Raw genomic sequence first — 144,179 nt, forward strand, 5'->3', positions numbered from 1 at the left:
AAGCTGCTCAGATGTTTCTATTGTGAAAAATTTGAGAACCACTGATCTCAGTTTATGGCAAAGGAGGGAAGTCTTAAATATGAACAATGGCCTGTAAACTAGCTGCGGCTTGTCCCACTAGTCCTTTTATGTCAAGTCCTTGCAAAGATTGCAACTAGCCACCACCTTGATCAGGACTCTGTGAACTGGACTTAGAGGCAGGGCACCAGCAGATCGGAGAGAAGCCAGGTGTGACTGCGCCCCACGTCCAAACCTCCCAGCCCCACCTCCTATCCGGCCACTGCTGTGATGACCAGTTTCCTGTGGGCTTTGATGGACCTCGTGCGGATGCACTTGAGCCTGTGCAGTGAACCTCTCAGTTCTGGCCTTGGGGTTTTGATGATGCTGAGGCAAGGGATCCCTGTGGGAACCGACCTGTGCACAGCCCAGAAGCGTGGGGGAATTAACAACCGTTCCCCATGTCCTCCCCTCTGTTGACAGTTCAGAGGTGCTTTCCATCAGCTCTTCAGAAGGTCTGGTCAGGATGGAGCACCACGTGTCCTTAGCGATGGCCAGTTCAGTTTCATAGCCTTGTATTGTTTCTCTCTCCTTCCCTGTTCCCCTCTCCTGTCCTGCCCTATTGCCCCCAGAATCACATTCCCAAATAAACAACTTACGAGTTCCAGGAAAGATGGCAGTGGCAAGACTGGAACGTTGGGAGGCGTTATGGATGCAGAATCTGAGGGGGAAGCTGGTCTTGGGGTTCCTTTCATCTCATAACATTTTACCCTAACCACATATCCACACCAGTGTTTCTCTTGAAATTTCTCGAAAATGGGAGAAAAAAAATTGTTTATCCTCCACAACTACCTGAAGGACCTCTCAGAGGCCAGCTGAAATCTACATTTGTCGAAGACAAAGTACAGCAAAGACAAGATGTGGTATTTGGCTAAACGGATTCGAGGAATCTCCACTGACCATGCTTTAGCTCAACTGGAATTTAGTGACGAAAAAGGGGCCCAAATAATGGAGGAGGTTCTCTTAGAAGCACAAGATATGGCAGTGAGAGACCACAATGTGGAATTCAGATCCAGCTGAATATATACAGCTTGAGTCCACTTCAGGGAGAGGCCAGTACCTGAAACACATCTGATACCACCATGGAGGTGGCTTCGGGGTCATGGAGGTTTGTTGCCATTATTTTGCGAAGTTGGTGGAAGGCCTCCCACCTCCACGTGAGATACCAAAGACAGTGTCACCCACACCAAAGAATATATTCAAGAGCTTTGAAACCGGACCATCACATTCACACTCTGTGATGCGGAAATTCAGAATCCACAGTGTATATATTTTACCATTTGTTTCCTAAAAAAACCAAATTTAAAGACAAATGCTTTTTTTTTTTTTTTTTTTTTTTTTTTGCGGTATGCTGGCCTCTCACTGTTGTAGCCTCTCCGGTTGCAGAGCACAGGCTCCGGACGTGCAGGCTCAGTGGCCATGGCTCACGGGCCCAGCCGCTCCGCGGCACCTGGGATCCTCCCGGACCGGGTCACGACCCCGCATCCCCTGCGTCGGCAGGCGGACTCTCAACCACTGCGCCACCAGGGACGCCCGCCTTCTCTTTTTTACGGAAGGCAAAAATGGCTAGTCCAATATCCGCCTGCCTTCCGTTTTGACCAGTCTGCCCTAATTCTTCAACTTCCCTCTGCTCTCCCTCTCCTCCACTGGCTCCGTTTGCAGCTGATAGCTCATCTCCACTAGCCCCTTGGCCAAAGCCAGCAGAAAACTGGCTGCTTAAACAGCTTTCCTGCTCTGCTTCAACAAAGTCCCTCTGGTCAGCTCCTGCTGCCGCCCTGGCAGCTCTCCTTTCCTCCTCCAACCTCGGCATCTCTGCGTTCACAGGTAGCTCAGGCTGCCCTTCCCTTCTGACCAGTCGACCTGCCACCCAAGTTCCCCAACTGTACCTTCAGGCCTTGCAACTTTCCTCCAGGGCATCACCGGCATCACCTCATCAGCTTCTTTTCACACAGGCTGCTCATGCCTCATGCTCTTTTGACAAGGGCAGTAGTGCTGTGGGGCAAATAGAGAACGAATCAGCGAAGAATAGTCCCTAAGGGCTGTCTGTTTGACTTCTTCAAGACAGCAATAATGTATTGATTCATTTGGTAAATATTTATTCAGCGCCTAATACGTGCCACTCACTGTTCTTCGGTGCTGGGAATATAGCAGTGAGTAAAACAGAAAGTCCCTGCCCACATATAGCTTACATTCCAGTGAATAATGATAACTTAGTGATAGAACTGGGACTGAAATGCTACATCTCTCTTTCCTTCGTTTCACGCTACCTTTTTCCTTAATGACAGGCATAGCACTCATTCCATACCTTATAGCTAAATTTTCTTATGAGTCTTCTGACTCAAGATTAAAATTCGTCTTTGACCCACTACCCCAAGCCACCTGGGCTCTTCTCTTTTGAGAGAAAGCGTGAGACCTAAATGGTCTTCAGCTGTAAACTATTAAAGGCTGTTTAGCCTACCTTTCCCTGCCTCAGCTGGGACCACACAAACTGAAGGGCAGGAATTGGCACTTAGAGCAGGACAGAGACTCAATGCTCTAGCGTTTTCTATCGAGCTGCAGCTCTTTTTCATTGATGTCTCTTTGTGGTTTTGAAAATACTTTGCCACATTCTCAGATCTGTAACTTAATATTTATTATAACAGTAGAAAAGTCTTCCTTATGTAACAGCCTGCTTTAAAACCATCGTTAGCCTTAGCAGAGGGACATTAGATAATGAGACAACGGATATCTCTGCTATCTGCATAGGAGAAGTTCAGCTTCATAGATGGGCAAGCTGATTCAGAATGAAGCCGAGGGAGAGACAGTCTTTCTTATTTCCACTCATTCCCTGCAATGGAAAATGACTGGGTGCTTTTTCAGTTTGAAGTGCACTCTCTTTGGGAATTTGCTGGGTTTGTTTTTGAAGATAAAGGAATTTGGACCGTATGCTCCAGGTAGAATGCTATCTAACTTTTCTGTTTTCAAACATAATTTTGGGAAAGGGCATCTCCATTTCTTGATGGATTTGAATGATGGAGAACTCACCTACTGACTTGTCTTTACAAGATCCATCTTTCCATGGCTCACATTCTGACTACCCAAGATGATTTGAGGGGTGTAAGATCTCCACTGGGGAGATTTGGCCCTTGAAAATTTACAGATCAGTTATGTTGGATTACGTATCACCTGTCTGTTATTAACAGCTTCTAAGATATAAATATTCTCTGGGAGGAGGTATAGGAGAGGATATATAATTTTCCCTGTACCCTTCTAGGTGCTTGACTGAGAATCCCTAGTAATAAAAGACAGATTAACAGGAGAAAAACAAATTTAATTACATATGGACATATGTGCTGGAGCCCCACAAAGACATGAGATTCAAAGAAGTGACCAAAATAGGAAACTTTTATACCTTTTAGACAAGGAAACAATTTGGGAGGAATTGACAAGACAAAATAGTAAAACGATGAAGTAACAAGTTTGCCTTGTTTGGCCTTGTCGGCCCTAAATGCCCTGCCTCTGGTGACTTGCCAGGGATGCCTTCTGCCCTCCTGGTACAGGGTACCTTTCACATGGGAGATTTCTTCTCTTTCAGGGAGACGTAGGTGGGTCAAAGTGTTCTTCTTGCACCAGCTGTCTCTCAAGTACCTTAATTCAAAATAATCAGGATGCCAAAGTGGCATATTTGGGGGTGATATATTCTGAACCCCTACAGAGGTAACAAATTGCTTTCTTCACACATTAGTGAGTTTTATCACATTCATCTCAACTTGAAAGAACTCTGCAGAATGAACCCTGAGTATCTATCTTTTGGGGAGGGAGGTAGAGAGCCTTGAACGGAATGACGGACAGGCATTGAGAGGCGGTATGAGAGTCCCAATAAGGGGCTGGGTGGCCTTGTGTGATTATCAAGGATGTCATTAGGGTGATGCTGGGAGGGGAGGGAGGCCCTGGAGGGTTGTCTTTTCTATCCTAAGGATTTTGTTTTTTCATGAGATTTTTTTTTTTTTTTTTCAGTACGCGGGCCTCTCACTGCTGTGGCCTCTCCCGTTGCGGAGCACAGGCTCCGGATGCACAGGCTCAGCGGCCATGGCTCATGGGCCCAGTGGCTCCGCGGCATGTGGGATCTTCCCGGACCGGGGCACGAACCCGTGTCCCCTGCATTGGCAGGCGGACTCCCAACCACTGCGCCACCAGGGAAGCCCCGGATTTTGGTTTTTTTAAGTGTAAACTCAAGAGTGTTTTCTTTATGTAATGTCCTAAGGATTTTGATGGCTCTCCTTCCTCTGTGGACATGAAGTAGTAGTGCTACTTCCGGGAGTGAGCCCCTACACCTCTACTCCCCAGGGTAAGCCATGTCTCTCAACCTTTTTCCTCACTCTGAGTTAGTCCAGGCCACAGAAGCTCATCTGGGTTTGAGGATAGGCAATTTGGCTTAGGTATGGCCAATTTTATTTTGGTTTCCTCCAAAAGCAGTGAAAAAGGACAGCACAAAGGTTATAAACAAGGTAAGTTTGCCAGAGTGTGGGAAGGCTCTCCATATAAGGCTTTACCTTCTAGATGCCTTTTTAGAATTCAGTGGTCTTGTCAGCCTGCAAAGATGCCTTCTATATAAGCCCCAAGTCAGAAAAAACTTACACTAGCATACAAGGCTATGATTTTACTACCCAGGAAGCTACTTCTCCCAGTCCTTTCGTCTGGGTTTACAGCCTTGAAATTCTTATTGCGTCAGCCCAGGGACAAATCTCCCCTTAACTGTGCTTATGCTTCTGGGCTGAATTTTCCATTTATGTCCACTACGGATGATGACCACTACACATGCCTGACCTTCCAGGGGTGGGATGCAGTTCTGTGAATAACAGCAGCTCACTCTAGTAGGGACTTAACTGGACAGAGAAGAAGGGAAGAGTATCTACTGACCTTTCTGGAATGGGGATGCTTCTCATACACCCCACAAGTGAGCGAGGGCTCCAGGCAGTGTTTCTTTTAAAATCTACATTTTTAGTGTTAACGGAAAATGACAAAACAAACTTACATATAAGTTGCTCTATAAAGTTTAAACTAGTTTTCCCATTGCCATGACATGTATTGAAGGTGGCAGTAAGGATATTTATAATATATTCTCTTTAATTTCCCATATCCTAATTTCAAATGCTTCAATTTGCAATGCTTGAGGAATACAGATTGCTTTTAAAATTGTGATTTTTACAGCTGTTTTGTTTTTCATGTTGATAAACTTAAAAAATATCTTCAGCACTCTCGGAAATGATCTTCTGTACTTGGAGGGTAAAGATGTGATGACAGTTTTTCTTCTTTATAACTCCTATCTTTTTGGAACAGGCTGTGATTGTGGGTGGATTATTCGGATACTATTGCTTTGTCTGTGCAGTATTTTGCAGCTTGAAAGTTCTCTCTGTTATCATTAAACATGCATCCTTGCTAAACATGCCATGGTAACTCTCTAGATATAAATGAGTCTTTAGATCGGTTATTTCAGCTCAATGGCTCTTACATTATGGCATGCATTAACATCACCTGGGAAGATTTCTAAAATGCACATATCTGGGTGTTACAGGGCATAAGACTGAGTAGCCTGGGTCGGGGCCCAAGGATCTGCATTTTAAGCTTTGGCCTGAGAGCCACATTCTGGGGGTGAATCACTGCCTGAGAGCTGATTTCTCAGCCTCAGCACTATTGCCATTTTGGTTGCATGAATACTTGTTGTGGAACTGTTCTCTACATTATAGGATATTTAGCAGCGTCCCTAGCCTCTACCCACCAGATAGATGCCAGTAGCATCCCCACCTATTGAGACAATCAAAAATGTCTCCAGACATTGCCAAGTGTCCTCTGGAGTGGTGGAGTTTGCAAACCACTGGCTTAGGCTCTTTGCTCTTCCTAATTCAAACAACCTAGCCACTCAAGCGTTCTTGTGAGTGATGCATTTGTATATGGGACTCTAGTCCAAACTTAGTTGTCTCAGCACTCTGTAGGATAAAATGAATCTTTTGTCATGGAGGGCTCAAGCTAAGGGCTCATGACCACTTCCAGCCCCCAGACAATTCTTATTTGACCATATTTTTCTTTTAATTATTAAAATTAGTTGCTAACATTTACACATGTACAATTTGGGAAAACCTCATTTCTGGGTTTGCTTGAAAATTCAGAAGCTCAGACCATATCAGTCCACACTGCTAAGAGTCAACTGGACCAGGGGAACAGCTGCAGTAGAGGCCCCGAAGTGGTCTCCAGTTTCCCGAGTCCTCAGTTGGCTGACCTCACTTATCCAAGTACCTGTCTGGCTCCTAGAAGCACTGGATTTGCAATTCCTTGTTTAAAAACTCCAAACCACTGACTGAGAATGGAGCACCTCATATGGAATAATTCTGCCAGGGCTGGCAGCTCTGATGTTAACAACTGAATGTATTCAAAGATGAATTAGATTGTGAGGCAATGGGCCAAATGTTTTCATCTCCTGTAATTAATATATCTTCCAGTTTTGTAATATATTTATATGGAGTTTTATGTATTTCCCCTTTCTGGAGTAAAATCTGGATCATAGGCATTCAACTCCCATTGCTAATTTATCACATTCCACTACTGCTTTTTGTTGTTGACTAATGCAGCTCTGCATGTCTATTGAGAATTCTCTGTCTCAAGTGCTTGTTCTTTTTTTTAAATTGAAGAATAGTTGGTTTACAATATTAGTTTCAGGTGTACAACATAATGATTCAATATTTTTATAGATTATACTCCATATAAAGTTATTATAAAATATTGGCTTTATTCCCTGTGCTGTACATTACATCCTTGTATCTTATTTATTTTATTTTTATTGTGGTATAGTTTATTTACAATATTATATTAGTTTCAGGTAAACAATATAGTGAATCAAATTTTTATAGATTATACTCCATCTATAGTTATTATAAAATATTGGCTATAGTCCCTGTGCTGTACAATATATCCTTGTAGCTTATTTGTTTTATACATAGTGTTGGGTTGGCAGAAAAGTGCCTTTGGTTTTTAGATAAAAATAACAGACACATTTTTCATTTTCACCAAGAACTTTATTGAACAACGTATTCGCTCTTTTGTTCCACTGTCTTCTGCCATTTTTCAGGCAACTTCATAATTCCATCTTCCCAAAACTTTTCATCTTTTTGAGCAAAGAACTGTTCCAGGTGCCTTTTACAGTCTTCCAGGGAATTGAAATTTTTTCCATTAAGAGAATTTTGTAAAGACCTAAATAATGGAAATCCAAAGGTGCAATGTCTGGTGAATACAGTGCATGAGTCAGAACTTCCCAGCCAAACTGTAACAGTTTTTGCCTGGTCATCAAAGAAATATGCGGTCTTGCGTCATCCTGATGGATGATTATTCATTCTCTGTTGACTAATTCTGGACGTTTTTCATCGAGTGCTGCATTCAGTTGGTCTGAGAGCAGTACTTGTTAGAATTAATTGTTTGGTTTTCCGGAAGGAGCTCATAACAGAGGACTCCTTTCTAATCCCACCATATACACATCACCTTCTTTGGATGAAGAGCGGCCTTTGGTGTGGTTAGTGGTGGTTCATTTCATTTGTCCCACGATCTCTTCCACTCCACATTATTGTACAGTATCCACTTTTCATCACCCCTCACAATTTGTTTTAAAAATGGAAGGTTTTCATTACGTTTAAGTAGAGAATTGCGTGTGGAAATACACTCAAGAAGGTTTTTTTCACTTAACTTATGTGGAACCCAAACATCAAAGTGATTAACATAACCAAGCTGGTACAAATGATTTTCAGTTCTTAATTTGGATATTTTGAGTATGTCGGCTATCTCCCTTGTGGTATAACGTTGATTGTTCTCAGTTAATGTCTCAATTTGATCACTACCAACTTCAACTGGTCTACGTGACCATGGAGCATCGTCCAGCGAGAAATCTCTAGCACGGAACTTCGCAAACCACTTTTGACACATATTTGATCAGTCACAGCACATTCTCCATAAAGGTGCATAAATATTTTTTTTTGCGTTTCAGTTGTGTTTTTACCTTTCTTGAAATAGTAAAGCACGATATGTTGAAAATGTTGCTTTTTTCTTCTATCTTCATTAAAATGGCTACACAAAAATCCACCAATTCTGATGTCTTTTTTTAAATGCACGCTGATGACAGCTGTCACGTACAATCTAACAAAACTGTTTCGAATGAAGTTAAAGACAACTGAGTGCTACTAGAGCCATATTATGGACAAAAATGAACAAACCTTTCGGCCAACCCAACAGTTTGTACCTCTTAATCCCCTACCCCTATCTTGCCCTCCCACCCCTCTCCCCACTGGTAACCACTGGTTTGTATCTGCGAGTTTGTTTGTTTTGTTATATTCATTTTGTTTATTTTTTAGATTCCACATGTAAGTGAAAACATACAATATTTGTCTTTCTCTGTTTGACTTATTTCACTAAGCATAATACCCTCCTGGTCCATCTATGTTGTTACAAATGGCAAAATTTCATTCTTTTTTTTATGACCGAGTAATATTCCATTGTGTATGTATGTATATGTGTGTGTATGTGTATATATACACGCCGCATCTTCTTTATCCATTTGTCTATTGATGGACACTTAGATTGCTTCTATATCTTGGCTGTTGTAAATAATGCTGCTATGAACATTGGGGTGCATGTATCTTTTTGAATTAGTGTTAGGTGCTGGTTCTTGATAGACAAATGAACCATTTCCAGGAAACAGAGCAACAAAGGAGAAAAGGGTCTGTGATGCACAATTACCCTCAACCTACCTGAACCTATGCTCTTGTGTGACTAACAATTGCATATGTGGTGGCTAGAAACTTAGACTTATGACTGATTTCAAAAGAAAGATAGAGGAAAGTGTTGCAGGTGGGGTTGACTGGCTTCATGGGCATGTGACTGTACATTCACACAAGGCCCTGTGCGTAGAAGGGCCCTGCACTTCAGTTAATGCTCTGCTGTTGCCATTGTGAATTTCTTTCTTTCTTTTTTTCTTTAATTCATTGTAATAGCAGAAGACTAGAAACAGGGAAAATGTCCATCAGCAGGGACTGGGTGGACAAGGCACCCAGTGGAGGACTCTGAGGCTGAAAAATGAACAAGGAGGTTCTCAACATATTGCTGCGGAGAGATCGCTGGGGTGAGCTGTTCTGTGAATAAAGCAAAGTGGGTGTCCAGAATGGGCAATGTTTATCAGTTTATCATAAAAGGATTTAGCTGAGGAACAGCCAGGTGGAAGAGAAGCATAAGGCAGTATATGTGGGAAGGAGCGTGGCGCTTCCATGATGCTCCACTCTCCCCAAGTCTCCATGTGTTCACCAACCTGTAAGCTCTTGAAATTCTTAATAATTTTTCAACAAGAGGCCCTGTAATTTCATTTTGCACTGAGCTCTGAAAGTTACATAGATGGATCTGTCTGGAGGAGGGGATTTTAAATTTTATTTAATTTTATTATTATGGGAGGTGGGAGTGTTCAAGAACATTAAGTTCAGGAATATATTATTGTAAGGAGAAACAAGTGCTTTTCCCTTGATGACACTGGAATACATTTATCCAAGAAATTAACAAACAACCTCGCAAAACCAGCTATGTGTGAGGAACTGCTAGGAGGCAAGGAAACAGAAGACAGAAGGCAGTATGGTGGTGTGAGCCAGGTATAAATGGAGTCTAACGAATTTAGACAAACCACATAATTTCTTCAAGTCTTAGTTTCTTTATCTGTAAAATGAGGGTAATAGTTTTGATGTTATGAAGTTGTAAGGTTTAAATGAGATAGTGTGTGAGTACCTCATACAGTGATTGGCACATACTAAGTCCTCAATATATGGCAGTTATATTAATACGGGGCTTTGCTCTCAGGAGTCTATAATCCAGAAGAGGAGACAGATGTATCAAATCATGGCAGTAGAATCTGGTGTATTAGCTCAGGCTGTTACAACAAAATATCATAGACTGGGTGGCTTAAACAACAGAAATTTGTTTTCTCACAGTTCTGGAGGCTGGAAGTTGAGATCAGGGTACCAACATGGTCAGATGGTCAAGTTCTGGTGAGAGTTCTCTTCCTGGCTTTGGTACAGCTGCCTTTTTGCTGTGTCCTCACTTGGCAGAAAGCCCTGGTGTCTCTTCCTTTTCTTACTAGGACACCAGTTTTTATTGGATCAGGACTCCACCCTTAAGACTTCATTTAACCTTTTTTAAAAAAATTTATTTTATTGAAGTATAGTTGATTTACAATGTGTTAATTTCTGCTGCACAGCAAAGTGATTGTCACATATATATATATATATACACACACACACACACACACACACACACACACACATACATATTCTTTTTCATATACTTTTCCATTATGGTTTATTACAGGATATTGAATATAGTTCCCTGTGCTATACAGTAGGACCTTGTTGTTTTTCATTTAATCTTCATTACTTCCTTAAAGGCCCTAGTTCCAAATACAGTCACATGGGGGTTAGAGCCCCCATATCCATTTTGAGGGGGCACAATTAAGGCCATAACATCTGGTATAAGTACAACCAGGGCATAATGAATGCCCACCTCTGCTAGTAGAGGGAGGTCAGAGAAGGCTTCACAGAGGAGGTGATTCCTGAAATGCATCTAAAATGTTTTAATCAAAGAACTATTTGCTCAAAATAAATCAAAGAGCATAGAGGAGTATACAACAATAAACAATAGTCTCCCCACCTCTCTCCAGCCTCAGGTTCACTTTCCATAGTTGATGCTATGGAATGAATGTTTGTGTCCTCTCAAAATTCATATATTGAAACCGTAATCCCCAGTGTGATGGTATTTGGAGGTAGAGCACTTGGGGGCTAATTAGGTCATGAGGGTGGGGCTGTTAAGATGGGCTTAGTGCCCTTATAAGAAGAGACACAGGAGGAAAGAACTTTCTCTCCTTCTCCCCCTTCCTCTCTCTCTCCCCCCCTGCTGCCGCCTCCCTTTCCCCTCCCCCTCTCCCATGAGGATACAGTCCCCAATAAACCACAAAGAGTACTCTCAGCGGATACTAGATCTGCTGGCATCTTGTTCTTGGATTTCCCAACCTCCAGAAATGTGAGAAATAATTTCTGTTGTTTAAACCTCCCAATGCCATTGTATGATATTCTGTCATGACAGCCTGAACTAAGACAGTCAATATTAAAAAATATTTGTATTAGTTCTCATATTTGACACTCTTCTCCACTCCTTCCAATGCTAGATGTCTATCTTGTTTCCCCCCCACCCCCCGTTCTTCTATTGGTTATCTTTGTGACTGTAAATAATTTACTTCAACCTGTTTCTTGTGTCATCAACTTTCAGCAGTATCTATTGACTCCCAGCTTTATAAAAAGAAAATCGTTCCCCATCCTTTTCTCTAGCTTTCCTCCTCCTGCCATGGCCCTCCTTTTGTCATTTTTACCTTCTACATTATCAAGTTTACCAATTTGTATTCTGTTCTGCTACCACAGTCAAGTCTTCTTGCAAGCCAAAAAAGCAACTTTTGTGTTATTAGGCGTGTGCAAATGCTGGCCCAAGTTATGTGCTTGAAATATTTTCACTTCTTTACTGAGCCAAATGATATAAACTCAGCACCGGTAGGAGGATTTCTTTTCTTACAGTTTAGAAATTTGTAAGAAAGTCAAATGGAGTTCTCTTTTCTTATAATTTAGAAATTTCTTAAAAACCATTATGTACTTGAGTTTGCCACATATTTAGATATATTTTTCTTGTGGAGTTTTATTTTTAAGTTTCTAAATGCCTCTCTCTCTCTCTCTCTCTCTTTCTCTCTCTGTTTTTTTCTTAAAGCACTGGCTTTGACAAATTCTATTCCATCATACCATCTGTCTTAGACCAGGTTGTTGTAACAGCATATCACACACTGGGTGGCTTAAACAACAAAAACTTATTTCTCACAGTTCTGGAGGCTGGAAGTCCAAGATCAGGGTGCCAGTGCCATTGGGTTCTGGTGAGGGCCCTCTTCCAGGTTGCAGATTGCAACTTCTTATTTTATCCTTAATGGTAGAGAGCAGAGAGAGAGGAAGCAAGCTCTCATGACTCTTATAAGGGCACTAATCCCATTCTCTACCCTCATGACCTTATCTAATCCTAATAACCTCCCCAAGACTCCAACTCTTAATACCATCATGCTGAGGGGTAGGATTTCAACATATGAATTTTGGAGGACACAAACATTCTGTCCATACACCATCTTTTCCATCAAGATCACCCTCTCAAAGACCTCCCTTTCGTCCAGAGAACTCCATCCTCCTACTTCTATAGGAATTGCTTTTTTCCTAGACCTGCTCTACAGCTATCGTTCTGGAAATACCAGGACTTTCCTTAACTGCTCTTTTGTATTGCATCTACTGTTTCCTGAATCCCATAACTTCTTGTTTCTTGGTTCTCTCCCTCATTTTGCAAAAAGAGATCAAGAAACTTCTTAAAAATAGTATAAAACATTTGAGATATGCATGTCTCAAAGTATCTCAGTTTTGTTAACACATTTGATAGTTTGCCTGGGTATAGTATTCAACTATAACCAGAACAGTGCAATTTTCAACTGGTTTTGTCCAACCCTGTCTTGATATATTCATGTTACCAACATCCCACAAAATATCTTAGGTACACCATCAGAGAGTGGATAATCCACCCATACGAATGAGTGCCCCATCAAACTGGACACTCAGTGGATGATGACCAGCTATTAACAAAAAGGGTGGAGTTTCTCACTAGAGACTGCAGCCAGTGTGGACAGCCCAGCACCAAATCAGTTTCCAGGCAACCAAGTGACATCTGTCATAAAAGCTTTCCCCATCCTGCCAATTCCTCTCTTAGAGTTTTCTTCATTCCTTTCTGAAGTGGTCCCTTTGCCTTTTTCTTCCCTTTCCTGGTCCATATTTTATCTAGGCTTTAGAGTGGAAAAACTAGCCCTTCAAGCATGCAGATGTATCTTTCCGTCTGGTCCTCTGTCCAAAGGCTTTTTCCTTTTAATTTTATAGTCTTTGTTGCTGCTTCCAAAGTGGGTGACTCATGCCTATCTGAGTAGAACTGAGTGGAAGAAAATGGACCCTAGGGGTTCACATGAGTAGGTAAAGAGGTTAAAGAAACACACAGGAAATATACAGATTCATAGTCCAAGACAGTCCACAACAGATTGGAAATTATTTGCTCTAAGACCTTTGAGAGCATAGCTCCATTGCTTTCCAGCACCCACTGTTACTAATAAGAAATCAGATGCTAGTTTGGCTTGTTTTGTGGCTGACTTGTTTTTACTTTCTGGAAGATTTGAAGATGTTCTCTTTATGCTTGGTGTTCTGAAATTTCATAGTAACATGTTTGGGAATAAGTATTTTTAAATTCTTGAATTAGGTATTTAATAGATCTTTTCAACTGGAAGATTTGTGACCACATGGCTTTAAAAGATTTTCATTATTTCTTTGCTAATTTCGTCTTCTTCATGGTCTCTGCTCTCTTGAAAGTTGATTTGTTGAATACTAGACTTGCTGAATTAGTCGTCTCAACTTTTTTTTTTTTTTTTTTTTTTTTTGCAGTGTGCGGGCCTCTCACTGCTGTGGCCTCTCCCGCTGCGGAGCACAGGCTCTGGACACGCAGGCTCAGCGGCCATGGCTCACAGGCCCAGCCACTCCGCGGCATGTGGGATCTTCCTGGACTGGGGCACGAACCCGTGTCTCCTGCACCGGCAGGCGGACTCTCAACCACTGCGCCACCAGGGAAGCCCTCAACTTTTTTTTAAATTTTTTATCGTGGCAAAATATACAAAACATAAAGTTGTCTCAACTTTTATCTCCTTTTAAGATTTCTGTCTTTTTGTTCTAAGGTTTGAGCAATGTCCTTGACTTTTCCATTCTTCTATTACATTTTTTAAAATATTAGTAATTAATCATTTCTAATGGTTCATTCTGTTTTTTGATTGCTCCTTATTTATAGTATCTTCACTTTGGTTTAAGGATAGCTAATCTCTCTGAGGATTTTCATTAAAATTGCTTTGTTTCCTGAATTATTTCTGTTTTTCCAATTACTTATCTTGGTCTCACTTTCTTGTTGCTGGTTTTCTTCTTATGCCTGGTAATCCTAAGTTGTCTGTTCATACAGAAGAAGGAGAGACTGAGTAGCTAGTGTGGCTTTCTTCTGCCGTAATGTAAGAAGGACTCTTCAAGGTGACACTCTGCATGGGGTGACACTGAGCAGGCAGGGCTGGGGCTCACAGTCTTTGCTCTCAGGTGAGCAGGGTAGGGGCTGCCCATCAGGCTATGGATCCTCCCAAGCAGCTGAATGAAAAGGGTTTCACCCACAGACACCATCATCCACTCTAGAAACCATAGCTTCTGTCATTTAGTTCATGTGGAGCTAGACAGCTCAAATGGTTCAAGTTTGGAAATACAGTACAGATCTTCCTGGACTTATGAGGGGGTTACATCCTGATAAACCCATAGTAAGTGGAAACTATCAGAAGTCAAAAATGCATTTAATACCCCTAACCAACTAAATATCATAGCTTAGCGTAGCCTGAACATGCTCAAAGCACTTACATTAGCCTACAGTTGCACAAAATCATCTAACACAAAGCCTATTTTATAATAAAGTATTGAACATTTCATGTCATTTATTGAATAGTGTACTGAAATCGAAAAACTGAACAATTGTCTGGATAGAGTGGTTGTATCAGTTGTTTACCTTCATGACTGGGAGCTGTGTTCCTGCCCTCACCAGCATCATTAGAGAGTATCGCACTGCATATTGCTAGCCCAGGAAAAGATCACAATTCAAAATTCAAAGTATGGTTCCTACTGAATGTGTATTGCTTTCACGCCATTGTAAAGTAAAAAAATCCTAAATTGGGGACTGTCTTTGTAAACCAATGGAATTTTCCAGTATAGATGCTTTGTTTTAAATTAGTGAGTTTTAAACCATTTTTATTCTTTTAATTGGACTGAAGACAGTTTTAAAATTTTGAATATGAATTTACTTGCAATAGGAAATATTGCAGAACTAGAGTGTGTAGATGTATGAATGGTTTTAATGCCATAACTGATTTCTTTACAGAAGGACTCACCTGTGTATTGGACTACTACAGCTTTTCAAGTAGACATTTTCTTAGTAATTAAACTCAAATTCTGGAGTTCTTACCCCCTTTCACTTTTATTTGGAGGTTGTTTCATGGTATATGCCTAGCTTTTTTATATCTCCAAATTAAAACATTACATATATATTTATACTATACATATATAGATATATACACACACACACACATTTATATGTGTATATATATATATACTATCACCAGTTAGTCAATGTAGACTTGGGTAGTTCCAATGGTTCTGCTTAAAAAAGAAATAAAACTCTGGTACCTCCAAATGAGAAAACATTTCCCAGTCTCTCCACTTTTCCTTTCCTCCTCCTTCCTTCCTACATAGAAGTTTAATAACGGTTCAGAAAACGTCTATTCAATCAACTCTTTTTAACATCCATTACAGGAATCCTGAATCCTATCCAACATTATCTTGCTTCTACATTGCAAATTTAAGGCGCTAGTATCTTTGTGGCCTAAAATTGGTAACCTGTCCTTTTGCTTATCTGGGTTGCCTCAACTTAAGTCCTAGGTTTTAACTTTGGGTAGATCCCGGGGCATATCTCATCTTTTCCTTCCCGGGGTTACTCTGGAACCTGAAGAGTAGCCCCCATTAGCTCCATAGAGGAACCTGTTGTTGTCTCCTTCGGGATCAGCCTGGACCAGCACGACTCTCAATACAGCGAGTGAAGTTAAACAACTTCAGTCTCTTCCAGCAGAATCCTAAGACTCTCCTCGTTCAGGTGAGATCCCCAGTTTTCTGGAGATGGCAGAAGCCCAGGCTGGGATTCTGCATGCCTTCAGATTGCTGCAGAGCCCCACAAATGCCCCACGAAGGCCACTCCGGGAGTCTGCCGTCTCTCCAGGGTGGAGGCTGAATGCTGAGCTCACACTTTCCATGCAGAAACCCTAACGGTGCCCCGGTAGCCAAGAGCTAGCGGCCTCTGCTTCAGCCCAGGAGACCCACAAGCTCGAAGTAGAGTTAAGGGTCCAAGGGCAGGGGAAGGTGATGCCTGGACCTCTCAAAGAGGCTCCCACCCCTTGATGCCCTCACCGCACACATCTCTTACGGAATCTACGCATTTGTCACCGGCAAAGCCCACTGGAGTCCCTGGGAAAAATAAAATGGAACCTAGGTGAGAAGGCCTAACCTCTTTTGGGCTTCGTGTAGTTTCACTTGCCTTAGGGGTCCGCGTGCAGAGGCCTTGCATCTACAAGGATTAGAGTTCCCAACGCAGTACCGCAGCGCCTGACACCTCGACTCCCGCGGGCCGTGTGGAAAAGCGCTGCCTAGGACACTGCTATGCAACACGGGCTGCGCGCCCTGCGCAGAGACCTGCACGGCGCACTTCCGTCTGGAGCCTGTGAGCAACACGCATGCTCTAGACCCAGAAGAACTCCGCCCCCTCCCCACCCCCCAAATGAGATCCTATAAAGCAGCCCCGCCCACGGCCTGTCCCAAACGGAGCTGGGTCTTCTACTGGCTGGAATGGCAGGGGGCAGCAGAAGGACCCTTGTAGGGGACAGGTTAGGGAGGGTCGGTAACAGGCTGCGTGGTCCTGTTTATCTGTTTTTTTGTTTTTTGGGGTTTTTTTACATTCTGTTTTGTTGCCCTGCCCTGATCCTTCCTTTCCGGATGGTAGTTTCATTCCAGGCTAAAGCTTTCAGAACTCGAGTCCCCAGCTCCTTTACCCTAGTAACCTAAAGAGGGCAACCGGCCTCTAGGGGTTATATTAAGTGCTTGTTCCCTCTTTCCTGCCGTTTACTAGAATTTACCCAAATACCAGTAAGTTAGGTGCAAAATCAGGTACCTTCATGCAATAGATGTTCAGTTCAACAAATATAAACATTTTAATAGAACAAATTGAGATAAATTCTCTAACTGGTCTCTGTGCTGTGCCTCCAAAGAGTGGCCCGGTGGACCTATGTCCCCATCTGCATGTCCCTGCTCAGCCTCTACTTTACCCTCCTAACCCCCCAGCTGCCCCTAGCCCTTCCTCTCAGTCTAGGATACAAGCATTCACCTAATGGGTGACTGGTGATGGACACATGGTAACCAGGGGAGAAGACAGACAAGGACAAGAAGGAGGGTGGCAACTCTAAAGCAACCGACGATACCCCTGTAATGACGTTTGAAAGTGGCTCAGCCCAGCTCACGATCAGAACCACGCCAAGGAAGAGACGGGTTGTGAATTTATTACTGTCTTCTCAAATACAAGCTGGGATAGCTTGAAAATCTGAAGAAATGTAAGTGTACTCGGATATGTTGCCCACCTATTGGGAGTGTCAGAGAGGTTGCTCTTAAGAAATTGAAATAAGGTAGCTGGCACAGAGTTAAACTAGAAGATCAACACAGCACAGAATACAGAACCTGGAATATGCAAAGCCTTTCAAAAGACAATGCCTCCCCCACCCCCAGGCCCAGTCCACAGAGACAGTAACCTGACTGATGTTAAGCTGAATCAAAGAAATAATATGAAAATCAGGAACATGGTGATCAGCTTGGGAGCATAGGAAATTGAGTGACCAGGAACAGTTAGCAAGGGCCTCCAAAACATTGTCCAGGGCAGAGGGAATAATCCCCTCCCACTGGCCGGACCAATCACATCTTGTAGGTGGAAGCATCAGGCTATGTCAGCCTAATGCTTTTAAGCGCTGAAGAACTCTTTGTTCTGATTTCCTGCTCTCTAGGCGATCTCTGATTATTATCTGACTTCCTCTCTGGTTCTGCTTACAGAAATGAGTCTGTTATGAGGGATTTTAGTATCCTATTCCTTATAACGTTATTTATTTTTTCTGATTGTAAATGAACAAAACAGCATTTTGACCACTATATTATTTGGCTTCCCCTGTGTTGACCAACCGGGGAAGAAAGGACTGGTTATACAATATATGTGTTCCTGTCCCTGTGAGAGGTACATCTCATGGTCAGTGAACGATCTGACATTCCGTTTGGGGGGATTCATGGATGTGAGTCTGCCCCTGAGGAGATGAATGTACTCCAGGAGCATTTGGGTTTCGGAGCCTGGAAGGGGGAAGGCCTGATTCTGGAATGAGGAGAGTTCCCTTGGTGAGGACATAGCCACTGGAGCCTTGTTTCCTGTGTGATAACATATGATAAACCCATATGCTTGTAGCTGCTGTCATTTTACCATTTTTAGGCAAAGATAAAATGTTCAATTCATAATGTAAGATACAGCGCTGACTGTGCATGGCATGCCCAACATTAACATCTGGTTTCTAGTGTGGCATTGTTTCCCCTCATATTCATCCTTTTAAAATTTCTCCTTCACTCAGTGTAAAAATAAACAATGTTTTAAAATTTCAACTTAATTAAAATCCTGGTGCAGATGCATTTATAATTAGGCCTACCGATTAAGAAGGGAAAGGAGAAAGGCAAATGAATTATTTCAACCCTAAACGCACCCTCTCCTATTCCCCTACAAGCCAGAGGCAAGATGAGATTTGTGCCAAGAGATGAGAAGAATTTCCATCCTGTTTGGATTATGCTGAGATGATTTTGGAAGATGCGTAAGAGAAGAAACCAGAGAGACAGGAAAGCACAATTCCCTATTTACTTCTTTTTTGGATACACGTTTATAAACCCTCAGCACCATGCCCCAAGAAGGCAGGATTTCCAATCTGAAGCAAGCAGAAGCAGTAGCTTTTAAAATAGAACAGCAGGATTGCCTGGGAGGGCATCCTAGCTAGCGATAATGGCTGCCGTTTCCATGGCAATTGCAAGCACAAGTCAGATTCACCTGCAGCACCGTCGTCTCTGCTCCTTTTGTTCAGGGCAAACCACCGTTTAGCAGCAGACTGCACTGTTAGCAAGACAGACATTTAAGTGAATCGGATGCCACCTTTCTGTGTACAGATCCTTTGTCCTCTACTGAATCTGCAGCTCCTGTTCACATAGTAACAGGAGGGGGCTTAAAAAAATACTGTTCTGAAAATGTTTGTAGTCTCACCTGGGCCAAATTTTTCTAAGAGTTTGTCTTTAATTCTCAAGTCCAATGATTCCCAAACCCTACCATTTCTCAGAATCCCCTAAATCTGCAAAATGCAAATTCCCAGGTGCCACCGCCCAGAAAATCTGATTTAGTAAGTCTGAGATGGGGCCCAGGACTCTGAATTCTTAATAGGTTCCCTAGCTGATTCAGATATAGATGGTCCCAACTCCACTTCTAAGAAGCCCTATTTCGGATATCTGAGGATACCGTTCCCTTCATGGAAAATCATGAGTTGAATCTCAGGGGGTTTTCTCCACAAGGAATCTATTTTGAATGTATTCAGGCCACGTGGCTTTAGTCAGGCAGCAAAGTGGCTTTAGGGTAGTCCTGGGCTTTACACCATTTGCCTTGGGGGCTTGGTTCATTACAACTCGGTGGCAGGGCTCCCTCAGAGGGTACCCTATGCCTGCTGTTTCCATCCAGACAAGAGACAAGGTGCATTCTTCTGCAGCACCTGGCCAGCCAGCTTCAGAGAACAGGCAGGGGGAACTGTTATTTGCAAGTTCAAGGCAAAGAGATGAAGTTCTAATCGCGTTCCGCCCTCCTCATAACAGTCAGTGTGGGCTTCATCTTTAGGAAGGCCACAGCTTCACAGCTTTACGAAGGGAGAAAGTGTCCCTTTGATTTCCCGTCCTTGCCGATGCTAGGTCCCCACACCTTGGAGAAGTCTTCCTGGAGCAACCTCTTCCTTTATCCTTCTAGTTTTCTAGCCTCCAGGCTTTAGATGTGCTGAGACAGTCTCTCCCCATTGCTTTCTTTCAGTATCTAGGTTGCCCTACATCCTTCTTTGAACCATATTCTGTTTGTTAAATAGATAAAGGATCTCCACAAGCACCCGCCTCCAGGGACAGCCTCGGAAAAGAGTCTGGCATCGCTGGGCAGCCTTTCTGCAGAGCCGGCACTGAAGGTAGACAGGAGTCACAGGCAGTGGCTCAGGTTGAAATTCAGACCATCCCAAGTGAAACTTTGCAGGGAGATGCTTCCCTTGCCCCAAGCCCGCAGTCCTCAGTTTCAGAAATAACTTCATGTGCACGTGCCGAAGCGCTGCAGGTGGTACTGTTGCTTTTATTCAAATGCAGTTTCTCTTTGAAGGAGAACAAAGTAGATGTGAATAAAAGTCCTGTTTTGGGAAAGGAGAAGTAAGGGATGCTCTGATAGAAGTGATGCAATGATAGATGCATCGATGCACTGATAGATTTTTGGAATGTGAGAACTCTTTCCTAAGGCTTTATCCTCAATGACTTAACTTTTCTTACAGCAGGAGGAGCCCAAATCACAGAGAGGACCTGGCGACCGCTTTGTCACTGACACTTTGTGGCTTTTCTCGTTTTCAGAAAATGGGAACAGCAGAACTGGTTTCCAATGCAATGGAAATTCAAAATAAAATGTCACGTAGGCAGTTGTTGACAACTACTTTATTTTTTAATCTACTAACTTTTGTGAACTAGAACCTCCCTTGCCAATAAGTGCAGGACCAGCTTTGTAGACAAGTCACAGCTGAGGTCAGAGCACAGGGGTGCTGGGTTATTATCCTTGTCAAGGGAACTCCGTGGAGTTCTACTAAGAAGGCGACGGTAGCAGGAAGCAGTAAGATGTGGTGGTTAAGCCTGCAAAGCTTTGACACCAGGCTGCCTGAGTACTAATCCATACTCCCCACATACTCAACAGACTCCTTGTCTGTAAACTGGGAATCGTAAGAGCTACATCCTGTGATTATGGTGAGAGGCAGACAAGGGGATACATGTTAAGTCTCTAGCAGAGGGTGGGCACTTTGCCAAGTTTGCTATCCTGAATGTGGAGAATCAAATGTGTGCCTTTGATATCACTTCATGGAATGCTTGAATGTATTTGGAAGATCGGGAGACAGAGCTATCACCACTTAGACTGGAAGAGTTAGCTCTCTGGTTGCCATCTCTGTCTGTGGGATGGGGCCTGCAATTAGCCACCATGAATCCCTTAATCAAGCAAATAGGAGAGAGCATGTCAATAGCCTTGGACTTGGCTCTGATCATTCCTGTTTCCGGTGGCCCAGGACTCCTCTTGTATCCACACCCAACTTTCATTATCAGATTCTCTTTAGCAGATCTTGTGCCTCATCCCTTTAATATCCAAAAGTCCTATTTCTTCTCAAGGTCTGCTCACTGCGTCTGAGGTAGAAAGAGGGGACGCTATGCCTCAGTGGAGCCGTTTCCTCCTGTGCAGCTGAATGAGGTGGAGAGCTTTGAGTAGACAAGGACAAATCCAGCTCTCCCTGATGCTTCAGCTCTTCATCTCTCTCCCTCTGCCTCAGGTTGCTTGAGTGCTGTCCTGCATGCTCAGTGCAACACGGTGGTGAGGAAGACAGGTACAGTCCCCGTCCTCGTGGAGCTTACAATCTAGAGGGAGAATGATCACAAACAGGTAAAGGACAAATAAATAATTTCATGTTGTTGAAAATAGTCCCATGAAACATACAATTACCTTCTGGCTCTAGAATTGCTCCTCATACTTTCTGGACTACAGAATAAATATGGGCTATTTTAAAATAGAACATTATCATTTCCTTATAGATAATCTATTTTTATTTCTCTAATTACCATGTAAATTACCATCTCTAAGACTTTGAGCTACACAACGAATATGAAAGATTTAATAAACTCTCAACAGTTGAAAAAAGCTTAAAATATGTATCACAACAGAAAAGGAAAGTTATATTATCCAATAACAGATATACATTATTTAGCATAGGCAATCATTAAAGATACAGATGAAACTGTAATTTTTTTTTTTTTTTTTTTTCTTGCGGTACACGGGCCTCTCACCGTTGTGGCCTCTCCCGTTGCGGAGCACAGGCTCCTGAGGCGCAGGCTCAGCGGCCATGGCTCACGGGCCCAGCCGCTCCGCGGCATGTGGGATCTTCCCGGACCGGGGCATGAACCCGCGTCCCCTGCATCGGCAGGCGGACTCTCAACCACCGCGCCACCAGGGAATCCCTGCAACTGTAATTTTAACCTTTTAAGTGGACAAGTGGAATCATTGTGTGACTGTCAACATCAGTTGCTACACTATTCAGCAGCAGCAAGGATAAAGTATTTTATCTCATTGCTAATGTTTATATTATTGCAGAAAAATGCTAAACATGATAATATTACAATTATTACTAAAGAAAAGAATTATTGCAACAAAAGATGAATATCTATTTAAATTAATATGTATATTAATTGTAAAATGTAGAGATATGGGGTAATTTTTAAATTATTATAAGACTAAAATATTCCATTAATATGTTTTAGTTAAAAATAATAATTCAGGGCTTCCCTGGTGGCGCAGTGGTTGGGAGTCCGCCTGCCGATGCGGGGGACACGGGTTCGTGCCCCGGTCAGGGAAGATCCCACATGCCGTGGGGCGGCTGGGCCCGTGAGCCATGGCCGCTGAGCCTGCGCGTCCGGAGCCTGGGCTCCGCAGCGGGAGAGGCCGCAGCAGTGAGAGGCGCGCGTACCACACACACACAAAAAATAATAATAATAATTCATGTTGTAACCAGAGCTGCAAAGGAAAGGTATTGGGATCATGCAAAGACCTTGTTCCCTCTGTGGCTCTGAGCTCCCCTGAACCCTGGTCCATAGCAGCACCACTGGGCTCCCCCAACCTCCCAAAGGGTGGCTCAGGCCCACGGTGCCCGTCCTCTTTTACTCCTGTGGCGTCCTAACCCGGACACCAACTCCTTGGGGCAGAGGGCCTGCGTGAGATGTTAGGAGGAGAGCAGCTGGCCTGAGCTAAGGAGCATTGCTGCTGAGTTAGGGGACTGACTGAACTTGACCTTGGACAGAAGAAAAGCAGGCTAAGTCAGACAAACTTTGGCTTACGCTTTGCCTTTGCCACTTGTTAGCTGAGAGACCTTGTACAGGGGATTCTCAGGCTCCCCTGAAAGCCTCAGGGAACCCTAGGCACCTTTCAGATTTTGAAGCCCATCACCCTTGGATTCTTTTTTGTTTTTTTAGATATAATTCACATACCATGAAAAGTGTACAATTCAGCGGCTCTTAATAAATGTACTAGGTTGTGCAACCATCACCACTATCTAATTCCAGAACGTTTTTCTCACCCCCAAAAAGAGCCCCATACCTATTAGCATTCACACAGCATTCCTCCCCACCCCACCCCTGGCCCCAGCCATAGCCCCCATGAATCTACCTTCTGTCTCCACGGACTTGCCTATTGCAGACATTTCATATAGATGGCGTCCTACAATATGTGGTCCGTTCGGACTGGCTTTTTTCCCTTAGCATAATGTTTACAAGGGTCATCATGTTGTAACATGACTCAGTACTTCATTCTTTTTATGGAATAATATTCTCCCTTGGGTTGAGTTAGCACCAGGGGTTGGCGAATTTCTATAGCGCCTACTTCGCTGCACAGATTTGCTATTGACGAGCAGTCAATGCCCACCTTCCCCTGAACCTGAGGCCTGTGTACGAACGCTTTTGCTTTTAGTGACTCCTAGGTTCTAGAGATGTGTCTTTCTTGGGCTTCTGTCGAGATGTAAAACAGAGATCATAGTTATTATCTCACAGGTTATTGTTAGGATAATTGAAACAGGTGATAGGAGCACCTACCCTCTCCCTTTGTATTGCCTGTGCCGCATAGAGAACCCTCTGTTCCCACATTAAATAAGACCCCATCTAGCCTCCCTGCTCCTGTGACCTGGTCTGGGCACGGGGCTCTCTGAGGTGGTGGGACTTATGATTAAGCTGCGTCCTAGGTTCTGGGGGTGCTTCTGACTCTGGTGCTATATATATATATATATATATATATATATATATATATATATATATAGTGCTATATATATATTTTATATATATTAATATATATATATAATATATATATATATTATATATTGTATATATAGTGCTACTTGCTTTAGCTCCAGGGAGGCAGTAAGCAGTGGGTGTCTGGGAGAAGCTTGGTTCAGACAGTTTGTTCGATAAATGCCTGAAAGGCAAGCTAGTGAGTGTAAGTGACTCTGCGAGGCCCCTCAGTCTCCACTGAAAGTGCTGAGTGGTAGCTGGTATCTCTGTGCAGACAGTTCCTCGTCTTATGCTGCAGGTCCTTGGCCAGCCAGTCACCCTTCTCCTTGGCACTCCTTTCCATCAGGGAGTGACACTTTGGAATTGTCTTTAGAATAGATGGGGGACACTTCTTGGGCACTGAGACTCCTGGCTGGGCATTGGGATTTGGCAGAAAGTTAGAGCCTTGAACAAACCAGCACTGCAGGACTCAGAAATTCAAGTTAAAAGGGAATGGTTTGGGGAAAGAGTGGAGAGGTGACAGCACACTGGTTCAATTTTGGGGTACCCCTCTTCTGTGAGCCACCCTTCTCATCATCCCACTTATCAGCCTCACTCATTCTTATCACCTGGAGCAGCGATTCTACATCATCCCTGTGCAGCACAATGACCTGGGGAGATTTAAATCACCTGGGGACCAGACAATCAGTAGGTCTAACAAGGCTTCCAGGTGGTTCTAGTGAGGCCCACGTTGAGGGGCACGGAGTTGGAGTTTCTCCTCACTCACGTCCAAGGAAGCCTCCTACAGGCTGCCATTCCACAGGCAGCAAGAAGCAGTCTCCTGTACATTTGGGAGAAAGCCAGCTCCAGAAGCAGAAGGGACCTCTGACCAAGCAGGCCTTCATCGGGGGCGTTCGTGGAACTCCATTCTCACTCTTTCGGTCCCTGTTACTGCTCACCTGGCTCTGCGGCTACGGGCAGCCTCTCCTGGGGCGGGAGAGCCTTTACCCCAGAGCCATCCTCGGTTCCAGTACTCGTGGAGGGCAAGTAGTCAGAAGCAGAGGACTTAGGCTCCAGGACCATCTCTAATCAGCTCAGATGTTTGATGGGCAAGTTATGTGACCTTTGTGAGGTCCACATTTCTAATCTGAACAACCTCCCTTATGTAGCTGTTGTGAGGCTCCAACAAAATAATGTAGTCACGAAAGGACATTGTAAACTGTGAAGTACAATAAAAGTTCATTCTATTATCACGGACCTCCAAGCCCCCTTCCCCTCTCAAGTGCTTCAACATCTCGCCAATGGATCGAAACTCATCTCTGTCCCTGGAGTTGGTGGTTCAAACAACAAGGAGTTGGGAGCAAACCTTTTGGTGAGTAAACCTTGCTAAACAACGTACCGCCAAACTGGATGGTGGGCACAGAGGTTTTGTTGTTGTTTTTCTGACAAAGGGGAAAAGGAAAGAAAACACAGTGAGCTCTGTGTGACTGAATTTGTCAGAGTCCTCGGTTCCAATTTGGGTTGAAAAGATGGAGAGCAGGAAACCAGGAAAAGGTGGAGACAGCAGGGGGGATGGGCCAGTGCATTGGGGCCCATGGAGGCAAGGGCCTGGGGAAGGCCCTTCCAGGGTTGGGCCGGGTGGCAGTGCGGTGCCGGGGGGCTGCAGCCTGAGTGCATGGAGAGGGAATGAAGCCGGGACCACAGCCTCCTCTGAGACCCTCCATAACCCCCCAGCTGCCTCAGTGCCCCTAAGGGAGCTCCAAGAGGGCCCCCAACATTCCCTCTGGGCCTGGGGTGCCGGTGTAGCCCATCACAGGAAATCCCCACTGCTCTCCCTGCACCCTCCTGGCCAAGGCAAACACGATTCCCACACTGGCAGGAGAAAGGGGCATCATTTGTTGCATCAAAGGTAGAGGCAAGTGGAGGGTGCAGTGGACCCGGCAGCAGGCCTGGTCCTCGTGAGTAATGTCCTTGATGGGGGAAGTGGGGAGATGAGGAATCCAAGCAGGGGGAAGTGGGTGGGGAGTGCGGGAGTCTGGAGGGCTTGTAGTTCGCTGTTGCTGGGCAGGCCTCTGAAGAAAGAGAGGAGGGAGAGAAAAGAGAGCCCCGGGCAGCATTACTGCAGCCTCCACGGCTGCTGCTGTGCCACAGCTCCAGCTTGCCCGAAAGCAAGTGGCAGTCCTCAGAATGAACATTGCTGAGGCCCCCAGAGAGCTTGTACGTAAGCTCGCGTGTGAGCAAGTCCCAGGGATGCGGCTCTGCGGAAATACCTATATCCAACCCCACTCGTGTGTGATTCCTTCCCATTTACGAAATGCTTCCTCTTATAACTTTCTGATTCTCACAACAATCCTGGAAGGCCAGTGAAGCCACTTTTATCAACGCATTTTATAGAGGAGAAAACCGGGGTCCTGAAATGTGTAGTAAATTATCGCCGAGTCCGGATTTGGAAGTGGTAGAGCTGGGAGTGCAGCACGCGTGTGCTGACCTGGAGTTGTTTGTCTCGTGCACTTTTTGGTTTTGCGTCTGCAGTGATTTGGAGGTGGCCTTACCGAGTGCGTGATGCTGCCAGGCCCTCTGGTGCGGCATCCCTTCATCCCGCCCTGCTGGGCAGGTGCTCCACCCGACCACTTTTGTGTCTTGGCTGCTCTGGTGAGAGACTGTGGTTTGGCTGATGTGTGAACTTGAGCTCCTGCTTTTGCTCTAGGCATTGTGTGTATTTAATCATGTTTGACCGAATTTACTTTAGTCCAAGTTCAGGCCGTTCGCTTTCTTCCTCTCATTGTTGCTTTCATTTTTACTCACGCTCCGGGCCAGTGATTTGTCTTCTCTTAGGCCTCAAGTACACACTACCCTCCCCTTGTTACCGAGTCCAAGATTGAGCGCTGGCCTCACGACAGGCCGATAAATCGAGAGATGAGCTGTTGAGGCAAGGAATAGCGACTTTATTTGGAAAGCCAGCACACTGAGAAGATGGTGGACTAGTGTCCCAAAAAACCATTTTACCCAAGTTTGGACGCTAGTTTCTTTTCTAGAACAAAGAGGAGGAGGTGAGGACGTAAAGTAAAAAGGCAATAAGTGGTCGTAAATATTTTTGGGTTCCGGCCAGACTCTGTAGGGGCTGTGTTAATTTTTTCTTTCCTGCAGCCTTTCACAGGTGGGCCTGGTCAGGATGTTTCCCCTGTGCTAAACAAAGGTATTTTAGCTTAACACGCAGGCATGGGAGATGGGGTTCCTGGAGATGCGCCACTGTGTATACTTGAAGCTATAGGCACCATCCCTTTAGTGAATAACTTGCAGCAAAAGCAATAGAATACAAAAGTTAAAGAAAAAGAAACAGATCCAGTATGGAGTCAGATTTGTTCTTCCTGATTACACCCTCACCAACCCCGACAGCCAGAGAAGATGCTCTCCCTCTTCCCCTTGGAAGGGCCTTTGCTTGTGTGACAGACTGTTGCCTTGGGAAAAGAAGCCAGAGTTCTCTTAGCATCTTGACTCTTTTTCTTCTTTAACCTGAAATTTGTTTTACTCTTCCTTTCTCTGGCTCAGGTTTTCCAAGGTTCCCTCCTGGACTGTCTTGAGACTTCCCTGGTATAGACTGCCTGAAGTTTTCCTGCTGCCTCTGGACACTTTCCCATTTAATTATTTAAACTAAGATTTATAATAACTGCTTGTTCTGGGTAAAAAAGGAAACTAGGAGCTAACATTCATAACGTGCAGCTCCCTTCTGAGCTCAAGAGGTTGCCGGGGGCCGGACTGTGTGATGCTTGCATTTTCTGGTGCGTCCAGGTTTGCTGAGTGTGTTCGTGTGATTGCCACACCAATGGTGTGAAGCTGGCAGAGAAGGAACTATCATACCTGTTTTACAGAGGAGGAGACAGAGGATAACAGAGTCAAGTGTCATCTGACTTCATGTTTTGGCCTTAAACCTATGTATCTGAATTTTGCATAAGAAAACCCATTGTTTCAGAGTAGAGTATAAAAGTTGAAATATAGAGCCCAGGTTAATACTGGGTGTTGTCTCAGTCTGCTTGGGCTACCATAACAAAATAGCACAGACTGGGTGGCTTAAACAACAGAAATTCTAGGGAATAATTAAACTCAAGGTGTGGTCTTGAGAGCTCAAGGTATTAGGAGACTAAGGTGGTTTATGTATGGTCTTCTGCAAAGTGCTCCAGAAAGAAGTGGTGACACAAGTGACTGAGTTTGAGGTGAATGTGTAGTGAGGTCAGAGTCAAGAATGACAATGAGAGACTAAAGGCAGTATTAAAATTTGGAAGTGGAAATGGTAGGATTCTGCACACAAGCGGACCTTGAAAATACAGCACAGCTTCTACCCCAGATGACTGCAGAAAAGTGGGAGCCTCTGCGAGAGTGGACAGCGGAGTTTCATTCTCTGCAAGGATAGCAGAGGACCTAGAGTGTGGGGAATATCTTTGAATAATAAAAGTGTTTGTTTACCATCAAACACGGAATGACAGCCAACAGTAGGTCTTAAGAAGGAGGCGAATAGTGGGAACTTGGGCTTGAGGAGGAGAGTGGGGAAAGGGATAGATGATTAGAGGGTTTTGCAATGCTGATAATATCCAAGGATGGTAGTGGGGTGGCTGGAACTCGGATGCAAGTTGGGTTAACGTTGGTGCCGCGAACCTGGCTGTTCTCCATGCATAGGGCCCTTTGCAGTTCTTTGTCCTTCTGTGGGCAAAAGTGAAGTCGACGGGGACACAGGGAACTCTGGGACTTTTGTTCCCTCCTAAGGGAGTAATTTTCCACTCTAATCTAAAGAAGCAACTCTCCTGATAGGAATATCCACTGAGGGATTAAGTGTTAATCTGAAATTTTAATGCCATAAATACTTTAAACATTAAGCATTTCTCAACTGTTTGCCTTTGCTACACTCTATAAACTGAGGTCAGATAAAAATGTGCATCTGTGAAAATGGTTTTCTGCAGAGTGTTTATCAATTATAATTTAAATTTATATAATGAAACTTTTCCCCTGAAAATATACATATTGTGGTTTTGTAACAAGGAGGAAGAATTCTGTCGGTGTGAATAGAGGGCCTATTTGGTCTAAGTTGGCAAAGCAGAAAGGAACATTCTTCTTTGCTAAAGGATTAGGGAAGACTTAAAATAGTCATCAAAATTGTCAGATCAGGAATGTTTTTTGTTTTTGTTTTGCTTTTTTTGCGATACACGGGCCCTCACTGCCATGGCCTCTCCCGCCGTGGAGCACAGGCTCCTGGACGCACAGGCCCAGCAGCCAACGGCCCATGGGCCCAGTCGCTCCGCGGCATGCAGGGTCCTCCCGGACCGGGGCTCGAACCCGCGTCCCCCACATCAGTAATTGGACTCTCAACCACTGCGCCACCAGGGAAGCCCCTGATCAGCAATGTTTTTCTGCAATATACAAAATTTTCATTAGCTTACTCACCATGATTTTGACATTGTCTTCTCTCTGTCATTCAGACCTACTCCTATATCACCAGGTGATGATGAGCCAGAAATTATTTGGGGAAAGCCCCAATTCTCTCACAACAGATAAGTGATTACTCTCCAGAGAAACAGCTGAGGGTTCTTGAGCTAATGATCAAACCCCTGAGTCCACATCTAGTTTGTTCATTCTGACCCCTGGGGGTCGGCTTCTGCAAATGCATCTACACGCTGGGACAGTATACACGTGACTACACTTCGGCCGGCACTGCCTTTAAAAAGAACTTTCATTGAACTGGAACAAGAATGTGGAGCCATTTATTACCAAACTGAAGAGAAAACAGGTATTAAAAGGCACCTAAATGCAAAAGTGAGCTCATTGAAAAAATAAAACCAAACAAAGGACTCTGGAATTTACTGGTAATTATGATTCTCCAGAAAAGGATGTATTAATTTATAGGGTGGTTAGGGAAGGCTCTATGATGAGGTGACTACGTCTCAGCTTTTAAAACAGAAAAAAATGATAACCCAATGGCCAGTAAGGTGTTACCTGATTGGCCTAAGATGTCACCTGTCACTAGAGTATTTTATTCAATACTTGACACAAAGTGCATTGGGATAATCCATTTGCTCTCTACATGTGGCTGGAAAGCAGGCAGGGGGTGAATATGTGTGAGACGTAGAGGAGGATTCTTGGAGAAGACGGGCTTTGAGCTGAGCTTTAGGGAATGAGTAAGGTTTTGACAGAAAGACAAGGGAAAGAATGACATTCCAGGCTGAGGGAAAGACTTGAACAAAAGCCCAGAGGTACTGGAGTACTTACTGTGCTTATTGCAGTTAGGTACAACAGACTGTGTTAGTTTTTTATTACTGTGGGAAGAGGAAATAGGGCATCGTTCTCAGTCCGGAAAACACACAGCACCTGAGGTATCTCAAGAGGAGAAAATTTAATGCAGAAAATTGGTTCCATGGCCAATGGAAGAGCTAAGAAGTCCAACAGAGGTGGTGAGACAGCTCTAAGTTTATCAACAGCAGGAAGCTGCTACCTCCAATCGGGCTGGAGGGACAAAGAGTGATGTTATCAGAGCCTGGGATCTGGTACCATCTTGTGGGAGCAGCAACCAGAGTAGACCTGCCTACAGATGCTAGGTCCATGGAAGACCATGTCTCACGGCAGCTGGCGATACAGTCAGATGATGATCTGAGCCGAGAGAGAGAGGGAGAGATACCCTGGCTTCTTCCCAGCTCCTGCCAGGACTCCTGCTGGCCAACTCAACCGGAAGCTGAAGGGCAAGGGAGCTTGGGAAATGTAGTTTCCTGCGACAGAGCAAAGGGAGAAGGGCGGGGAGTGGATCTGAGAGCGGACAGGCAAATTATCCCCAAGGGGGTGAGGGGAGCAAAAGAGGAAGGGCAAGGCAGTTCTGATTATAGGAGATTATAGGCTGAAAGGGAGGGGCGGATAAGAAACAAATCATGGCAGCCTTTGGTGGGCTAAGGAGTTCGGGCTTTATTTTTTTCTCCAAAAGGAGCCACAGCAGGATTAAAAAAATGAATTTCTTTGAGTTTTTAAAATTATAAAAATAATATACATTCATTATAAAAATATTCTAACAGCACAGGAATGTGTAATATAAGAGTAAAACGTAAAGGTTCTTGAGTTCCTTTCTGAGTGCCTTGCTTCCCACCCACCACCCCACTCCCCAGAGGTTAGGAGTTGGGGATACTACACAGACACTCTTGAGGTGTATACAAATACTACCGCCACACACACACCACTACTACTAGTACTACTGCTACTTATAGATATAGGCATAATGTGCCTCATTCATGTATTTTAATATGTATGTATTTTATGTACATATGAATACATAAATGGAGCATATTTATATTGCATATTTGTATGCAATATTATAATACATGTTTATATTGATATTGAAATGCTTAAATGGACTCATATTCAACGTTCTCTTCTGTCATTTTGTTTTTTCCACTAAAAATAAATCTGGGGCATTTTCTGTGTCAGTAAAGGCAATGTATACATCTACCCTTGGTTTTATTAATGACTGTATAGTATTCTACAGCATGGAATTTATTTAACCAGTGCCTTATTAACAGGCATTTAGACTGTTTCCAGTATTTTGTTCTTAAGATCAATGTTGCAATGAACATCTTTATACATACTCTTGTATTTTTCTCCAAGTCTGTAGAAATACAATTGTTGGATAAAGGGGAAGGTACATTTCTAATTGAAAATATATGATCAAATTACCCCCACTAGCAGTGAATCAAAGAGTTTCTCCCACCTTCTCAATGCTGATTGTTATAAATGAAGTCTTAGCTGATCTGATAACTTATGTTGATATTTAATTTTGTTTAAAATTTATATTTATTGAATTATAAAGAAATTAAATATTTTCCCTATATTTATTAGTCATTTGTATGCCCTTAGTGCATTTTTCTATTGAAAGGTCAACTCCTTTCTTACTGATTTTTAAGAGCTTTTTGTATTTTATAGAAATTAGGCCTTAGACTTTCACTTTTGTTGCAAATATTTCTATTTGTCTGTTGGCTTCATGATTTTTCCACCAAACATTTGCTTCTAACTTTCCCCCCATTTGCTTTTAATTATAGTCAGTAGTTTTTTAATGCCGTCAGAATTTTTTTTCCATCCTAGAAAAGCATCTCCCAGTACTGTAAAAATATTCATCCATATTTCTTTCTATTACTTTCATTTTTTATATTTAAATTGCTGACCTATCTAGAATCTATTTTGATATAAGGGGTGAGTTACAGATTTTATTTTACTTTTTTCCACATAGCTGCTGAATTGTTCTAAAAATAGTTATTAATAATAACATTTTTTCCTAACTAATTTGAAATGCCACCTTTATCATACACTAAATTTCCATATATATTTGGGTCAATTTCAGGAAAAATTTTTCTCTGCCTCTTTCTACATGAATCCCATATTTCACTTAAAGTAGCTTTATTTTTTTTAAATTTTCGTATCTGGTAGGGCTAGTCATCCCTCATTCCTTTCATTTTTCAGCTTATTACACACGTATTGTTACATATGCGTTCTCATGCAAGGTTTTCTGAATAGAAGACAGCCATTCATGATTATGATGATGATGACAGTGCATTTATTGCATGCTTATTAAGTGCCAGGTCTTGTTCCAAGTGCTTTACTATTATTGATTAATCTCTGCTATGTTGTGAATACTAATATTATTATCATTTCCATTATGGACATGAGAAACCGAGAGGGTGAGGCCCTTATGCCCTCCTCAGTATTTTTTAGTTTAAAAATTTCAAGACAAGGATTCATCTTCATCAACTTTCTGTGCCAGGATACCTCATGTGTCATTAGCCAAGCTATGGACTGGCTCATATTCAACGACCTTCGGGTGAGGTCACAGTCTCTTGGAGCAAAGCAGAGCTCCTTAGCTTGGACTGTGGTGGGACAGGCATCATGGCTGATATATTTGGTACATCCTCTGAATTACATCATTTGGGGAGTGCTTTCTCTTTTTGTTTGTTTTGATTTTATTTGTATTTTATTGTCTGCTCTTGGAAAAGAAATCCATGTCTACTTAGGGATTTTGAATATGAGCAAATAAACTTCAATAAAACTTCTTGGGGGCAGAATCAACCTGCCTTATAGGAGACATAGGTGAATTCATATGGGATCAGGGTGTTTTGCCATGAACCAACTATTTAACAGGTTCACTAGAACTGCTGGGCAGTCAAACTTATTAGCGAGCTTTATCTGGTTGGCCTATCCAAGACTAAACTCTCAGGTTTAATAGTGGATATGATATTAGGTTGCAGCATTAGTAGTTGAAGCATTAGAGGAAAATGAGAAAATATAATGGATATGACACATGCTACAAATAGATGGCATTCACGCCCAGAGTATTAAGAGCCTTTATAACCATCGTCTAAAAGAAAAAGTTTTTCTATAATTCTGCCAGAGAGAAACCTCACTGTTTGCTTTGAGAGAACATTCCATTAATTCTGTGGTGCATAAAGGGAGTTGGAGTTTTGCGTTTGTGAAAGTCTCAAATATTTATGCATGACATTTGTGGATATTAAGGTGTTAGTATTACCTGTGTTTTTACGGAAGCTATCTAAAGAATGATCCAAGTGTTGAGGGAATCTAAAAACACCTGGATCTTTTAAGCTCACAGAGAGTTAAACAGTTTTCTACTAGAGTCTCTGGCTTACTTTTGAAAGCTTCCTCTGCTCTTCTGACTTATCGTGGTTTGTTCTTTTAGAGGATGCAAATCTCCCCATGAAAAGAGATCAAAGTGCTGGAGTATCAGAGGGCTTGAGTGTTGTTTTTAACCAGGACAGCAAACTGGAGAAAATGATGTATAATAGTGTGTAGAAGATCTCATATTGGGATGATTGTTTAATATTTGCATTTTATTCAAATTCTTAGCAGCTCCGGGAATTAAACACGGAAGGAAAGCTGTAGGAAAATCATCAACTGAATACCCATGCTGATGGCTGACACTTGTCACGCTCTGCCTTGTGTCCAAGTTATTTGTGCCCTTTATCCCCTCATTAGACTCTAAAAAGATCCTCGAGAGTTGTATCTAAGTATTCTTCTTAACCCCCCCAGCGACATAATGTATTCACTAATCATTGTGCTGAAATGGAATTTCATTTAAAGACAAAAGTTTCACAATTTTAAGGAAACTAGGATTCCATGAGCATAAGCATCTGAAAAAAAGCACAAATTAAGGACAACATTATCTGGAGAAAGGGCTATCTTTTTTTCATGTGGGATCTTCCCGGACCGGGGCACGAACCCGCGTTCCCTGCATCGGCAGGCAGACTCTCAACCACTGCACCACCAGGGAAGCCTGAGAAAGGGCTATCTTAGTGTGGCAAGCTCTTGCTGCATTAAAATGAATTATAGTTATTCCATGATCAAACTTTTCTAGATGAGGAATGCCTCAGCCAAAACACTCTAGGACAGCTTTGGAGACAATGAATATGAAGTATAACCTGAGGGCAGGCTACCATCTAAATATGCTGGGTAGAAGGAAAACTGATAGAACCCCAAATTAAAAGTCTCATATTGCTTTTTATCCGCCACTCTTCTCTTTCTCTTTTCTAAATTCTTAGAGAACTCGCCTCCCGCAGGAAAAGTTATTTTTTCAGCCCCTTTCCTCACACTCGCCAGTCACTGGTTTCAGATTTTCGGAAGACTGTGGTGTCTTAAAACCTGCTGATACTAAAGGCATCTGGCAAAGAGAAGTTAATAACGTTAAATTAAGGCACTTAAAAGCACCCATGGAAAGAAGAAAAGGACCTTTTGAGTTTGGCAAAGCTGTAAAATAGTAATCAATATATCATTTTTTAAGATGACACTGTTTCTAGTAGGTGATAATTTTCCTTTTGTTTGCAGTTCGTTTGCCACAGTATCCCTTGAAATTGATAGGGTCAGATCATCTCGTTTTAGAAATAACAGGGAGAAGTGAAAGCAGAGAGCAAGTAACTCATTTGTACAGCATCACTCTTGTCCTAAATTATCAATAAGATGTGAGACTTTTGCTCAGACTTTGCAGTAAAGAACCAAGCCCAAGATGAGACCAACAGAACAGAAGCATAATATGTTAGTACCAGAGTCGTCGTTCTACAATAGAAAGAGATTAATGTTAGTCTAAAATCTAATGTGAGGTTGGCCTTAGGGAAGACTCTGTTGGTTCCTGGAGTTGCTGTCAGAACTGGAGTGGTTTATTGAGGCACCTCGTGTGTGCTTTTTTTCTTAAGGGCCAGTAAACAGAACAGATTTTCATCTAGTGTCATTACACAGAGGTCACACCTGAAAACAAGATAGGTAAGCTGACTTAGTAAATTGTTGACTCTTCTGATCTTAAGTTTCAATGATAGGAGCATTGATTTTCCTGGCATTATCTCCAATTTGCATTTATCTATCTATCTATCTATTTTTATTGAAGTATAGTTGATTTCCAATGTTGTACCGGTCTCTGCTGTACAGCAAAGTGTCTCAGTTATACACATACAAACATTCTCTTTGATTTACCATTTTTAAATATAAAAGTTTTATTGAGATATAATTTACATACCATACAATTCACCCATTTAAAGTATAGCAACAGAGTTGTGTAACCGTCATTGCAACCAATTTTAGTACATTTTCATCGCCTCAAAAAGAAACCCCATAACCACGGATAGTCACTCCTCTACCACGCCCTGCCCCAGGCCTGGGTAACCACCAATCTACTTTCTGTCTATAGATTTGCCAAATCTGGACATTTAACATAAACGAAATCATACAATATGTGCCTTTTGTGACTGGCTTGTTTCACATAAACTTGGTATGATGTTTTCAAGGTTCATCCATGCTGTAGCATAAGAGTACTTTATTCTTTTCGTTGCTGAATAGTATTCAGTTGTACACCACGTTTTAATCCATTCATCAAGTGGTGAATTCTGTGTTTCTAATTTTTGCCTGTTATGAATAATGCTGTTATGAACATTTTGTACTAGTTTTTATGTGGACATAGTTTTCATTCCTCTTGATATATAACTAAGAGTGGAATTGCTGGGTCATATAGGAACTTGATGTTTAATCTTTTGAGGAACCATCAGACTGTTTTGCAAAGCAGCTGTGCCATTTTACATTCCCACCAGTAGTGTATGAGGGTTTCAATTCCTCCACATCCTCAGCAACGCTCATTATTCTCTCTTTTTGTTTTTTTTGCGGTACGCAGGCCTCTCACTGTTGTGGCCTCTCCCGTCATGGAGCACAGGCTCCGGACGCGCAGGCTCAGCAGCCATGGCTCACGGGCCCCGCCGCTCCGCGGCACGTGGGATCTTCCCGGACCGGGGCACGAACCGTGTCCCCTGAATCGGCAGGCGGACTCCCAACCACTGCGCCACCAGGGAAGCCCTCATTATTTTCTTTTTGATTAACTGTCCTAGTGGGTAGGAAATGGTATTTCATTGAGTGTTTGATTTACATTTCCCTGATGGCTAATGATGTTGAGCATCTTTTCATGTGCTTATTGACTATTTCATATTTTCTTTAGAGAACTATCTATTCATATCCTTTGCTCATTCTTAAATTGGACTCTTAATTCTAGTCCGTTGATCTATGTGACTATTCTTATGTCAGTATCACATGGTATTGATTACCGTACCTCTGTAGTTAAGTTTTGAAATTGAGAAATGTTAAGTCTTCCAGCCTTGTTTTTCTCTTTTGGAATTGTTTTAGCTATTCTGAATCCCTTGCATTTCCATAATTAGAATTAGCTTGTCAATTTCTACAACAGAGCCAGCTGGGATTTTCCTGAACATTGTCTTGATTCTGTAGAACAGTTTGGGGAGTATTGCCACCTTAACAATGTTATCTTCTGATCCATGAGTGTGGATGCTTCTCCATTTATTTAGGTATTCTTTAATTTCTTTTAATAATTTTTTTTTTTTTTTTTTTTTTGCGGTACACGGGCCTCTCACTGTTGTGGCCTCTCCCGTTGCGGAGCACAGGCGCCGGACGCACAGGCTCAGTGGCCGTGGCTCACGGACCCAGCCGCTCCACGGCATGTGGGATCCTCCCGGACCGGGGCACGAACCCATGTCCCCTGCATCGGCAGGCGGACTCTCAATCACTGCGCCACCAGGGAAGCCCTTAATAATGTTTTTATAGTTTTCAGAGCATAAGTTTTGCACTCCTTGTTAAATTTATTCCTAAGTGCTTTATTCCTTTGGATGTTATTATAAATCAAATTTTTTCTTTATTTCTTTTTCAGGTTGTTTATTGCAAATGTATAGAAATACATTTGAATTTTGTACATTTAATTTACTTTTGCTGTAAGGTAAACTTATGCTGGTAGCACAAATAGCTGCAAGATTTATTTTTTGTTCTAAGTAGACTGTGCTAATGAAATAACACATTATAGCCCAAGCAGTGTCTTTGTTTTATCCTAACGACTGAAATATGTCATCAAAAAGCAGATGCACAATGCAGTCATTTAAACATATCGTATTCATCCCATAGATGGTTTCTGACGCTCAAGTACCCCTGGAATAGGTGAATGGCATCATCTATTTCTACAGGTACTTAATTTTCTCCAGCAACAGCTGATAATTAACTAAGGGCTGGCGTCCTAATTCTCTTACTTCAAGTCTTGACTCTGATGTTAATTCCCCACAAGGCCCTTCCTGACCCATCTATATATGGTTGTCCTGCTGCATTTACTTGGTAACAAATCACCTTGTTTATTTCCTTAATGACACATTACAATCTGTAATTACCTCATTCGTTTACTTTTTATCTCTACCATACCATGCAGGTCCATGAGAACAGGGACTTGCCCTGTATTTGTTCACTGCAGAATCCCCAATGACTAACTCATACTAATTTTTGTTGCACACGTGAATAAATGGACTTTAAAAGCATAACACAGACAACTGTAAATGGACTGTAAAAGCATAACACAGACAACTACTAAACACACAAAGCAACAAACAAGTGACGCTACATCACACTTGTATACGCTTTTGATGGACACCCAAAAGGATTGTAGAGATGTGGATGTGATGGGTCAGAAAGACTCGCTCATGAGCTGAATGCCTCACCTCCTTATATGAGCCTCACAGCTTGGGTTCCAAGTTGCTTTCCTACAAAAAAAAAAATCAGTTAATACATACCATAGATCTTTAGAGTTACCCATCAGTAATTGAACTCATGGATGTTAGATCTGCTGGTGTCTGTGGTGTATTTTGTGGTTGTCTAAGGAAAGTTCATGAGATAATTTTTAAAAATCTGAATATATTTAGATCCTAGTAATTCTAGTTGTCACAATATCAGCCGTTTGATTATTTAGTCCAATTAATTAGACATTCTGAAATCTTTGATTCTGTTCTGCAGTTTTTCTATCCAAAACTGTGTAAATTCAAAGTATTCTCGAGTCAATTGACATACTTGGTAAAGGCAAAATATTCCAAAAATTCAAAATATGCCCTACATATTTCACTGAGATAAATATAAAATTTTAAGAGAGTTCCAGGAAATCTGAGAAAAAGGGAATGCAGCTTTTAGTTATGAATCAATAGCATATTTCACTTGTGATTCGCAGAAACAGAGGATTGAACTTAGAGGGCAGGGCTGCTGAGAAAATGATGAGCCTTTATTGAATTTTGCAGGTGAGCTGATGGTGGCTCTTGCTTGCACAAATCCTATGTTAATTTGGGTTGCTGGCTCTATTTTCCTTCTAAGAAGAGCAAAGGCTAGGAAGGGTAACAATCATTCATCAGTGATAAACATTTGAAGAACTTGAGCTCTTGTGTTTTAGAATATTTGAAAAGCCAAGTTGCTGCAAGAAAGTTTTTCCTACATACTACTTTATCCAGATTCATTAGGCGATGTGATTTTTTTCCTAAATGTGAGCCAGGAAAAGATACAGGCAGGAGACCTAATTACTCTGTCTCTGAAGGAATTGTCTGTTATTAATTCTGAATTTTGAAGATTTTCCATGGATCCTGGCACATACATGTTTGATAATCACGTTGAAAGAGAAAGGACATTATCGTGAAAGTCAATTGGATACATTCAGGCTTGACCTCATGGCATCCTGAGTGGTGAGGATGACTTCAGGTGGAAATGGGGCTATTGTTTTGGAGGCCTTGCTTAATAAGGGGTCTGGAGTAAGTGCTGTTCTGGCTAACAATTCTTCCTCTTGTCTCTCCACAACTAGTCACTGTTATAGTTGTACTCCTGACCTATTAGAGTCATGCAGTTTCTTCCATATCTTAGAATGATACCCTCTTTCCCTGTGTGATTTGCTTGCTTTTCATTTGTTCTGTTGATGTTGGACATGGGGGAGGACCCTGAAACCAAGATACTGAGCTGATGCCTTAAGATGTCAAGAGTTCCCAAAGAAGAAATAACATGGACCTCCCAAGATAAGCATCCCTAAATTAGAGGAAAAGGTTAAAGAGGCAGGCTGATTTCTTCCAGATAACAGCCCTGGTTGTTACGAAGGTGGGAAGGGGAGGAAACAGGAAGAGGACGGTGAAGTGCTACAGTGGGAGGACTTACTTATGTAAGTCTCCTGGTTCACATTATATCCCTTCGAGCCAAGTAGGAATCGTCCTCAACCTTGCTCCTGTGGCACTTTGGGAATCAACGTATCAATAATTTCCTAAAATTATGCAAGATCTGATAGGTTGGGTTTGTTTGTCTTTGTAACTCTACCCAAGAGCTCTATTAGATCATAGCTATTGAAAAAGGTCCTGGAACTGACACCAAATATGCATGGCTCTTTTCCAGGCCATTTTTATCTAATCTGAACATGAGAGCATTGGGAATTTGAATTCAAATAACTAATGATAATCAGTGAGCTATCTCCTCCTGTTGCCTGAGGAATCCCCACCGCCCATTCTGATATACACTATAGGACTTCTTCCACTTCCCTTTGGTAAGCCAGAACTGGCAAATGCTTCAAAAGATGCCGAAAGCTACCTGGGAGAATCTTTCTCATAGAACCAGCCAGTAAAGAAAGTCTTGATACTACATAACCTTAAGCAAATAAGCCCAGTCACTGCTCCTAGAGCTACAGCTGAGAAGCCCTGGACTTGACCCTTTAATAGATGGCGTGGGCAAGGGGTCAGGGGGAGAATTCCCAGGCTGCAGCACCTGCTTCTTGAGAAGGTGCATGTGCAAGTTTCTTTAGAAAAGGTTTCCAGGGAAACAATATAACTTCCATTCTTTTTTTCTTAAATATACTGAGCACTAAACGTGCCTGCTGGTGCTTGGAGTTCTCGTTTGAAGTCAGAAGCTGCCGAAGAAGAGTGTTTGCATGAAACACACCCACATAGTCAGAAATCGTTCTTTATGCTTCCTTCACTAAATGTCAGCTGCATACTTAGCTGGAGAGAAGTAAATGACCTGGGTTCATCTGTGCGGTGAAAGATAGAGAAGATTAACTTGACTTGGTTGAATTGCCTTTCTTCCCTGTTATTGTGATGGCTACTAATTAATGATAGTGATGTTTGCATTCAGTAGTTGTGTCCTACCAGTTAGATCCTATGTTAGGCTATGTAGAAAATGTGAATACAATAGAATGTCTTTATGTATGTTTTTTAATATGCAAAGATATATTCAAGCAAGAAAATCCGAAAACTTGACCAAAATATTTCTATACCTACATATCTCCATTCATGGCCAAAGACTTTCAGAAACTTAGCCTGTTACCCTGCCCTTGTTTCCAGTGTAGTAGGGATAAATCTTGGCATCCACGTTTTCACCATGTCACCCCCACATCCCTAATCATAACTGATTGGCCCTGAGGTGGACACCTGACCAAAGCTGAGCCAGTCGTAACGTTTTTGTTTTTGTTTTTGTTTTTGTTTTTTGCGGTACGCGGGCCTCTCACTGTTGTGGCCTCTCCTGTTGCGGAGCACAGGTTCCAGATGCGCAGGCCCCGCGGCCATGGGTCACAGGCCCAGCCGCTCCGCGGCACGTGGGATCCTCCTGGACTGGGGCACGAACCCGTGTCCCCTGCATCGGCAGGCGGACTCTCAACCACTGCACCACCAGGGAAGCCCCAGTCGTAACCTTTAATGCAATTTAATTGGACCTCAAAGATGCTGGAGGTTTAAACTAGACCATCAAACCAGAGGAGAGCTGAGAGGCAGCCCTGCTTAGTTACTGCTCAACCAACTGGAGGAAAGCTGGTTTGCAGGGAGAGAGAGTTTTGTGGGTTTTTTTGGCTCTAGAGTGAACTTCAAAATCGGTCCAGAAAGTGAGCCTTCCTAAATTATATTTTATTAGGCAATATAGATAAATCTCAAAAGCATTATGCTATGTGGAAGAAGCCAGGCACAGAAGACCACATACTCTATGTTTCCATTTATATGAAATTCTAGAAAGACAAAACTAGTGATAGAAACATTTCAGTGGAGAGATGGGAGGGTATTGACTACGAAGAAGCATGAGAGAACATTCGAATGATGGAACGGTTCTGTATTTTGATTGTGGTGGTAGATACATGGGTATATACATTTGTCAAAACTCATCAAATTGCACATTTAACGTGGTAAATTTTATTTTATGTAAATTAATCTTCAATAAAGCTGGTGGAAAAAGGTAAATAGGAATTAGTAGCCTTGCCAGTTGATTCCAGTTGGTCTGACTCGCTTTAGGCTCAGAAGAACCCAGGGACTAAGTTCCATTGATTAGAATAACTCATCAGAGAAAGATGCTATTTAGATTTCCTTGGTATCTGATGTTGGCATAGAATAGAAATTATTTCTCCTTTGAAGTCCTACTCGGAAGACACCATACTTAGAAAGGTGTTAAGATTTCCATCACTGTAAATACTCCTGAGGAGTATTTACTCCAAGGATGATGCCAATTGAACGTTTCATTTCGATTTCTCAAGATTCTTCAGCCTTCCTTGAAAAGGAGCAGAGAAAGGGCAGCTTTCATTTATTGAGCAATAACAGTAATGTAGAGCCAGACACTCTACTTAATGCTTCACTTTCATTATTTCATTTCATCTGCACAGTAATCCTGCAAATGAGGTACTGCTGTCCTCCCAGTTTACAGAGGAGAGGGCTGACATTTAGAGAGATTAGACAGTTTTTTCAAGTGACAATCAGTCCTTGAATTTGGAATGGTCTAATGCCAAAGCCACTTAACTACTCTCTTTACTGCCGCACCTACTCCAGACTTCTCCTGCAACATCTGGCACAGACTCTCGAAAGGATTACCGCCAAGGTACTGGCTAATCGTCCAGCATTTCCACTAGGAGCTCTCAAGGCTCAGACTCCTTTCAGTCTCCATAGATTAAAGGAGTCAAAAACATCTACCCAACGAAACCTGCAGAATATTCTCTGTCACCGTGAAGAATGATTGCCTAGGGCTTCCCTGGTGGCGCAGTGGTTGGGAGTCGGCCTGCCAGTGCAGGGGACACGGGTTCGTGCCCCGGTCCGGGAGGATCCCACATGCCGCGGAGCAGCTGGGCTTGTGGGCCATGGCCGCTGAGTCTGCGCGTCCGGAGCCTGTGCTCCGCAACGGGAGAGGCCACGACGGTGAGAGGCCCACGTACCGCAAAAAAAAAAAAAAAAAAAAGAATGATTGTCTAAGCAAGGAGGTGCTTCCAATAATTATCTTCTCTGGTTTCCAGAACCATGAGTTGGAGAGAGGTCAGCGGTTTGGCAGTGGTTTGTGGACATGGGATTTCCCCAGTGGAAGCCCTCAGTAGCCACAGGCCGGTTGTTTTGTAGCACAGGTGCTTGGTGATGATGCAAAGGCAAGCTGCTGGGTGGGAGGCCCAGCTGGTCCCTAACAGCTGGTGTTATACATCTGGCGATGGGAGGTGCTGTTCAGCCACAGACCTTGCACGTGGCTGGAAACGGTGGAGGTAATGGTGGGTGCATCTCTGCAGACAGTAGGGACCTATTTTACCTCTTCAGTGTAATCAAAAGAATCCTGAGTTTCATTCTCTGAGTATAAAACTTCTCCGATGACTGGCCATCTGCTGTGAAACACAGAGGAGTGCTTCTGAGGTGCTGCAAGGGGATTTTATGTTCCTTGGCAGGTCCCCATCCCCATTACATCCTCCAAGTTAGATCAACCCGTGCGTGATGAACTCAGACTCAGAGCCCAGCTCCCAGAAGAGAAAATTCTTACCAAAGCAGCAGGTAGTGAGATTTAAGCTGCACTAATAAGCAAACATGTAGGAAAAAAAAATCTGACATTCATGAGAAGTGAAAATGAGGCAGTTTGCACCTCCAAGGGGAGCCTTAACCATGAGCTAGAGAGCTCAGCATGGCCACACGGGCTGCACAGGTTTGAAGAGCTGAGAAGAACTGAGCCGGGCAAAGCATTGCTTAATGATTGAAGAGAGCAGCGCTGGAGGCCCCCCTCCAAAAGCACTGACAGCCTTAGCGTAAACAGATCACAATCAGGCAGGGTCCTGTAAGACAGGAGACTTCGCCATTGTCGTCTTGATGCCAAGAAATTCCAACAACAGCTTTGATGTCAGTGCTTGATAATTATTGACTTTACATGATTATTTTCCCTCTGAGAAACAAAATTTTCTGAGCTTTTAATGAGGCTCCATGTAAGCTAAAGGATAAGATTATCATGCAGACTGCATTTTTTCCCCAAAACTGAAAGACTTAATTTTTCATCCCTTGTTAAGAAATTCAACTAATAGAAAGTCAAATTACCCAAAATGCAAGAGAAAAAATGAATGCAAGGTAAAAAAAAAAAATCACTACTAACCGTTTGGTGTGAGTATATCCCCCAGCCTTTAATGCATGTGCAAACCTACATGTTAGCTTGAACGTAACTTTGATGTAACACTGTCCTGTAACCACCTTGTTTCACTCCTCAGCAGGTCATAGATGTACCTGAATGTCAATAGATTTTGATCTGCCTTTTCAAGGGCTTCACTGCAGTCCAGCATATGGATAGGATTTAATCAGTGTGCTATTCAGGAGGGGCTTTTCAGTTGTTTCCAATTTTTGGTTATTACAAAGAGTGCAGGCAACTGTTTTTATCCATAAGTCTTTGCGTACTTGTCCAAGAATTTCTGAAGGATAAATTCTTGGATGTGGACTTGCTGGCTCAGAGAATAGATACCTTCTTCATTTTCTAAATTTTGACAAAATACCAGGCATGAATTTACCAACATACTCTGCTTTCAACAGTGTGATAGACTGCTCTTTCAACGTATCACGAACTCTGGGCATTACCAATATTTGCTTATCTAATGGGGAAGAGGAACTTAGGTTTTAATTTGCATTTGTTTAATCAACAGTGATTTGGGGTCTGCTGTCATATGCTTAATGGCCACAATGCATTTTCTGTGTGTGAATTGAATATTTTCCAATGAGGTATTTATCTTTTACTTACTGAATTATTATAAATTTTTAATATATTAAGAATATTAGCACTCTGTTATGTATTTTGCTCACAATTCAATCTTGTTGGTAACAGCAGAAAATATCAAACAGTTTTACTTACCTAAACTGTGTGATCCCCTAACCCCCAAAAAACCCCCACAAAAATTTTCATTATTGACACTGTATTAGTTTTCTAGGGATACCATAACAAAGAATCACCAACTGAATGGCTTAAAACAATAGATATGTATTCTCTCACAGCTCTGGAGGCTAGAAAGTTTGAAACCAAGGCATTGGCAGGGCCATGCTCCCTTGGAAGCTTCTAGGGGAGGAGGCTTCCTTTCCTGTTCTACCTTCTGGTAGCCCCAGGAGTTCCTGGGGCTTGTAGACACATGATTATAATCTCTACCTCCGTCACAAGGCATTCTTCCTTCCCTTCTGTTAAGTATACCACTCATAATGGATTAGGGCCCACCTCATCTTTTTTTTATTTTCTTTGCAGTACGCGGGCCTCTCACTGCTGTGGCCTCTGCCGTTGCGGAGCACAGGCTCCGGATGCGCAGGCTCAGCGGCCATGGTTCATGGGCCCAGCCGCTCTGCGGCATGTGGAATCTTCCCAGACCGGGGCACGAACTTGTGTCCCCAGCCTCGGCAGGCGGACTCACAACCACTGTGCCACCAGGGAAGCCCCCACCTCATCTTTTTTATTTTTATTTAAAAAATTTTTACATTCTTTTTTTAATATTCTTTTCCATTATGGTTTATCACAGGATACTGAATATAGTTCCCTGTGCTATACAGTAGGACCTTGTTGTTTATCCATTCTATATATAATAGTTTGCATCTGCTAATCCCAAATTTCCAGTCCACCCCTCCCCTACCCCCCTCCCCCTTGGCAACCACAAGTCTGTTCTCTATGTCTGTGAGTCTTTTTCATAGGTAAGTTCATTTGTGTCATGTTTTAGGTCCCACATATAAGTGATATAATACAGTATTTGTCTTTCTCTGTCTGACTTACTTCGCTTAGTATGAGAATCTCTAGTTGCAGCCATGTTGCTGCAAATGGCCTTATTTCATTTTTTGTGGCTGAGTAGTATTCCATTGTATACATGTGCCACATCTTCTTTATCCATTCATCTGTCGATGGACATTTAGGTTGTTTCCATGTTTTGGCTATTGTAAATAGTGCTGCTATGGACATAGGGGTTCATGTATCTTTTTGAATTACAGTTTTGTCCAGGTACATGTAAGGCCCACTTCATCTTAATTTGATTACATCTGTAGACCTTATTTCCAAACAAGGTCACATTCACAGATACCAGGGGTTAGGACTTCAACATATGTTTTGGGGGGACGCAATGTAACCCACAGCAACCCCCATCATGAAGTGTCTACTCTCACCAGCAAATTATAAACTTTTTAAGGACTGGGACTGGGTTGGTCTAGTATTGGATATCGTTGGCCATCTCCAATACATCACACAGTGTCTAGTAAGTAGTGGGCACTCAGTAAAGATTCCTTGAAAGAAAATTTGAATTTTAGGAATATCTGAACCTTCAGACATTGAAAAATGTATGCAGAGAACACACAATGTCAGATTCCTTCTTTTATTTAAATTTACATTTAACAATTTGCAATGAAAATATAAATGCAAGTGGGGAGGATGAGACTGTCCGGAAGAGGGAGTGGCTAGCTCTCTGGGCTCACTTAAGCTAAGGTGTGTGCTTTAGTTCCCCAGCATCTGTCCTGAAGATGAGTTTTTGGCAAATGCAGACAAGCACCCAGACTAGAACCAGATTTCATGACCTGAATTATTCGGTTGGATTAAACAGAAAATAATACAGCAGAAACTTTAAAAATCCAAATTTCTTTTTTCTTTACATAGTAAAATATAATTGACAATTTATCTCACAAGTCAAAGAGAGCCTCACTTACCACATAAAGGCCAGGATTTGCTGCAGAAACTTACTTTCTAAATTATATTTCAGACTCATTTCCAAAAATAACTAATTTCCATTTATATAGCACTAACAGCCTCCAAATTGTACAGAATTCCGACATCTAACCTTTCTTTAAAAAATAATTCGACTCTTGTAAATGATATATTTAACAAAGTTAATTTTTTAAAATTAAGAGTTTGCTCTAGGAGTTGATATATTTTATTGCAGTTTCCACTTCCCCCTACTCTCACCGAAGAATCACCAAAGCCAGTCAAACGCAGTCATGTGGGACTAGGGCTACAGTATCCCCTTTGCTTTCCTTTAGTGGCCATAGTTCCAGTTCCAAAGCCATGGGCCTGTGTTTTAGGACTTCACGTACAGCCGTAGAGATGAGGTATTTCAATTAGAGCAGAAGCAACATTTTGATCTGGAACGTTAACCTGCACTCACACAGGTGTGGTCTAAATGTAAGCTGAGCACCAAAGCCATCGTTCACACGTGCCCAGTGTCAGCTCCATGGGCTTGTGAGCTGGGTAGTGACGCACGCTCAGAAGGTTTAGTGCTCTGCTGTTGCTGTCTTGAATTTTGTAATGATTTGTGAACCACGGCCCCTGTGTTTTCATTTTGCCCTGGGTTTGCAAATTATGTAACCCATCCTGGATACACATATAAGCTGCTTTGACCTGAACCATCTGACTTGTGATCTCTGTTTTCATCTGGCACTGAAGATAGAGTAGGCGCAGTTCCCCAACATCTCCTCCCGATAGCAAGATGACCCAGGTTCTACCACATTTTCAAAGATACAGAAGTTGTGGGTCATTGGGGATGATGAGGGAAGCACACAAAGGTGATTTTTGTTTATTTGTATGTCTACAGAGTTAAAATTGTACCTTCACTCGAATATGGAAGAATCAACCCCAATGTGACACATATATATACAAAACAGCGTAACAAAAGAACTTGTTCTTTGGAAGAGCAAATTTGTACACACATGCACCAATAGGTTAAATATAAATACAATCCTCTGTCATTCTTCTGTCATTAAGATGATTTCTTGAGCAACTCAAATAACAAGTGGAATTCGTGCAAGGTCTGAGCTTGACTGTGCTATGTAAGAACAAAGAAACATCCTCTTCTGAATGAGAAAGCATCATTCCTTTTGTTCCTCAAAAGAATGGTGGGGGGCTTCCCTGGTGGCGCAGTGGTTGGGAGTCCGCCTGCCGATGCAGGAGACACGGGTTCGTGCCCCGGGCCGGGAAGATCCCACATGCCGCGGAGCGGCTGGGCCCGTGAGCCATGGCCGCTGAGCCTGCGCATCCGAAGCCTGTGCTCCGCAACGGGAGAGGCCACAACAGTGAGAGGCCCGCGTACCGCAAAAAAAAAAAAAAAAAAAGAATGGTGGGGAATAGTTGGTTTAAAAATGCTACAAAATGTCTATTCTCCATTAACACAGAGGAATAAATATTTCATTACAGGCATGGTCCTCTGTACAGAGTGATAAGTGTAATTTTAAAAGGATGAGTTGTCAAGGAAGAGGAGCTTTTTCTGGATACCTTAGGAGCTGGGAAAAGGATCAGTAGAAAAGGAAGCAGTGTCACCTGCACCTTCAAGGGTCGTGCAGGGCTTTTGAACCCTGCTTGCATATTAGAATCACCTGGAGTACTTAGGCGAACACTGATGTCTGGGCCTCATCCCAAACTAATGGATTACAAGCTGAGGTGGGTGCTCAGGCCGGGTACATTTTTAAAGTAACCCTGGTGATTCTGATTTGCAGCCAGAGTTAAGAACCACTGGGCTTTTGCATACTCAAAAGGAAAGGTTTGGGCTACACCAAAGTCCAACAGGTATCTATTTAGAAAACTTAAAAATTAAATATATATTTATATCTCATTAAACTTAAAACATAGACACCATTAACAGAGTTATTTCTAGGTCAAGTATTAACTATAGGTCATTTTAAGATATTTTATAAATAATTTAATGATCTTTCTCTGTTAACACTTCCAATAAATAGAAAATATTTAAGAGATGAAAATAGATTTTAAAGAAGACATTTGAATTACTTTTAGAAAATGTGAAGAATGTGTTGGAGTGTAAAAGTCCTTTAAACTGCAAGATGCTTAGGGCAAGTAGTGTTCTTCCTAACTTGGAGAACTGTTTTAGGTATTAAATATCTTCTTCCATTAAAAAAGAAAGAAAAAACTGCTGAGACCAAAATTTGAAATGAAGGCATTTGGAAACATCCATAATTTCAGGAATGTCTCCTTTAATAATGTACTTTTTAAAAGCTCCAGCAAACATCTTTACAAATAAGTACCTAAAATTCTAGTATCCCTAGAGGAGAAATTCTTTTCAACTAATTTTGAGTTCTAGGGTAAAGGTATTCTTGAAGGTTTCACAACTCTGCATAAAGAGCTGTGAGAATGTGGAAAGTGAAGAAGAAGAGAGGCAGTGTGGGGGGGAAATATAAAGGCCCCATATGAGTCCCTTTAGTTATTTCCTGTTTCTGTGCTGAGCAGGCTATCATAATTGCACTTGAAAGTTTGCTCTGTGGGCAGAGTTGAGACAAATTTTGCTCTTCTTAACCCTGGAACCAGACCAGCGGAGAAGGGCCAGGGCGCAAAGGTTCAGATGTTCCATTTTGTGTTTGTGAGTCTCAGTGGTAAGAGAACCTAACTACAAAAGACCCTGAAAAGACTAGCTTGCTTTGCTTACTTTTAGCACATCACTAACATCTGCAGCCATGGAGGGGCTGTTCGGAAGCGTCATTTACGGAATGAGACAAAGGTTACAATGATCATATTTTTTTCTTCTGAAAAGAGTTTGAGAAACACAAGGATAACCCAAATTGAGAAGAAGCCCAGATGAAAAGAGATGTTACCAATTACTCTAAAGAATTTCCAGAAGTACTCAATAGTATGATAGTCAAAACATCAGCCACAATGAGGGAGGAATTAGGCTGTTTAAACTTAGAATGTTCTCCAACATCATGGAGACAAATGAGAAAAAAACAAACCTGCAAATAAGGCTGAAATTGAACATCACCTAAACAATCAGACGTGCCAATATTTTTCTCCAGTGAAGAGTTCAGCTAGAGAAAGCTATATTTCTCAAGTGGCAGCTTTCATAATGTCCTAGGACATTTTAAATCAAGTTTGATGACCGCCGTACAGATCTAAAGCTTTTAAATTCTAGCCCAAAGTATTAGGCAGAATGTTTCTCCCCTTGTTTGATGCCAAGAACAAGATGTAGGAACCAGTTAAACTGCACAGTCCATCCTTTGTCTCTGCAAACTTCAATCTGATCTAGAAAATACTTTTTAGCATCCTCCTCGCTCTTCCCCACTGTCAGGGCGTCCCGAATGTATTCGATATCTTCTTTGCTGGTTAACTGGGGCATTCCTGTCATCAACATCATGGAGAAGAGGATGATCAGTAGGTTTGTGTGATGACGAAGGGCTAGGTAAGCCTTGACGCAGACATCCTGGATAAAGGGAAAGAAAACGCTGTTAACTGTTGTTATGGCATCGAAGTAGGCTGAAGACCAGCAGGATGGTTTGCAATTTACATGACATTATCCTGTCCCTGCGAGGAAATCATCACAAGCAAGGCAGGTCCCCTGCCTCAGATGAAAAACTTGAGAACACAGACTGCTTTTATAATCTCTGAAGAAATGTGGTTTGGTTGCATACACCCAGGGTGTGCTCAAGGAAAACTAACTGATACAGTAAGTTTCATCTTATTTCTTACTCTTTTTACTTCCATCTCTTTTCTAGGCAAATGAGGGTGGAAATTTCTGTAGTCCCTGAAGAGGAATGAGTCAGTTTTTGAACACCAGCCAGGCATCACATAACTTTATGTAAGCATAAATAATGTTTGCCAAGAGCTAACGGAATCCAAAGAAGGGATGGAAATGTGGTGTTTGAGATTTAGGTAGTTTTCATCTTTATTTTCCAATGTGTCCTATACTAAGAAAACAGATGAATTAGTTTTTCATTGTCTGACTCTCAAAATTGTTGAATGACCTTTGGAAATTTAAAATAAATTCTGAATACCGAGTGAGAGAGGGCTTTCAACAATGCTATGGCTGGTGCCTTCTCTAAAAGCCTTGGAGTAGGTGACAGGTGAGTTAAGCCCACTTCTGAAGCAACAGGCATGCTCATGCCAATTAAATTGTTCCAACATGAAGAAAAAGTTGCAAGGTTCCCAATTTTACAAAATCAGAATAGTCCAACCTTAATATCATAATTTGGCGAAGATGGCATATTAAAGAAAACTGAAATGAATGATTACAGGTTTAAATATTTCAAATAAAATACTGAGTAAAATGTTAAGAGAATAACACTCCATAGGCAACTAGGGTTTATCAGAAACTTGCAAGAGTAGTTCATCGTAAGGTACTGGATAAAAACACACTTTTGATTTTTATAAAAGTAACATGTAGTTTAACATGTGACAAAAATGAAATGATGTGAAGAATGATCTGACATTACCAGTCACAATCATTCTGAATAATGAGTCTGGGAAAAAGAAATGTATAAGATCAGAAGAGTGAAGGTAAAATCATCAGTATTTACAAATAACCATTGTCTTCTAGGAACACTGAAGGGGAAGAAAATTAAAATACTATTGTAACTAGTTTTTATTAAACTAGCTTTTTATAAAATTAATAAATAGAATGCTATAAGTAGGAGCAACCAGTTAGAAAGTAAAAAGAAGGATGCTGTGAATAACGGTAACAAAACCCCCATGATTCCTGAGATAAACACCTGAGATACATAAATTCCTGAGATACACAAAACATGCAGAACCCATTTTTTAAAAACTGTAAACATTTACTGAAGTAAGTAAAAGAAAACTTGAACATGTTGAGTGACATGGCATGTTCCTCAGTGACAAAACTATTATAAAGATAAAAATTTTTCTCAGATTAATCTATAAATATAATGAAATTGAATAAAAATTCCTATTGGATATTTAAACCCAGATATGTTTTTAAGTTCATCTGGGATAAGTAGGGCCTGAGAGAACATTCTGAAAAAATATAGTAACGAAAAACAGTGCTTGCCATCCTAGATATTAAAGCACATTATAAAACTATAATATTTAAAACTGTGATATAGTACCTATTCTTCTCCAAAAAAGATAAGAAATTTTGTGGAACACAATGGAAAGTTCAGAGACATATCTAAGTACATATTAAATATATAATAAAGGTGACTCAGATTAGTGGGGGAAAAGATTATTTGATCACCAGGGGTGGTACAACTGGCTCATAATTTGGGGGGAAAATAAAGTTTCTCCCATGTGATATACCAAAATAAATTCGAAAGAAGGGAAAATATTTAAATAATCATGGAATGAGAAAGGAAGGACTTTCTGAAGCTGATTTCCAAGGTGGAATCCATAAGGAAAAGATAGATTACGGAAACTTCAAATTTTTGAGGAAAAAAAGCTATAAACAATATTAAAAGAGGCAAATGACAACAGAAAACATTTGCAACATGACAGATCACTTCTTCATCCCTAGCCCCCGATAGCTCTTACAAAGCAATAAGAAAGAGATAAACAGTGGGCTAGAAATGTAGGCCAAAGATATAGTATATCATACTATAAGACATAAAACCAGATAGCAAACATATGAAAAAATATGCAACCTCATTAGTAATCAAATAAATGTAACTGAACATGAGATGGAAACATTCACATACCAAATTGGAAAATCTTTTTTTTTTTTTTTAAATGTTTAAGGATAATCTCTAATGTTCACCTTTCATAGCCTGATGGTAGATGGGACTAGATGGTAGATGGTATACTTTTCCTAGCAGATGACTGACAACATGCATCAAAAGCTTTAAAATACTTATAAATGTTATATAACTTAATTGTGGTGGTGGTTACATAACTTTGTCAAAATTCAAAGCACTGTACACCTGAAAAGGCTGAATTCCGTTCTCTCTGAATTATGCTTCAATAAGCTTGACTTAAAAAATGTCAGAATCCTTTTACCCAGCAATTTCCAGGCTAGGAATTTACCTTTAAAAAATTTAGATAATTTTGCAGTGATTTATCTACAAGAATGTTCATTAGAACATTGTTTAACATTGTGGAAACTTGAAAGCAACTTAAATATCCTACACTCGGAGATCGATAAAAAGGGTTTATGAAAGTACCTACATAGCTCTGTAACTACTAGAATTATCCTGTAGAAGAGTATTTAATAAGGATGTAAAAGCAAGTTTTAAAAAGCAAGTATGAAACACCACATGCAGTACAATCCCATTTTGGTAAATGGACACAAAATACTTACATAGGAATAAAGAATATAAGTTTACCAGTCAAAATTTTAATAGTGATTTTGCTTTTAGATGATCTTGTCTGTGTCATCTGCACGTGGCAGGGTAACCCCAATGATAGTGGGGGTCAGGCCTGTGTCATTCTGTATGTCAAGACTGGATTGTGTGCGCATCACCCTGTCCAGGTACAAAAACCCATGGACCATTCTGGCATTTTTTTTTTTTTTTTTTTTTTTTTTTTTTTTTTTTTTTTTTTTGGTACGTGGGCTTCTCACTGTTGTGGCCTCTCCCGTTGCGGAGCACAGGCTCCGGACGCGCAGGCTCAGCGGCCATGGCTCACGGGCCCAGCCGCTCCGCGGCATGTGGGATCTTCCCAGACCAGGGCACGAACCCGTGTCCCCTGCATCGGCAGGCGGACTCTCAACCACTGCGCCACCAGGGAAGCCCCATTCTGGCATTTTTTAAGTCAGACAATATATATAAAATGCTCAACATAGAGGGTGGTACATAAGGAGCATTCAGTAAATGTTAGTCCTCTCCCTTCCCTACCTGGAGGGGAGATGAACTCTGCATCTCCTCCCTGCTTACTTACCACAGAGCAGGAGACTCAGCACTATTTGGGCTGTTCCTGCCTTGGTCCAGGCAACTCTTGCGCCCTGGAAGCGGCTGTGGTGCATTAGCGCCCTTGCATTCTTAATGATTCCACTTACGTCCGGAAATCATTTTCTTTTGCTCATCCCTAGGACCCACTGAGGTCTCTCTCATTTCTTGGCAATTACACAGGCTAGGGGCAGACTTCACCCCAGGCAACAGTCTCATTAATTGGCCAACTCGCACAATTTTCACAAGGGCAGATAGGGGGATGCCTTTCGATTTTGAATTAGAGGACATTCTGATTTTTAATTATTTTCTAGACTTCTGTACACTGGGGACTCCGGGCAGATCCCCTGCGGTCTGAGCCCACTGTGTGGTCAAACTCTTTAACAAGAACATTTTGAGGAGGAAAATGAATCTGGGGTCAAGTCATTATAACACCAATCCATGGGTGCTCAGTAAATATTTAAGTGGCAATGCCCCGATTCACCAATCGCTGTAGCCACAGAGAGACGTATGAAAGGGAAGAAACTGTCCTGTTGTTCTCCAAGGCCACCTCTCCTAGATAAAGAATTTCTGCTGGCTTGAATTTATTCGGTTAATTCTAATTTTCACACCCAAGGGTCACTTCTGTGAGAACGAAATTTCACCTCCAAATTTAACCATACGCTCCATACTGGTCAGACACACTGTAAATTCTGTTCGGCGGTGCAGACTTAGAGACGTGGTACAGACTTAATTATCTTTTGCTTAAAGGTGTGTGGAGCAGGGGTTAAAAGCACGCAGTCACACCTCACTGCCTGGACTCAACTCGTGGCTTTATTATCGACAAGCTGGTTGTCATCAGAGAAGTTACTTAACCTCTCTGGATCTTGGTTTCCTCATCTTAAAATCAGAATAATAATAGCAGCAGTACCCGTGTCACGGGATTGTGGTGAGATTCAAGGGCTATGTAAAGGGTTGGCTATTATTATTGACAGTGTAAGAAGTCACACACTTCTCATCACTGAGGAGGTCACCTTGCCATCTAGACCACCTGTCCAAAAAGTCCCCTCAGACAGCAGAGACCTAGGGGTGGGCTGGGCCAGGGCAGGACAGAGATGAGCCCCACTCCCACCAGAGTCAATGGAGGGGGTGTCTTGACGCTGGCCCCAGGAGGTGAGGGGGATGGTGGAAGCCTATTGCACTGGCTACATAGCAGATGGTTCTCTCGCTAGGAGGGGCCCAGGTGGGCCCTTGCTCTGCCTGCTCAAGCCCCAGGGGTTTCATTTCTGCCCTTGGACTCAGCCATAGGGTCTGTCTGAGCTTCCTGACTGTGCTGCCTCAGCAGAGGCCTGTGGTTTGAGGGGCTGTGGGGATATGGCTTGGGGAGCTCGGTGGGAAGCACAGAACGCAGAAGTTACTGGCTGTAGCAACAGAATTTTCCCTTCTGCCGGGGCTGCCGGCCTCATCCTGTCCTTCTCAGCTGCCGGTTGCGGCTCTGTACTATGGAGCAGAGAAGAAGGGGGAAAGGAAGAACCTGATGTCCAGGACTTGGTTTAAGATACTTGTTAACTAGTGTGAATGTGGGGAACAGTGTAACATTGTTACTGTCATTGGCTGGACCACTACCCATTAGTAGCTAATAAGTAGATTGAGCCTATATAGTAGGCAATCTGCTCTTTATTTCAGAGTTGATTCAAATGCCTTAATTGCAGCAACCAGTACCAAAGGAAAGGTTGCTTTTTACAGAGCTACCCCTCTCCTAAGTCTTAAGAACAAAGGAAACTATTACCATTTCAGGGTCAACACTTTGACTTGATTCGTTCACTGTCCCAACTTATCAGTTTACTATACTGAAAACAAAGTCCTCTCTATGCATAGTCTATTAATTTTTTAACCACCAATGAACTGTGGCTGCTTTAGACAGTCCAAGGTCATGTGTAATAGTCCTACTTTTTCTTAAAACCAAACGCCTCCATTCTCATCTAGAAACAAAGTGGAAGTGAAATATTAGTGTACACAGCTACAAAAATAAGGAAGTAACCTCAGGGCCATAAAACACAAACTCCAGAAAAAGAATCCAGGCTGAGAGGAGGGAGAGACAACACTCACATATACTCATCAATGAGAAGAAATGTCCTCAGCCACCTACTTTTCCTAAATAATAATGCAGCCTCTGTCTGCCACATTACTATTACTATTAGTTTTTCTCCCCTGTCTCCTTCCTCAGAGACAGGGGAGAAAAAATAAGATTTATCAAAGAGAATTTCATTTTTTTAATAAAAATCAATGAGTTGGCTAAGCAATGCCTTTAGAAGTTATTTTGGCAAAACAGAGAAGGTCAATGGTTAGGACCTAGTAATGCTGGAATCTGGTAAATCTGAAAGAAGAGTGTGTCCGACGCTTGGACGTGCATTTGTGGAGTTTGACTTAGGATTGCCATCTTTAAGGACTTAGAAATGATTCCCAGACTAGCTCTGTCTACCAGGGGGAAGGGCTGTACTGCCATCTTCTCAAGTGTTTAGCTAGAAGCTCATTAGAAACCTAAGGGTACAATTAAACGGTTCTACTTTAGTCAACTGTTCTAAACAGACTGTATGTATGTGTGTGTGTTTATTTGTGCCTTGTTCCAAAAAGGGTTGAAGGTGCAATATTTGGATACACAAAAGTCACAGTAACAGGGCTTCCCTGGTGGCGCAGTGGTTGAGAGTCCGCCTGCCGATGCGGGGGACACGGATTCGTGCCCCAGTCCGGGAAGATCCCACATGTCACGGAGCGGCTGGGCCCGTGGGCCATGGCCGCTGAGCCTGTGCGTCTGGAGGCTGTGCTCCGCAACGGGAGAGGCCACAACAGTGAGAGGCCCGCGTACCGGAAAAAAAAAAAAAAAAAAAGTCACAGTAACATTAATTAGAAGTGGGTAGAAAAAGTAAAGGGATCCACAATGGGTTTGGAAAAGAGACTAAAGCTATACATCACACATCCTATATTCTTGCTAAGGGTGGCCTTCAAATGTATCTTCATCCAAAAGGGAAATCGAATCAGTTACTTCATCCAATGTTCAGAAGATTTAAAAAATCTATTTGTTTAGGAGAAGCACAACTTTTCTAAGACCTGATAGAACTTTTGCAAGAGGATCTTTATAAAAAGTACACTTTGTAACGTGGTGAATAATGTCCTCGATAATATTCTGTTACAAGACAAAACAATTCTCTAAGAGAAACTAAACACTGTGAATAGGATGCCAGTTAGAAGGTTAATCTCGATAGATGTTTAAAAGTAACAGGGGTCTAATCTTAGGAACCGAGTGACACCGCATGCTGGTGGATTAAGGCACAAATCCAGTCCAAGGCCACGTTTCCAGTCTTGTGCTCATATGTTTTCCAGAAAAGTGATAAAATTTGGCAAGCTTATCTAAGTCCTAACAATTCTACAAGCCCACGCAAGTCTGCAGCTGGCAGAGAAATCACGCTGACATATGCAGGCTTCTACCCATGGCTGATGCGGACACTTCTCTGAAGGCATCTTCTGATGGAGAGTGTGGAGAGAGGAGGAAGCACTGGAGCCTTCAGTACTGGAACACGGGAGGCTGAGCTCGACCTCGTTAGTGGGCCAGGATGTAAATCCCAAGAGGATGCAAATCCTTTAACAACTCAATATATTAGGAACAATTCAACAAACTCATCTCCCTGTTGACTTATAATAGGCCTTCATTACATTAATTTGTGATTAATCATTTGAGCTCCAAGTGACTTTTTTGCTTGGCTCTCTACCCCCTAATGCAGCCCATGCACTGCTTCAAATTGGATCCAAATTTCCCTTCTCGCCTCAAATTCAACTCCACACGCCCACGTATACCTAGGTTCCATCCATTCTGGACGACTGTACTCTTTGTTCCTAAAATACTGATACTAAATTCTAACGTCATGCCCTCGCTCATGTTCTCCTTTCTGACTTCCTGCATCTGCCAGGAAAAATGAAGATGAACTCGGACCTTAAGGCCCCGGATAAAAACATTCCCTTCACTCCACGGCCCTCTTCTACCTTCCAGGACAGGAATCACTGCTCCCTCCGCAAACCGTTGGTGAAATCCGCACTACAGAGCTATGTGCGCATCTCTTTGGCTGAGCTCTGGGGCCAAGCCCCTGCTCGCGTCACCTGGGCCCAGCAGTGTGTCTGCCACACCATAGATAATCCGCAAATGCAGGACGAATGAATGCTTCATGTGCCGAAGTCAAGGTCAATGTGGGGCAAGATTCATTGCTTTAAAATCGGTGAAGGGCTTCCGTGGTGGTGCAGTGGTTGGGAGTCCGCCTGCCGATGCAGGGGACACGGGTTCGTGCCCCGGTCTGGGAGGATCCCACATGCCGCGGAGCGGCTGGGCCCGTGAGCCATGGCCGATGGGCCTGTGCGTCCGGAGCCTGTGCATCCGGAGCCTGTGCTCCGCAGCGGGAGAGGCCACAGCAGTGAGAGGCCCGCGTGCCTCAAGAAAAAAAAAAAAATCAGGGTGAATTAGGGAACAGTCATATCTGAAGGGAATTCAACTGTAAAGACATGAGCCTTCCCTGGGCTCATGTCGACTACCTCTGAGGTAGTCGTGTGTTGAATTGGCTGTGCCGTGTTGGATAGGGACAAACAGGGTCTGGTGACTCAAACAGGATGGGGCAGGAGGCTGAGAAAGCCCAGCCAGGCAGGCGCCAGGTACAGGCAGTTGGAGGTATATACACGTGCAGGCGAGTAAGGGCAGTCAGAGCCTAGGACTGGGGAGTACCACAGAAGAGTGTCAGAGGTAAAGTCTCCGTGGCCCCCCGGTCCCCGTGTCTGGGTTAGGGAGAGCACGGGAGTCTCCAGCAAGGTGAACGGCAGGAGGCAGCAGGGCCTCAGGCCTAGGGGCAGGTTAACGGGCAGGGTTAATAGGTTAATAGGAGGAACTGAGGCAGAAGTAGTTACAACAGCCTGGCATCTGAGGTGAGAGCGAGACCACTGCAGAGATGGACTCTGAATGTAGCTTCGTCGGAACCCGAGCCAGGACTCTGTGTAGAGACTGGGGGCAGGGCTGAGCCTGCTGGATGAGGGGCCTGGGGACGTCCTGGCTTGGGGACAACCCTGCCCATGGTGGTGACCCGGCTGGGGCTGATGAAACTGGCCTCCTAGATTAAAGCAACACCGTGTAGGGGCTCCAGACTTCTATCAAACCCTTCTTAAGAGTGACATCACTGTTGAACATAGATGCAAAAATCCTCGACAAAATACTAGCAAACAGAATCCAGCAGCACATTAAAAGGATCATACACCATGATCAAGTGGGGTTCATTCCCGGAATGCAAGGATTCTTCAATACACGCAAATCAATCAATGTGATACACCATATTAACAAATTGAAGGACAAAAATCATATGATCATCTCAATAGATGCAGAGAAAGCTTTTGACAAAATTCAACACCCATTTATGATAAAAACCCTGCAGAAAGTAGGCATAGAGGGAACTTTCCTCAACATAATAAAGGCCATATATGACAAACCCACAGCCAACATTGTCCTCAGTGGTGAAAAACTGAAAGCATTTCCACTAAGATCAGGAACAAGACAAGGTTGCCCACTCTCACCACTCTTACTCAACATAGTTTTGGAAGTTTTAACCATAGCAATCAGAGAAGAAAAGGAAATAAAAGGAATCCAGATCGGAAAAGAAGAAGTAAAGCTGTCACTGTTTGCAGATGACATGATACTATACATAGAGAATCCTAAAGATGCTACCAGAAAACTAGAGCTAATCAATGAATTTGGTAAAGTAGCAGGATACAAAATTAATGCACAGAAATCTCTGGCATTCCTATACACTAATGGTGAAAAATCTGAAAGTGAAATCAAGAAAACACTCCCATTTACCATTGCAACGAAAAGCATAAAATATCTAGGAATAAACCTACCTAAGGAGATAAAAGACCTGTATGCAGAAAATTATAAGACATTGATGAAAGAAATTAAAGATGATACAAATAGATGGAGAGATATACCATGTTCTTGGATTGGAAGAATCAACATTGTGAAAATGACTCTACTACCCAATCTACAGATTCAATGCAATCCCTATCAAATTACCACTGGCATTTTTCACAGAACTAGAACAAAAAATTTCACAATTTGTATGGAAACACAAAAGACCCCGAATAGCCAAAGCAATCTTGAGAACGAAAAACGGAGCTGGAGGAATCAGGCTCCCTGACTTCAGACTATACAACAAAGGTACAGTAATCAAGACAGTATGGTACTGGCACAAAAACAGAAAGATAGATCAATGGAACAGTATAGAAAGCCCAGAGATAAACCCACGCACATATGGTCACCTTATCTTTGATAAAGGAGGCAGGAATGTAAAGTGGAGAAAGGACAGCCTCTTCAATAAGTAGTGCTGGGAAAACTGGACAGCTACATGTAAAAGTATGAGATTAGAACACTCCCTAACACCACACACAAAAATAAACTCAAAATGGATTAAAGACCTAAATGTAAGGCCAGACACTATCAAACTTTTAGAGGAAAACATAGGCAGAACACTCTATGACATAAATCACAGCAAGATCCTTTTTCACCCACCTCCTAGAGAAATGGAAATAAAAACAAAAATAAACAAATGGGACATAATGAAACTTCAAAGCTTTTGCACAGCAAAGGAAACCGAAAGGCCAAAAGACAGCCCTCAGAATGTGAGAAAATATTTGCAAATGAAGCAACTGACAAAGGATTAATCTCCAAAATTTATAAGAAGCTCATGCAGCTTAATAACAAAAAAACAAACAACCCAATCCAAAAATGGGCAGAAGACCTAAATAGACATTTCTCCAAAGAAGATATACAGACTGCCAACAAACACATGAAAAAATGCTCAACATCATTAATCCTTAGAGAAATGCAAATCAAAACTACAATGAGATATCATCTCACACCAGTCAGAATGGCCATCATCAAAAAATCTAGAAACAATAAATGCTGGAGAGGGTGTGGAGAAAAGGGAACACTCTTGCACTGCTGGTGGGAATGTGAATTGGTTCAGCCACTATGGAGAACAGTATGGAGGTTCCTTAAAAAACTAAAAATAGAACTACCATATGACCCAGCAATCCCACTACCGGGCATATACCCTGAGAAAACCATAATTCAAAAAGAGTCATGTACCAAAATGTTCATTGCAGCTCTATTTACAATAGCCAGGACATGGAAACAACCTAAGTGTCCATCATCGGATGAATGGATAAAGAAGATGTGGCACATATATACAATGGAATATTACTCAGCCATAAAAAGAAACGAAATTGAGCTATTTTTAATGAGGTGGATAGACCTAGAGTCTGTCATACAGAGTGAAGTAAGTCAGAAGGAGAAAGACAAATACTGTACGCTAACACATATATATGGAATTTAAGGAAAAAAATGTCATGAAGAACCTTGGGGTAAGACAGGAATAAAGACACAGACCTACTAGAGAATGGACTTGAGGATATGCGGAGGGGGAAAGGTAAGCTGTGACAAAGTGAGAGAGAGGCATGGAAATATATACATTACCAAACGTAAGGTAGATAGCTAGTGGGAAGCAGCCGCACAGCACAAGGAGATCAGCTCGGTGCTTTGTGACCACCTAGAGGGGTGAGATAGGGAGGGTGGAGGGGAGGGAGACGCAAGCGGGAAGAGATATGGGAACATATGTATATGTATAACTGATTCATTTTGTTGTGAAGCAGAAACTAACGCACCATTGTAAAGCAATTATACTCCAATAAAGATGTAAAAAAAAAAATTAATAGAAACCCAAAAAACTGAAAGACTACCAAAAAAAAAAAGAGTGACATCTAGGGGCAAGTGCCTTTTAAATACGCTCATCGCCGCCTACTGTGCAGAGCTGTGCATGCGAAGAGGTTACTTGACTCCCCTGATTTCTTCGGCTCCATCCGACAACACACATTTGCTTAGTTCCTACTGTGTGCAAAGAACATCTTCAAAATGCTTGCTTGCTTCTACAAGGCCAAGTTTCACACTCCTTGCAAACTGTCCTATGTTGAATGTACACTATAGGTTTATCCTGAATGCCCCATCGGCATGACTACTGCTCTGACTGGGGAAAAACAAGTAATGTTTATGTCACTAAGGAAATCGCCACACAAATATGACTAGGCACCAGGTGACACAGGTCTGTATTATTTACCAAAACATTAGATTTCATAATTAGACTTACTTCCTCTCTGGGTGTGTGGCATTTAACCGCATCTTGAAGGCTTATTAACTAACAGCCATGCAATGGCAGCTTGTCAATCTGTGTGTGAGTTACCACTTCATAAACTCACAGAATACGATGTATTGTGGGGAAGGAAGAAACCAGAGGGGCTCTCTAGTCTCATTCATCTCCTCCCCGGGGCAGGAATTGCTCCTCTACCGACTGGTACCTACTGAGGGCATCCTAGGTCTCAGGACCCATGTGCGGGATGCAGGTCAGACATGGCCCTGCTGCCCAGAGCTGCCTCTGGGAAGGGAGAGACAAGCGGCAGATGGTGCCGAGAACTACCTGCTGTGACGGATGCTCTGAAGGCAGCACGCGGCGCGCTGTGGCCAGGATAACATGAGGGGCCTCATCTAGAAGAGGGCTCTGAGGAATGACATTTGGGCAGAGGGCAGTGAAGGGCGTTCCAGGGAGGAGGCCCGGACTGGGGGCAGGTGCAGAGGAAGGCCGCCCTGACCCAGTGAGAGAAGGAAGGCTGGTGCCATGGGGAGAGGCTAGAGGGGGCAGGGGCTTGTAGGGTGAGCTTAGGTGTTCAGATATGATTCAAAACGAGATGAGAAGCCACTAAATGGTTTAAAGTAAGGGAGTAACATTGTGTCTGCTGTTTAAGTTCAGTTTTTAACCAAATTCTGATTAATTTGGTCTTTAAGGTGATAGTGATTGAAATGGGATTAGAAGTCAGATTCAAACTCAAATTCAGAGTTTTTCCAATTATGATGTCCCCTCTTCATTCCTTTCCTAATCAAAACAACAAGTGAGAAGTACAGAGTTTGAACATTTAAAGCTACAGTGATACCACTGATGAAAGAGCTTATTTAGGTAAAAGACCAGATATTTACAGAATGAAGGAAAACCACTAAAATGTTGACTGTGTTATTTTTGGAAGTTGGGATAGTGGGTATTTTATATCCTGATAGTTTTAATATTTTGCTGGCTTTGTTTTTTAAAGGAAGCATTTGCTACTTTTAAAATTGAGGGAAAAAAACCCCCACGTTCTTACATAAAAGTAAATGAGAAGCCAAATTTCATTTGCCAATGATATCAATGTATTTGCATGTGAGTGTGTTCTATAATTGGTCAGGGACATTTCAAATAAAGTGGTTCTAAAATACATGACCAGTGGGAAAACCATTGTTTAATTTTTTCTCTCTTTAGTAAGGGAGAGATTTTTTTTCTATAGAGAATTGATTTATCAAAATCATCATCATTGCGATATGTCTGTTTAGCACCCTGTGTGCGGGATGCTGTTCCAAAGGCAAACAGATAATCTTGGGTTCAAATAGTAGGCTTTGCTTTTATGTCTTGTTGTCTTATCATGGCTTGTTTGTGAACTCTGCCCTCTTTAGAAATAGCTCATGAATCTGGTCCTAGGCTAACCGAGCTACCTTGGAAAGAAGAGGGAGGCGGGACAGAGTCACACTTTCCTGTTTCAGTTCCCCTGACGCTATCCTCTTACCACGAGCTGGGTAGGTTTTTAAGTCTTTGTGGAGAAGGCTCCCCTCATGCTCAACAAAAAGTGGGCTGTCTCTTCTCCACCCTTCCCAACAGGTGATTCAAATATGCTGCGTGCATTCATGAACCTTATCAATGCAAAATTAGCGTTGCTGGAAACGAGGATACCTTTCATTCAAACAACATCTTCCAGCCTACCTAGAAATGGCAGCTTTGTTATCCAAGATACTGGGATGCTATTTAGGGAGTTGAGAGACGCGCTCCCTGACCTTGAAGGACTTCATCTCAAAAAGAGAGCACAAGACGAAGAAACAGAATATCTTCTGGAAGGCTTAGTAGTATGTAAAAAAAAACACAAAAAACAAAAAACTGTCAGCAGATCTGAGTCAAAAGATGAAAAAACTCGCTGCTCATCTTTGTCAAGCTAGAAACTTTAGAAATTCTGCAGATGTAGCATTGTACACATATATGTATATGTGTTCAGCCTTTTTCCTGATGTGACTGAGGAGGGTGGGAAAGGCTTGGAGACCAGCAGATAAGGGGGCAGGTGGGGGAGAAAGAGCCTGAACCCCTCACTTGCTCTTCCACGGGAACAATGCTACTTCATTGTGTTTTATGTATTACAGACCTGCTTGAGGTCTCATTTCATAGAGGGCTTCTCAACCTAAAGGTTTTCAAAGTCTGAGGACCCCCTGTGATGGATATGACGATGGAAGCTCCGTTGATAGAGTTCCTGCTGTGGACTAGGCACTAGGCCAAGCTTTCTACATATTTCACATAAAAAATCCCTAAAAAAACCCCCACATGCGGTGGGCCTTAGAATTCCCACCGCACAGATGAGGAAACCAAGGTTCTGAAAGGACAAGCAATTTGCATCACATCCATAGCGATTAAGCAGCAGAGCCAGGATTCAAGCTCAAGCTGATCTGCTCTGAAGCCCATCCTTTCAACTACAGTGCCGGGCTGATCTGTGTTTAAGGCTAAAGTCCGTACATTCAATCAAAGCGTATGTCAACACTGCAAAGCATAGACACATATAAGTACAATAAAATTTACCAAGGGGTGTTTTTGGCAGTACACATGCTGCCTAGATGTTGCTTTGGTGAAAGAGGTTCTAAATGCTAAAGAAACAAGCTTTGGTCACAAAAAGGATGGAGACATGCTCCCAGACGGAGAGGACAGACTCCCTGCAAAGAGTTGTTGCTTTGGGCGGAAGCTGCCCAGATGGGGAGGCAACCTCTGGGGGGCCTCCCCAAACCCCAATCTTTTCATTAAAGAACATTTTGAAACTTAAAATGACAACAAAAAAGACTACAGGAGAAGTAGTGCTGGGATTTTAGGAGTGACACGGGTACTATAGGGTCTATGGGAATGTTGTCAACAACAGGACAGATGGGCAGTCGTTCTGGAGAAAACCACTGGCCAAAAAGACCTCGTGTCTGCCTGAATGTTCAAATGGCACTATTGCTGCTGTGTTTGTTCAAAGGAGATGAACCCCACCTCCATGAGAGGAGAATTTAGTATTTCCCACCTCCCCTTTAAATGGTAAAACTCTTCCAGGTTTGTGTGTGTGTGTGTGTGTGTGTGTATGTAACCATTTTTCTCTTCCAGGAAATTGTCACAATGTGTGACTTTTAACCTTAAAGAAACACAGGACTGAAACGTGTCAAATCCCTGGAAATAGTCTGAAACCCAGTTGAGTTTACGCAGAAAAACACACTAAAAATCCTAAGACCATCTGGCCACAGAGATCTCAGTTTCTCTGACAACCACCCCTGGAGCTGTGAGAGGGGAAGTGTGGTAACCACCACAACGAAAATCAGCCAGGAGAACAAACAAGCACAGATAGGTTTCAAAACAATACATCCCAGTTCCTGTTCCACTGAAGGTCAAGGCGCATGTCATCTCTCAAGGTTAACATGGTCCTCAAGTAGACACGCAGGAGGAAGAGTCAGTCCTGAAATGCTGGTACAAATCAAACCATGTTTCAGAGGCGCTAAGGGAGGGGGCTATTTAAAGGGAGCCCGAGACCAATGTGCACGTAAAGTAATCACTTGTTGCCTCGACTGATCTGTTTTGTGTTCATATGGCTCTAAAATAGGTATATTGCGGTAGCAATGGCGACTTTTCTGAGTTACGTTCATTCACAGTTATTAAATTTGCAACAGTGAACATTTTACTCCTTGGGTATTTGAAATACCATTTGATAGTCAAAAGTGAACGCAGACCAGGAAGGAATAGAAAGAGAAAGCCGAATGTGGACGCCCCCCACCCAGGGAGCTGGGAGACCAGTGGAGGAGCTGGTGGACAGGTGAGGTGGGACAAGCCAGGGCTCTCAGGACAACCTGTAGTTGAGCTGACGAGGTTTCAAATGAGAGAAGGGACCCTCCTCTACAAAAAGAGACAAGCAAGCATTTCCTGTGTCAGTAACTGATAAATACACACCTGGAGCAAAAATCAAGAGAAGCTCACCATCATTGGCGAGTCCTGAAAAATATATGTAAAATTTGCATCTTCTAGGCAACGTCCTGATTAGGTAAATATTCAAAGGCTAAACCTGCCTGCCAGGAGCTCTTCCTTAAAGCCCTGTCCTTCAGGGCTGTGTCATCCTGCTGTTCTGTATTTGCCAGTCTCACTGATTATGGAATTCTTCTATTTGCTGTCTGGTTTTAGGAGAGGGGCTTACCGAGAAGCATCATTTTGCACTTGGGGAAGGAACAGAGGCGACTGGGGGCAGGGGGTGGGTCACACCCGAAGCGGGTGGGCAGAGTTGAGGGCTGCAGGCACCATCTGGTTGATGTTCCCAGTAGGTGGTCGAGAGGGAGGCCAATTACCTGAAATTTCTGGAAGTGTCGACTCGTCTTCTTTCCAGAAGTCCCCATCACAAACAGGAAGTCTGGAGTTAGCACAAATGGTACTCTCTCTTTATTAATGCCCAGGAAACTTTTGTAATTCCCAAGAATGTGCCCAAAGTCGATATGAAACAGATTTCCTTAAGAGAAGAAAATGTCTGACGTCATTATACTGGCCTCAGCAGTTGCAAACAACACCCTGGTTTGTTCACTTCTTGAAATATTTTGAAGTTGCCTGAAAATGAGCTATCTTGGGTGGGAGAGCTATTTTTACTCTTTGCTTGTGATGTATTTTGTCTTAGCAGGTGTGTGTAGTAGTGGCCACAAAGCACTCTTCGAAACAAGCGTAGTTTTGATATCCTTCTGGTGTTCTTTCAATGACAGCCAAACACCATTAAAAAAATTCTTGTCTCAGAATTATTCTTACAAATATAAACCAAAACTCTCTGGCTTATATGTCATCATTATGCCCAAGACTCTCTTAGGCTCTTTCTGTAACTCAGGAGAGACTGATGTTTTGCTCTGTTTGGGGGAGGGGCAGTCACCTTTTATTTTTGAGTAGCAGGCTAGAAATAAATCATTTTGAATCTCCTTTGGGTCAATTTCTACCACTGTCACCATCACCACCACAATTCCCTTCCTCTCTTCTCATTTACAGAGCTCTCTATCGTATGAATGTTCCATAAGTGCATTATCTCTTGATTCCCACAGGGAGTTGGCGATTTACCCCGATATGGTGTTTTTTCCAGACTCTACTCTTAAATTGGTCCAGATTTCTTAGAGGAAAATGTCATGGTATGCAACCAGTACTGACCACTGTCAGAATGGACAGTGACCCAGTGAAGAAGGCACGGCACTTCAGATTGGAGGGTATCAAGAAAAGGTGACTCTGTTTGTTGCTTCTCTGCACCATCTGGCACTGTTGATCACGCCCACCTTCCTAGCTTTCTAGCTCCTGTCTGGCTTGTCCTTCTTAATTCTCCTTTGCTGCATCTTCTTCTGTTACTCACTCCTGGGTCCTCCGTAGGGTGGTCACAGCCTCTGTGTCGCTATACAATAATGACCTCTAGATCTTTGCTCCAACCTTGAGCTCCATTTAAAAATTACTCTGTGCTGGGGAAGGCAGGGATGGGGGGTTAGTGTTTGGTGGGTACAGAGGTCCCATTGGGGCAGATGAAAAAGTTCTGAAGGTGGATGGTGGTGACGGTTGTACAACAATGTGAGTGCGGTTAATGCCACTAGAGTACACACTTAAAACTGGTTAAAAGGGTAACTTTTATGTTATGCATATCTTACCACAATCAAAAAACATTACTCTATCAAAAACAAACTCACCTGTCTCTGAGATCATAATATTGTCATTGTGTCTGTCACCTATTCCAAGAACAAAGGTTGCCACACAGTAGCCAGCACAGGAATAAACAAATCTCTCCACCGCTGCCTGAAACTAGTTAAAATGCAACCAAATATTAGTTGTGTCCCAACTACAAAGAGCAGCATGAGTCTGTTACAAAGGACTCCCAAAAAGACACTGTTCTGGGAATCATTTTCAGAGAGCAAGTTAGTGGTACCTCATATCGTTAATGTTCTGTCTATTAGGAGCCAACTTGCTCATTGCTCTACTTACATGTTAGGTGAAGATACAATGAATCACAGTAGCATGAGGAGGAAACGACAGTCAAAGGACAACAGTACTTTAATCAAAGGGTTCACTGCCTTTCCATGCATCGCTTGCCAACGCCAATACAGAACCTGTAATGATTCCTCCTTCGTTGGTGAACATATGTTTTGCTTGTGACCACTTAAAAGTACGCACGGGTTCACAAATCCACATTTTAACAGACTAATAAATGCTACTAATTATATTTCCTCCCCGAAAGACTGCTACCCACGCAAATGAGAAGTGCTAATCCTCTACAACAGAATTTTAACCAGCAGCTGAACAGCTTGTGAAGGACTCAGCGGATGTACTTCCGAGGAATGGAAGTGACATTTTGAGCATCCGTAATTTACCATTTAAATTAGGGTGCAGTGGTAAATTATAAATTACTTTTTAGGGTCTGTAGTGTTTCCAGGTAGTAAAGAGTTTATCTGTGGTAACTAAATTTTTCTGCTGAACGACAGAAATAGATGGTCATAAAAAATGCTAACAAGTTATTTCCCAGAACCAAATTTTATGCAAAGCAGGCCTGATAATCAAAGGAGAAGCAAATGCTCAGCGAGGTCTGAGTGAGCACCTCTGTTTTGCACAGATCTGCTGTGTCACCAGGGGAAATTGCTTAAACCCCAAGGAGCGCAGGAGGAAGGTGCTTCACCAGTGAGTCAGGAGGCATGGCACTGGTAGACCCCTTAAAAACATGTCATTATTCTGCTGTATCATGATAACTTGTCAGGAGCCTTCAGAGTAGGGAGAAGCAGGAGCCCACCTTTTCTTCAATAGGGCATTTCTCTTTGAGCCAGTGATTCAGCACTTCATCTTTAAAGGCGCCCGTGTTGCCCACTGTGCTTTGCTGAATCTTGGCGATCGTCGTGGCGTCTTTCACGATCTCGATCATTCCTGCGGGAAGATGCAGAGTCTGATGTGAACTGGGGCTGAGTGCCTGACCCGGAGGAGGAATGGCTGTGTCTTTGTTGAGTGGAGGGCAGAGAGCTTTCTTAACCACAGGGTTATTTTCCACGTTTGTGCTGGTGGTTTTCTTAGGAGGAAGAGAAAGAAAAGGAGGCGGATAGGGAAGTTGTGTGGGACCTGCTTTCACTATCCCTGGATGAAAAGAGGAAAGGGTTGGTTTTGAATAAGCAAAAGCATTAATGTGCCGAACACATCCTTCTTCCCTTGGCAACCTTTGCCTTTTCCTTTTTTAAATTTCAGGGTCAAATGGGAATGATGTTCTCTACTTCTCAAATTGGAAACTTGACTAAAAATCGGTTTGACTGAAATTAAAATGTGAAATGTCTGTAAAAGCACCTAAGAGGAGAGTATGGAATAGCTTTGATAATGTAAAGTCTGGGATGGTGAAACAAGTGACAGATCTTTCCCTCTACTTTGAAATGTTATTTGTGAGAGAGAAGTTTACTGTGCAATGAAACGAGTGAAAATTTAGCGGTGGAGAAGTCAAGAGGAAGGAACAAGTTCTCACTAAAATCACCTCCATGTACAGTCAGTCACAAGGAGTTGAATCAGGCATTCATATATTTTCAACATGTCCGTATTAAACTGAGTCACATGCACCAGCCTTGGAACATCCTCTTCCTTTTTATATGTATTATGATTGTAAATTTTCTGTTATTAAATGCCAACACTGAAGGGATGATGGCCGCTTGGCATGCGGGATCTTAGTTCCTCAACCAGGGATCGAACCTGTGCCTCCTGCAGTGGAAGTGCAAAGTCTTAACCACTGGACTGCCAGGGCAGTCCCATGGGATGGCGGTCTTTTAAAATGAGATGAGCAGTATATTCATCTTCTGAGGTCCCCACGTACCTATTTTGTCGCCAGTTGAAATGCAACCATATGGCAGGAGGCACAGATCCAAAGATTCAGTCTCCCAAATGGACTCCATGATTCGTAGAATCTGGGCATCAAAACACAAAAACGTTTCCATTATAAATATGTATTATTCTTCTCTGTTAAAAACAACAACAGTCTTCTCTGGTAACACAAAACATTGAAGTGAACATAAAATATGTAAGTAACAAATGTACTTTTATTTATCAACCTGGTACTCTAATGTTTCCCTTCCTCGGGAGCCTGTTAATTTCGGTCCCTGAGAGGCACCTTGGGGAAGAGAATAGTTGGATTTCTCTGGGCGTAGGTTTTAGCCATGATTTATCTATTATTCAAATGTTCCTAGTTATGTGTATTTTACCACAATAGAAAAAGTTCCACTCTAACATCTTTACACATTTTTATCCATAAGGCACTCTTGGGCTACAACCAAGGCAACAGTAACGGCGATGATAATGGTAGCTGACATTCACCGAGGACTGTTTTATGTTGATCCTTTTTATTAACCCCCTAGTGTGGGTATGATTACTTTTCCCATTCTTTTTCAGATTCTTTTCCATTATAGGTTATTACAAGATATTGAGTAGAATTCCCTGTGCTGTACAGTAGGTCCTTGTTGTTAATCTATTTTATATATAGTCGTGTGTATCTGTTAATCCCAAACTCCTCATTTATCCCCCCTACCCTTTCCCCTGTGGTAACCGTAAGTTTGTTCTCTATGTCTGTGAGTTTATTTCTGTTTTGTCAATAAGTTCATTTGTATCATATTTTAGATTCCATGGTTTGCCTATTTTAAATAAATCACATGAAATATTAGAAACGGTGTTACTTCTACAGTATTAAACTAGGGTATAGAGAATATTACTTTACAAATCTGCAAAGCTAAAGTTTATGTTAGATAATATGAAAATGATCAGCATTCATACCTTCACCATCCGTCTTCTGTTCTAGTAATCTGTTCACTCTTGTTACGTAACTGCATAAATTCTCCAGTCACCTACCTGTTCACCTTCTCCCTCCTTCCTATCACATCATTCACTTCAGTTTGTGTATGTGGATGTGTACCAAAGGTGATGTATCTAAGGAGAGCATCTGAGAGTGTGTGGCTATGTCTGTGGATATGAATAAAGTGGATACTTGGGGGTAAAATAGGTTTCTATTCCATGTTGCCACACTAGGAATGCGTTGTATAAGAAAGAGGTTAGGGCAGGGAAGTGCATCTGGCTATTTGGGAATGCTGGGTATGCATCTCCTCAGGAATGGACAGAACTGTGAGGCTCACTAGATTTCGTATCTAATGGTCCACGGCTATATTCCCCCAGTGAAAACTCTATTATGTCACCTTTGATCACTGTTCATCATACAAAATAGGAGAATGGAACAGGGTCAGTAGAAGGCATTTTTTTAGATCTAGTACAGAATTCTTGTTTCAGATAGCTGAAAAAAAATTCCTTAACAGCAGCACACCTGTAAAATCAGCATGTCCTGGCGCAGATCGTCGCCGTGTTTAAAGATAATTCCAATTGTTTCATTTGACAGAGCTGTAGGGTCGGCACATTTAAACTCAAGCCACAGGGGCTTTTTCTTGGAGGCCATCACTTTACATTTTTCAATCTGTAAGAAGACAGCCACATGTTTCCCACACACAATTGAAGACACATTGTGGAGATGCACACCCTCTTGCAAAGCATCTCTGTAAACATCTAGGACAAAGTCCCAGTTGGAAAAGGATTTTCAATGATTGGGTAAAAATGCAGAAGGCATTTTCACCAAATCCAAAAATGCTAGTGAGAGCAAGTTACAACACTTAAACCAGTGGTTCTCAAAGTGTGTTGCAAGGAACCCTAAGCATCTGTGGGGGTGCCTAAGAGGTGTGGCATATCCCATCCTCTGTATACCCCCCTCCCGTAGGACTCTTGTCCCCTCTAACAAAGAGCAATTGTGCTGTTGTTTGTCTATACATATCTGGCCTCCCTCTAAGAATTAGTTTGAAAAAGAAAAAGAGTTCTATTGCTACCATAGTGTCTAAAAATGGTTGTCAAAAATCAGATGCAGTCTAATTCCAGGCCAAATGCAACAAGATGAAATTTAACAGCAATAGATGAGACTCTAGCACTCCGGCACAATGCCTGTCCCCTCCCCCAAACCCCCATACGTCGAAATAAATTCAAGGTGGGAGAAAGGTGGTTTAGCAGCCACTCATTCAAAAAGAGAAAATCTTAGGAGTTTTAGCCGAAAGTGAATTCACCAAGGATCAAAAATGTGACGTGGTCTTTAAAAAAAAAAACAAACACAATTTGAAGCTGTATTAATATATCATTATTCCTACCAATTTCTGACTTCAAAAGGACAGTGGATAGTGTGTGCTTTTGCTAGAGAGCGAGTTTACTGCTAATTGTATATAAAATTAAACATGGATCAAAGACTTAAATGTGAGATTAAAACTTCTAGGAAAAAATATTTGCTACATTGAATTAGGCAGTGTTTCTCAACTTTGGCACTGCTGACATTTGGGGCTGGATAATTGTTTGTTGCAGCGGGGACTGTCCTGTGTATCGTAGGATATTTAGCAGCACCCCTGGGCTCTACCCACTGGATGCTAGTAGCATTCTCCCGGTTGTAACAATCAAAAATGTCTCTCGGGCTTCCCTGGTGGCGCAGTGGTTGAGAGTCCGCCTGCCGATGCAGGGGACACGGGTTCGTGTCCCGGTCTGGGAGGATCCCACATGCCGCGGAGCGGCTGGGCCCGTGAGCCATGGCCGCTGAGCCTGCGTGTCCGGAGCCTGTGCTCCGCAACGGGAGAGGCCGCAACAGTGAGAGGCCCGCGTACCGAAAACAACAAAAACAAAAACAAAAAATGTCTCTGGACGTTACCAAATACCCCTTGGTAGAGGAGGTGGAGGTCCACCCCTGGTTACTGGATGAAGCAAATATTTCTTAGGCCACGAAATTCATGAAGCATAAAAGAAAAAGTGATAAATTGGACTTAATCAGAATTAAAACCTTCTGCCGCAGACTGGGAGAAAATATTTGTGAACTATATGCCTGATAAAGGATTTGTATCCAGAATATATAAATAACTCGTAAATAAGAAGGTGGTAACCTAAATTAAAAGTGAATGGAAGATATGAATAGAAACTTCTCAAAAGAAGATGGAAACTTATCAAAAGCACATGAAAAGATGCTCAGCATCACTAGGGAAATGCAAATAAAAACAACAGTGAAGTACCACTTCATACCCATTTGAATGGCTAAAATTAAGAAGACTGATGATAACAAGTGTTCTCTAGGATGTGGAACAATCAGAACTTGCACACATTGTGGTGGGAAGATAAAATGGCACGGTTGCCATTATAAAATGGAAAACCAGTTTGGCAGTATCTTATAAACACACACGTCCCTTCTGACCCAACGATCTCACTGTTAAATATTTACTCAAAAGGTGAATGGAAAACAAATTGTGGTATAACCATATAAGGGAATATTACTCAGTCATAAAAAGGGACAGATCACTGAGACACACAGCAACATGGATGGATCTTCAGAGCATTATGCTAAGTAAAAGAATCCATATACGAAAACTACATACTGTATGATTCCACTTCATGACATTCTAGAAAGGGCAAAATTACACGATAGAAGACAGATCCGTCATCCGGGATGGAGGATGGAAGGAGGAAGGGACTAACCGCAAAGGGATATGAAAGAATTTTTTCTATAAATTTCTATGGAAATATTCTATATCTTCATTGTGGTGATATGGTTGTATACGTTTGGCAAAACTCCTTGAACTGTACACTTGCAATGGATACATTTTATTGTATACAAATGTTTTCTCAAGAAAGCTGATTTAAAACAAAATGGATGGAAGATTGCCTGGTGTTGAGGTTTTTAGTATCTAGCAATTAGGGAAGGGCTTGATGGAAGCCCATCTGGGGACTTTCCACCTTCCCTGTCTCTCTATAAACGTCAGCTTTTATCCACTAGGCCCAGGAAAGCAGGCAGAGCCATCGTCAAGACATAAAGACCAGGGAGAGACATCAACGCGATACCTACCACCAGGGCTCCTGCTTTCAGTCCAGGGTCATATGGAACTCTGAAGCTTTGGGGGAGATTCAAATTCTGTAGGATTTCAAGCTTTTGCTTAAGTTGGGAAATAACTGTAATTGTCAAATGCACACAAGAGTTACATGAGTTCAAGAAATCACCAATATCATCTCTAACATTTCCTGAGGCCGCAGGTATTGACAACATTCTATATATTTGGTAGGGTGAGGAATAGAAGAAGAGGGGGTAGGTTTCTGTCTTTGAGGAACTAACCATTGAGGGTGGCAGGGTAAGTCAGGCTTCCTGGGAGCAACAGAGCCATGTACACACATTACAAGAGGGGACAGAAATATCTGAATATATATGGGATACCCAGACAGTCAGAGGGAGAAGGATGCTTTATGGATAATGGTAAGGAATTACTGTAGTTTTCTTTCCAACGTGTGAAGCTTTAAACTGCCATCTGATTTGGGAAACAGGTATCGGAAGACCATATTAAATGGAATTCGGTTAGGGTTTGGGAAATTCTTTTCAGAAGAGGAAGTTAGGTTGTGTGGAGGCAATATGATAGTCTCAAAATTGTGAAGGCAAAATACATAAATTAAAAATTACTGCCTATTCCCAATAAAGATGTTAAAAAAGAATAAAATTACTGCCTGGGTACCAGACAGACTGGAGGCTGGTACAAATGTTGCTCTTTCTTTCTTACAATAAAAATAAAAGCAAGATTATTATTACCATTATTATTTTTAGAAGAGACCATTATTGGTTTATTGGAAAAGATTCAAAGGCAAAAATGGCAAGTCAAAATATTCAGAAGTTTAAAATACTCGCTGAGTATGTTTGTGAGTGTCCATTATGAGCCATAGTGGTGGATCGAGATATACAAACGTGAATAAGAGATAATTCCTAGCTTCAAGGCTCATACAGTTTAACAGACCAGAAAGATGTGTTAATGAGTTTAATTTAATGCAGTAACAACCAAAACCTATGGGAATACAGATAAAGAGTGATTAACTTTCCTAAAGCAGGGGCTGAGGGACAGGATTTCTTAGGGATAAGAAGACAACATTGGAACACAGAGGAGGTGATATGTATGTTTTTATAGAAAGTACATATATAAAAAAAATATATGTACATATAGCTATATATGATGTATATGTATACATATACACAAAAAATTTAAAATAACTTCTCAATAATTCATTACTTTAAAAGACTGAGGACTTGAAAATTAGACGCATGTATTGAAAGATGGGGAAGAAAAGATATTTGGAAATAACTAATCTTTTTTGTGTGTGCATAGTTGCTCTTAAAAAATACATCTTACATCTGCATAATGCTGTTTTAAGTTTTCAAAGAGTTTAACATCTATTATCATACGTACATCATTAAAATATATATGTAGTTTTAAAAAATATTAACTTGTAAAGGGGGAACTTTAAATTTGCTGACTCCGTGAAGACAGAAGATTAAAAAATGTATCCTTGGCTACCTTGAGGAAGGTGCGACTTGCGTTCCAGAAGGAAGAAGGATCACAGGAACGATGGCATTTGGAGACAAAGGCATTTGGAAAGAGAACCAAGAGAACAGAGCCACCGTACCTTGGGAACTGACGTCATACTTTTCTGCAGAGAGCGATTTAATATCCATGGTGACCTTTTGTAACATGTCAATTACTTGGACTTGCTGGGTGAAGTCGTGCAGCATGGCCGTGCCGCAGCCCCTCAGATAGGCTTCCAGGATCACTGCAAACCTCTGCTGATAGTGTCTGGACTGGGCGATCTCACTTCTCAAGAACCAAAATAAGAAGTGACCAATTCGTTTGTTCTGAGGATGAAACCAAGAAGGTTGCCATTATTATGACTAACGCTCTAGATCTATCAGCCAATTCTCTGTAACTTTTTAAACGTCACGCTCTTATCGAAATGGAAGTACTTACTCTTAAACCACGCTTCAGCAGAAATCTGGCAAGGGCGCTGTCATGGTATGGTTCAAATTTCACAGCCTAAAGGAAGAAAACATTGGCATTTGTGGGATTGCATTCTCCATTGATTAATCGGGAAACAGGAAAGGGAGAAAAACTGGTGCTCTGCCTTAGTGGGTTTGTATGGATAGGGCGACGAGAATCTGAACAGTCACTTAAGTTCAATCCTTTCTTTTCAAGGACAGTTTGGGCCAGGGTGAACCACTTGCGGAAGGACCAGGATTGGAAGCCAGAACTCCTGACTCACAATCACGTGCTTTTGATGACTTCAGAGGTGAAGAGGTGAGGGCTTTTGTTCCCATGAAGGCTTACCTGATTTGTTGGAAAGAGAGAAGGGAAAGATGGAGATGGCTATAACACATCTATGAAGGTGGAAGGGAAGAAAGGTTGTTGGAAAGAAAATAGACAGTGGGGATATTGTACATGCAGGGAGAGAAATGTTTGTTAAATGTGGAGATCCTAAAAATCCTATAGCTTCTCTTCTCAAGTTGTGTGGTTGGCCTCTCACTGGCAAGTCACTGTGCTGCCTCCCAGGTTCTTACTGCAACTGGTCATTACTCCCTGCCATGACGCAGTGCATACAGGGCTATTGGTCTGAAAATCTCTTGTTTTATCTGGTTCCTCAGGTTCAGCAGTGTGTAGTAGTTTTCACATCACTTGGCTAATAACAGAGATAGTCACATAGGTGGCAGCTCTGTGACTGAGGAAAAAGAACCAATGACAAGTGAAAAATAGGGGCTGGACCGAGAACAGGGCCCAGGTGGGTGGCTGTCCCCAGCTCGCCCCCCACCCCCACCCCCGCCCGCTGCAGCCTAGCCAATTAAAAATACAAAAGAATTAAATCCTGGTGGGTGCATGGGTATTTGTTACACCGGTCTCTACTTTTCTGCAAGTCTGCAATAGTTCATCATTTTAAAAGCAGTAAGACTCACAAAAATTGATTATTAGACATGCACATGTAAAATTATAGGGTAGATGTCATGTATAAGCATAAAGAGAGGTTTAAAATTAAATATCTCAGAGTATCTCCTTTATAAATAGATACGGTCTATCCTGTTTTCCTAAGAAATAAGAGATATTCCCATTCCACTTTATGTTTTAGGGCCTGGGGGCGTTTGGGTATGATTTCCAATCCTTACTCTGGTTTTTCAGTTTGGAAATGATCAGAACAATCCTAACTGGATAATATTTCAGTTATCCCCATGCTTTCAAAGGTGAGGTGTGCTCTCATTGGTGCCACGGTAGCTGCAGCTAAGCTCTTCATTCTGAGCCTGTGGCTAGTTAGCCACCAGTAGTCACTTCAGAAATGTTAAGTTTCTAACCCAAACGTGAGCCTTTCTGACATTCTTTGTGTTTCACTTCTGTAAAGATGATGAAGATCTCAACCAGGAGACCATTTTAATTAGGAATGAATGAGTCATTTGGCCATATCTGCAGTGTCTCAAATAGTTTTACAAATGACTACTTCTTCAAATTTAGGACCACAGATTCAATGTTAATATTACTTATTGACCTCTTTCATTTAAACATTTCCAAGAAGAACACTATTCATTTTCCAACTCTGCAAAGTTTACTTGTGAAAATGACAGTGGAAAATAATTCATGATCGCCTTGGAACTTGGAACAGATCTCGTGCAAATTTGTGTCATGTTCTTTTTGTCATGGAGAGCTAGAAAACTGAGGAGACTTTGATTTTTCTAAAATTTTCAGTAGCGTTTATGCCAGCCTCTGAACTCATGGAAGATGAAAATATCGGTTCTATTTGATAGATGAAAGCAAAGGCCAAATATAACGTTTCAAGTATCTGCCTAAGGGGAAGGTGAAGATTCAAAGTTGAGAGTATCCAAAATTCGCATCAGAAAACTTCAGAAACTTCCTATAAATACAGATAATGATTAGACAGTTTGGTGTCCACCGGTCAGCCTGGCTAATCCTAACCATCTCAGATCAAACATCACCTACTCAGAACTGTCCCTGGCTTCCTCAGTCTCAATCAAGTGTCCCCAGCACCCCTGACTCTTTTCTCATAACACTCTGTAGCTTTTCCCCAAAGTGTCTGTCACAACGTGTTACTCAATATCTGCCTGTATGTGTACTCATTTGGTGTCGGTCTTCATGCACCACAAGCTACACTAGGGCAGAGTCCAGCCCTGTTTTGATCACTGCTCTATATCCAGCAACCAGAACCGAGGAAGCATTCAGTCTGTGCTGTTGAATTCATGAATGAACACTTCTGCTCTCTAAAATTGAATTCCCTTCCAAGTCCTTTCCTTCCTCCTGTCAAGCAGCACAATATGATTTGAGAATGGCTACCGTGAGCAAGAGAACTCTTCCTCCTTTCTTTAACGTCCTAAGGAAACCCTTGATAATTTAGTCGAGGGTTTAGCAAATGATTTAGTCTCTCTGGACCCCAAGGAAAGGCATGTGGAGAGCAGTGGACACACAGTACCAGACCTATCTAAAGAGAGCGGCTTTCAAGGTCCCATGCAGATATGAGATGTTACTCTATGAATTGTGATAAAGACAATCAGAGAGTATGACGTTTTTCCTCTAGGACACACTATCCTGACACTGCTGGGTTGATGCCAGATATTGGGACGCAGTGAAAAGAGCAGGGCCAGGAGTCAGACCTCCTGGGTTTGAATTTGACTTTCAAAGTACGTGACCTTGGGCACATTACTTAGCCTCTCTGTGCCTCAGTTTCCTGATATATAAAATGCAAATATTAACTTGACCTCTATCATCGTTGTTGGGAGAGTTAAATGTGATAATACACGAAAAGCATGTAGGTCACCTGCAGCCTTGGCACAAGGGAGCATTCGATAAGTCAAGTCTATCATTGATACAGTAAATGAAAACAAAGTATTCCCACAGGAACGGTTCTCCTAAAAAGCAGAAATATTAATGTCATCAAAATGCTTGTCAACAAGCCCTCAAAGACAGTAAAAAAGTAAGTGGAACAGTTTACTACTTTTTGAGGTAGTTTCATTAGATCTCCTTTGACTGGTCGTGACTCTCTAGACGAGGGGCATTGGAAGACAGCTGAATGGGGCACCTGTGCATATGCAAATAAACCCCTTGAGATGAGTGCATCCCCCTACCTGGACCAGCTGCAGCAGGTAATGTAGCACGTCATCGTCTTCCAAGCTCTCCAGTTTCTGAACTGCAATGGCTCTTACGTTTTCATCCGAAAAGTTGCAGTCCAGGAGTTGCATTGTTAATCCAACATCCAAAGCACTTTGATCCCAGACCTCCCTTCTGGCTAACAGTTGATACGTTTTGGCCACAATTTCTTGCTGTCCCCATTTCACTGAGCTAAAGAGCTTAGGATACGCTTTGGGATCCTTCAGACTTTCATATCTGAAATGCCAGAGCAACTCTTTGTCTTCGGCTGTGAGAGGGTTAAGGGGATCAGTGGCTATGATCGCCTCTAGTTGCTTCCGAAGCTGATTGGGCATTTCTGCTCGAACCCGGTCCCCTTCCGGGTCAGGGGTGGGCCGATGCTTAGGCAAGGCTATGGGGTGACAGTAATTGTCCAGAAGAATGGAGATGGACATTGAGTTCTCCTTGTCCGGGTTGGTGGCAGACGTGAGCTTGTCAGCATTGATGCTGCCATGGTCTTCCGCCTTCCCGGATAGCTGCCACATGTGGAGCACGTACTCCCCGTGGCGCAGGAGGAACCGGTGGTCTATGAGCAGCAGGTTCACGTAATACAGAAGCTGAGCTTTGCCTCTGGACTCGGGACTGGGAGTCTCCGCAGAGGCCTTACCAGACAGAGCTGGAGCTTTGCCGCAGTAGATCTGGAGGTTCAGCAGAGCCCCTTTGGGTAAGTCTTTGATCTTGATACTGAACTCAAGCCACACATTCCACAGCACCTCCTCCGTGAAGGGTTTGGGGCTGGTTCTCCTTTGGCAAAGGACTTGCTGCCCATACTGGATGTTTGCCTCCACAAAAACCGTGAGGTCCGCGTTCCGGGGCAGGACAGGGATATCAATGCCTCTGATTTTTACCCTGAACTTGCGGTCACAGTCCCACAGGGACACGGTGAACACGCTCTCGTGGTCCTTCCCGTGGATGGTCAGCTGCTCGTGGTAGCCGGTGACTCCCGTGCAGTCGTCCACCAGCGGCCACTCTTCCTTCCTCACCTCGTCTAGGGCTGGGTCCGGCGGAGTGTCAAGCACCAGGTGAATCTCTTCCCCGTTCTTGAGGCACTGCCTCACCCACTGGAAGTTTCTGATGGGCGTCTCACCCACCAGGTACTCATCCCGGCCACAGACGCGCAGCACAAAGTCCTGTTCGTTCTGGCTTTCAGGGATATCCATCAGGGACTTCTTCTTGGCCATCTTGGTAAAGAAGCTCTGGAGGATGGTGCCCGGGGTGTCATCGGCTGAGACCTTGATGGTCTGGCTGGTGGTGCTGCGATGAATGACAATGAAGATGTAGTTGTTGGTGATCTTCTTCAGCAGGTACTCGGGGAGGGGCTTGGACGTCACCCAGGGGTGCATGGCGTAGAGCTTGGTGTCGCGGCCGGCCACCTCGGCCATGCGCGGGCTCACCAGGCGGCGGCGTGTGAACTCCAGCTCGTCGTCGTGCACGTTGCTGACGTCGGTGACGTCGTAGCCAATGAGGGCCGTGAGCTGGCGCTGGAAGGCCAGCGTCTCCTCCGAGGGCGCGAGCCTCTGCACCACGTGGATCTGCCCGGGGCTCCGGTGCAGCACCTTCCAGTAGCGCAGGCAGTCCAGGGTCTGCACCACCTGGTACTTGTCGTAGATCTCGTACCACTGCCCCTTCTTCTGGTAGAGCAGGAGGAAGTGGTCGGGGCTGAGCCGGTGGTAGAAGTCGGCGGCCACGCTGGTCTCCAGCGCGCGCAGCCACACCTGGGCCTTCATCTGCTCCACGTTGCCGTGGCCAGCCACGTGCAGCAGCGCCGTTTCGGGGGTCTTGGTGTTGCGCTGGCTGGTGGGCAGCACAAACTCAATGGGGATGAGCTCCATGGAGGACAGGCTGGCCGCCGCGCTGCGTGGCTTCATCCTCCGGCGCCTGCGGCGGTTGTCCTCTCTCAGCACCACGTGCTGTTCATGGTTCTCCAGCTCCATGCCCTCTGCGACCTGGGAGCAGAGAAACAGAGGGCTCGGTTACAGGGCAGGTACTTGCCCTTTATGGTTTCCCGCGAGCTGGCAGAAGGAGAAGGTGTAGACGAATGACAAGGACGTGCGCACGAGGATACCGGGGCTTTGGAGTCGGGGCCCAGGAATCCTGGTCCCCAACACTTAGAATCTGGGGGATGAGCCCTTTAAATAATCTCTGAGCCTGTTTCCTGTCTGTCAAATGGGGTTAGCAGTGCCTCAGAGGGGTGAGTAAGGTGACAATTAAATGAGGTAATATACTTGTTGAGTATGGGCCATGGGTCGATGGGGATTCAATAATCATTCTCTGTGCTTTCATTGCGTTTGAAAATTGAATTTTAAAAGAGCGAGGTAAAGCACTGATCTCGCACTGTGTCTGACCTGCTGTAGTAGTTCTCAGTGGTAATTGTTGTTAAGCATACTGAATTGCATGGATGAGTCAGATTATCCAGTTAAAGGATCATGTCCTGGTTTATAAGGTGCAATGTGAGGTGCTGAAAACCCCCCTCTGAAAAGAGGCCTTTGACTTATTTCCTCTTCGTTTAGTCTCATTTGTCTCCTAGGGGACCCAGACACCTTACCCAACTGGCCTCTCAGTCCCTTTTCAAACTTTCTGGATCAGGTATCTCCTCCCTAGTCAACTTCCTGTTTTTGTTTTCTTTTCATTTTTTTCTTTCTTGTTAGGAGAGGTAGTCATTTCATTGATAAAACTCAGAAAGATCAGAATTGGTGAAGTTGCGCTCAAGAACATTTGCAGATATTTAAAACTGTGAATCATGAAATGTGTAAGCATCGTGGCTGTCACTGCTCCGTTAGGGCAGTATCTTAGGGGAGTCCCCAGGGCTGTACTTTCCAAATATGAACATTCAGATAATTTTAACTTTGTAACCAGTTCATCCCATCTGCCTCTGGAGAAACCACAGGATGGAAGGAAGGACCTGCTTTTGGGCCCCAATCGATTATTTAACTTCTTTTTGCTCTAATATTTTCATCTCTATAACGAGAATTCACCAATTTATTCTCAACAATTTATCCACTGTACCTTCACAAAGCATTTAAGTATAAATGTGACTTATTGCAGTAAGAAACTCTCCAAATAAGGATTGACATGCTAAACATCTTAAAATTGAGATATGAGTAAGGTATTTTGACTTTACTATTTAGTATCCTTTAACATTTTGTAAGATGTTCTAAATAAGAATCAACTAGTGAAACAAAAATTAATGTTTCAGAAAATATTATTTACTTCTTAAAGGACTAATGTTAGTGACACTCATATATACTTATTTCCTTAAGAAATAGTGGAGCATTTGACACATACCAGAAAGGAGAGTTTGATTAAAGGGTAAGAAAGGCAGGTTTCATTAGATCCAAACTTCTGTACTCGGCTTAAACTTACTTTTAAAGTCAGTAGTCCCTCTCTTAAAATATTATGAAGTTACACTTAGTAAACACATGAAATCAACTGTCCCAAAGGACTGTCTCTTACAGCTTAAGACCTTCACTATTTGCTCTTTTGCTACTTTACATAATAACAAAGAAGAGAACTGTAAGTTATGTGAATATTGGCACTAACTTGAAATAAAATAGGTCCAAATTTAGGCAACATGCAAATACACAGCAATCACTTCTGCCTCCATGACATCAAGTAGACTTACAAGATACGAGGTGCAGAAGAAAACTGGCTGACTCAATACTCACTGCTTTCCTTCATGGTTGAGGCTGTGAAGCTTTCTCCTTTTACGAGAAGATGTTAGAAACACTGTTCAGTACACTAATCGCGAAGAGTGCACTTGTAAGAACGTGAAGGCTGCTGACACAGCCCCCCGTGCCCTCCCTCTTCCTCCCAAACAAAAACAAAAAAGGACCGATGCACCTGCAAAGCTATTGCCGGAACCTTGTGGATATCCACACACAAGGGTTGGACTAGACAATGAAACAGACATTCAGTGGCAGTATCATCAGATGAACGACAACAGTTCCAGATACAAATCTGGCTGAGAAGGAAGTGTCACTATGCCGAGTCAGACCCAACAAAGGGCAAAAAATAGAAGGAAGCAATACCTGATAAAGCAGCGGAGGTGATGATGTTGAAGGATCATTTGTTTAATTTCTGAAAACAAAACAAATTCAAACCTACCCAGTGTGCTTCTAAACTCTTCCGCTTTTCTGGGTCTCCCTTCATATCCAGATGCAGAGGAAGTGTTGCAGTTACCAGGAAGGAAGTTTTAACCAAGTTGATTATACGTGTGATTGCTCATTTAAAAAGTGTCAGAAATGCACTTCCTGTTGAAGCACACAGAGCCCAGCACGAACGTGAGCTAAGTTGACTATATATTTTTTACTCTTTGAACTAATTTTGTAAAAAGTGTGAGAGTGGAAATGAATTAAAATGATGTAGAGCTAAATCAAAAATACATTCATGAGACACAAACACACAAAATGTCTTTCTGGCTGGTTCACAGTAGAAGGAAAGGCCTCATAGCCACAATATTAGAGAAAGAGCCCGGTGGGAAGATTTTTACTTATATTTTTATTTTTTTTAAAACATCTTTATTGGAGTATAATTGCTTTACAATGTTGTGTTAGTCTCTGCTGTATAACAAAGTCAATCAGCTATATGCATACGTATATCCCCATATCCCCTCCCTCTTGCATCTCCTTCCCACCCTCCCTAACCCACGCCTCTAGGTGCTCACAAAGCACCGAGCTGATTCCCCGTGTGATGCAGCTGCTTCCCACTAGCTATCTATTTTACATTTGGTAGTGTATATATGTCCATGACACTCTCTCACTTCATCCCAGCTTACCCTTCCCCACCCCATGACCTCAAGTCCATTCTCTACGTCTGCATCTTTATTCCTGTCCTGCCCCAGGTTCATCAAAACCTTTTTTTTTTTTTTAACATTCCATATATGTGTTAGCGTATGGTATTTGTTTTTCTCTTTCTGACTTACTTCACTCTGTATGACAGACTCTAGGTCCATCCACCTCACCACAAATAACTCAATTTCGTTTCTTTTTATGGCTGAGTAATATTCCATTGTATATATGTGCCACATCTTCTTTATCCATTCATCTGTCGATGGACACTTAGGTTGCTTCCATGTCCTGGCTATTGTAAATAGTGCTGCAATGAACACTGTGGCACATGACTCTTTTTGAATTATGGTTTTCTCAGGATATATGCCCAGTAGTGGGCTTACTGGGTCTTATTTTTAGTCTTTTAAGGAACCTCCATACTGTTCTCCATAGTGGCTGTATCAATTTACATTCCCACCAACAGTGCAAGAGGGTTCCCTTTTCCCCACACCCTCTCCAGCATTTATTGTTTCTAGATTTTTTGCTGATGGCCATTCTGACTGGTGTGAGGTGATACCTCTTTGTAGTTTTGATTTGCATTTCTCTAATGATTAGTGATGTTGAGCATTCTTTCATGTGTTTGTTGGCAATCTGTATATCTTCTTTGGAGAAATGTCTATTTAGGTCTTCTGCCCAAATTTGTATTGGTTTGTTTGTTTGTTTGTTTGATATTGAGCTGCACGAGCTGCTTGTATATTTTGGAGATGAATCCTTTGTCAGTTGCTTCGTCTGCAACTATTTTCTCCCATTCTGAGGGTTGTCTTTACGTCTTCTTTATGGTTTCCTTTGCTGTGCAAAAGCTTTTACATTTCATTAGGTCCCATTTGTTTGTTTTTATTTCCATTTCTCTAGGAGGTGGGTCAAAAAGGATCTTGCTATGATTTATATCATAGAGTGTTCTGCCTATGTTTTCCTCTAAGAGTTTTATAGTGTCTGGCCTTACATTTAGGTCTGTAATCCATTTTGAGTTTATTTTTGTGTATGGTGTTAGGGAGTGTTCTAATTTCATTCTTTTACATGTAGCTGTCCAGTTTTCCCAGCACCACTTATTGAAGAGGTTGTCTTTTCTCCATTGTATATTCTTGCCTCCTTTATCAAAGATAAGATGACCTGACGCACGGCTCGGTGGGGCTCATCATGGTGGTGGAGAACCAGCACCCCAAGTCTTACCTGCACGTGCAACGCTACTGCTCAGACAGCTTCAACGTGGTGTCCACACGTGGCAGCCTGTGCACCCAGGACAGTGTGCCGGCTTCTCCATCACCCACCGCCTGGTGCACTGCAAGGCGGCCCAGGCCTCCCTCAGTGACTGGACGGCCTCCGAGGGCAGCCACAGCCCCCCATTCACGCCCAAGGTCGCTGGCCTGCATGGGCCCTGGCCGCTGTGACCACCCTGCCTGCCCCCATACACACTTTACGAGGGAGACCCCAACACAGGATGCTTGAACCGGAATCTCAGGATCCCCACCCCGGGAGTGCCAGCGGCATGGCGCAGCTTCTCCTGGGCCTTCCTTCCTGCCCCTCCCTCCTACCCAGGGCCTCACAGCCACCAAGCAGAATACCTCGAAGCGGCCTCTAGCTCGAGGGAGCTGTGTGCCAGCTCCTCTGACCAGCCCACCTTGAGGTCTGGCTCAGACTGCCAGGGCCAAGGTAAGACTGCCCCTTCCCATGGCCTGGGGCCTTCTGCCTGGGTGAGGCAGCCAAGAGCTCCATTCACAAAACCAAATCTGGGGGGTCAGAGGCCAGGGCCCTGAGGTGAGCAGGGACCACCCCCGCACCTTGTGGGGTCAGGCCAGGACCCCAGGTGAGAACAGGGACAATCCCTTTTTTGGGGGGTCAGAGGCCAGGACCCCAGGTTGAGAGCAAGGACCACCCTCTTGGGAAGGTCAGAGGCCAGAACTCCAGGTGAGAACAGGGACCACCCCCTTTGTGGGGCACGAGGTCAGGAGCCTTTTCTCCCCAGTTTGCCCCTAGGTCCCATCTCCCCCCAAGCCCTCATGAGGCAAGCAGGGGTTCCTGGAGTCCCCGCAGTGTCCCAGGAGGCAGGTGCCTGGTGACCATGGGCTCAAGCAGGGGTGGGGAGGGACACTCTGCTATTCCTGGAGCGCCAGCCAGGATGGAAGCCATGCCCCAGGCTGGGGTTGTGGCAGCGGGTCAGGTGGACCTGAGCCTGGGCCCAGCCCTGTGCTTGGTGAGGAGGTTTGTCCTCAGCATCACCTGACCTCTGCTGGGAGGAACAGAGTCCAGGAGAACTCCTTGGCCAGCCCTGTCCAGGCACATGCAGGGTGTAGCCCCTCCCAGCCCCGCCCCACCTCAGAAGCCCAGCGTCCTCCCTGTGGCTGCTCGGCCCTGAATTCTGTGTCTGCCCCAGGATGACTGAGGCCGGCTTCCTGGGCCACCTGGCCTCACTGCCCCGCAGCCCCTAGACAGCAGGTGGCCAAGTCTATGGCCTCTTGCTTCCCATGGGGCTTGCGGGGGGGTGGGTTTACACCTGGAGAAGCACCCAAGAGCACTAGACTCCCCTTTGGGCCTCCTTTATATTCCTCCCTCTACTCTGAGCTGTGGGTATTTTTAACCCTGTACATACAGCAGCTCTTCTGACACAGAGGCTATTTTATCAATTGTCAGTACCATCCCTGTAGGATGATTCTCCATGGGTGTTTCCAGACTCAGGCTCCAATGGATCAGATAAAAATGTTTTGTTTTGTTAAAAAAAAAAAAAAAAAAAAAAAAAAAGGTGACCGAATGTGCATGGGTTTATCTCTTGGCTTTCTATCTTGTTCTGTATTTCTGTTTTTGTGCCAGTACCATACTGTCTTGATTACTGTAGCTTTGTAGTATAGTCTGAAGTCAGGGAGCCTGATTCCTCCAGCTCCGTTTTTCTTTCTCAAGATTGCTTTGGCTATTTGGGGTCTTTTGTGTTTCTATAAAAATTGTGAAATTTTTTGTTCTAGTTCTGTGAAAAATGCCATTGGTAGTTTGATAGGGATTGCATTGAATCTGTAGATTGCTTTAGGTGGTGTAGTCATTTTCATAATGTTGATTCTTCCAATCCAAGAACATGGTATATCTCTCCATCTATTTGTATCATCTTTAATTTCTTTCATAAGTGTCTTACAGTTTTCTGCATACAGACCGTTTGTCTCCTTAGGTAGGTTTATTCCTAGGTATTTTATTCTTTTTGTTGCAGTGGTAAATGGGAGTGTTTCCTTAACTTCTCTTTCAGATTTTTCATCGTTAGTGTTTAGGAATGCAAGAGATTTCTGTGCATTAGTTTTGTATCCTGCTACTTTACCAAATTCATTGATTAGTCCTAGTAGTTTTCTGGTAGCCTCTTTAGGCTTCTCTGTGTATAGTATCATGTCATCTGCAAACAGTGACAGTTTTACTTCTTCTTTTCCGATTTGTATTCCTTTTATTTCCTTTTCTTCTCTGATTGTGGTGACTAAAACTTCCAAAACTATGTTGAATAATAGGTCTGAGAGTGGAGAACCTTGTCTTGTTCCTGATCTTAGAGGAAATGGTTTCAGTTTTTCACCATTGAGAACGATGTTGGCTGTAGGTTTGTCATATATGGCCTTTATTATGTTGAGAAAAGTTCCCTCTATGCCTACTTTCTGGAGGGTTTTTATCATAAATGGGTGTTGAATTTTGTCAAAAGCTTTCTCTGCATCTATTGAGATGATCATATGGTTTTTCTCCTTCAGTTTGTTAATATGGTTTATCACATTGATTGATTTGCGTGTATTGAAGAATCCTTGCATTCCTGGGATAAACCCCACTTGATCATGGTGTATGATCCTTTTAATGTGCTCTTAGATTCTGTTTGCTGCTGTTTTGTTGAGGATTTTTGCATCTATGTTCATCAGTGATATTGGCCTGTAGTTCTCTTTCTTTGTGACATCGTTGTCTGGTTTTGGTATCAGGGTGATGGTGGCCTCTTAGAATAAGTTTGGGAGTGTTCCTCCTTCTGCTGTATTTTGGAAGAGTTTGAGAAGGATAGGTGTTAGCTCTTCTCTAAATGTTTGATAGAATTCACCTGTGAAGCCATCTAGTCCTTGGCTTTTGTTTGTTGGAAGATTTTTAATCACAGTCTTGACGTCAGTGCTTGTGATTGGTCTGTTCCTATTTTCTCTTTCTTCCTGGTTCAGTCTCAGAAGGTTGTGCTTTTCTAAGAATTTGTCCATTTCTTCCAGGTTGTCCATTTTATTGACATATAGTTGCTTGTAGTAATCTCTCATGATGCCTTGTATTTCTGCAGTGTCAGTTGTTACTTCTCCTTTTTCATTTCTAATTCTGGTGATTTGAGTCTTCTCCCTTTTTTCCTTGATGAGTCAAGAAAATCAATTTTGTTTATCTTCTCAGAGAACCAGCTTTTATTTTTATTGATCTTTGCTCTTGTTTCCTTCATTTTGTTTTCATTTATTTCTGATCTCATCTTTATGATTTCTTTCCTTCTGCTAACATTGGGGTCTTTTTTTTTTTGTTCTTTCTCTAATTGCTTTAGGGGTAAGGTTAGGTTGTTTGAGAGTTTTCTTGTTTCTTGAGGTAGGATTGTATTGCTATAAACTTCCCTCTTAGAACTGTTTTTGCTGCATCCCATAGGTTTTGGGTCATTGTGTTTTCTTTGTCATTTGTTTCTAGGTATTTTTTTATTTCCTCTTTGATTTCTTCAGCGATCTCTTGGTTATTAAGTAGTGTATTGTTTAGCCTCCATGTGTTTGTATTTTTTACAGTTTTTTTTTCCTGTAATTGATATCTAGTCTCATAGAGTTGTAGTTGGAAAAGATACTTGATATGACTTCAGTTTTCTTAAATTTACTGAGGCTTGATTTGTGACCCAAGATATGATCTACTCTGGAGAATGTTCCTTGAGCACTTGAGAAGAAAGTGTATTCTGTTGTTTTTGGGTGGAATGTCCTATAAATATCAGTTAAGTCCATCTTGTTTAATTTGTCATTTAAAGCTTGTGTTTCCTTATTTATTTTCATTTTGTATGATCTGTCCATTGGCGAAAGTGGGGTGTTAAAGTCCCTTACTATTATTGTGTTACTGTCGATTTGCCCTTTTATGGCTGTTAGCATTTGCCTTATATATTGAGGTGCTCGTATGTTGGGTGCGTATATATTTACCATTGTTATATCTTCTTCTTGGATTGATCCCTTGATCATTATGTAGTGTCCTTCTTTGTCTCTTGTAACAATCTTTGTTTTAAAGTCTATTTTGTCTGATATGAGAATTGCTACTCCAGCTTTCTTTTGATTTCCATTTTCATGGACTATCTTTTTCCATCCCCTCACTTTCAGTCTGTATGTGTCCCTACGTCTGAAGTGGGTCTCTTGTAGACAGAATATATATGGGTCTTGGTTTGTATCCATTGAGCCAGTCTATGTCTTTTGGTTGGAGCATTTAATCCATTTACATTTAAGGTAGTTATTGATATATCGTTCCTATTACCATTCTCTTTATTGTTTGAGGTTTGGTTTTGTAGGTCTTTTCCTTCTCTTGTTTCCTGCCTAGAGAAGTTCCCTTAGCATTTGTTGTAAAACTGGTTTGGTGGTGCTGAATTCTCTTCACTTTTGCTTCTCTGTAAAGATTTTAATTTCTCCGTTGAATCTGAATGAGATCCTTGCTGGATACAGTGATCTTGGTTGTAGGTTTTTTCCTTTCATCAGTTTAAATATGTCATGCCACTCCCTTCTGGCTTGCAGAGTTTTTGCTGAAAGATCAGCTGTTATCCTTATGGGGAGGGTGTGGGAATATTTTTAAAGAGCCAAATTAAACCCATTAGTCCTGCAAAGCCCATCAATTAATTTTCCCTCATGGGAGTGCACGTGACTCCTTATTCATCCCTGTAACAGAGGGATAAGGGAAGAGAAACCTAGTGATCCGGGGGATTGAGTTATGAAGCTGAACGTTCTCAAATACAAAGTCTGGAAGTTCACTTCCTTAGGCTGGTGAGACAGTTCTCTATTTTTTCAAAGCATTTGGTCTCCAAAATATCACTGGCTCAGACTGAAAGTACAGTGTGTATGTGTTTGTGTGTCTGCCAGGGGTGGAGACTTACTGAGAGCAATGATTGACTGCAGACAAAATAGAAGGAGGTTTCTTGGTGTCCCGGGGATTGGGGGCTGAGCACTGCCCCACTGTCAGCCAGAGAGTCACTGGGAGATGGGATCCTGATTCCCAGGCGAGTAGAGAATCCATAGAAAAGCCATCCTCCATCACTTTTACAGCAGCTCTGTATCTCCCAGGTGACCTCTCTTCCTTCTGGATCCTGAACCAGTATCCCCTCTCCTCCATCCCAGGATTTCCTATGCTAGAGTTCATCCTCCAACCTAGGCTCTTATGAACTCCAGCTGAGGCCCAGGACAACAGGGAGAATGGCCTTGGCCTCACTGGTTTCTTGGAGATGGATAATTAAGAGTTCCTCTCAGTTATTCTGACATCAAGATAAATGATTGTCTCATCTGATCTATTTCCTTTCACAGTAGTCCTCTTGGATTTTAGCCTTCTACAAACAGTGCTGTAATAGTTGACATCAGCAGGCAAACTATTTAACTCAAAGGCTGCCTCCCTCCCAAATATTTAGAGCGATCTTACCAGTTTCCCAAAGTATATAGGAATACACGCTCAGGAAACTGGCGGCTTTAGAAGCCTTGAAGTTGGCATTCTTGGTTGATTCAAGGGAGGGACTAGGGAGCCACACCTTAGAAGTTTGCCAAGCTGTACTTCACCCAGAATGGGAGGGATAGGTGGGCTGGGTGGGAGTTTGGGGCTGGTAGGGCTGACCACAGGACCATGAGCTTGTCCAGCTCTGTTCCACAGATCATTCAACAGATTCCTTCCCTGCCCTGGCTCTGTCACACCCAGGAGGCCAAGTCCCAACCAGATACCACATACACACACACACTAATTATTTCAGAAATGCTAGACTCCAGCTCTTGGGTCTCCTTGCCTCTGTAGGAACTACTTAGCTAAGTCCAATTATGCAAAGATTGTCCGTTCTATGACTAAGCTTGCAGATACTTCATGCTTTTTTGGTGGTTTGAGATTAAGTACCCTGCTCTTCCCCAAATCCTAATATAGCCACTAAAATTTGACTATATGTAGTAAATGTTTCAGGGGAGAAATAATGGCCAGATTCTCATTCCTGTATGTGGATGTTTCCTCCATGCAGAAGAATTCTTTACTAGTTGGGGCCTCTTGTATCCCCAGATTTTTCAGGTTAGAAAACCCCTCAGCCTTATCACTATCTTGTTTTATTACTGTGTTTTTCTCTTTTCTTCTTTTTTTCTCTTCTGGGAATCTCCATACATCCAGCACCATGTTTTCCATGTAGTAGACATACACAACATTTTGACTGGAAATAATGCAATCAAATAGCCTGACCATCTTAATCACATCCAACCATCATGGGAACAATGAGATCAAACAGATTAGAAAATAAGAACAGAGTAAGAGGTGACAACAGTCTAGAAACAGATGAAGAATGAATTATTTGCTATGAGGAAGTCTGCTTTGTGACAGCCTTCAGAGAAAGTATTTGTGGTCTAGTTAGAGAGACAAGATATGCAGATGAAAACAATAATGTACAATGTGATAGTATGTATAGGCCGAGTGGTTTTGAAAGTGTATTATGTAATGGTCCTTACATAATACAATAGTTTACTGGAGGAGGTCACTTGGGGTGGGATTTCAAGCATTTTAAATATGCAAGGGGAGGTCCAGGATTTAAGGCAAGAGGAATCAGCGGGGAAAGTCTTCAAGCCAAAAAGTATTTGAGGGACAGTGAACTGATCAGTTCCCTGAACTGGAGGGTTTTTGAAAGACAGCATTGGGAGATATGGGAAAGACATAGGAAGGCAGGCCTGTGTTCTCAAACTTATTTCATGTCTTGGCACGTGTAAATAGTAACAACATTTGTGTGGTACACTGGGTGCAGTGGATTAAATGTTTGTGTCCCCCCAACTCCCAATTTGTATGCTGAAATCCTAACCCTGCAATGTGGTGCTATTAGGAGGGGGGGGCCTTTGGGAGGTGATTAGGTCATGAGGGTTGTGCCCTTATAAAAGGGTCCCCAAAGAGCTCTCTTGCTGTGTTTCTGCCCTGTGAGGACACAAGGAGAATATAGCAGTCTGCAACCCAGAAGAGGACCCTCACTAGAACGCAGCCATTTTGGTGCCCTCATCTCAGATTCTTAGCCTTCAGGACTGTGAGAAATAAATTTGTTGTTTATAGCCACTCAGTCTATGGGACTTTGTTATAGCAGCCAGAACTGACTGTGACACTGGGATAAAGTGAAGAGGTTTCTCAAAGCATGAGACAATGCCTGTATCTCCAAGGGCCTGGGTTGCCTTTGAGGCACACTTGTTGGGAAGCTGTTATTGGTTATTGTTCCTGGGTAGAGTAGCTATCTGACTCAGACATGTGGGTATCTCGCAGCTTGACAAAGGATTGGAATCCATCTTTTCATATTTTTTAGTTCAGCCTCAGATGTTTGAAATGAAGGAAATGATAGCAAAGATCAATAAAACTAAAAGATGATTCTTTGAGAAGATAAACAAAACTGATAAACCGTTAGCCAGACTCATCAAGAAAAAAAGGGGGAAGACAAATCAACAGAATTAGAAATGAAAAAGGAGAAGTAACAACTGACACTGCAGAAATACAAAGGATCCTGAGAGATTACTACAAGCAACTCTATGCCAATAAAATGGACAACCTGGAAGAAATGGACAAATTCTTAGAAAAGCACAACCTTCTGAGACTGAACCAGGAAGAAAGAGAAAATAGGAACAGACCAATCACAAGCACTGAAATTGAGACTGTGATTAAAAATCATAGTAAAAGTTTAGAGAAAAGAAGCCACAGGAAATCAGTCACAGTCAGTGCAACCCCAGGGATCTACAGTCAGATCCCGGTGCTTGTGGGGACATTCCATTCTTATTATCAGAAATCGACCACTGAGGGCACTTTTCTCGGTTTCCTTGTTCAGCTCAACGTGGCTGATAAAGTTTAGTAAGCGCTTGACAAATTTCCAGAAAAGATTTTTCTGTAAATTGATTTTTAGAAGCCCACATTCCTTGGCGTGATGCATCAGACCCTTTATGATCCATCCCTTAGAGTCTATCGACTGTTCTACGCCATTTTCTCTAAGGGACTTGAGCATCCCTGGAGTGCGGTATCTGCTGGGGTCCTGGAACCAGTGCCCTGAGGATACCGACAGACCACTGTATGCAGTTTGCATAACCTCCCCTGGGAGGGCTTTCTAGATTAGGGTTAGGAAAGCTTTCCTCCATTTGTGATCACCACAGAAGTAACAGTAACATCAACACTACCAAGAACAAACTCTTCCGTAGCTCTTTCCACGTGTCTTATATTATTCTAAGCACTTTAATATTAATTCATTTAATTCGCACAACATTCCAAGGAAAAGGGCGTTACTATGACGCCCACGGGCAGATGTTGAAAGTAAGGCACAGGGGAGTTCAGTGGCTTGCCCCAGGTCCCACAGCTGCTAAGAGGTCATTGTCATAGCGCTTCTCCGGGGTGACAGCTGTTTACTGGGCTGCCTCCTCCACGAGGTTGTGAGTTCTTGGGGGCTGTGAGCGCTCTGTTCACCACGGAATTCCCCAGGCCTAACATAGTGCTTGGCACATGCAAAGTGATGGCCTCAGTAACTATTTGTGGATTAGATAATCTGCACAGAATATCTCTTCTTGGAAAGTCAGTGGATTCCCTTGAATTTACAGGAAGAAACAGGGATATTGGATGATACCCCTGAAGCCTCCCAGATCAGCAGAAACCCAGGCATCCCCTCCCTCCCATGGAAACTCCTAACCCAAAGCCCTGTAATCTACCTGCTCTTAAAACCTCAGCACAGAAAACTTGCGAGGATAATGGTGTGTAGAGTATGGAACTTGGGAAGGACCCCAGTTTGACTAATGTTAATTATAAGGAACTGTTCAATACAATGCTTGAGAAATATTCCCTTTATAGCCCCTTTGCCTGATCCAGTTTATTAGTTCTCTTTGTTGTTCCCTTATTAATTGTGACAGAAATATAAGACTGAAAACTGCCTGTACCACAACCTTGTGAGCAAGAAATCCTCCCATATAATGGATACCCAGACCCATCCCTGGGACTCTGCCTTCTGAATTACCAGCAGACTGTCTATAATTTTAATCTGTCTGCCTACACACCTGTCCAATCACCTACCTCTTCTCTATCTACCTCTTAGACACGTCCCATGATCCTGACAGAGACAAAGCTGTTTGCAATAAACAGGGAGTGAAGTTTCTAAGCCAGGGACGGTTCCTTCATTCCTGGGATTTTTCCTGTTCAAGGGCAGAGCACAGAGTCCTAGGAGAGGGGAAGACTTAGTAGACCGGCTTGGATGGAGCCTGCTCTCAAAGCCCTGGTCCTGAGGCTCCAGAGGTGACCAACTATCAATAGAAGCTGCTTCTCTGGCCATTATACAGGATGTTGTTCCTTCCAAAGCCCTGGATCCTGGCATAGAGTCTGGCAGGGGTCACATCCCGCTGGAAGGAAGCACAGAGGGTGCCCTGCCTCTCCAGGTTTAGAGAAAGGGTGCAGGGGCACGGACTGGGGGTGGGAAGGGTTTGGGGGCGTGGGTCCCGAGCCAGCTTCTTCCTGGCTAGGGACACGGTGGCACGCGTTCCTTTGCTCTGTACCTGGGAGGAATCCTCTTCCTTCCAAAGCTCAGCCAGCTTTTGCTGCAGTTACCCATGTTGTGGGTATGTTTAATGCCACGACAGTTTTCAGCAGATTGGGAGAAGCCCTGATGGGTGTATCTCAGTGAGGCCGTGAGTCCCCCCCCCCAGCGTCCCCTAGGCTCCCCGCCTGCCTGCCATAGCATTTCTCCTTTTCTTTTAAAGTGGATGCCTGGCCACCCCTCCCCTCTCTCCTTCCTTCCTTCCTTTTCTTTTAAAATAGTATTTACTGACTCGAGGGGGAGGGGCTTCTGTGCTGCTGATAATGGTCTGTTTCTTGATGAGGTGCTGGATGCATGGTGTGACCAATTTGTGAACTGTCCCCAAGCTGGTCACTTCTCTGTATGTGTGTTATACATCAGTAAAAGTTCAAAAATTAGTACTTACCAAAATTATTTTTACTTAAAAATGTATAAAGTTTAAGTGACTTCTCCTGTTTTCTTAATTACTGGGGGTTTATTTCCTTCTTTTTTCTCCACATTCTTGCAGACTCCTCTCTATCTGAATCTTGATATTTCAGCTGGAGGCCGGTGCTGGACCATCGTGTCTGCCTCTCAAAGCAGTGACCTCTGCCCAAACACTCCATCTTTTTATATAGTGGAGGGCCCTCGGGCAGGGCAGAATGTCATAAAGGAAACATGGTCCCATGTGGACTCATTTGGAGGGAAAGGGGTCTCTGATCCAAGCTGCTGTGTGGAATTCCACTTAATTATTCATTGACTTGTGCGTTCATTGCCATTTGTTCATGCGTTCATTCAACATTTATTATCGAATGTTAACCAAATGCTGGCTCATGGATTTCTGTCTGCAAGGAGCTTGCAACCTAGCAGGCAGACAGGATGTCCACCTGTCATCATCCTGCAGCGGGGAACATGAGCTGGACCCTCAGAGCTGCACAGGAAAAGGGTAATAGCAGTTGGCAGCAGGAGCCTGTCTTTTCCAACCAAGCCTTCCAAAGGGAAGGCCTCATTCGGGGTGGTAGGCAGAATGGGTAGAGCTCACAGGCAGAGGTGGGGGGTGAGAGCCGTCCGGCAGAAGGAATAATATATGGTGGTCAAAGCTCAGAAGAATGACATTTCTTCAAGTAGTCCAGAATGGGAGAAGAGGCCAAGAGAGGGTGAGTTGTGGCCAAGTCATGGTACTCTTGCCCTGGCCCTGGCAAGAAACATTCTGGAGAAGGTGTTAAAACAATTGGGAAGAGCCATATTTAACAGGGTCGGGGGAGGGGCAGGGTTAGAGTACATCTTTAGGGGCCCCTGGTCTTTCTTCTTTCGATTAACAGCTTTATTGAGGATTACTTGATTACACAGCATCCCGTTCAGTTTTAACCTTTCCCATGGTTCTCTGATGCAAATGCAGCAGTCCTGATGTATCCATGTGGGTATGATAACTGTGCTAGTCGCTATAACAAAATCTCAGTGGTTTCTTTCTTTCTCACATCATAGCCCCAAGCTGGCTGGGTGGGGCAGGTGCTATTCTAAGTATTCGTTCAGGACCCAGCTCCTTCCAGCTCATGGCTGTGCTCTCGCCTTGGGTCTTGAGTCCTCCACTGGGTCTGAGAATGGCCCGCATCTCTTGTGCCCACGTTCCATGGGCCAGCACTCTGTCATGTGAGCCACCTAACATGAAGGGTGGCTGGGACATACAGCCTATCCGTGTGCCCGGGGGGAAAGAAAGTAGGTTTGGCCAAGCCATAGCACTATGTTTGCCACAATATATTAGAGATGATAGGGCTTTGATGAGCATGATAAAATTTAAGTGCTATCGTATATCTAATTTCATGCATTATGAATGATTTCTATCATGAGACACTTAGGATATGACCCATCAGCCTTAGGCAGTCATTGATGTTGTGATTATATCTTGTTTCTATGTTGAGTGGTTAGTGATAACTAAAGGCTTTTACAGAACCAGAAACTGGCAGTTCTCTCTCTTGCTGTCTCCAAATTCCTCTATAATAATTCAGTTCCTTCTTCACTCGCTGGGAAATTCTCTTCTAGTCAGACAGGGCAGTAATCCAGAGGATACACAGAGGTGACTGGGGAGAGATTAGTAGAAAGCTAAGGAATTATATTAGCTGACTTTGTCATTGTCAAGGCCAACCAAAAAATTCACATTTTTGGAGTAGCGTTTTGTCCATTTATCCTACTACCCCATCACTATTAGAGTTTACTTCTCATAATAAAAGTTCATTTTCATAAACTTGAAAAAGAAAACTATTATTAATAAAAAGTTTATATGTATCATCAACAGGGTGGGTGATTGGTGGAAGGTCTGGGTCGTGTAGTCATTTGAAGACCAGGCTGAAGGCTCTGCCATCTCCAACACGGGGCTTTCTAGGTTGCCTCAAGCATCAACATCCAGCCAGAAGATGAGAGCAGTGGATGGGGCATGTTTATGGGTTGGACCTGAAAGTGGTAAATGGCATTTCCATCTCCATTTCATTGGTCAGAACTCAGTCATGTAACCCCACCTATTGCAAGGGTCTGAGAAATACAGGCCCTGTTGCAACTCAGCAACTCTATCCTATGTGGTGGAGGGAGGGTCATCAGTCTTTGGTGAACAAGTCACCTCTGCCACAGTGGGGCTACCAGCTTCTCTTTCTTTAAACTTACACGCAGCACCCTTGCCCTGACAAAATGAGCTGTACTAAGGATGGTGGTTTCAAGAAACAACAGAGACCTTGCTTGAATACTGTGGTTCTAAAAGAATGAAATGCTCTGTTGTCATTGGATTGACAATATAAATTTGTTGGATTGATAATATGGGTCCCAAACAGGGGGATAGATAGTGTAGATTGTTATGCGGCACAAAGGTCCAAAGGAGGTAAAAGGCAAAAGCAGATGTGATAGTCAGTCGGGCTGGTGACAAACGCTCCAGCCTCCTAGGAGGCGGCCGGTAAGATGATATTCCCCACCCCCTTTGAAGTTAGGATGATCACTGATTTGCTTTGACCAATGGAATGTGGGCAGAAGTGTGTCACAGGTTGCCATGTTTCCTTCCCTGTGCTGTGGAGAACTTGGAAGCACATGTCGAGATGGAACCTTGTCAACCCGGCCCCTGAAAGACTGGGATCAGCAGAACTCTCCAGTTCACTCGTGGTGAGTCAAGCTGCTGAAATCTCGGAGTGGTTTGTAACTGTAGTCCAACCTAGTATGTTCTGACTGTTACATCAGGTAAAGGCTCTTCTTGAAAAAATAGGCTGACATAAGATTTTGCATCAGATTTTAAAAGGTTAAACATCACCCTATGGGGTTTGAAATCTAAACTTGCTTTGGGTGGAAGACTTTGTTGATATCAACATTAAGTGGTATGAACTAGTCCTATTCATTAAAATACAATATTTAATTTTAAAATGCTTCAAAAGTGATGCTATAAACTTCATTTTTTAGTTTTTATTTATTTATTTTCCTTATTTTTTTGGCTGTGTTGGGTCTTAGTTGCGGCACACAGGATCTTCTTTGAGGCATGCAGAATCTTTTGTTATGGCACACGGGCTTCAGAGCGCGTGGGCTCTGTATTTTGCGGCACGTGTGGGCTGTCTCGTTGAGGCACACGAGCTCGATAGTTGTGGAGCAGGGGCTTAGCTGCCCCGCGGCATGTGGGATCTTAGTTCCCCGACCAGGGATCGAACCCACGTGCCCTACATTGGAAGGAGATTCTTTACCACTGCACCACCAGGGAAGTCCCCCAACTTTTTTTTTTAATTAACTAATTTATTTATTTTTGGCTGCGTTAGGTCCTTGTTGCTGTGCATGGGCTTTCTCTAGTTGCAGCGAGCGAGGGCTACTCTTTGTTGCAGTGCACGGGCTTCTCAGTGAAGTGGCTTTTCTTGTTGCGGGGCGTGGGCTCTAGGTGTGCAGGCTTCAGCAGTTGTGGCACGCGGACTCAGTAGTTGTGGCTCGCGGGCTCTAGAGCGTGGGCTCAGTAGTTGTGGGACACGGGCTTAGCTGCTCCGCAGCATGTGGGATCTTCCCGGACCAGGGCTCGAACCCGTGTCCCCTGCATTGGCAGGAGGATTCTTAACCACTGCGCCACCAGGGAGGTCCCCCTAAACTTCTTTATTATATAAAATATCAGAGAAAGAGCAAACATTTTATCTAATGTTTAAGCTACACAGTTATAGACAAAAAGTAGCTGATTTCTATTTCTAGCTGTTTTAAAATAAGATATAATCATCAGAGGTTTCAATGTAGATTTTAGTAAAAGTAGATTTCATATAATTCTGTCTTTTTTTAAGCTACTGTTCCTCTTTCTCCTCAGAGATTTTGTGTGGCTTTTCTTAGAACCTCCTCCTTCTTAATGGTATTGAAATAACTGGAATTCATACCAGAGGCTCTTCTTCTTCTTTTGTTTCCTCAATTCTACTTTAAAAATTCTGATTACCATATTTAAATTGCAATATCAGTCTATTAGCCACCAGTGCCAAGATTCACCATGGATGCCTTATATCCTCTGCTCCAAAATGCCTCACGATAGCAGAGATGATGACAATACTAAACCATTTGCATCCACCTTAGTGTGAGGCAGTAGGTTATGAGACCTTCCTATTTTACAGGACAGCAGGAAGTTCAAAACTTGGCAGGAAACAGGGCTATGCTAGTGTTTTCCAAGGGTCAGAAAACATCAGAACCCTCTGGGAGACTTGTTCAAAATGTGGGTTCTTAGTTTCACTCCAGTCTCCGTGAACCAAAACTTCCAGAGAAAGGACCTGGGAATGTGCATTTCTAACAATCTCTCCAGTTGATTCTGGTGGACAGCTGGGTCCATCTCAGCAAAGGCCAGAGGGGACCCCAGAGGCCAGCACAGGGCAGCATGCCCTCCCTGCCCTTCCTCTGTGGTGAGGATAAGGGCACTTCCATGTGCCCATAAACCATTTGGGATGTGAGAGATGGTGAGACTCTTCAAGAGGAGAGACTCTCTGATAGGGAGTTTGAGCTTCGAGTTAACTAAATATTTACCCAAAGGAGACTTTTTACAATTGATAAGACTGAGGGACTTTAATTGGCAAGTTAGTTTTTCCCTGTTGGTGGAAGTAGACGCTCAAAGGCAAAATAATTCAGTTATAGGAACGAGATACCTTTTTTTCTTTGCACAACAGAATCATGGTCTATAAATATATTCCCGTACCTTGTAAACAACCCAGAATTTCCAAAATATATTTGACATTAAAATGTTTTTTCAAGTAAAATTTATTAAAATTCTGCAGAAACTACTGTTCTCGGCAGTACATTTTGGGAAATGTTAACCCCACATTATTTTGCATCTTCCTGTTGTTGACTCAAACTTGGGTCCACTTGCCCACGCACAATAAAGCCAATCTACTGATACCAGGTTGGGATGAAGGAAAGTACAGCATTTATTGCAAGGCGTCCAAACTGGGGCCAAAAGGAGAACGGGCAGCTTATGCTCAAAGGAGCAGAACTCTCTGATGGCTTTCAGGGAAGAGTTTTCAACACAGTGTGAGGGAGAGGGTCACAGGGTGCCTGATCAGCTCGTGGACATTCCTCTGATTGATTGGTATGAGGTAACAGGGTGATGTTTAGCAAATCTCAATTATCAGTTTTCTGGCTCAAACCAGTCTGGGGTCTACATGCTTGTGGGCAGCTAACTTCTTCCACCTGGTGGGGGCTTCAGTACCTGCCAAACAGCTCAAAGAACGTGGCTCAGAATATTATCTATAGTCTTTGAGGAGGAACTAAAGGTCCTTGACTTTTCTGCTTTTTTTTTTTTTGCGATACGCGGGCCTCTCACTGTTGTGGCCTCTCCCGTTGCGGAGCACAGGCTCCGAACGGGCAGGCTCAGCGGCCACGGCTCACGGGCCCCGCCGCTCTGCGGCATGTGGGATCTTCCCGGACCGGGGCACAAACCGTGTCCCCTGCATCAGCAGGCGGACTCTCAACCACTGTGCCACCAGGGAAGCCCTTGACTTTTTTTTTATGGCTAAATTATTATTATTTTGTCCTGCTTATTTTCCTTTGTTTCCGCATTTTCTTACTTCTCTGATAACATACTTTTAGAAATCAGGGAAGAAAAGCTTTAGGAGGCTAAAGCTTTTCAACAGACAAGAGGCAGGGGACCCAGGGGTTTGTCCCAGGAAAGGCCCCGCGGGTCCTGCTTGGTTTCAACCTCTGTGTGTGTGCACCATGTGTAGTTTTATAATCTTACAAAACAATAGGGAGGAGCTTCAAGGTGGCGGAAGAGTAAGACACGGAGATTACCTTCCTCCCCACAGATACACCAGAAATACATCTACATGTGGAACAACTCCTACAGAACACCTACTGAACGCTGGCAGAAGACCTCAGACCTCCCAAAAGGCAAGAAACTTCCCACGTAGCTCGGTGGGGCAAAAGAAAAAACAATAAACAGAGCCAAAGAATAGGGACGGGACCTGCACAAGTGGGAGGGAGCCGTGAAGGAGGAAAGGTTTTCACACACTAGAAGCCCCTTCGCGGGCGGAGACCGGGGGTGGGTGGGGGGAAGCTTCAGAGCCGCGGAGGCGAGCACAGCCACAGGGGTGCGGAAGCCAAAGCGGAGAGATTCCCGTACAGGGGATCAGGGCTGACCGGCACTCACCAGCCCGAGAGGCTTGTCTGCTCACCCGCCGGGGCGGGCGGGGCTGGGAGCTGAGGCTCGGGCTTCCGTCGGCCGGCCGGAGCGCTGGGAGAGGACTGGGGTTGGCGGCGTGAACACAGCCTGCAGGGGAATAGCGCACCACGGCTAGCCGGGAGGGAGTCCGGGGAAAAGTCTGGACCTGCCGAAGAGGCAACAGACTTTTTCTTGCCTCTTTGTTTCCTGGTGCACGAGGAGAGGGGATTAAGAGCGCTGCTTAAAGGAGCTCCAGAGACGGGCGCGAGCCGCGGCTAACAGCGCGGACCCCAGAGACGGGCATGAGACGCTAAGGCTGCCGCTGCTGCCACCAAGAAGCCTGTGTGCGAGCACAGGTCACTATCCACACGCCCCTTCCGGGGAGCCTGTGCAGCCCGCCACTGCCAGGGTCCCGGAATCCAGGGACAACTTCCCCGGGAGAACACACGGCGCACCTCAGGCTGGTTCAACGTCACGCCGGTCTCTGCCGCCGCAGGCTCGCCCCACACTCCTACCCCTCCCTCCCCCCCCCGGCCTGAGTGAGCCAGAGCCCCCGAATCAGCGGCTTCTTTAACCCCATCCTGTCTGAGCGAAGAACAGACGCCCTCCGGTGACCTACACGCAGAGGCGGGGCCAAATCCAAAGCTGAACCCTGGGAGCTGTGCGAACAAAGAAGAGAAAGGGAAATCTCTCCCAGCAGCCTCAGGAGCAGCGGATTAAAGCTCCACAATCAACTTGATGTACCCTGCATCAGTGGAATACCTGAACAGACAACGAATTATCCCAAATTGAGGAGGTGGACTTTGGGAGCAACGATATACATATTGTTTTCCCTTTTTGTGAGTGTGTATGTGTATGTTTCTGTGTGTGATTTCGTCTGTATAGCTCTGCTTTTACCATTTGTCCTAGGGATGTCTGTCCTTTTTTTTTTTATTTAGTATAGTTTTTAGCACTTGTTATCATTGGTGGATTTGTCTTTTGGTTTGGTTGCTCTTTCTTTCTTATTATTTAAAAAATTTTTTAATAATTATTTTTTATTTTAGTAACATTTTAATTTAATTTAATTTAATTTTATCTTCTTTCTTTCTTTTTCGCCCTTTTATTCTGAGCCGTGTGGATAACAGGCTCTTGGTGCTCCAGCCAGGCATCAGGGCTGTGCCTCTGAGGTGGGAGAGCCGAGTTCAGGACACTGGTCCACCAGAGACCTCCTGGCTCCACATAATATCAAATGGTGAAAATCTCCCAGAGATCTCCATCTCAACACCAGCACCCAGCTTCACTCAACGACCAGCAAGCTACAGTGCTGGACAACCTATGCCAAAAACTAGCAAGACAGGAACACAACCCCACCCATTAGCAGAGAGGCTGCCTAAAATCATAATAAGGCCACAAACACCCCAAAACACACACCAGACGTGGACCTGGCCACCAGAAAGACAAGATCCAGCCTCATCCACCAGAACACAGGCACCAGTCCCCTCCACCAAAAACAACAGGAACTATGAACATGCAGCCTGCAAAAAGGAGACCCCAAACACAGTAAGTTAAGCAAAATGAGAAAACAGAGAAACATGCAGCAGATGAAGGAGCAAGTTAAAAACGCACCAGACCTAACAAATGAAGAGGAAATAGGCATCTACCTGAAAAAGAATTCAGAGTAATGATAGTAAAGATGATCCAAAATCTTGGAAATAGACGCAGAAAATACAAGAAACGTTTAACAAGGAACTTGAAGAACTAAAGAACGAACAAGCAGTGATGAACAACACAATAAATGAAATTAAAAATTCTCTAGAAGTGATCAATAGCAGAATAACTGAGGCAGAAGAACGGATAAGTGACCTGGAAGATAAAATAGTGGAAATAACTTCTGCAGAGCAGAATAAAGAAAAAAGAATGAAAAGAATTTAAGACAGTCTCAGAGACCTCTGGGACAACATTTAATGCACCAACATTCGAATTATAGGGGTCCCAGAAGAAGAAGAGAAAAAGAAAGGGACTGAGAAAATATTTGAAGAGATTACAGTTGAAAACTTCCCTAATATGGGAAAGGAAATAGTTAATCAAGTCCAGGAAGGACAGAGAGTCCCATACAGGAAAAATCCAAGGAGAAACACGCCAAGACACATTCTAATCACACTATCAAAAATTAAATACAAGGAAAAAATATTACAAGCAGCAGGGAAAAACAACAAATAACATACAAGGGAATCCCCATAAGGTTAACGGGTGATGTTTCAGCAGAAACTCTGCAAGCCAGAAGGGAGTGGCAGGATATATTTTAAATGATGAAGGGGAAAAACCTACAACCAAGATTACCCAGCAGGGATCTCATTCAGATTTGACGGAGAAATTAAAACCTTTACAGACAAGCAAATGCTAGGAGAATTCAGCACCACCAAATCAGCTTTACAAGAAGTGCTAAAGGAACTTCTCTAGGCAGGAAACACAAGAGAAGGAAAAGACCTACAATAACAAACCCAAAACAATTAAGTAAATGGTAATAGGAACATACATGTCGATAATTACCTTAAATGTAAATGGATTAAGTGCTCCAACCAAAAGACATAGACTGGTTGAATGGATACAAACACAAGACCTGTGTAAATGCTGTCTGCAAGAGACCCACTTCAGACCTAGGGACACATACAGACTGAAAGTGAGGGGATGGAAAAAGATAGTCCATGAAAATGGAAATCAAAAGAAAGCTGGAGTAGCAATTCTCATATCAGACAAAATAGACTTTAAAATAAAGACTATTACAAGAGACAAAGGAGGACACTACATAATGATCAAGGGATCAATCCAAGAAGAAGATATAGCAATTATAAATATTTATGCACCCAACATAGGAGCACCTCAATATATAAGTCAAGTACTAACAACTAAAAAGGGGAAATCGACAGTAACACAATCATAGTAGGGGACTTTAACACCCCACTTTCACCAATGGACAGATCATACAAAATAAAAATAAATAAGGAAACACAAGCTTTAAATAATACATTAAACAAGATGGACTTAATTAATATTTATAGGACATTCCATCCACAAAGAACAGAATACACTTTCTTCTCAAGTGCTCATGGAACATTCTCCAGTATAGATCATATCTTGGGTCACAAATCAAGCCTTGGTAAATTTAAGAAAATTGAAATTGTATCAAGTACCTTTTCCGACCACAATGCTATAAGACTAGATATCAATTACAGGAAAAAATCTGTAAAAAATACAAACACATGTAGGCTAAACAATACACTACTTAATAACCAAGAGATCGCTGAAGAAATCAAAGAGGAAATCAAAAAATACATAGAAACAAATGACAGTGAAAACACGATGACCCAAAACTATGGGATGCAGCAAAAACAGTTCTAAGAGGGAAGTTTATAGCAATACAATCCTACCTTAAGAAACAAGAAACATCTCAAATAAACAACTTAACCTTACACCTAAAGCAATTAGAGAAAGAAGAACAAAAGAAACCCACAGTTAGCAGAAGGAAAGCAATCATAAAGATCAGATCAGAAATAAATGAAAAAGAAATGAAGGAAACAGTAGCAAAGATCAATCAAACTAAAAGCTGGTTCTTTGAGAAGATAAACAAAATTGATAAACCATTAGCCAAACTCATCAAGAAAAAAAGGGAGAAGACTCAAATCAATAGAATTAGAAATGAAAAAGAAGTAACAACTAACATTGCAGAAATACAAAGCATCATGAGAGATTAATACAAGCAACTATATGCCAATAAAATGGACAACCTGGAAGAAATGGACAAATTCTTAGAAAAGCACAACCTTCAGAGACTGAGCCAGGAAGAAATAGAAAACATGAACAGATCAATAACAAGCAGTTGAAATTGAAACTGTGATTAAAAATCTTCCAACAAACAAAAGCCAAGGACCAGATGTCTTCACAGGTGAATTCTATCAAACATTTAGAGAAGAGCTAACACCTATCCTTCTCAAACTCTTCCACAATATAGCAGAGGGAGGAACACTCCCAAACTTATTCTAAGAGGAAACCATCACCCTGATACCAAAACCAGACAAAGATGTCACAAAGAAAGAAAACTACAGGCCACTATCACTGATGAACATAGAGGCAAAAATCCTCAACAAAATACTAGCAAACAGAATCCAACAGCACGTTAAAAGTATCATACACCATGATCAAGTGGGGTTTATCCCAGGAATGCAAGGATTCTTCAATATATGCAAATCAATCAATGTGATACACCGTATTAACAAATTGAAGGAGAAAAACCATATGATCATCTCAATAGATGCAGAGAAAGCTTTTGACAAAATTCAACTCCCATTTATGATAGAAACCCTCCAGAAAGTAGGCATAGAGGCAACTTACCTCAGCATAATAAAGGCATGTATGTCATATATGACAAACCCACAGCTAACATCGTCCTCAGTGGTGAAAAACTGAAACCATTTCCACTAAGATCAGGAAGAAGACAAGGTTGCCCACTCTCACCACTAATATTCAACATAGATGTGGAAGTTTTAGCCACAGCAATCAGAGAAGAAAAAGAAATAAAAGGAATCCAGATCGGAAAAGAAGAAGTGAAAGTGCCACTGTTTGCAGATGACATGATACTATACATAGAGAATCCTAAAGATGCCACGAGAAAACTACTAGGACTAATCAATGAATCTGGTAAAGTAGCAGGATACAAAATTAATGCACAGAAATCTCTTGCATTCCTATACGCTAATGATGAAAAATCTGAAAGAGAAATTAAGAAAACACTCCCATTTACCATTGCAACAAAAAGAATAAAATACCTAGGAATCAACCTACCTAAGGAGACAAAAGACCTGTATGCAGAAAATTATAAGGCACTGATGAAAGAAATTAAAGGTGATACAAACAGACGGAAAGGTATATCATGTTCTTGGATTGGAAGAATCAACATTATGAAAATGACTCTACTACCCAAAGCAATCTACAGATTCAATGCAATCCCTATCAAACTACCAATGGCATTTTTCACAGAACTAGAACAAAACATTTCACAATTTGTATTGAAACACGGAAGACCCCAAATAGCCAAAGCAGTATTGAGAAAGAAGAACGGAGCTAGAGGAAGCAGACTCCCTGACTTCAGACTATACAACAAAGGTACAGTAATCAAGACAGTATGGTACTGGCACAAAAACAGAAATATACATCAATGGAACAGTATAGAAAGCCCAGAAGGAATCCCACGCACATATGGTCACCTTATCTTTGATAAAGGAGGCAAGAATATACAATGGAGAAAAGACAGCCTCTTCAATAAGTGATGCTAGGAAAACTGGACAGCTACATGTGAAAGAATGAAATTAGAACACTCCCTAACACCATACACAAAAATAAACTCAAAATGGATTAAAGACCTAAATGTAAGGCCAGACACTGTCAAAGTCTTAGAGGAAAACATAGGCAGAACACTCTATGACATAAATCACAGCAAGATCCTTTTTGACCCACCTCCTAGAGAAATAGAAATAAAAACAAAAATAAACAAATGGGACCTAATGAAACCTAAAAGCTTTTGCACAGCAAAGGAAACCATTAACAAGACCAAAAGACAACCCTCAGAATGCGAGAAAATATTTGCAAATGAAGCAACTGACAAAGGATTAATCCCCAAAATTCATAAGCAGCTCATGCAGCTCAATATCAAAAAAAAACAAACAACCCAATCCAAAAATGGGCAGAAGACCTAAATAGACATTTCTCCTAAGAAGATATACAGATTGCCAACAAACACATGAAAGAATGCTCAACATCATTAATCATTAGAGAAATGCAAATCAAAACCACAATGAGATATCATCTCACACTGGTCAGAATGGCCATCATCAAAAAATCTACAAACAGGAAATGCTGGAGAAGGTGTTGAGAAAAGGGAACCCTCTTGCACTGTTGGTGGGAATGTAAATTGATACAGCCACTATGGAGAACAGTATGGAGGTTTCTTAAAAAACTAAAAATAGAACTACCATACAACCCAGAAATCCCACTACTGGGCATATACCATGAGAAAACCATAATTCAAAAAGAGTTGTGTACCACAATGTTCATTGCAGCTCTATTTACAGTAGCCAGGAGATGGAAGCCACCTAAGTGTCCATCAGCAGATGAATGGATAAAGAATATGTGGCACATATATACAATGGAATATTACTCAGCCATAAAAAGAGACGCATTTGAGTTATTTGTAGTGAGATGGATGGACCTAGAGTCTGTCATACAGAGTGAAGTAAGTGAGAAAGTAAAACAAATACCGTATGCTAACACATGTATATGGAATCTAAAAAACAAACAAAATGGGCATGAAGAACCTAGGGGCAAGACGAGGATAAAGACGCAGACCTACTAGAGAATGGACTTGAGGATATGGGGAGGGGGAAGGGTAATCTGGGACGAAGTGAGAGAGTGGCATGGACATATATACACTACCAAACATAAAATAGATAGCTAGTGGGAAGCAGCTGCATAGCACAGGGAGATCAGCTCGAGTGCTTTGTGACCTCCTAGAGGAGTGGGAAAAGGAGAGTGGTAGGGAGGGAGATGCCAGAGGGAAGAGATATGGGGATATAAGAATATGTATAACTGATTCACTTTGTTATAAAGCAGAAACTAACACACCATTGTAAAGCAATTATACTCTAATGAAAATGTTAAAAAACAAAACAAAAAACCCACAAAGCATTGTCATGCACAATTGTTGGCTTCCCCAAGTGGGAGACTCAAAGGATTGACTATTAGACGGCTGCTATGGGGAGTATGATGCCATGTTGATTTGAAGATTGCAGCCTTAGAAACTGAGATAATGGAGTGAAGAAACTTGGAATGGAAGGTTCAATATCTTAACTTATGTTCCTCCAAAACTGAGACAAAGATTTGGGTGCAAAGAGTTTATTTGGAAGATGATCCCAGGAAGCACGGTGAAAGAACGAGATGGGCAGGCAGAGTAGGGGGGGAAATCAGTAAGCGCTATACTGATGACCACCGTGGGCATGGGGGCTCAAACCCTCTGGGCTGCTCCAAGAAAATGTGTAGAACATTCCCCCTCGCCATCCTACTGACGGAGGAGGAAGTTGTTTATTTATCCCTCATTGGTTGAGGGTTGCTCCTGGCCGCATAAATTCTTTGGCATTTCTGGCCTATGCCATGCTTGGGGTGAGCATGTCTTTGGGCAGAGAGAGACAGGTACCTGCGGTTGGAAGCTGTTGGTGTTGGGGAACTGTTTCCTGAAGACCTCGGGGGTGGGCCAAGGGCATACGAGTGGGTCATTGACAGTGTCTGCTATATCCAAGTTAACTCCCATCTTTTAAGGTCATTGTTTCTGCTCTTATTGGCAAAAAGTTACCTCTTGTTCTGGGGTTATGCTACCAGCTGGAACTGCCTATTTTGATCCCGACTGTATGATCAGTAGTGATGCATTTTGAAAGGCTTGCTCACAGATTAATTCTAAAGACATCTGTTCATCTTGCGTTGCAGGAAACAGTCATGTTCAAAAAAATCTGAGCTGTGAGTGATTTAAAGTCTACATATAGGATGAAGCATAGAGAGGACATTTGGTGGCCAAGTCAGTCCTTGTGATTAGAACGTATCACTAGTGACCAGTAAAATGGTCTCAGTCAAATCTACTCCCTCACGCTTGTACAACGTGACAGGCCATCATGGTAATGAAATGCAAATGAACTGAAAAGTAGTTGATTCATTTAAATAAACATTTAATGAGTCCTTATTGTGGCTTATAATAAAGAGCACACTGAAGGTGATATTAGAATCATAGTGTTTTAGAGCTGCTGGGAATTATGCAATATGTATTATGAGTCTGTTTCGTGTTAGGAGCATGGACTTAGGAACCAGACTGCTTGTGTCTAAATCCCAGTTCCAGTGCTTGCAAGTCTGCCTTGGGCAAGTTACCTCCTACTTTTGAGTCTTAGTTTATTCTATATAATTGTACCTACCTCATAAAATTTTCAGGGTTAAGTGAATGAACATATGTTAAGCTCATAGAACAGTGCCAGGCACATGGTAAGCGGTAAGTAAATTTTAGCCATTAACTAGCTCTTTCCTGTTTTACAGATGAAGGAAATCCAGCCTAGGGATGCTCGGTTACCTTCCCAAAGAGATGAGACTGGAACTCATGTCTCCTAATTTCCACAGTGACTTGTTTTAAGTTCAAGCTGCAGAATGATGGCAGACAGCCTCTAAAGGTGAGATCTTTATTATTATTTGAAAGACAACGTGGGTAACATTTTGAGAGCAATTTAAAAAATCATAAATCTAACATAACATAGTATGTCCTATTTATGAACATTAAATGTAGACGGAATTAAAAGTAACGCGTGGAGATCACCATGGCATCAAATTACCATAGAAGCTTCCTGAAAGAGAAGAGCCTTGAGCCTAGTGCCTTTAAAAAGCATTGCATTTGGTTGGGAAGATAAAATGGGAAGAAAGGCCTGGTGGGAGAAGGGCACAATAGTAACAACGACCGGGTGTGTGTGAAGCAGTGGCTCCCGAGGAGATGGGCTGTGTCGTAGGAAACTGAGTTACGTGGCGGTGGCTTGCCAGTAGGGTTCATGCGTATGTTTTCTTTGGCCTATAGAGTTTGACAAAAATTTGAGTCAGTTACTTTATCTGACAAGGTTCTTCAGAGAAACTGAACCAAGAATATGTATATACTACAGGTTCTATTTCACTTCTAGTGATTGGTCTGCTCAAATTATCGGTTTCTTCTTGATTCAGTTTTGGTAGCCTGTATGTTTCTAGAAAGTTGCCCATGTCTTCCAGATTGTCAAATTTGTTGGCATATAATCGTTCATAGTATTCTCTTATTTTTTTTCTATTTCTGCAGTATCGGTTGACATTTCTCCTTTTTCATTTCTTATTTTGTTTATTTAACAATATGTGTGTGTGTTTGTGTGTGTGTATACACGTGTGTGTATCTAAAGAGACTGACTGATTTTTAAGAATTGGCTCATGTGATTGTGGGGATGGTATCTGAAATCCGTAGGGCAGGCCAGCTGACTGGAAATTCAGATGGGATTTCCATGTTACGTTTTTGAGGCAGAATTTCTCATTCTTTCTTCTCCAGGAAACTGAAGATTTTTGCTCTCAATGCCTTCCACTGATTGCATGAAGCCCTCTCACATTATTGAGAGTAATCTCTTTGCTTAAAGTCAACAGACTGTAAATGTTAATCACATCCACAAAATACCATCATGACAACACCTAGACTAGTGTTTGACTAAACAATGTGGTACCATAGCCTAGCCGAGCTGACACACAAGTTAACCATCACAGCTACCAACATCAAAAAACCCCTCTAGATTTTAAAAGGAAGAGCCAGATTTCTAGCTTCTTTGGAAAAATGGAAAGAAGTTCTTTGGATGAGGTTGGACTTCTGAGTTGTCTGAATCTCCACCCTGTCCACGGGCAGTTTGGGCTTGTGTCCTGAACGCTGAGGGGGATGGAGGAACCTGAGTTTGGTAAGGGAAGACAAGACCTTGTGACAGAGGACATTGAATCTAAGTTCAGGAGAGAATCCTAGAGCATTACAACAGCAAGAAAGGAACTTAGAGATCTTCCCGATCAGTGATTTTTCTGTGGAGGCTGCTGGGCAGGGGGAAAAAGCAGTGGTGGCAGTGGTAGGATTTTGTTCCTTTGTGTGCTTTAGTCTAAGCAGCTCTCCTTTCTTTCTTTCTTTTTTTTAAATTGGGGTATAGTTGCTTTACAATGTTGTGTTAGTTTCTGCTGTACAATGAAATGAATCAGCTATATGTATACCTATATCCCCTCCCTCTTGCACCTGCCTCCCCAACCCCCCAGCCGTCTAGGTCATCACAGAGCACTGAGCTGAGCTCCCTGTGTTAGACCACAGGTTCCCACTAGCTATCTGTTTTACACATGGTGGTGTATATATGTCAATCCTAATCTCCTAAATTCATCCCACTTTTAATCTGGTTTATGTTTTGGGCTGCTCAAAAGTTTGAAAACCACTCCTCAAGAACAACGTGGCCATTTTACAATTGAAGAAACCATAGCCTGGATTCTCAGTGTGGGTTTCATATGACAGGCAATAGAAAGCCTCTGATCGCTCTTTTTTAAAAAAATTGAAGTATAGTTGATTTACAATGTTGTGTTAGTTTCAGGTGTACAGCAAAGTGATTCAGTTATTTATATATATATAATTTTTCAGTTTCTTTTCTATTATAAGTTACAAGATATTGAATGTAGTTCCCTATGCTATACAGCAGGATCTTGTTGCTTATCTATTTTATATATAGCAGTTTGTATCTCTTAATCTCAAACTCCTAATTTATCCCCACATCCCCTTTCGTAACCATAAATTTGTTATCTATGTCTGTGAATCTGTTTCTGTTTTGTAAATAAGTTCACTTGTGTCATATTTTAGATTCCACATATAAGTGATATCATATGGTATTTGTCTTTCTCCTTCCGACTTCTTTCATGTAGAATGATAATCTCTAAGTCCATCCATGTTGCTGCTACTGGCATTATTTCATTCCTACGTATATTCCTAATATACTTGGCTAAGTAGTGTTCCATTGTGTATGTTTTATGGCTAAGTAGTATTCCATTGTGTATGCATACCCATCTTCTTTATGAATTAGTCTGTTGATGGGCACTTGGGTTGCTTCCATGTCCTGGCTATTGTAAATAGTGCTGCTATGAACATTGGGGTGCATGTATCCTATTGAATTAGAGTTTTCTCCGGATATATGCCCAGGAGTGGGATTGCTGGGTCATACTGTAGGAAAGCCTTTGATGACTCTTAAACATGGGGAGTTATGCGATCATATGAGAGATTCACCAGGCAAGAAATAACTGGAGCAGTGGGAGACTGGGAGCAGGAGCACTATGAAGAAGCCGTTTCACTCTCCACGTTGAAGTACACAGTCTAGATCAGGTAGTGGCTCAGAAAATAAAGAAAGAGCAGGAGTGGTAATTGGAGACAACCCGGAGATAAGCAACAAAGGCGTGAGCAGAGGCAAAGGAATCTCCAGGGTGTCAAGCCTGAGAACCAGTCAAATCATGATACTTTTCGCAGAAATTGAAAAGTTGGAAAAGGATTCAATTGAAGGGCCAACTTCTTTCACATCACTTACTGTATTTGGGCTTCAAGTTTATTTTTAACTGGGCTCAACTGACTTCATCCATTCCTTGAAACAAATGAATGTTTCACTTTGTCTCTAGGGATTCGTTGACAGCATGTGCCGGGATCAACTTAGTATTTGATAGGAAGGATGGAAAATTTGGTAATATTATCAATGTATAATGTATACTTATACTTTAGATTCTAAAAGATTTATTGAAAGACTTAAGAATCTTAATGCTTGCGGCAAACGATAAACTTTAAATACATAGCAAAATAAGCCTATGCAGTATTAAACAAATTAAATTCTTATTAAAGAAAATGTGTGTAATAAATAATGTACCTTTAAGCTCTGTGATGAATTCTATTGTAGAAATGCTTTAATTAGCTTCAATGTGACTGTCTTTTTTATATATGTCCATTAGCACCTACCATAGTGCCCCCAAATTAGCGATTTAGTCCTAATAAAATTTAATTTTAGTATAATATAATTATAATAGAATATAAGTGTTTTCTTAATTGAACTAGTCTAGTCCTCAGTCTGAGTTAAACTCTGCCCAATCTCATCTTTAGATAATCCTCAGATAGCCTCTCTCAAGATGCTTTGTCTATCTATATCCTAGGTCAGCATATCCTCTTTAATTCCAATATAAAGGGATTCTCTAAACTGACCATTGACTTCAACAGGCAGCGTCCTTACCAATACATTGTGTATAATATATTGAATAACTATATGTGCTGATGTTCTGTATAACTACATCTTTCAAAGAATATATAAACTATAAGACCAGGGAGAAAACTGTAGAAGAGAGAAGCAGAGGAGACAAGGATGAGTTTAGGAAAAGAATTGAAGATCGAAGACGGGATTTTAGGAAACAACTACAGTTAGGGACAGAAGAAGAAGGAAAATCCAGCCATTCACAGAAATAAAGAAGAAATATATAGAGAAACAGGAGAACCTGGTATCAGAGAAACCAGAGGAGAGCATTCTAGGAGAGGGTAAAGGTAGATGGTGGCCAAGCAGGTGAGAAGCAGACAATGAAAACTTCGAAGGGATCTTTGAATTCGGTCAGAAGTGTTTGGTTCTGATGTGGAGAGAACAGTTTCAGGGGGTGATAGATGTCACATCGAGGTGACAGTGGTTAGGAGAGGATGAAGGAGAGGGAATAAAAACATTGGCTGAAATTCCGAGAAAATTTTGAGCATCTTTAACCAAGAGTTCACTGCTGGCTCCCTTGAAATGCCTCATTTACTTCAATCAACTAATCTGTTAGTGTCAATTACGGACACTAATAGATTGAAGTCAATCTATTAGCATCTGTAATTCATACTCAAAACAAAGACTCCATTTTTTTGGTTAATCACCCAAGACAGGATTTTATTAGCCAGTGAGCGTACAGCCTAATAATCAGCTGAGGTAGTCTGTAGTTGTGGTATTATTAAAATGGCTTGGATTATTAAAATGGCTTGGATTATTAAAATCCCTTTACCATGGATTTATCTGTTCATAGAGACCACAGAGGCTGTCAACTATAGAAATAGAATTTTGGTCTCTAGATCTGTGGATCTAATTACTCTAAGGCTGGCAGAAAACAAGGACTCAAGTCATAGAAATTACAGCAAATTCTCTGAATTGTAAACACTGCTAAACATGTCACAATGGGAACATTTTAGAAACTCCTTGGGGCATCCCCTCACTAGTCCTCCTGTCACAAGCCTTCTGCTGTATCTGCATGTGTTGGCCATTCTCTCTCTCGAAAATATCCTCCCTTGGTTCATCTGACACAAGCTCTTCTCTGGTTCCCTTCTTCTCTGACTGTCCCCTAAGTCTCCTTGATTCCTTTTTCTCTGGCAGCCCTTTAAAGGGCGCTTCCTCCTCCTGGCTACAGTCACCAGCTCTCTTCTTTCTCGACGCCTTTTTGTGCAAGGTCTTGTATCCTCTCATGGCATCCGCTGTCTCCTGTGCTCAGGTGATCTCAAATCCACCTGCCCTGTTCCTTTCCCCTAAACTTCATTTTCATTCAATATATTCCCAGCTGCCTATTGAACAGCTCCTCGGAGGGGCTTCCGAGGAAGCTTGAACTCAATATGTCCAAAATCAAACTTGCATCTCTTCACCCAATGCCTCATTCCCCTCCAAACCTGGTCTTCTCCCCTTGCTTAATGGCTGCAGCATCTACCCAGCCACCTGAGCTAGAAAACTTGGAGTGATCCCTGGTGCTTTCCTCTGCCCACCTCCCACATCTAATTTGTCTCTGAATTGTGACTACTGTGCCCTTTGACATTTTTCTATTCATTCGTTCATTTGTTCAGTCAACGCATGAGTCTATTGTGTGCCAGGTACTGGGGTCACAGCAATGAACAAAACAGATAAAGCCCAAGTTCTTAGAACTTCTGTATAATAGGGGGAAATAGGCGGTGGACAAATAACTATAGCTGGTATTAAGCGCTAGGAAGAAAAGGGAAGCAGGGTAAGGGGACAAAAACTCATAGAAGGGAGCTGCCAGTTTAGATACAGTGATTAGCGAAGGCTTCTCTGATGAGGTCACAGATGAACAGACGTCTGAGCAGGTAAGGAAGTGATCCCTGTGAGTGTCTGGACATAGCCCTGCTTCTGCATTCTTAGCGGCCCTGCCTGGGTCCAGGCTTCATCACTGCTCTCCTGAAAGTTTTTGGGTTCCATGCTTCAAATTTCATATTTCTGGGTCTCATGTGACCTCTCATTCCTTCCTGGCCCTGGGACGTCCACCACATGGTCCAGTACACGGAACTCTTTCTGATGCTCTGAACATACCACGCTTTTCACTTCCTTAGACATGTTTTATGTGTGTTCTTCCTTTAGCCTGGAATGCCCCCTTCCCAACACCTCTGCTGTCCTCTCCACATCCTTAGAAACAGCCTTAAATGCTTCCTCAAGCAAGGCAAATGAGAATAAATCATTGACTAAAAACCAGTTTAAATTTTGCCTTTTTGGTGTGACATCTTTGAGATTCCCACAAAAGTTTAATTTTCCTCTCCTCAATACTGCCAAAGCATTTTGTACTAGAATCTGCTGCAAGGGTTACCACATTTTTTTCTCTAAAGGACCAGAAAGTAAATATTTTAGGCTTTGTGGGCCATATGGTATCTGTCATAATGACTCAGCTTTGCCACTGTAGCATGAGAGCAGCTGTAGACAATCTGTAAATGAATAAGAAAGGCTGTGTGCCAATAAAGGTTTATTTACAAAAACAGGCAGTGAGCTGCAGTTTGCTGGCCTCAATCTATTGTCATCTTGTGTCATATTACAAGTATTAATTGATTTTTCTGCTTGCACAACTAAATCATGAGTAATTTGAGGATAAGGACCCAGCAACTCTGTGTTATCCATTTTTGTGTCCTAGCCTGTGGTACATTGTGTTTTCCAAAGATGGGCCACAGTGACGTCTCCCATCCCATCTTCTCTTCTGCAGTGTGACCTGCCACCAGCCTTCTAGAGGTGGGGTCTAATTTCCCTCCCTTGGATCTGGGACAGCCTGTGACTCGCTTGTCATTGTAGAACATTGTGGAAGCGAGGCTGTGCAGTATCTGAGCCTCTTGTAGCGCTCACTTTGCGGAAGCTCCCTCTGGGAGTCTAGCTGCCATTCCATCAGAAACCCAGAACACATGGTGAGGCCACGTATGGTTGCTCATCTCGGCAGTTCCAGCTGAGTCCATATTTAAGTCATCCAAGTCCAGGTGCCAAACAGGTGAGTCCAGGAGCCTTCCTGGGATTTCAGCACCCCTCCCCCTTTCATTATTTCTGGTTCCTCAGCTGAGGCCCCAGATGTCCTATTGCAGAGGGGAATTGCAGCTCCCAACTAGCCATGACCAAACTGTAGATTTGTGAACAAAAGAATTGATTGTTATTTTACGCTTCAAGTTGTTTTAAACAGATATAATCGACGCATAATATTGCATAAGTTTAAGGTGTACAGCGTTGAACGGATACACTTACCTATTGCAAAGTGATGATGACCATGGCTTAGCTAGCACATAAATCAGGTCACATAATTACCATTTCTTTTTGTGGTGAGAACATTTAAGATCTGCTCTCTTAGCACCTTTCAAGTATACCATATGGTATTATTAATTATAATCACCATGCTGTACATGAGAGTCCATTAAGTTTTGAGATGGTCTGTTATATAGCAAAAGATAACTGGAACATAGCCCATGCTCTGATGTTTTGGGTTTATTTTTAACATCAAAGCAATAACAAAATTAAGAACCAGAATGTCATATTGTCTTTGTGTGATTTTTACTTTAAAATGTTTCAGTTTGTGATTATATATAGGTTTAAGTTAACATTAACCTAAATCTTAGGGGCCTTAAACTAACATTTGGAGAAGCTTTAACTAAAAATACACCTTCCAGGCAAGGTTGGTTAATTAGTCCTTAAAGCCCACTAACTAGGAGTCCATATTTCAAGGAGGTTCCCACTAGTGTTATATATATAGGCATCTAAGCCGCACCATGGAACTTGTTAATTAGCATAGGGGATGTTAGGAATAATATTTCATTGGTGCAATCAACAGTTTAAAAAATATGTGGTTAGTAAGAAAGATTTAATGGACCCTATCTCCCTTGAAAAAGTAAACCACAAGAATCATCAGGACCAGCAGGAAAACATGTTTGGAGTTAGAACACAAGATCTAGAACACCCTTTGTCCTGGTCTCTGCTTAATGGATGCCACCTGACAGCCCAGAAGGTTTGCTGATTTTTTTCTTGGGTTATCATTGCCTCCACCTCAGAGGGCACCCTTCTTGCAGGGTGCTTGTTGGAGTACATTATTCAGGACAGAGAACAGGGACTTCTCTTAGAGTTATCAGGTTTTGCTCCACTGGGCATTATTTGGTCTGAGCTTTCTATTGTAACGTCCAGCTGGTAGTGAGTTTGCAGAGCTGAGAACCTTATTTCCTTCTAATCTGACAGTTGTTGATTGATCAAATTAACTTAGGTTGGTTTGCAACACTGAAATATTGATATCCCTGCCCTAGAAAGGTGATCAAAATATTTTCCGGCTTATATTCGTTTCAAATTTCAGGAGAAAAGGAGGTTCTTTTTGTCAGGCAGTGTATCAAATGCGGACAAATGCTGTTGATGATGTGATAGACGATATACTTCAATGAGTTTATTAATCAGCACCATTTCTGATTGTGTCTGTGATTTCCCCTGGAAGGTGACACAGCGCTACCTAGCCCAGGGTTGAGAATTGTGGTTAATGAGCAATGACGGAGATGCATGAATAGTGTCACTTAGCATGGAAGAATCACTTATGCACCTTTGAGTGCCATTTTGTTTCACTCTACATGTTACCAAAGTTTTGATTTTCAGATGGATAGGAAATTGGCATTGATCTTTCCAGATGTGCTATTTGTTTGAGAGCAGTGTAAATAAAGAGGGCTGCAGAGTGTGTTAACGGGCAACAGCCATTCAAGGAGATGCATGCCTCCACTCTAGTGTACATAATTACCAATCAGTTGACCCGTATGTTTTTAAAAATTTATTGAAGTATAGTTGATTTACAATGTGTTAATTTCTGCTGTACAGCAAAGTGATTCAGTTATACATATATATACATTCTTTTTCATATTTTTGTCCATTATGGTTTCTCACAGGATATTGAATATAGTCCCCTGTGCTATAATGGTAGGACCTTGTTGTTTATCCATTCTCTGTATAATAGTTTGCATCTGCTAATCCCAAACTCCCAATCCTTCCCTCCCCCTGCCCCTTGGCAACCACAAGTCTGTTCTCTATGTCTGTGAGTCTGTTTCCGTTTCTTAGATAAGTTCATTTGTGTCATATTTTAGATTCCACATATAAGTGATATCATATGATATTTGCCTTTCTCTGTCTGACTTACTTTACTTAGTATGATAATCTCTAGGTCCATACATGTTGCTGCAGATGGCATTATTTCATTCTTTTTTTATGGCTGAGTAGTATTCCATTTTGTGTGTGTGTGTGTGTGTGTGTGTGTGTGTGTGTGTGTGTGTGTGTCACATCTTCTTTATCCATTCATCTGCTGATCGACATTTAGGTTGTTTCCATACCTTGGCTATTGTGAATAGTGCTACTATGAACATAGGGAAGCATGTATCTTTATTTTATTTTATTTTATATTTTATGTTAGAGTATAGTTGATTAACAATGTTGTGCTAGTTTCAGGTGTGCAGCAAAGTGATTCAGTTATACATATACATATATCTATTGTTTTTCAAATTCTTCTCCCATTAGGTTATTACAGAATATTGAGCAGAGTTCCCTGTGCTATACAGTAGGTTCTTGTTGGCTATGTATTTTAAATATAGTAGTGTGTATATGTCCATCCCAAATTCCCAATTTATCCCTCCTCCCCACCTTTCCCCTTTGGTAACTGTAAGTTTGTTTTCTAAGCCTGTGAATCTGTTTCTGTTTTGTAAATAAGTTCATTTGTATCATTTTTTTAGATTCTGCATATAGGCAATATCATATGTTATTTGTCTTTCTCTGTATGACTTACTTCATTTAGTATGATAATCTCCAGGTCTATCCATGTCACTGCAAATGGCATTATTTCATTTTTTTAATGGCTGAGTAATATTCCATTGTATATATGTACCAATCTTCTTTATCCATTCATCTGTCAGTGGACACTTAAGCTGCTTCCATGTCTTGGCTATTGTAAATAGTGCTGTGATGACCATTGGGATGCATGTATCCTTTCGAACCATGGTTTTCTCCGGATATGTGCCCAGGAGTGGGATAGTCAGTATGTTTTTAAGAGGCCTCCCTGGCTGCAGAGAACAGAGGACTGCATAGTTTGTCACTCCTGGTACAACTGGCCGCTTCTTCCTCTGATTTGCAGCTGTGTCCTCGAAGTCTGCTGAGATGTCCCACGGGCATCTCAAAACCAATGGTCCAGAGCTGAACACATCATTCCTCATGTGCAAACCTCCTCTTCTTCCTGTGTTCCCTATGTCAGTAAACGACCCTGCCATCTTCGCAGATGCATAAGCCAGAAACCTGGGGCTGCTCTTTGACCCTTCCTGCTTCTCACAAGCTGCACCCAACCAACCTCAGGTTCTGTTGATTCGAATGCCAAAATAACTTTCAGAATACATCTACTTCATTCTGCCGCACAGCCACACCCCAGTCCAGGGTGCCACCGTGTCATGTCTGGATGACCTAATACTACCTAATTTCCTGCATCCTCTTGCAGTAGGATATCATTTGGGTTAAAAACATATATTTATTTTATTCCTGTATTTTTCCTTTTCCCTTTTCCCAATTTAAGTATGTACAGTAATATATACACTAAGTATCTACCATAAAGAATTGGGAAAAGTAGGTGGGAGGGAGACACAAGAAGGCGGAGATATGGGGATATATGTACATGTATAGCTGATTCACTTTGTTATAAAGCAGAAAATAACACAGCATTGTAAAGCAATTATACTTCAATAAAGATATTTTTTAAAAAAAAGAATTGGGAAAACCAGGATCTAAAAAATTCAATAGAGGGGGACCTTCAAGATGGCAGAGGAGTAAGACGTGGAGATCACCTTCCTCCCCACAAATACATCAAAAATACATCTATGGACTTCCCTAGTGGCACAGTGGTCAAGAATCTGCCTGAAGGTGCAGGGGACTTGAGTTCAGTCCCTGGTCTGGGAAGATCCCACATGCCACAGAGCAACTAAGCCCATGTGCCACAGCTACTGAGCCTGTGCTCTAGAGCCCACAAGCCACAACTACTGAAGCCTGCATGGCTAGAGCCCGTGCTCCACATCAAGAAAAGCCACTGCATTGAGAAGCCCACGCACCGCAACGAAGAGTAGCCCCCACTCGCCACAACTAGAGAAAGCCCGTGTGCAGCAATGAAGACTCAGCACAGCCAAAAAAAAAAAGAAAAATACATCTACATGTGGAACAACTCCTACAGAACACCTACTGAATGCTGGCAGAAGACCTCAGAATTTCCAAAAGGCAAGAAACTCCCCATGTACCTGGGTAGGGCAAAAGAAAAAAGAAAAAACAGAGACAAAAGAATGGGGATGGGACCTGCACCTCTGGGAAGCAGCTGTGAAGGGGGAAAAGTTTCCATACACTAGGAAGCACCTTCACTGGCAGAGAACAAACAAAAGCCCAGGCCCAGATAGCTTCACAGTCAAATTCTATCAAACATTTACAGAAGAGCTAACACCTATCCTTCTTAAACTCTTCCAAAATTTAGCAGAGGAATGAACACTCCCAAACTCATTCTAAGAGGCCACCATCACCCTGATACCAAAATCAGACAAAGATGTCACAAAGAAAGAGAACTACAGGCCAATATCACTGATGAACATAGATGCAAAAATCCTCAGCAAAATAGTAGCAAATAGAATCTAACAGCACATTAAAAGGATCATACACCATGATCATGTGGGCTTTACCCCAGGAATGCAAGGATTCTTCAATATATGCAAATCAATCAATGTGATAAACCATATTAACACACTGATGAATAAAAACCATATGATAATCTCAATAGATGCAGAAAAAACTTTTGACAAATTTCAACACCCATTAATGATAAAAACTCTCCAGCAAGTGGGCTTGGAGGGAACCTACCTTAACATAATAAAGGCCATATATGACAAACCCACAGCTCAGTGGTGAAAAACTGAAACCATTTCCTCTAAGATCAGGAAAAAGACAAGGTTGCGCACTCTCACTGCTATTATTCAACATAGTTTTGGAAGTTTTAGCCACGACAATCAGAGAAGAAAGAGAAATAAAAGGAATCCATATTGGAAAAGAAGTAAAACTGTCACTGTTTGCAGATGACATGATACTATACATAGAGAATCCTAAAGATGCTACCAGAAAACTACTGGAGCTAATCAATGAATTTGGTAAAGTAGCAGGATACAAAACTAATTCACCGAAATCTCTTGCATTCCTATACACTAACGATGGAAAACCTGAAAGGGAATTTAAGTAAACACTCCCATTTACCATTGCAACAAAAAGAATAAAATACCTAGGAATAAACTTATGTAAGGAGACAAATGCTCTGTATGCAGAAAACTGTAAGACACTGATGAAAGAAATTAAAGATGATACAAACAGTTGGAGAGATACACCGTCTTCTTGGATTGGAAGAATCAACATTGTGAAAATGACTATACCACCCAAAGCAATCTACAGATTCAGTGCAATCCCTATCAAGCTACCAATGGCATTTTTCATAGAACTAGATCAAAAAATTTCACAATTTGTATGGAAACACAAAAGACACCGAATAGCCAAAGCAATCCTAAGAAAGAAAAATGGAGCTGGAGGAATCAGGGCTCCCTGACTTCAGACTATACTACAAAACTACAATAATCAAGACAGTATGGTACTGGCACAAAAATAGAAATATAGCTCAATGGAACAGTATAGAAAGCCCAGAGAGAATCCCATGTACATACGGTCACCTTATCTTTCATAAAGGAGGCAGGAATATACAATGGAGAAATGAGAGCCTCTTCAGTAGGTGGTGCTTGGAAAACTGGACAGGTACATGTAAAACAGTGAAATTAGAACACTCCCTAACACTATACACAAAAATAAACTCAAAGTGGATTAAAGACCTAAATGTAAGGCCAGACACTATAAAACTCTTAGAGGAAAACATAGGCAAAACACTCTATGACATAAATCACAGCAAGATCCTTTTTGACCCACCTCCTAGAGAAATGGAAATAAAAACAAACAAATGGGACCTAGTGAAACTTAAAAGCTTTTGCACAGCAAAGGAAACCATAAACAAGATGGAAAGACAACCCTCAGAATGGGAGAAAATAGTTGCAGATGAAGCAACTGACAAAGGATTAATCTCCAAAATATACAAGCAGCTCGTGCAGCTCAATGTCAAACAAACAAACAAACAAATCCAAAAATAGGCAGAAGATCTAAATAGACATTTCTCTAAGAAGATATACAGATTGCCAACAAACACATGAAAGAATGCTCAGCATCACTAATCATTAGAGAAATGCAAATCAAAACTACAAAGAGGTATCACCTCACACCAATCAGAATGACCATCATTAAAAAATCTACAAACAATAAATGCTACAGAGGGTGTGGAGAAAAGGGAACCCTCTTGCACTGTTGGTGGGAATGTAAATTGATACAGCCACTATGGAGAACAGTATGGAGGTTCCTTAAAAGACTAAAAATATGACCCAGCAATCCCACTACTGGGCATATATCCTGAGAAAACCATAATTCAAAAAGAGTCATGTACTACAATGTTCATTGCAGCGCTATTTAAAATAGCCAGGACATGGAAGCAACCCAAGTGTCCAGCAGCAGATGAATGGATAAAGAGGATGTGGCACATACATACAATGGAATATTACTCAGCCATAAAAAGAAACGAAATTGACTTACTTGTAGTGAGGTGGATGGACCTAGAGTCTGTCATACAGAGTGAAGTAAGTCAGAAAGAGAAAAACAAATACCACATGCTAACACATATATATTGAATCTAAAAGAAAAAAAAATGGTTCTGATGAACCTAGGGGTAGAACAGGAATAAAGGCACAGATGTAGAGAATGGACTTGAGGACACGGGGGGCCGGGGGGGAAGAGTAAGCTGGGATGAAGTGAGAGAGTGGCATGGACATATATACACTACCAAATGTAAAATAGATAGCTAGTGGGAAACAGCTGCATCGCATGGGGAATCAGCTTGGTGGTTTGTGACCACCTAGAGGTGTGGGATAGTGAGGGTGGGAGGGAAGTGCAAGAGGGAGGGGATATGGGGATATATGTATACATATAGCTGATTGACTTTGTTATACAGCAGGAAGTAGCACAACATTGTAAAGCAATTATACTCCAAGAAAAATGTGAAAAGAAATAAAAATTTAAAAATTCAGTAACTTCAGCTGTGGAGTTAAGGTTTTTCATGAGTAGTGAAACACCTGCGGTGTGTCCAGGGAGCTAGCTGACCAGGAGTTCCGGGGTCTGCCAGGACCATCTTGGTGGTAGTGGTTCATGATAGCTTACACATCTATGGGGAGCATTCTGTGTCCTGTGCCCAGCTAGCAGTTCCAGGACTCTGTCAGTGATTGTAGAAATGTACAGGTTTGTTGGCAGAAATCTACCCTCCTCCTCCCAGCTCTCCGATCTGGGGTTGCCTGCCCTCTTCTCATCCAGCCCTGCTTGCTCTTCCTAGCATATCATTCCCCCACCCCTCCTAGGAATTTATTATGATCAACCTATCCTTGTTGGAGGATGGGGGCTGGATGGAGGACTAGAGTTTTTGGTAGTCATGTTATAGCTGAATTAGGACATCAGAGGGCGTGGGTGAGGACTGCTCCCAGGAAGCCCCAGCAATCGGTGATCAGTCTTTGGACTGATATCTTCATTGTTTGGATTTATATGATGTTAGGGAAATTTATCAATATTGACATTTATGAACAGTGTTTAATTGCACATACATACACAGTAAAACAAAGAAAAAACGAAAACTGTAAAGCTTGGTTTGGTCAAGCTAATCAGCAACTTATAAAAACTGCTTACCATTTGTGCATAATTACTATGCAGCCAAATATTAAATAGACACATTCAGCAAGGTGCCGGGTTAGCTTTTCTGCACAGTTTTGATAACACTAAACTCAGGTCACACGTGTACACGGTTACCAAAGTTTTTTGCATGGGTCACGTGGTTGTCTGCATAAAATAAATTACAGGTTGCACTCTCTGTGACTATGTTAAGTTCCTACCATTTATTATTAGTTTTTTAATTTTTTAAATAATTAATTAATTTATTATTTTTGGCTGCATTGGATCTTCGTTGCTCCACGCGGGCTTTCTTTACTTGTGGTGAGCAGGGGCTACTCTTTGTTGCGGTGCACGGGCTTCTCATTGCGGTGGCTTCTCTTGTTGTGGAGCACGGGCTCTAGGCACGCAGGCTTCAGTAGTTGTGCATGTGGGCTCAGTAGCTGTGGCTCGCAGGCTCTAGAGCACAGGCTCAGTAGTTGTGGCACACGGGCTTAGCTGCTCCGCGGCATGTGGGATCTTGCTGGACCAAGGCTCAAACCCGTGTCCCCTGCATTGGCTGGTGGATTCCCAACCAGTGCATCACCAGGGAAGCCCTCCTAGCATTTATTTATCTTCGTAAGTATTTTGCCACAGAAATTTTGATGAGATGGTTGAGAATGGATGCTCAGCTGTGGACCAAACACGTAATGCCCTGGAAGTCCAACTGGGGCCCCTTAAATGTGGGGGAAGAGCTGGGGTGAAGCCAATGGGTGGGCCCAGGGCTTCTGTAGAAAAGTAAGAATCACCCCTATTGTCTTGGGTGCCAAAAGTGGCCATGGTGAGCATGGGTCCACGCTAAGCCCACAGAAGGAAAGATCATGAAGAGTTTACAACTCTTGAGTTGTAAACCCTAAGATCAGTTAATCAGAACTAACACCAGAGAGAGCAATCCCGTGAAGATGCAGTAGTATCGTTACAGTCAGGACTATGCAGGATTTGAGAAGTGCATACCCAGTAAAATGAGACACTGTGGATTTTTTGATGATCTTGATTAATATACTTCTGGTGTCAGGAGTGACACAAAGATTTTGCTAAAGTAACAGGGAGATGACTGGAGCTGTGGAGACTACACATAGGAAAACAGAAAGTGTAAAAATGGAGGCATTCTGATTTTCTTCCTAATGCCAGCTACTGCTTACAAAAACTGTCATCTTTTATTTCCTTAAGTGTTAGTCATTATCCTAAAAGCGTTAGTGGAAAATGCCCACTGCCTGCATAGCTGCAGGATCCGTAGGGCAGGAAAATAGAAACATAAGTGGTTGTCCTTTTTATTAGAATTGATTTCAGAAAATTGTATTAACCTCTACTCCAAAATGTGGCCATTATCTATTTCTAAACTGCCAGTTATGGTTGGGGTTTGACCTTGACGTGGTGTCCTTTTTTACCACGTGAGTCCAGGAAAATGGATTGTGGGAGACATGCAGTCTAAGTACAGGACTTTTGAAGAAGCAAACCTGGCATTTAGATATTTAGATGAAACACAATTTAATCAAAATTAGTCATGCAGATATGCTATCACTTTTGCTAATGATATTCTGAAGAATGCAGAGTAAACTTATTTTACCCATATCTCGACTGAGAAGTGAAGACATTAGCAGGAAGTTACGAGAAGCAGGCAGCATTAAAAGCAAATGAATTTTTGATTTTTCTTTGTTATAGTTCTGTTGTTTTTAAAAGAGCAGTGCTTTTCAAATCATAATAATTAATCCAAAGAAGTGTAATTCTGCCTGGTTAATGGGGACTGACTCAGCCATTTCTCATTTCCAGTGCTTATAGTTATTGTTTGTGAAATTACTTTTGAAGCTGAGCCCTTGCTAAAATGCCCCATGTAATTCATTGTACCGTAGATTCAGGTGGCAAATATCCATCCATTACTGTTTTGAGTAGAACCAAGTGAAATGTGGTCGACTTTTTTGTTACTTCGAGCATTTTAAGGAATGATTTAGTTTGTATTAGATCTTATAGCGCGTGTGTTCAGTCACTCAGAGTCTTGGGTTTGGCTCCTTAGAAACAGATACTGAGCTGAGGACTCGTGGGCAAGTGAGCTGGGCTCCCATCCTCCAGTATCAGTCAGTCATCGGCTGTGGGCTGCCCAGGGGAGATGTAAATGCCCAGGCACTCAGGTCCTCTGCATGAGGTGGCAGCTCTGGTAGCCCCAGAGCAGTGCTCTGAGTATTAGTTGGAGGCGTGGGGCTACTGGAATCAAAAGCACATAAAGGGATGCCCAGAAACAATACAGGAGTAAAAAGGATATGATCAGCAAGGAGCAGCAGCAGTGTCCACTGCACTCAACTCATATTTATTGAGCACCTGCTTTGTGCTAATACTGTTCAAAGCTCTGAGGATTCAGTGGAGTATAAGACCATGGGGCTTCTGTGCCAGCTGGGGAGACAGATAATATGATAAGTAGGTAATAATGTAGATAATATAATAGTAACCACATGATTCATGTTATGAAGAATATAAAGCAGGGCAAGGGAATAGACAATGATTAGGGGTGCTAGATTAGATATGGTAGTCAGGGTAAATTAAATAAACACATTATATACAAAATGTACTTGAGTTTCCATGGGGCTACGCTTCGGGAAGTACTGGCATTGTGTATTGTTTCTAGCTAGCCCTGGGAACTTCTTTCACACGGAGCTGAGAGAAGGGAAGTGAGCCTCCTATTTGAATAAAACTATCACAATAGGTATTCTTGACATGGGAACAGTAAACAAAAAAGAACTTTAAATTTTTTCTCCTTTACATTTATTTCTAAATTCTGAAGTCAAATATTTGGGAAAACAAAGCCAGTTTACTTTTTCCTTTGCATGTTAAGAATTCTGATAATGTACATTGGTAAGCATCTCAATTCTGATTAAGAGCTTAAAAAAAAATCTAAGTTGTTTGGGGGAGAATGAGTGAAAAAGGAGGAAAACACAGTCATTTGGCTTAGAACATAAAACGACCTGATGTTTAAAATGGAAGACCCTGGACAATCTAAATGACACAGTAGACTTTTGAAAGAAAGATATGTGATGAGGTCACAGTGTTGCAGAGTTGACAATCAAAGTCAAATACTGGATCTTCTGTTTCAGAGGTGACTGGACTCTTGGTCACTGACTCAAATTAAAACTCACAAGTGACTGCCAAGCTGTTAATGTCTGGGCTTATGTCTGTGGGAGATCTCACTGGGGAGTGCCATTTTAGAAATTCTTTCCCCTGATTGTTTCATCTGAGGCAACTTCTGGTAACCTCATTTTACTGTCTTACCACCCCCCTAATTTTTCTTTGGTCTTTTGGGCCAAAGGGATAGGCAAGAGGTGATGGTGGAAGGGGCCAAATAGGAATTTGCTAGAAGAAACAGAATAGTTTTCTTTCTTACTTATTCTCCATGATAAATATTTCAGGGCTCTTCTAGTAGGAAATAGAAAAGATAGGACATAAATTATAATGGCCATACGGTATAATTTTTAGTAGGTAAAGCTTCCCAGCTTTGTTTTTTTAGGAAAATCATATACGATGTTAAGAAATTAAACAAATGTGGATTTTAGGGCTTCATCAGTGAGTATTAATATTATTATTAAAATGCCAAACTTTATTATAATTTAAAAATTAAATAGCAATTAATTTAAATAATTTAATGTAACAATATTGAAACGAGTTATATGACAACGCCCTTCAGGCACCTATTTTAAAAGCAAAAAAAGTACTATTAATGGAAAATAATGTATATTACATCAAAGAGGATCAGATACTTCCCTCCTTTGGTTATCCTAATTATAAAGCAAATCGCCTGGGGACTGTGACATTGGAATATATCAAGAGCCATTTATCGCTCGACAGTATTTATTGATCACCTACTGATCTAGGTGCTGGAGATACAACGGTGAAGACCACAGATGAATCCTGCCCTCGTGAAGCTGCCATTCCAAAGGCAGGATACACACACACACACACGTATACACACATTATGACAAGTGTTGTCGAGAAAATAAATGGAGCAATGGGATAGAGTAAGGGTTGGCAAACTTCTGTAAAAGGCCAGATAATAAATATTTTAGGCTTGTAGGTTATACGATCTCTGTCTCAACTACTCAACTCTGCAGTTGTGGTAGGAAAGCAACCACATATAATATGTGAACGAATGGGCATGGCTGTGTTCCAATAAAACTTTATTTACAAAAACAGCAACAGGTGAACAGGTGGTGGGCCAGATTTGGCCTGAGGGATGTAGTTTAATGACTCCTGGGGCAGAGCGGCCCTTGGAGTGGGGGACGGTGACTTTAGACCAGGGAGGTTCGGGAAGACTCCTCTGAGGAGAAGCATTTGCGATGACAGTAGGATGATGAGCAGCCAGCCAGGTGAAGCTTGGGGGAAGGGCATCCCAAGCAGAGGGAATAGCTGGGTCGAAAGTCCGTGGCAGGAACAGGCGTGGTCCCCTTGATGTGGGTGTCTGTCTCATTTTTGCTGTGTGATTTTGGACAAGCCACTGAATTCCTCCAGCCCTTTTCTCATGAATAGAAATGAAGATAATAATACTCTGCTTGTAGGCTTCTTGTGAAGTAGTGTGTGTGCGTGAAAGCATTTTCTGGGCAAACATTAGGTAATATTGTTAATAACTGGGATTTAGAAAAATAGGTGTGAATAAACTTTATATATGTTTAACACATAGTTGTTGACTTACTTTTTGTTTGTAACTCAGAAGCAGAACAATATTGTGAGACTCACAGACCTCAGAGTTTTTATTTTATTTTATTTTTGGCTTCGTGGCTTACGGGATCTTAGTTGCCTGACCAGGGATTGAATCCTTGCCCTTGGCAGTGAGAGCGCGGAGTCTTAACCGCTGGACTGCCAGGGAATTCCCTCAAAGTTTTATTTCTTTTTCTCTTTCTTTAACATCTTTATTGGAGTATAATTGCTTTACAATGGTGTGTTAGTTTCTGCTTTATAACAAAGTGAATCAGCTATACGTATACATATGTTCCCATATCTCCTCCCTCTGCGTCTCCCTCCCTCCCTCCCTATCCCACCCCTCTAGGTGGTCACAAAGCACCGAGCTGATCTCCCTGTGCTTTGCGGCTGCTTCCCACTAGCTATCTATTTTACGTTTGGCAGTGTGTATACGTCCATGCCACTTCGTCCCAGCTTCCCCTTCCCCTTCCCCCTCCCCAAAGTTTTATTTCTGTGAAAGCCTCCTGGCCAGCTGATGAGCCAGCAATCTCACAAAACTGGGCCTCAGAATTCCTTCCCCATGCTGCCCAAGGACTTGGGAGCACCGTGGCCTGTAAGTCCGTTCACGACCTGTTCTGTCGTTACAGTTTGTTTCCCCATATTTTACCCCAGGTGTGTGTCGCCACGCTCCTCTGGTGTCGCCATGCTGTGAACCCTTCTCTGCCCCACCCCGATCCTTTAAGTGTGTGGGGAGACCAGTGGGAGGAGGGAAAAGGGTACCTGGGGAAGAATATTGTCCAGCACTTAGCATCATCAATGTAGGAAGTAGCCGAAGAGACCACTGCCTCGCTTTGCACGAGGTAAGAGCTGAGCAGAATGAGAGCAATCCCACAACAAAGGCTTGTCTCAAAGCTTCTCTTTTTTTTAATTTTATTGAAGTATAGTTGACTTACAATGTTGTGTTAATTTCTGCTGTAGAGCAAAGTGATTCAGTTATACATACGTATATTCTTTTTCATATTCTTTTCCATTATGGCTTATTACAGGATATTGAATATAGTTCCCTGTGCTGTACAGTAGGACTTTGTTGTTTATCCATTCTATAGATAATAGTTTGCATTTGTTCATCCCAAACTTCCAATCCTTCCCTCCCCTTGCCCCTTGACAACTGCAAATCTATTGTCTATATCTGTGAGTCTGTTTCTTCTGTTTTTTTGTTTTGTTTTGTTTTCTTTTTTGCGGTACGCGGGCCTCTCACTGCTGTGGCCTCTCCCGTCGTGGAGCACAGCCTCCGGACGCACAGGCTCAGCGGCCATGGCTCACAGGCCCAGCCGCTCTGCGGCATGTGGGATCTTCCCAGACCGGGGCACGAACCCGTGTCCCCTGCATCGGCAGGTGGACTCTCAACCACTGTGCCACCAGGGAAGCCCTATTTCTTCTGTTTTGTAGATAGGCTCATTTGGGTCTTATTTTAGATTCCACGTATAAGTGATATCATATGGTATTTGTCTTTCAATTCTGACTTACTTCACTTAGTGTAATAATCTCTAAGTCCATCCATGTTGCTGCAAATGGTATTATTTCATTCTTTTTTATGACTGATTGGAGTTCTATTGTATATATGTACCACATCTTCTTTATCCATTCATCTGTTGATGGACATTTAGGTTGCTTTCGCGTCTTGGCTGTTGTAAATAGTGCTGCTATGAACATTGCGTGTATCTCAAAGCTTTTCCTTTTAACTAGGGAAGTGTCCATCAAGAATGTGGAGTGAGAAAGAAACTAGTTTATCTTCTGTGTAGTAATGTGACTTCCTGACTCTGTGGAAGGAAAAATGATTAGTAAATATTTTCTTCCTCATTGTGGGTTTAGGCTGTTCATGAGAAATCATGCTTGTCCCTGGAGGATGTATGGATGGACGTGGTGTAATGGGTCCATCTTTGAACTAGTAGGTGTCAGTAAACAGGCGAGTGCCCTCAGCTCACCCTTGTGGGGAGCTCTCAAAAGGAGAGTGAGTGGGAAGACTGTGCTCACCCCGGACACCCCTCCCCTTCCAATCCCTGTTCGTCTAGAGGAATGTGGAGACGTCAGTGTCTAATTGTAGATGGTCTTACTGAAGACCCTGCTGAAAGGCCCGGATGTCGGATGTGCTGTAGTAGGGGGAGGGGGTTGGATTCTGGGGTGAAAATGAATCCCTCTAAGTGAGGGGCATAATTTTCCAGAAGGGGTGATTTTCCTTCTGAAAACTAGAGGCAAGAGTCTCTTTGAGGGAGATGCTTAGACACGAGGGCACTGGATTCAAGACGTGATCAGATTGGGCCTGAGCCCAAGCAGAACCCTGTTGTGAAGAGTTAACATCTTAGGTTCCCATTGCCTTTGGACTCTGAAGAAAATCAAATCTAGCCCTGAGCTTAAACTTTCCCCGCCTACACTCCCTTTAAAATTACCTTGACCCTTCAGTAAAGAAGTTGTCCCAAACAGGCTGGTGTAGGTGCACTGGGGCAGCTGGATTTCATGGTCAAGGCAGAAAAGGGAGGGTCTGTGGGACCATGAGTGGGGTCTTCAGCGGAGAGAGGGGCACGAAGGTCATCAGCCCAAAGAGGAAACTCTTTGTCTCAGGAGCTTCCCAACTCTTTGCCCTTCTGTCAAAACGTTGCGGGAGCTCGGAAGGTAGGATGGGAAAATTTCAAGTGTAAAGTATAATTTATTGATAACAAGATTACTTGATTTTTTTCTTTTTTTTGGCTGTACCGTGTGGCATGTGGAGTCTTAGTTTCCTGACCAGGGATTGAACCCCCGCCCCCTGCATTGGCAGCCTGGAGTCTTAACTACGAATCACCAAGGAAGTCCTAAGATTACTTGAATTTTAATTTATGATTAATACCTTAAGCTGGAAGACTATAATTCTGGTGACATTCAGACATTAGCCAAGATGTTAGGCAGAAAAGGTTGTACACAGGGGTAAGAAACTTGATTGCACTATTGGAGTCATATCCCCTGGGCCATTATTCACTGCATCTATAATGAGGCCAGTGTTGGCGGAGGGCAATGGCAGAATTTACTACCTGAAACCCAGAAAGACAAAGATGGCTGCATCATTGGCCCACGTGGTGGATAGCCAGAGAATGTGCACGTGCTGAATAGTGTATTTCTGTCTGTGCCCCCAAAGGAGGGCCTTTGCCTTGGAGTAGATCTCCAAAGAGCACATGAATACATTTAACAGGATAAGATGTAATCAGAGATGATTAGAAGCATCGGTGATGCAGATTACTAGACAGATCAACAAAAAGAAAGTATTTTCTCTAAAATACGTGGATGTTTCTACCTTGACAGCCACGGTGTCTATTTCAGTCTGCTAATGGATTTGATATTCAGTCCACACACTATACAGCCTTATTTTGAAAACCACAGTCGCTGCAGTCAATCATTACAAACACTCCCTTGCATACGTCTTCCACTTCATGCTACCTGCTTGGCAAAACCACAGTCCTGAATCCATCCAACTCTGCCCTGCACCTGTGCAGCTAAATGTGGGAGCTGAATAACGCACCATCACCTGGATGTTAATTGAATTAATGACCATTAACCTCAAGTGGGCCTTTAATGCCACACTTCTCCATCTATTCTTCCCCTCTCCTGGGTGAGTTTTCTCCTCTCCCTGTCCCACCACCCCTCCCATCCTTGTCTTCCTCTTCTTTCTTCTCCTTCTTGTTAAATTGAGGGATAATTTAGGCTCAGTGAAATGCACAGATTACAAGTTTGATGATTTTGACAAACGCATGCAGTGTGTAACCCACATACCCATCAAGATATAGAATACTACCATCACCCCCAGAAGTTTCCCTTAAGTCCCTTCCCAGTCCATTCCTGTACCACCACCCCCAGCGGCAACCACAGTTCTGAGTAACTATTTCACACTTTTCCTTTTTGAGTAACTATTTCACACTTTTCCTTTCTCCTCAAATATCCAACTCTTCTTCCCCATTTTTACTCTCAGCTGATGATCTTGTTTCCTACTTCATAGAGAAAATGAAAGCAACAAAAAGAGAAATTTAATATGCCCGCCTCCACTTCTTCCCATCCACCAGCACTGCATCTGCATCCTTCCTCTCTCTGCCTGGATGGACCATCTCTGCTCCTGTCGAAAGTGAAGCCCTCCCATCCTGTCTCAGGTAGTCAAGAATAGCACTGCAGCAATTCTTTCCTCTTTCTCTTATCTAACTTCTGACATACTCCTGGATCCATTCCCACCAGCATTTATTTCTGTGCTATCATATGTCCCATCCTAAAAGGGAAATAAAAGAACAACACCCTTTGACCCCATCACCCCTACTATCCCCTGTTTCTTTTCTCATATTAGCAAAAATCAAAGTGTAGTTTATACTCTGGCTTTAATTCTTCCCTATTCTCTCACAAATACTTTCTATTCAGACTTCACTCCTGCCACCCCATGGAAACTGCTCTTCTCAAGGTCACCAAAGGCCCTCCACACTGTAAAATCCAATAGTAAAATTCTCAGTCTTTGATAGGCGTTGACAAGATTGGCCCATCTTTTCTCCTTTGATAAAATGTCTTCATCTGGTCTTGCAACACTTCTTTGGGTTTCCTCACTGCTCAGTTGTTCTAAGGCTCAGTTTGATCTGCTGGTTCCTTGTCTTCTTCCTTAACTCTTGATGTTGGCATGCCTCTGGCTCAGCCCTGTTGATGTACTCTTAGTGATTGCGTTGGACTTGTGGCTTTAAGTACCACCATATGATGACGTTTTCCAAATTTTTGCCTCTGGTCCAGATGTCTGACCTGAAATCCACACCTGTGTTATCCAACCTCCCACTTGACGCCTCTACTTGGGTGTCTGATGGAGAGCTCGCCCCAAACTGAACTCCTGACCTTCTACTATAAACCACTTTCCTTGTAGCTTTGCCATTTGGGTTGATGGCTGTCCATCATTGTGGTTGCTCAGACCAATATCTTCAAGTCACTCTTCACACTTTTCTTTCACTCGCACCCCACATCCAATCCAGCAGGAAATTCTGTTGGCTCTCTATGGCCAAGAGTATTACTTTTCACCCAATAATCCAGTTTCCCTTTTGGCTGTGCCCCTCCTTGCAGGATTAAATATCCCCACTCTAATGAGTTTAGGAGTGGCCGTATGACTTGCTTTAACCCAATAAGTGTGGGTAGAATCGACGGATATCATTTCCAGAGGGTGCTCTAAGACCCAGCAGGTGATGGTCCACAATGGTCCAGACAGAGGCAGCTCTGCCAGGCTGGCCCCAGAGCCAAGTCACAGGGAGGAGAGCCACAGCTGACTCACACCGGCAATCAGGTGTTGTAAGCTGCTGATTTGGGGGTGTCTTGTTAATGCAGCATAGCTACTTCTTCTGAGCAATATGCTCTCCCTTCTGTTTCTGGTGAATCTGAGGTTCTTGATGTCTTGTCGCAGAAGGAATTCAGTGAGAGACAAAGCGATAGGTAAGATGTGGATTTATTTGGAGAGCAACACGTTCCACAGATGGCGGGCCATCTCAGTAGGCGAGAGGCCTTGGGAGAAGCACGCTCCACAGACAGAGCATGGGCCAGCTCAGAAGGTGAGAGGCCCCAAAATGTCGTCTGGTTACTTTTTATGGGCTGTGTAATTTCATAGGCTAATGAGTGGGAGGATTATTCCAATTATTTTGGGCAAGGGGTGGGGATTTTCAGGAACTGGGCCACTGCCCACTTTTTGACCTTTTCTGCTTAGCCTCAGAACTGTCATGGCACTGGTGGGTGTGTCACTTAGCATGCTAATGTATTACAGTGAGTGTATAATGAGGCTCGAGGTCCACTGGAAGTCAACTCTTCCGCCCTCTTGGACCTAGCTGGTTCTAACCGGTTTTCGTCATGTCCTATGGCTATGTCATTCTTTTAAAGGTTGTGCCCTGCTCCATTCCCTCCTGTTTCATTTCCACAAGCATCCTGACTGATCACTTCTACTACTAGGCTGGTTCAGGCCATCGTCATCTCATGCCTGGGTTACTACAATGGCCTCTTAACTGGTCTCCCTGCTTCTTTCCTCAGCCTCCTGTGGACAATTCTCAATAAAGCAGCCAGGGAGATCCTGTTAAAACCTGATTCACTTCTCTGTTCAAAGCACTGCAATGGCTCTTCGTTCCACTTAGAGTAAGAGCCAGTCCATGAGGTCTAAGCCACCCAGCAGGATTGGCAGTCCTTACCTCCCTCCTTATCCCCACATGCTCCCTTGGTTCCAATCCCACTGGCCTCCTCTCTGTTCCTCAGCTCCGCAGGCAACTTCCCACCTTAGGGTTTCTCTACGAGCTCTTCCCTCTGTCAAGAATGCTCTTCCCCAGGTATCTTCACACCTAACTTCCTTGCCTCCTTCACGTTTTTGCTCAAATACCACCCTCTCAGTGTGGCCTGCCCTGACCCCCCTATCAACAGTTGTACCCCTTTCCTCTGCCACCTTGGCATCTTTGACTCCCTGCTCTGTTTCCCCATAGCACTTACCACCTTTTAACATACTATATTATTTACTTTTTACACCGTATTCTAGTTTCTTGCTGGCCTTCCCCATTTGAATGTAAACTTCACGAGGGCAGATCTTTGTCTGTGGCATTCACTGATTGCACTAGTTGACTATTTCAGTGATAGCACATGAAAGCATCGAATACTTAGGCAAATTAGAGAAAATATTCACTGTAGAAGGCAGTGAAGCTAGAAGGAGGAGATGACTATGCAAATCAGCACCGTGGGACCAGGGCCCATTCTCGCACGGCTCAGAGTGCCAGGAGATGGGGTGCTGGATGGGTAATCGGCTGTGCCAGTGGTTTTATTTATGGCTCTTCTTGTTGGGAGCAAAACAAAGAATGCTTGCTTTACCACCCACATAGGTCTTGGGTTTCTTATACTTCAGATATCCCATTTTTGGTCACATAGGATGCTGGTTTTAGAGCCAGACTTGCTTATTATATAGCAGCTTCTCATGTATGAACACACAACCCATCCCCACTTTTCCTTTCCATCCATGGCCACGGATCCATAGAGGCTGAGTCCTCCCATGATGGGTAAACAACACAGCTCACCCATCTTTTGGGCCAAGAACCTAGAATAATGCCTGGTACGTAGTAGTTGCTCAATAAATTTGTTGACTAAAGGAATTCAGGAGAACAGCCAAGTCCAGGGATAAATGAAGCATTTTCTTCAAGTAAGGCCTGTCTCTTCAAGCAGGCTGCATGCTAGCTCTGTCAGACAGGACTGGGCCATGATGATTGGGAGTGGAACCACTGTCTGACTGAGGCTTGACTGCAGGCTCATCTCCCAAGAAAACAGTCTAGAATGTTTGGGACCTTGGACAGAAGTTCAAGTGCAGTGTTACTTAAGGTCTTTAAATGACTAAAATGTTATAATTGTTGGCACACAAGTTAACTTGCAGTTAGTGGTTAAGAACATGGCCTCTGGAGCCTGATTAGGTTCGAATTCCAATTCTGCCACTTAGTAGCTGTGTGATCTTGGGCAAGTTACTTAACCTCTCTGTGACTCATTTTCCTCATTTGTGAAGTGGTGGCAGTAATAATTCCTATCTCATAGGGCTGTTATGAAGTTAAAGTGAATGCATGTTTATGCCAGACCCCAGCACATAGGAAGTAATACATGTTTGCTATTTTATTGTCAGTATTATGCATGTTATCCTACCTTCTCTTACTCATCCACCTGTTGTGCTAAGTGGATTCTGAAAGCCAGCAAGAAGACACTGAGACCCCTAAAATGCTGTTGCCCAAACATCTGTCCTCTCCTCAGTGTGCTTGGTCAAAGTTGTCCCATTAGTTTTATATTTGTTTAATTTTTGATAGGTGGGCTAAATTGCAGAACAAGTTTTGTTCATTTAAAACAGTCTTTAGATTCCCTGCTCCCCTCAAGTCCCCCTTCTCAATCTGTGATAATACGCCAGCCTTCTCAGGGAAGAGGGGGAGGTCCAAAGGAAAAGGAAGGCTGTTGACATAGCCCCCAGAAAGCGGGATCTTTTCAGGCGTGTGAAAAAGTGCATTGATGAGGAAATGGGGATTACAGAGAAGTTTGCTTCTTAATGCTTTTATTTTCTAAAATATGCCCAATGAACATGTATATTTTAAAAGTTAGAATAAAATATCTCTTTTATAAAATAAAGAATTTTTAAAAATCCTGCCAAAATCTCTCATTAAACAGCTGAAAGATCTACTAAAAGAGGAGCGGATCGCATGGGATGAAGGGCGGAGCTCAGTGGCTTAGGTAGGTCTTGGAACGTGAGGGAGCCCAGGAGGGAAATAGGGGCGCAGCAGGAGTGAGAGGGAGGCTTTCCTACAAACCTCAAATCATTTGGAAGAGTAAAAAAAAGAGAACCAGGACACCGAAAAGACTCTTAGATGGCCAACCAACAATGTTTGAGCACCCACCGTATGCAAACTGCTACCCTAGATACTGTAGGAGAGATTCCAATGGATACGGCAGGGTTTCTCTCTCCTGTTGCATCTAAACATGCGCTTCAGAGGAGGGAAAGAGGATGCACAGCACGTGCATCCTCCTCTTCTTTTGGAGGGAAGAAATCTCTTAAAATAATGATGCCAGTTCTTCTCAAAGTACCCTCTGCAGACCAAGCTCATCAGGGATATCAGGGCTGATTATGAAAATGCAGACTCTCAGGCCTCTCCATCCCTGATGAATCAGCATGTCTGGAGCCCGAGCCAAGGGATCTGGCTCTTAATCAGGCACTTGGGGTGATTCTTATGCACAGTTTAAAATGTTAGAACTCCCGCTGCTTTGTGGTAGCTACCAAATGAATTAAAAGAGAAATTACTTTTGAAGGATGGGAATGGATGGTTTGATGGAGGAGAATTTTTTTTTTTAATTTACTTATTTATTTATTTATTTTTGATTGCATTGGGTCTTTGTTGCTGCGCGCAGGCTTTCTCTAGCTGCAAAGAGCAGGGGCTACTCTTCGTTGTGGTGCGTGGGCTTCTCATTGTGGTGGCTTCTCTTGTTGTGGAGCACGGGCTCTAGGCACGTGGGCTTCAGTAGTTGTGGCACATGGGCTCAGTGGATGTGGCTCTTGGGCTCTAGAGCGCAGGCCCAGTAGTTGTGGCACATGGGCTTTGTTGCTCCGCGGCATGTGGGATCTTCCCAGACCAGGGCTCGAACCTGTGTCCCCTGCATTGGCAGGCGGATTCTTAACCACTGTGCCACCAGGGAAGTCCTGATGGAGGAGAATTTGAACCGAGGCATTGGCTGGGTTTTGCTGACTGAGGCCAAAGGGAGGTGCTGTTCCAGGGTGAGGAATGGCTCGTCCAAGGCAATGACGTGACTGTAGCACAGGGAGGAGATGACGGTGCTGAGGTTTCTGGCAGTCACAGGCCCACCAGGCAACGTGTTTCCTGTTCTGCAATCTCACCGCCTCTCTTCCACGCACAACTAGGATGACGGAGCAGAAGGATTCACTGCGGAAAGCTGGCTTGGCTTGGTGCTCATCTGCCCCTGAGTGAGCTAAGCTCATCTGCTTTTTGCCTTCTGTCAAGTCAGCTCTTCTCTGAATTCAAGTAGAAGTATGAGAATTTCTTGCCACCTCGGGCTGGAAGTTTGCCGTTATCACCGCTTGAGATACCACAGGCAGACTGTATTTCCAAACGGAAAGCAGCCCTCTCAACGCCTGCCTCGCCAGGGCGGGGCAGACAGGCGCTGGGGACACCAGGGGGTTTGCCATCTCAGGTGGCGTCTGCGGAGAGTGGGTGCGAAGCAGCAGGACCTCAGATGTCGCCACGCAGCAGAAGTGCCTGGATCAGCTGCTGGGTCTGCACGTGTGTTGATACATCCCTTCCTAGGCCACCTGGACGTTGTCAATCAACAACAAGCATTTGATGACCGACCCTACTGTGGAGTCAGCACTGTCAGCCTCTACCCCTTTCTCGTTTTCTAGCTGATGCTATTTGAGGCATATATAAGGGGTGAGAGCCTGGTGCCCATTTCCCTGGGGGGCCTGGGGCCTGAGCTCACCACTCTGCACCCCGACGATGACAACTCCATCAAAGTCGACTGCCTCCCTTCGGGACCCCACCACCGTGGTGGAGCAGAAGATACATGATTCGCTGCAGTAAAATACAGACACAGTGCGCGGGACGTGGAGATGTGCTGCCCAGACGGCCCCCCCGGGGAGGAGTGTGGACGGCAGACTGTTGTCAGCTGTTAGCCCTTCCAGGTCTGCCTCAGCTGCAGAGAGCTGCCCCCCCCCCCGCCGCCAAGGCCATGTCCACATCCAGTGACTGACTGAGGCAGGTGTATAAAGGCCTGGCTATCTGGCCCAGGGCCCGACAACTCAGATGGGCCTCCCAGTCTTTTGGTCTCTTTGTTCTCTTCTTTTCAGAGGTGCTAATCCTAAAGGCCTTCCCCAATAAACACCCACAGCCTTAATTCTGTTTCAGAGTCTGCTTCCTAGAGAACCCCACTTGCAACACATGAGTTTGAATTTCAGCTGGACTAATTAGGAGGTCTGTGACCTGGGGGAAGCAAGAACTTATTATCGGTAAGACATCATTTCCTTATCTGCAAAATGGGAATCATAGTAACTTCTTCATACAGTTATTGTGAGTGCATTCACATACCTGGTGCAGAGTAATCACTCATAAAATTACATATCATAATCTTGGGCTAATATATAATATTATATAATATATAACTTTAGTGAGCCTTGGATCCTTTATCTAAAAATAGGACAATACACCTCAGGATTTCTTTTTAAATTGAAGTATAGTTGATTTACAATATTGTGTTATATTCAGGTGTACAGCATAGTGATTCAGTGTATCTCAGGATTTTGGTAAGGATTGTGTGACATCCTGTGTGTGTTAGGTACTCAAGAGATACGCCCTTTCCCCCTATGTTTTTCTTTGAAGTATCAGTAGTACCTTTATATTGTGAATTTGAAAAATAATTCCTCTTTATTTTCTTTCTCTTTATTGCTTACCCATTATCAGAGTGTAGTACATTTGTATTTGGAGGAGAAAAACAATGTAGAGCAGAAAGGTGGGGCTAAGGCGGAGCCCTGGTTTTGTGGCTCTCTTCTCTTCCATCACAGGTCAAAGGCCACCTCCTCCAGGAAGCTCACCCTGACCGACTCAACACATTCTGCAAACCACTCATACGACCTTTGATTCCCCTCTCTTTTCCCTTGGTTCATGTTTTTTAAGACTTTATTGAATTTGTTACGATAGTGCTTCCATTTTTATGTTTTGGGTTTTTGGCCACGAGGCATGTGGGATCTTAGCTCCCTGACAAGGATCGAACCCGAGCCCCCTGCATTGGAAGGCGAAGTCTTAACTACTGGACCGTCAGGGAATTCCCTTCCTTGGTTCATTTTTGTAATCCTTATAATGATATATTTCTGTGGATTACAATATTTCTATTTTTACATTGTAAAAGCAGGGAAGGTATCTATCTTTTAAAGAGGCAGGGAAGGTATCTATTTTTTAAAGAGGGTCCATCTACCTGAACATTGCTGTCTATGTTCCCTGGGAATGTTTATTGGTTCCTATACTAGTTAACAGTGACCACCTCTTACGGAAGTGCTGAGTCTTGCTGGACGCACGGGGGGATGCTCCAGGAATTCCTGCTGACTTGACAAGGAATATGAGAGCCAGATAGGGTCTTCCCCTCGTCCAACTCTGTCATCTCACCCATGAGGAAACTTTGTTTAGGTCAGCTCTATTTTCAAATAATGTCATTTAAAGGCTCCTGTGGAATTTCTGTAGCCCCATCTTTATTATGTCTTCTCTATTTTATAACTTGACAGTAACTTTTTTTTTTCTGATTTAAAGCTTGGTCAGTTCTAGGAACACTGTCTTATACTGACACCTACTGGGCAGGTGGGAAAATAACTGATACCTAGAACACTGGCGTTTGTTAGGACTAGAAGCAGAGGAATTATGTCTTCCCCATTACATTCATTTTTAATAAGCATCTTCCTTACAACTATTCTTGTTTTAAGCTTTCATTTCCATATTCTCCTGTTAAATCTGATGGTCCATATTAGATTTTAGATTTCTTAGGTGTGATGATTCCAATTAAGATGCTAAAAGCCCATAGTACCTTTAAGCAATGTCGTTCTGTAGATATACTTAATGTTTAATGATGAACAAGAATCACAGTCATTAACTGTGACCTTAATTCTGCAAGCACTGCGGCTCTGAACAGCTGGCATGTCAAGTGGGTCCTGTGAAAATTATGGGGCCATTATTAATCCTAGATCCACCTGTTGGTGGGAACGGCAAGAGGCCACCTGATCTGGATCAAAACCTCTCACTGATAGTAGTAAGAACCATCCAGGATGAAGGACGTAAATTCTTTCCTTGAAGGTTTCTCCAGAGCTCACAACCCTAGTGAAAATGCATTCAAGTGCTTCACTATCCTAATGTGACTTGGTTATAAAACCACCTCTCTCCTGCTTTTATATAAAGTTTCTTTGTTCTCCTAAGGTCTGGCAATGATTAAGCAAATCCTACTCATAAAAACCTTACAGGGCTTCCCTGGTGGCGCAGTGGTTAAGAATCCGCCTGCCAACGTAGGGAACACGGGTTCGAGCCCTGGTCCGGGAAGATCCCACATGCCGCGGAGCAACTAAGCCTGTGCGCCACAACTACTGAGCCTGCGCTCTAGATCCCGCAAGCCACGCCTGCTGAAGCCTGTGTGCCACAACTACTGAAGCCCTTGCGCCTAGAGCCTGAGCTCCGCAGCAAAAGAAGCCACTGCAATGAGAAGCCCAAGCACCGCAACGAAGAGTAGCTCTCGCTCACTGCAACTAGAGAAAGCCTGCGTGCAGCAACGAAGACCCAGCGCAGCCAAAAATAAATAAATTTTAAAAAATAATTTAATCTTTTAAAGTACTTTCTACTGGGTGCCATACTTTTTTTTCTTGTGGTAGATATATACAATCAAATATTATTCAGCCATTAAAAAGAAGGAAATCCTACTATTTACCATGACAACATGGATTAACTTGGAGGGCAAGGTGCTAAGTGAAATAAGCCAGACAGAGAGACAAATGTTGCATGGAATCACTTATCTATGGGATCTAAAAAAGAAAGTCAAACTCATAGAAACAGAAAGTAGAATGGCGGTTGGCAGGAGCTTAGGGTGGGGGAAATGGAGAGATATTGATTAAAGAGTACAAACGTTCAGTTATAAGATGAGTAGTTCTGAGGATCTAACGTACAGCGTGGAGACTGTAGTTAATGATGCTGTATCACATGCTTGAAATTTGAAGTCTGACTCCATCACTTATCTGTTGTGGATCTCAGGCTCCTCTTTGCCTCAGTTTCTTCATCTGTACATGGGGACAGTAAGATCATTCCGTATGGTGATTATGATAAATTAATGACACAGGGCTTGACACACAGTAGGTACCAAGTTATTTCTATCCCCTGTTTCAAAGCCGTGCGGTTTACTTATGTGTGGCTCTGTATGCCGTCTGAATATCCCCCCTGTTACCAGTTCTTTCATGTGATAGATGCCACTTCTGGAGATCCTTAGGGCTGAAGCCTTCTTCTCTTCAAGTTTTCCAGTTGCCGCAAATCATCTCTGCTTCCCTCTCAAACTTCTCAGACATCCTTTGGCCCTTGAATTGTCTGTTTTCAGACTTTAAAAAATGGCCCCAGGGATTTACTTATTTAACAAACTTTTTCTGAGCTCCTGTAAAGTAGCAGCAGCATTGGTAGAATGGTGAATGAAACATACAAAAATCCCTATCCTCACAGAGCTTTTATTCCAGAAGAGGAGGACAGAAAAGCTAGTAAAGCATATGATTTGTTAGACGATCATAAATGCTAAGTTAAAAAATAAGGCAAGACGGGTGATAGGGATTGTGTGTGTATGAGTGTGCATGTATTTGGGGTGATGGTTGCCTCGCTGCTTTTAGAGCTGTGTGGGGGACAAGGGCTGCCCTGGGAGCCCTAGGCTTCTTGTGGTGACATAAACAGGGTTAAAGTACGCTGAGGTTGGTCCTGATGGTCTCAAGGAAGATAGTGGTGTGGAGTGTAGAAGCATGAACGGTCCCCTCTTCATTTCTGCCAAAGGGGATGTGGAGGGAACATGGGGAGGGCTTCCCTGCTCTTATTTGTAGCAAGAGGAATCAGTGGGATTCCCTTTGATTCCCTCCTTCATTCAGCCAGGGGAACTTCGTAAATGTTGACTTCTTGAGACTCTGACCCTGACAGGCATTAAAACAAAAAAAAAAAAAAAGGAGGAAGCTCAGATGTTTTTTCTTCAAGGAGCCCATCCCAGTGCTCTGGAATGCGAGAGAGGCATGGAGGACCTGAGCTAGCCCATCAGGGAATGAGCACTCTTTCTTGAGTGGCTATCATAAGATGTGATACCAAGAAACATCGCTAAGACAATGTTTAGCAAATGTGGCAGAATGGTGGGGGGCATCGGCTGGGAGTGGAAAGCCTGCTTTCCCCTTTCGACTGACTCTTGGCTTGCTGCACTTACCCCTCCAAGTCTGTTTCTTCTTCTTCTCTTTGACGAGGAGGCTGGCCTCTAACATCTATTTCTGATACAAAATTCCATGACTTTAAGAAGTTAGAATTTTATCTGTCAGAGTTTTGAAAAGGAAATAGAGGACTTTAGAGCATAGATAGAGTTTCCATTTCATTTCGTTTCGTTTCATTTCATTTCATTTATTTTTTCGTTCCAGTTGATTTTGGAAGTAACGGATGTAGGGAAGGCAGAACTGGCTTTTTTTTGTTGGTTTAGAGAAGCAGATTAGATTTCCTGGATAATAGCCTAACATACCAGAGTGGATCTTTCAAAGACCGGGAAGAATTTGTTTGGCAAGAGAATTGCTGATTCGCTCAAGAGGGCTTTTCCACTCAATCTTCTGGACGAGGGAGAAAAAAATCCTGGTAAATCAACTTAAATGCCCCCATTATGAAGATGCCTGGTCCCTCTAGGCTGAATTAGTTGCTCCCTCCTCTGTTTCCACAGAAAGGCAAAGAGCAAGCTGGAGCCATGGGATAGACAAAGGCAGATGGCCCCCTGCAGCAGCAGTGCATATAAGATGAATACTTAATAAGTGTGTGACAAATGAATAAATAAATGGAAGACTGTCAGGAAGTAAGACCAACCAATAGGTAGGGGAACTGGGGAAATCAGAGCAGGTGACTTCAGATTTTCATTAATCCCAGATCAACTTCAAGAATTACTAAATGTGGTTTATGAGCACATACAAAAGGAATCATCACCCAGACCCATCGTGGTCTCATCAAGGACTGGTTTTGCTAGTAATCTCACTGGTAGAGTTTCTAGACTTGTAGGTTGGGGGAAGCCCGTGAACATAGTCTATCTTAATTTCAGGAAAGCAATTAAAGTTCCCCCTGATCTTTTTTGGTTAAGATGGTGAAATGAAGACTTGCTGATCATACTGTTAGAGTTACAGCTGATAGAAATATCTTTATTCAAATGGTGTTGATTACAGCATTTTTGTAACTGGAATGGGATATCTAGTGGAGTGCCTCAGGGTTAAGGTCTTGGTCTTAACTGTCCAACTTTAAAAAAATTAATTACTTTGAAGTGATTATATGTTCACAGGAAATTGTAACAAAGAATGTGTAGGGAGCTTGTATGTATGCTTTAGTCCCTTTCCCCCAAAGACAACACCTTGCATAACTATAGTATGATATCAAAACCAGAAAATTGGTATTGGGACAATTGTGTGTGTGTGTGTGTGTGTGTGTGTGTATCTTTGTGGGTATCTCTGTCTATCTCTGTGTAACTTTATTACATGTGTAAATTCATGTAACATCACCATAATCAAGGTAACACTTGACAACCACTAATCTGTTCTCCATCTCTGGAATTTTGTTATTTCAAAAATGTCGTATAAACAAAATCATACAGCATGTAATCTCTTGAGATTGGCTTTTTTCACTCTTACTAATTCTCTTGAGATCCATCCAGGTTACTGTATATATAACTTGTGTTGCTTTTTTATTTCTGAGTAGTATGGAAATTGTATGGAAATTTTGTATGGAAATTGTATGGAAATTTCCATTGTATGGAAATACCACAGTTTGTTTAACCATTTACCTGCTGGAGGATAGTTAGGTTGTTTTCAGTTTTTGGCTATTATGAATAAAGCTGTTATGAGCATTTTTATACAGGTTTTTGAACACAAGTTTTCATTTCTTTAGGATAAACACCCAAGAGTGCATTTGCTGGGTTATATGGTAATTATATGTTTAATTTCATAACACTTCGGCAAATTATTACCCAAAGTAGCTCTACTGTTTTACG

At 42.6% G+C, this 144,179-nt stretch overlaps 1 protein-coding gene and 1 pseudogene across 3 annotated transcripts; one reads left to right on the top strand and one right to left on the bottom strand.

Annotated features, from left to right (window-relative positions):
- Window positions 1–670: 670 nt before the first annotated feature.
- LOC132431383 (large ribosomal subunit protein uL22m pseudogene) lies at window positions 671–21,537 on the top strand (annotated as a pseudogene).
- A 27,117-nt stretch (window positions 21,538–48,654) lies between these two features.
- PIK3CG (phosphatidylinositol-4,5-bisphosphate 3-kinase catalytic subunit gamma) lies at window positions 48,655–82,484 on the bottom strand. Of its 3 annotated transcripts, none has more exons than XM_060019847.1 (11): window positions 82,440–82,484; window positions 78,275–80,281; window positions 75,129–75,194; window positions 74,791–75,016; window positions 73,196–73,299; window positions 70,607–70,753; window positions 69,116–69,206; window positions 68,063–68,193; window positions 66,972–67,083; window positions 65,619–65,776; window positions 48,655–49,674 (listed from the first exon to the last, which is right to left on the bottom strand). In XM_060019847.1, the coding sequence occupies exons 1-11, from the start codon at window positions 82,482–82,484 to the stop codon at window positions 49,396–49,398; spliced, it is 3,366 nt and encodes a 1,121-aa protein (XP_059875830.1). In that variant the 3' UTR covers window positions 48,655–49,395. The 3 variants fall into 3 exon arrangements, with proteins under 3 accessions (XP_059875830.1, XP_059875831.1, XP_059875832.1); XM_060019848.1 differs by lacking the exon at window positions 82,440–82,484 and adding an exon at window positions 82,364–82,435; XM_060019849.1 differs by lacking the exon at window positions 82,440–82,484 and adding an exon at window positions 81,958–82,037.
- Between the last annotated feature and the right edge of the window lie 61,695 nt (window positions 82,485–144,179).

Source organism: Delphinus delphis, chromosome 9 (genome assembly GCF_949987515.2).
Source record: "Delphinus delphis chromosome 9, mDelDel1.2, whole genome shotgun sequence".
NCBI lineage: Eukaryota > Metazoa > Chordata > Mammalia > Artiodactyla > Delphinidae > Delphinus > Delphinus delphis.

Excerpts from the sequence above, each read along its gene's own strand:
- PIK3CG (XM_060019847.1), bottom strand. The coding sequence starts at position 82,484 with ATGAAGGGAGACCCAGAAAAGCGGAAGAGTTTAGAAGCACACTGG. Across the intron at positions 75,195-78,274 it reads ACCTGCTGCAGCTGGTCCAG|GCTGTGAAATTTGAACCATA; the intron begins GTAGGGGGATGC and ends TTCTTCCTTTAG. Across the intron at positions 49,675-65,618 it reads GACACTTCCAGAAATTTCAG|GATGTCTGCGTCAAGGCTTA; the intron begins GTAATTGGCCTC and ends CCCTTTATCCAG.